The 113,645-nt window shown below is 44.8% G+C and overlaps 2 protein-coding genes across 7 annotated transcripts in view; one reads left to right on the forward strand and one right to left on the reverse strand.

Moving 5' to 3' along the window:
- Positions 1-405: 405 nt before the first annotated feature.
- On the forward strand, positions 406-64,507 carry LOC110534333 (RING finger protein 24). 5 transcript variants are annotated; one of them, XM_036933413.1, is made up of 7 exons: positions 10,389-10,878; positions 20,565-20,693; positions 38,955-39,104; positions 45,466-45,508; positions 46,076-46,117; positions 56,072-56,151; positions 58,515-58,712. In XM_036933413.1, the coding sequence occupies exons 3-7, from the start codon at positions 38,962-38,964 to the stop codon at positions 58,663-58,665; spliced, it is 459 nt and encodes a 152-aa protein (XP_036789308.1). In that variant the 5' UTR covers positions 10,389-10,878; positions 20,565-20,693; positions 38,955-38,961; the 3' UTR covers positions 58,666-58,712. The 5 variants fall into 5 exon arrangements, with proteins under 5 accessions (XP_036789309.1, XP_036789310.1, XP_036789308.1 ...); XM_036933411.1 differs by lacking the exons at positions 10,389-10,878; positions 20,565-20,693 and adding exons at positions 33,434-33,778; positions 58,719-64,507 and having other exon boundaries at positions 58,515-58,678; XM_036933414.1 differs by lacking the exons at positions 10,389-10,878; positions 20,565-20,693 and adding an exon at positions 406-580.
- Positions 64,508-79,876: 15,369 nt separating this feature from the next.
- The window catches only part of LOC110534335 (F-box only protein 41), a 92,812-nt gene continuing 59,043 nt past the window's right edge, over positions 79,877-113,645 (reverse strand). For both annotated transcript variants that reach the window (XM_036933416.1, XM_036933417.1), the window contains exons 5-14: positions 111,348-111,421; positions 105,205-105,599; positions 99,596-99,843; positions 99,142-99,257; positions 90,901-91,053; positions 88,744-88,839; positions 88,539-88,657; positions 83,349-83,507; positions 82,807-82,922; positions 79,877-81,395 (exon numbers count right to left, since the gene is read on the reverse strand). In XM_036933416.1, coding sequence (XP_036789311.1) covers positions 81,333-81,395; positions 82,807-82,922; positions 83,349-83,507; positions 88,539-88,657; positions 88,744-88,839; positions 90,901-91,053; positions 99,142-99,257; positions 99,596-99,843; positions 105,205-105,599; positions 111,348-111,421 — 1,539 coding nt within the window. In that variant the 3' untranslated portion in view covers positions 79,877-81,332. The remainder of the gene's footprint in view (positions 81,396-82,806; positions 82,923-83,348; positions 83,508-88,538; positions 88,658-88,743; positions 88,840-90,900; positions 91,054-99,141; positions 99,258-99,595; positions 99,844-105,204; positions 105,600-111,347; positions 111,422-113,645) is intronic.

Consider the following 113,645-nt stretch of genomic DNA (forward strand, 5'->3'; position numbering starts at 1 on the left):
GCACATGACATGCCGACAGGCTGACTACTGTCCCTTAGCAAATACATCCCTTTCATCTTTTGCAATTTACAGGAAGCAGAACGAGAAATGCATTCATATTTGAATCGTGCGTACATAAATGAGCTGTATAATACTATAGCTGCGAATCCTATTTCTCCTCACATGTGCTTTGCTATATCGTCTTTCTGTTGTGTGTTGTTGTGAGTTTGTTTTTGTTTTCCCCAATTATTTTTGAAAATGCTGAGCAGAGTATACTACTGTATAACTTATGCCACATTACCGGAATTACCATTCCATTGCCACCTGACCTGTGAGGCACGGTTTTCAACACGGTTTTCAACAGTAGAGGGCAGTAGAGATTCATATATTGTGGAAACAGCTCACGAGTCAACTCTTTCGCTGCCTCTCAAGACAAGGGGCAGACTGCCGAAACATAACTCAACACTAAATATCCACACATGTATTTGATGGAATGCGTTGTAAAAGTTGGCGGTAAAGTTCCCTAAACGAGACAAGAAATGCTTCTCTAGAAGGCAACGATTGAGCACACATTCCAAAAGAGCACCAAGGTTACAGCAAAGTAAGTAAACAGAGAGAAAAACCAGACATAGAATGACTGATATTTGAGTTGCCTCTGACCTTAATAATTTAAAAAAAGTAATTCATATGAAATACATTTTATGGCTTAGGGTCTTACACTCGTGAAATTCAGAGGTATGTTGGTTTCTAAATATGTGATATTAATCATTGTCAGCTCCATAGCAGAAGTTGGGTCTTCTGTGACCTTTGACTCTCTGGAGGGCTGATGTGCATGCATGTTTAGTTAGATCAGATGCGATTGTGCTGAGCTGGAACAAAAACATGTACAAGGTTATTATAGTTGAGCTGGAACAAAAACATGTACGAGGTTATTATAGTGAGCTGGAACAAAAACATGTACGAGGTTATTATAGTTGAGCTGGAACAAAAACATGTACGAGGTTATTTTAGTTAACTAACACTAAAACAAATCATGAAAAAATGTTTGAGTCCACTAAAACAAAATAATTCATAATAATTTGCTTGTGCATCACAACCCCAAGCTATCATAAGCTAAAAGGGGGAAAAATTGCTAAGTAGCTAACTTGAATTTTCTTACATGTTAAAAAGCTGGTGTAAACATGGGTGAGAGAGAGTTTCCTTCCACCATATTTGTTGCACCAGTCTCTGCGTCATTCCTTTAAATCCAAGTCACATTGAGATTGACTTTATATCATTTAAACCTAACCTTTGACCTGACCCTAACCCTCACCTTATGTATTACTGCCCCCGAAATTGCACACTAAACCTTGAGGAATAACAAAGACTGTCTTGGAGATACCAAGTAGCCTACTCAGGGAGCACGATATTAATTTAAATTTTCAGCATCTTTTCAACTAAAAACAATGATTGTCAACGTCTTTTGCTCATGGGCTACAAGTCATTTGACGTTCATTGTGAAATCCGTTAGTTATGTGTGTTCTGTTCTCTAGACTGTGTTCTGTAGCGTTCTGTAGCCTGGCTGTGAATGTGATGCAGAGCAATGTCGACTGGACTTTCTGGTCCGAGCCAATAGGGAACACTGAACACTGAGAATACAAAACATTAAGAACTTACTCCATGACATAGACTGACCAGGTGAATCCAGGTGAAAGGTATGATCCATTATTGATGTCACCTGTTAAATCCACTTCAATCAGTGTAGATGAAGGGGAGGAGACAGTTTAAAGAAGGATTTTTAAGCATTGGCATAAGTGAGACATGGATGGTGTATGTGTGCCATTTAGAGGGCGAATGGGCAAGACAAAAGATTGAAGTGTCTTTGAACGGGGTATGGTAGTAGGTACCAGGTGCACCGGTCTGTGTCAAGAATTGCAACGCTTCTGGGTTTTCACTCTCAACAGTTTCCTGTGTGTCAAGAATGGTCCACCACCCAAAGAACATCCAGGTAACTTGACACAACTGTGGGAAGCATTGGAGTCAACATGAGCCAGCATCCCTGTGGAACGCTTTCGACGCCTGGTAGAGTCCATGCCCTGACGAATTGAGACTGTTCTGAGGGCAAAAGGAAGGGTGCAAGTGCAGTTCAATATTAAGGTGTTCCTAATGTTTGGTAAGTGAAATAGTTTTGCTTCGAAAACATGGAATTTAATATATCAAAACATTGCTTTGTACACTTCAATCAACCCAGTGAGCGTTGTCACACATTCTTTCTTAAAGTACCTGTAAAGTGAAAATCTACCTTTTAAAAGGTAATGTTCTGATGACTCATACCCAGATAATGTTGTTGACTCCTCCTATACTCGTCTTTGTGTGTACTTCATGGTCAAGTAGTCCTAGGAATGAGTATCATGTGAACATTACTAGATATGCGTGTTTATCTAGAACAAACCTATTTTGGGCTAAGTGTGTACGTGTCCTTCCTCTCTGTGTGTGTGTGTACGTGTGTCATGTCTCATAAATGAGCCAAATGTCTTTTTCACCTCTACATTTTGGGGAGTATAACACTGATATAGTCTGTTTTATTGTTTTATTGCCATTTTATAAGGTTTGGGCCTTGTATGAGCAATCTTCTCCCATAAAGGCCATATGGGCAAAACGCTCTGAGTAGATGTCGATAATACACTTCTGTGTACAAAACGGGACATAATAGCTAACATTAGCATGGAATGATGAAGTGCAAAATGCTCTCCTATTCTAGCTGGAAGAATCATTCTATTCAGCCTGTACCAGGCAGCAGGCTTCCTCCTCACCCACCCCACTCATGCCCGGGTATGTCAGGGTGGCTGGGGTACTGGTGCCAGTCTAGCACCCAGTGTGCCACACTCAATGGGCCTTTGTGGACACTGCCATCCTTCCCTCCTGACCAACCCCCGCTGTCCATTCAGGGTGGTCACATCGCACGCCCACTCCCAGCCTGCCGTGCTCCGTCTCACAATGTGTCCCTGTCACGGGCGCCTCGTTGGCATGCAAAAGCCGTGGTGTTCGTCTGGAATGGGCGCGCTCCTTGACGCCTCTCACAGGATAAGGGAAATGAGGGATACAGGCTTGTGATAGGGTGGTGATGGCTGCTTCCTGTATCCGTTGGTAACTCATTCAAATCCTCTTATTATAGTCTGGGAAGATTCCTCACTACGGAAGCTAGTGGGAAATTCAATGACATCATCCCTTTAACGATGAGGTAAGATGAGATAAGATGGTCAACAAAAATAAGGCCCTCACGAAATTCTAAAAATTCACAATTGAGAGCATCCTGTCGGGCTGTATCACCGTCTGGTACGGCAATTGCACCGTCCGCAACCAGCCGCAGGGCTCTCCAGATGGTGGTGCTGGTGCCGTCAGCGCAGTACCTCACCAGGGGAACACTGCCTGCCCTCCAGGACATCTACATCACCTGGTGTCACAGGAAGGCCAAGAAGATCCTCAAGGACCGCAGCCACCCGAGCCACGGCCTGTTCACCCTGCTACCATCTAGAAGGCGAAGGCAGTACAGGTGCATCCACCCTGTACCCTGCCTCGAAACGTATACTTTTTTTATTTTCTTTAAAAAAAAACTAGGCAAGTCAGTTAAGAACAAATTCTTATTTACAATGACGGCCTACCAAAAGGCCTCTTGCGAGGACATTGGGCTGGGATTAAAACAAAAAATTGAATAAAAATATAGGACCAAACACACATCACGACATGAGAGACACCACAACACTACACAACGGGCAAGACGGTAGAGACCGCAATACATCACGCGACGCAGCCACAACCGTCAGTAAGAGTGTCCATGATTGAGTCGTTGAATGAAGAGATGGAGATAAATCTATCCAGTTTGAGTGTTTGTTGCAGCTCATTCCAGTCGCTAGCTGCAGTGAACTGAAAAGAGGAGCGATCCAGGGATGTGTGTGCGCTTTGGGGACCTTTAACAGAATGTGACTGGCAGAACGGGTGTTGTATGTTGGAGGATGAGGGCTGCAGTAGTTATCTCAGATAGGGGGGAGTTAGGCCTAAGAGGGTTTTATAAATAAGCATCAACCAGTGGGTCTTGCGACGAGTATACAGGGATGAACAGTTTACAGAGGAGTATAGAGTGCAGTGATGTGTCCTATAAGGAGCATTGGTGGCAAATCTGATGGCTGAATGTTAAAGAACATCTTGCTTGAGAGCACCCTTACCTGCCGATCTATAAATTATGTCTCCGTAATCTAGCATGGGTAGGATGGTCCTGAATCAGGTTTAGTTTGGCAGCTGGGGTGAAAGAGGAGCGATTACAATAGAGGAAACCATGTCTAGATTTAACCTTAGACTGCAGCTTGGATATGTGCTGAGAAGGACACTGTACCATCTAGCCATAATCCCAAGTACTTGTATGAGGTTACTACCTCAAGCTCTAAACCCTCAGAGGTAGTTATCACACCTGTGGAGAGAGGGGCATTCTTCTTACCAAACCACATGACCTTTGTTTTGGAGGTGTTCCGAACAAGGTTAAGGGCAGAGAAAGCTTGTTGGGCACGCTTGTTGCAGAGCATTTAGCACAAAATCCGGGGAGGGGCCAGCTGAGTATAAGACTGTATTATCTGCATATAAATGGATGAGAGAGCTTCCTACTGCCTGAGCTATGTTGTTGATGTAAATTGAGAAGAGCGTGGGGCCTAGGATCTAACCTTGGAGTACTCCCTTGGTGACAGGCAGTGGCTGAGGTAGCAGATGTTCTGACTTTATACACTGCACTCTTTGAGAGAGTTAGTTAGCAAACCAGGCCAAAGACCCCTCAGAGACACCAATACTCCTTAGCCAGCCCACAAGAATGGAATGGTCTGCCGTATCAAAAGTTGGCCAAGTCAATAAAAACAACATCATTGAGGACCTTTATGGTTGCAGTGACACATCCATAACCTGAGCGGAAACCAGATTGCATACCCGAGAGAATACTCTAGACATCAAGAAAGCCAGTCAGTTGATTATTGATTATTTTCCAACACTTTTGATAAACAGGAATAAATAGAAATGGGCCTATAACAATTAGGATCAGCTTGATCTCCCCCTTTAAATAAAGGACACACCGTGGCTGCCTTCCAAGCAATGGCAACCTCCCCAGAGAGGAGAGAGAGGTTTTTAAAGCTAATAGAAAGGCTTGGCGATGATAGGGGCAGCAAGCTTAAAGAAGAAAGGGTCTAAACCATCTGACACAGATGTTGTTTTGGGGTCAAGTTTAAGGAGCTCCTTTAGTACCTCGGAATCAGTGACTGCATGCAGGGAGAAACTTTGTAGCGAGACAGGGGAAAAAGAGGGAGTCGCATAAGAAGGTGTGGGAGATGAGGAAATGTTGGATGGGCAAGGAGGCATGGCTGAGTCAAATAGGAATCCTGACTTAATGAAGTGGTGACTAAAGAGCTCAGCCATGTGCTCCTTGTCAGTAAAAACCACATCATCAACATTAAGGGACATGGGCAGCTGTGAGGAGAAGGGTTTTTTCTCTAGGTCTTTAATTAACCATTTTCCATAACTTGTTGGGGTTAGATCCACAGAGAGAGAACTGCTCCTTAAAGTAACTAACTTTGGCCTTCCAGATAGCCTGAGTGCACTTATTTCTCATTTACTTGAACGAGAGCCTGAGCGTGCTTGTGCCGAGCCTTTCGCCAAATGGAATTCTTGAGGTGGGGTAACTCTGCAAGATCACGGTCGAACCAGGGGGAAGAACCGGTTTTTAGTTCTTATTTTCTTTATGGGGGCGTGTTTGTTAACAATACCTCTGAAAATATTAAAAAAGAAGGTCCAGGCGTCTTCGACAGAGGGGATCAAGCTGCTTCTATACCAATTTACAGAGGCCAGGTAATGAAGGAAGGTTTACTCATTAAAGTTTTTTTAGCAAAGCATCTATGACAAATCAGGAGAGGTCGTTTCACTGAGCAGCCATTACGAACACAGGCTGTAAAACAGTGATCACTAAGGTCATTACAGAAAACATCAGACTGATACCTATCAGGATTATTTGTGAGGATAACATCAAGGAGAGTAGCCTTTTCTGGGTGTTTGGAGTCATACTTGGTCACTGTTACTAGCTGGCTATCACCCTGTACTCTACACAGCACCTTAGAGACTGCTGCCCTATGTACATAGTCATTGAACACTGGTCACTTTAATAATGTTTACATACTGTTTTACCCACTTCATATGTTTATACTGTATTCTAGTCAAGGATCATCCTGTAAATATACTACTGTACACACCTTTTCTATTCATATACTGTCCATACTGTCTACACACACCATTATATTAATATATACATACATACATACATACACACACCCACACATACAGTGCATTTGGAAAGTATTCAGTATTCCCTTTGACTTTTTCCACATTTTGTTACATTACAGCCTTCATTTAAAATAGGATTAATTTGTTTTACTTCCTCAGCAATCTAAATGCAATACCCTATAATGATAAAGCAAAAACAGGTTTTTAGAAATTTGTGCAAATTTATTTAAAATAAATACTTTACTTAGTACTTTGTTGAAGCACCTTTAGCATCAATTAGAACCTCAAGTCTTCTTGAGTACGACGCTACAAGTTTGGCACACCTGTATTTAGGATGTTTCTTCCATTCTTCTCTGCAGATCCTCTCAAGCTCTGTCACTGCACAGCTATTTTCAGGTTTCTCCAGAGATGTTCGATCGGGTTCAAGTCCCGGCTCTGGCTGGGTCACTCAAGGACATTAAGAAACTTGATGACGAATCCACCCCTGCATTGTCTTGGCTGTGTGCTTAGGGTTGTTGTCCTGTTGGAAGGTGAAATTTCGTCCCAGTCTGAGAACCTGCTCCAGAGTGATCAGGATCAAGGATCTCTCTGTACTTTGCTCCGTTCATTTTTCTCTCGATCCTGACTAGTCTTCCAGTCCCTACCACTGAAAAACATCCCCACGATGGTGCAAGTTTTCCTCCAGACCTGACGGTTGGCATTCAGGCCAAAGAGTTCAATCTTGGTTTCATCAGAGCAGAGAATCTTGTTTCTCATGATCTGAGAGTTCCTTCAGCGGCTTTTGGCAAACTCCAAGCGGGCTGTCATGTGGCTTTTTACTGAGGAGTGGCTTCCGTCTGACCACTCTACCATAAAAGCCCGATTGGTGGAGTGCTGCAGAGATGGTTGTCCACATCTCCACAGAGGAGCTCCGGAGCTCTGTCAGACTGACCATCGGGTTCTTGGTCACCTCCCTGACCAACGCCCTTCTCCCCCGATTGCTCAGTTTGGCCGAGCGACAAGTTCTATGAGGAATCTTGGTGGTTCCAAACTTCTACCATGTAAGAATGATGGAGGCCACTGTGTTCTTGGGGACCTTCAATGCTGCATACATTTTTGGTACCCTTCCCCAGATCTGTGCCTGGACACCATCCTGTCTCGGAGCTCAACGGACAATTCCTTCGACGTCATGGCTTTGTTTTTGCTCTGACATGCACTGTCAACTGTGGGACCTTTTATAGACAGGTGTGTGCCTTTCCAAATCATGTCCAATTCATTGAATTTACCACAGGTGGATTCCAATCAAGTTATAGAAACATCTCAAGGATGATCCATGGAAACAGGATGCACCTGAGCTCAATTTCGAGTCTCATAGCAAAGGGTCTGAAAACTTATATAAATAAGCTATTTAAGTTTTTGTTTGTTTTAATACTTTTGCAAAAATCTCTAAACCTGTTTTTTTGCCATTATGGGGTATTGTGTGTAGATTGATGAGGAAAAAGTATAATTTAATACATTTTAGAATAAGGCTGTAATGTAAAAAAATTGGAAAAAGTCAACGATATTTTAAAAAAATTGAATTTCTACAGTTGAAGTCGGAAGTTTACATACACCTTAGCCAAATACATTTAAACTCAGTTTTTTCAGAATTCCTGACATTTAATCCTAGTAAAAATTCCCTGTCTTAAGTCAGTTAGGATCACCACTTTATTTTAAGAATGTGAAATGTCAGAATAATAGTAGAGAGAATGATTTATTTCAGCTTTTATTTCTTTCATCACATTCCAAGTGGGTCAGAAATTTACATACACTCAATTAGTATTTGGTAGCACTTCCTTTAAATTGTTTAACTTGGGTCAAACGTTTCGGGTAGCCTTCTACAAGCTTCCCACAATAAGCTGGGGGAATTTGGGCCCATTCCTCCTGACAGAGCTGGTGTAACTGAGTCAGGTTTGTAGGCCTCCTTGCTCACACACGCTTTTTCAGTTCTGCCCACAAGGTTTTCTATAGGATTGAGGTCAGAGCTTTGTGATGGCCACTCCAATACCTTGACTTTGTTGTCCTTAAGAATTTTGCCACAACTTTGGAAGTATGCATGGGGTCATTGTCCATTTGGAAGACCCATTTGCGACCAAGTTTTAACTTCCTGACTGATGTCTTGAGATGTTTCTTCAATATATCCACATCATTTTCCTTCCTCATGATGCCATTTATTTTGTGAAGTGCACCAGTCCCTCCTGCAGCAAAGCACCCCCAAAACATGATGCTGCCACCCCATGCTTCACGGTTGGCATGGTGTTCTTCGGTTTGCAAGCCTCCCCCTTTTTCCTCCAAACATAATGGTCATTATGGCCAAACAGTTAAATATTTGTTTCATCAGACCAGAGGACATTTCTCCAAAAAGTGTGATCTTCGTACCCATGTGGAGTTTCAAACCGTAGTCTGGCTTTTTTTATGGCAGTTTTGGAGCAGTTGCTTCTTCCTTGCTGAGTGATCTTTCAGGTTATGTCGATATAGGACTCGTTTTACTGTGGATATAGATACTTTTGTACCTGTTTCCTCCAGCATCTTCACTAGGTCCTTTGCTGTTGTTCTGGGATTGAGGAGACAGAACGCATCTCCTTCTTGAGCGGTATGACGGCTGCGTGGTCCCATGGTGTTTATACTTGCGTACTATTGTTTGTACAGATGAACGTGGTACCTTCAGGCATTTGGAAATTGCTCCCAAGGAATGACCATACTTGTGGAGGTCTACAATTTTTTTTCTGAGGTCTTGGCTGATTTCTTTAGATTTTCCCATGATGTCAAGCAAAGAGGCACTGAGTTTGAAGGTAGGCCTTGAAATACATCCACAGGTACACCTCCAATTGACAGAAGCATCTAAAGCCATGACATCATTTTCCAAGCTGTTTAAAGGCACAGTCAACTTAGTGTATGTAAACTTCTGACCCACTGGAATTGTGATAAGTGAAATAATCTGTCTGTAAACAATTGTTGGAGAAATTATCTGTGTCATGCACAAAGTAAATGTACCAAACAAATTGCCAAAACTATAGTTTGTTAACAAGAAATTTGTGGAGTGGTTGAAAAACAAGTTTTAATGACTCCAACCAAAGTGTATATAAACTTCTGACTTCAAATGTACATAGGCGTACGAAGGCCCATTATCAGCAACCATCACTCCTGTGTTCCAAAGGCAAGTTCTGTTAGCTAATCCAAGTTTATCATTTAAAAAGCTAATTGATCATTAGAAAACCTTTTGCAATTATGTTAGCACAGCTGAAAACTGTTCTGATTAAAGAAGCAATAAAACTGGCCATCTTTGACTAGTTGAGTATCTGGAGCATCAGCATTTGTGGGTTCAATTACAGGCTCAAAATGGACAGAAACAAATAACATTCTTCTGAAACTCATCAGTTTATTCTTGTTCTGAGAAATTAAGGCTATTCCATGAGAGAAATTGCCAAGAAACTGAAGATCTCGTACAACGCTGTGTACTATTCCCTTCACAGAACAGCGCAAACTGGCCCTAACCAGAATAGAAAGAGGAGTGGGAGGCCCCAGTGCACAACTGAGCAAGAGGCCAAGTACATTAGAGTGTCTAGTTTGAGAAACAGATGCCTCACAAGTCCTCAACTGGCAGCTTCATTAAATAGTACCCACAAAACACCAGTCGTAACGTCAACAGTGAAGAGGTGACTCCGGGATGCTGGCCTTCTAGGAAGAGTTGCAAAGAAAAAGCCATATCTCAGACTGGCCAATAAATAGAAAATATTAAGATTGTTGAAGGAACACAGACACTGGACAGAGATACGCCCCATGTATGGAATGATCTGCAGACCCCAACTTTCGAACGAGTGTGTATATATTCCGGACTCTGACATTGTTCAATCTGGTATTTCGTCATTTCATTATTTAAATTGTTTGGGTTTGTGTGTATTGTTAGGTATTACTGCACTGTTGAAGCTAGAAACATAAGCAAGATTTTGCTGCACCTGCGATAACATATGCTAAATATGTGTACGTGACCAATAACATTTGATTTGATGTGGAGTTCCCCCATATTTTATGCCAGCTAGGAATACACACAGCAAACGACGTGAGCAATGCATCAATTCTTCTGCCTCCCTCCTTCCTTCCAGACCACAGCCATCCCCGCGTATACCCTGTACACGACTCTGTCTCTGTTAAACGGGCTAGGAGGAGGGACTACGAGCACTACGTGCTTGGAGAACTGTTCAAAATTGACCACGAGAATAGTGTACACCTGGGAATCAATTTAGATAGTCGTCCGAGGAGCAGTAGTTGCGATTTTAATCGGTTTCATTTATCGTTATGTCCGCTTCTCAGTTTTTTTTGTGTCTGTTACAGTGTTGATAAATATTGCTACATCGCTAGCCAGCAAGCCAATATCGAGCAGACCATAGTCGACCACCAACATCGCGAGTTGAATGAAGACGCTTTGCATGGGCTGTAGCCTATCCCGTGTAGATAAGACAGTTGTGTAGCTAACGTGACTGTAACTAGGTATCTGACGTGCAGTTTAAAAAAAAAAAAAATTATTGGCCAGATATTTATCTCATTGGTATTGGTGAAGAAGAGACGAGCAGATATCGAGGACGGTATTGATTGGTAAGTGTCCTAATATTTGTGTTGCTTTGCAGCATCAAACGTGTCTGTATACAGGTTTGTATGTATAGTAGGCGTGGTTGCAGTTGGGATATCGTTGTGAAAATCGAGCTAGTTTACTTGTTTTGTCTGATGTATAAATTATAGGGATTCAACCTGAACCATTGTTTCATCGATTTTTGCAAATACGCCCCCCCTCCGCGCTACCTTTTTCAGCTGACGATGGACAAGCAAAATGCATTTAGGCCCATTATCATCAGCTGGGCTTTAGCCTACCTCTCGTTGGCTAATATTGGATCATGTTTTCATAATAACATAGTAAAACGATTGTCAATATTGTATGAGTCGATACAATCGACGCTGTTGATAAGCAAGTGTAATACTCGTTAGGCCTAGCTCGTGCTGTGGAAATCAGTTGCTCGGGATAAACTGCTTGTTCAATCGTTTGCATATCAGACTGTGAATTGTGCATTTTTGTGCATTTTCTATGTAGTTTCACTTTTAAAAACGCATTGGCTCTTGGTTCAGCAAAACGTGAAAGTGAAGTTACTATGTTTGCACACACGATAGAATGTTCTAGACTTGCTCCTATTCGAAGTGCTGTTGGCTGGCTTTGTGCTTTGGCCATGCATGTGCATAGTAGTGCTAACGTTATATAAACAAACCAGTACCACCAGACAGCACTATAACCAATCGCGAAATCATTTTCTTCCCTATTGACGTAGGCTAAGTAGTTGCACATAATTGCGTATCATTACAGGGTTGGTGTCATCCGTGGATGGGAAGAAAGGGTTTAGGTAAAGCATTAACCCTTACCTGCCCAGAACAGACTGCCGTTAAGTTCGAGGCTCGCCATTAGCTACTGCACATACAGCACCTGCTCTCTTCCTGGGGTCCACATAAAACTGTTATGGCTATATGATGCTATAAACCCGCTATAGACCTCACTGGCTTCTTACTCAAGATGCTCAGCATATGTCATGCCATGTGCACACAGATAGTTGAATAGCTGATGACGTAAAGTCTTAACTCTGTATTCTCTGTGATTCAGTCCCTCGCAGCAATTTCCATACCTTGTCCTTAGGCATACAGTTTAACTGTAAACCCAAGTGTACCAAGAGTTTCGCAGTGCCCCCCCCCCCCCCCCCCCCCCCCCCCCCCCCCCCCGCTATTAAGAAGTAATCAGGGACTTTTTATTGTGCACAATGTCCAAGGATGTCAGTTAGCCTTTTCTACATCTTGGCTGCTGAGGGACGAAGGAACAATAGAAAGAACGGCCACCCCTGGAGGGTGAAATGCATACTTTCTCTCAAGGAGCCCTCCACTTATTACAAATATTACATCTAAGGTGTCATGTTCATTAGGGCACAGAATGGACAAAGGTTTGAACACATTTTGCAACGGAAACTTCATTTGTGTTTCTCATTGGACAACTCCTGTTTCATTCCCGTTTCCTTCTGTTTGCGCCCAATGAACACGACCAAGGACTCTAAAGCCATTAGGAAGGTGACGCCACCCAAATGCATACCCCATTTACCAAACCTGTCAATCAATGGAGTGGTACAGTAGATGACAGGCTTCATGCTGCGCTAGCTAATCCCAAAACGACACAATTCTGCTGTTAGGCGCAGGGGTGCAAGTAAGGTGGTCCGGTAAATAAATAGTGGGGGTACGCCGTACCGGTAAAACGTGAGCCTATGAAAATGAATGCAACATGCCTAAAGAACTGTTACACCACTATGTAATATTACTGCATGTCAGCCGCATGAAACGTGCAAATGAACTGGAAACTGGGGAGTATACGCTCCAAATTGCGTTGTGGTTTGAGGAGAACACTTACAGTTTTGTCAAGGCGGAGATGAGTGGCCGAGACCGAGGCACGCATGGACAACAGTGGACGGATGATGCATCAATTCAGGCTACAAGTGTAGGCCTAATGACAATCGCAGAATGTCATTGCACGTAGGTGTTTTATGACTTGTCTCTTTCCATGCATTAGATAGCGAGTGCACAGTGAACTGTTGGGGTTTGGATGCTGAAATGATTTTGTGAGTGAACGAATGATTGATTGTTTGACAATCAGATGAAAACGTCATGACTGGTTGTGTTTATGCCACATTAGAAGGCAAAGCTAGGTTTTCCCTAAAGTAAATGTAATTAAATTGCCAACATTTTATTTATATATATATATTAGTATACCTTACTCCTGTCCAGTGGTGGAAAAAGTACTCAATTGTAAAAGTAAAGACACCTTTAATAGAAAATGACTCGTAAGTGAAAGTCACCCAGTAAAATACTACTTGAGTAAGTCTAAAAGTATTTGGTTTTAAATGTACTTAAGTATCAAAAGTAAAAGGATAATAATTTCAAATTCCTTGTATTAAGCAAACCAGACAGCACAATTTTCTTGCCAAAAGGCCAGTATCTTTGGCAATGACATGGAGGGGTCGCGGCCAGCTGCGACACAGCCTAAGATTGAACCTGAGTCTGTAGTGACACCTCAAGCACGGCGATGCAGTGCCTTAGAAAGCTGCGCCAGTCGGGAGGCCCGTTTTATTTATTTGTATATATATATATATATATATTTATTTATTTTGAATGGTGCCACTTGTGTGCACTTCCGGTAATACCGCATACCCCAGTGTTGTACAGAAACGGTAGGATTGGGCTGTCCCCAACAGTCGACCAGGAGTCGTCCTATTCTTTCCACCGATCGATTGGTCAAAATGTTTAAACCAATTTTTTTTAAATTTTTTTTATTTATTTATTTTTTCTCCATATATAGACACACACCCTTTGTGTTTGAATGAATTCAACTACATTTGCACTGAGCTTGTTTGATACTTTTAGCACACCGTTTGATTTAAATAGTTAAGACACAAATGACTCAAAGAGCCCAACGGTGACACTGTGTTAACAAAAATGACAGAGTACCTGTGTGAGAGGCGCATGTTTTCTCGCTCTCCTCCCTACTGCAGGCAAAAGGCACCTCAGCACAGCAAGCGTTTATTGCGCTGTCTGTGTTGAAGCTGCAACATCATGTCAGCCGTTTAGTTTCTGATTGAGAAGTTCTGTTAACGAAGTCCCTAATTTCTTTACTTAAAACATCCCCTATTCCCCTATCCCCTATTCCCTCAACCCTCTCTTTACGTGAAACATGTAAGCATCGCATGCTTGTAACAAATAGGCCTGACCTATTGCCTGTCATAATCACATCAATAAATTGGTTATAACAAACTCCGAACACAAATAAGGTTGACAGCAAAATGAATGTGGAAGACGTGAAAAATAAACTTGAGTCTGTTCTAACAGGGAAAAAATATATAAAGCATTTTATTACAGCAGACTAAGAACAGTTGCATGCGTTTGTGAATTGCGGTTTATTTATTGTTTAGGCTAATTATTCAAAGCACCCTTTGTTATTTAATTTGAAAAACGAAAATGGTTGATTGCATTTCAAATCATGAATGTTTCGTATTCTGTGTGACGGCATGAACGAACGAATGAATGAATGAATGATACTGTAGCCTATATATTGAAATACAAGTAAGTAAGTTACGGTATTAAGACTAAACAGGATGTGCTCTTAGGCCTACAGCTCAATGGTGGTTATACAAGCCTACGATACAAAGCCTACTAATGATGACAACATGACTGATGATGATGATGATAATAGTTGTAATAATAACAATAAGAAGGAGCTCAAGAAAAAGGGAACAAGAGCTGTGTGCTTATGTGTGACAAACAGGTGCTGTTATATTACAATATGATTTTTCTGCCTGTTTGGAATAGTGTAAACAACACTAAATAAGTTATAAGTAATACCAGTCTGTTCTAACAAAAAAAAAAGTAAAGCCTTTATTACAGCATAGCAAATATTAAAAACAGCAAAATTGCTTTGCCCAATATTTTGCTGTTGCATGAGGCTTGGTGCTCACGGAATCAGTAGGCTATTAAACAAACACTCAAACAGGAAACAGAAGCAAGATCTGTCTTATTTCTGTAGATATATATGGATGATTATATACCTAATTAAATTGGGGTTTCTTCCCTCAATTTTCTTAGACAATTAGGCTAAGGCAAGGGCTGTATCCTTGTCTCTGCTGCTGCCGCGTTGTTCTCAATCCCAATATGCTGGTTAACTTTGCCATTATGCACATGGCCACATAGGGAAAGGTGTCAATTCCACGGTGCACTGAAGATTGTTTCAGAACCGAGGACAGCGACCGTATCCAACGTGGGAGAAATAATATTAGATTTATTAGTTGCACCATTATTTTTTTTGAGTCAGACAAGACTCTGTAGAGGTCGACCGATTAATCGGAATGGCCGATTTAATTAGGGACGATTTTTCAAGTTTTCATAACATTTTTTTTTATACCTTTTATTTAACTAGGCAAGTCAGTTAAGAACACATTCTTATTTTCAATGACGGCCTAGGAACGGTGGGTTAACTGCCTTGTTCAGGGGCAGAATGACAGATTTTCACCTTGTCAGCTCAGTTAACTCGTCCAACGCTCTAACCATTGCACTCCACGAGTAGCCTGCCTGTTACGCGAATGCAGTAGAAGCCAAGGTAAATTGCTAGCTAGCATTAAACTTATCTTATAAAAAACAATCAATCATAATCACTAGTTATAACTACTAATTCAGTTTAGCAGGCAATATTAACCAGGTGAAATTGTGTCATTTCTCTTGCGTTCATTGCACGCAGAGTCAGGGTATATGCAACATTTTGGGCTGCCTGGCTCATTGCAAACTAATTTGCCAGAATTTTACGTAATTATGACATAACATTGAAGGTTGTGCAATGTAACAAGAATATTTAGACTTAGGGATGCCACCCGTTAGATAAAATACCGAACGGTTCCGTATTTCACTGAAATAAACGTTTTGTTTCGAAATGATAGTTTCCGGATTCGACCATGTTAATGACCAAAGGCTCGTATTTCTGTTTGTTATTATGTTATAATTCAGTCTGATTTGATAGAGCAGTCTGACTGAGCAGCAGCAGGCCCGTAATCATTCATTCAAACAGCACTTCCTTGCGTTTTGCCAGCAGCTCTTCGCAAGCACAGCGCTGTTTATGACTTCAAACCTATCAGCCTAATGGCTGGTGTAACCAATGTGAAATGGCTAGCTAGTTAGCTGGGTGTGCGCTAATATCGTTATTCCCTTTGCGCTACAAGGGCCGTGGCTTTTGTGGTGCGATGGGTAACGATGCTTCGAGTGTGGCTGTTGTCGATGTGTTCCTGGTTCGAGCCCAGGTAGGGGCGAGGAGGGGGACGGAAGCTATACTGTTACACTGGCAGTACTATAGTGCCTATAAGAACATCCAATAGTCAAAGGTATATGAAATACAAATGGTATAGAGAGAAATAGTCCTATAAATACTATAACCACAACCTAAAACCTCTTACCTTGGAATATTGAAGTCTCATGTTTAAAGGAACCACCAACTTTCATATGTTCTCATGTTCTGAGCAAGGAACTTAAACGTTAGCTTTTTTACATGGCACATATTGCATATTGGCACATATTACTTTCTTCTCCAACACTTTTTGTTTTTGCATTATTTAAACCAAATTGAACATGTTTCATTATTTATTTGAGGCTAAATTGATTTTATTGATGTATTATATTAAGTTAAGATAAGTGTTAATTCAGTATTGTTGTAATTGTCATTATTACAAGTAAATAAAAAAAATTGGCTGATTAATCGGTATCGGCTTTTTTGGTCCCCCATTAATCGATATCGGCGTTGAAAAATCATAATCGGTCGAACTCTACTTATCAGAGTTAGTGCAGTATGCTGACAATTTATTAGGTACACCCAGCTAGTACTGGATCGGACCCCCCTTTGCCTTCAGAACAGCCTGAGTTCTTCGGGCCATTCTACGAAGTGTCGGAAATGTTCCACAGGGTTGTTGGTCCATGCTGACGCGATGGCAGATTGGACGACGGGAAATTCATGCTGCCAACAGCCTGGTCCATCTCATCCCAATGACGCTTTATTGGGTTGAGGTGTGGGGACTCCGCAGGCCACTCAAGTTAACTGAACACGCTATCATGTTCCAGGCAATGTCTTTCCACTCTTCAATTGACCAGTGATCACGTGCCCGCTGGAGCTGCCTCTTCTTGTTTTTAGCTGATAGGAGTGGGATCCGGCGGGGTCGTCTGCTGCAATAGCCAATCCGGGACAAGGATCGCCGATTTGTGCATTCCGAGGTGCCGCTTTGCACACCACTGTTGTACTGCACCTTTATTTTCCTGTTTGCGCCTTTATTTTCCTGTTTGCGGCCCGCATGTCTGCTTGCACGATTCTTGCCATTCTCCTTCGCCGTCTCTCCTCAACAAGCTGTTTTCAGCAGGACTACCGCTGACTGGATGTTTTTTGTTTGTCACAGCATTCTCGGTAAATAGTAGACTGTCGTGCGTGAAAAGCCCAGGAGGGCGGCCGTTTGTGACAGACTGGATCCAGTGTGTCTGGCACTGACTATCATACCACGCTCAAAGTCGCTTAGGTCACTCGTTTTTCCCATTCTAATGTTCAGTCGAACAGTAACTGGGATGCCTGTCTGCCTGCTTTATATAGCAAGCCACCCCCACGTGACTCACTGTCTGTAGGGGTGATCCATTTTCGTGAAAGGGGTGGTGTGCCTAATAAACTGATCTATATTCAGCCAATAAAAAGAAAGTGCCATTTTAAGATACCTTTTTTGAAACTGTAATATTATATCGTGGAACACAATCTTCAAAGGCAGTAACCTCAGCAGTGGCGCTTGCATAGAAGCCTATGGCTGTGCAATGGCATAGCCTTGTTTTGTTTATTTAATGAGCCCCTTATCACAGTCAAGACTCACCCAAACCATGATGTAATATAACATAATAAAATGGAACATTTGCCGGTGCGAAGTGATGTGCATCTCGTGTCTGGAACAGTTATTCTCAGTGATAATTTGAAACGGGGCTTCATTTGGCGAGTAGAGAGAAAAAAACAATTCAGGGTCACAGAACGACAGATTTGTACCTTGTCAGCTCGGTTACTTTCGGTTACTAGTCCAACGCTCTAACCACTAGGCTACCCTGCCGCCCCGCAATGCAGTGTTCAATGTGGAATTGTTCATCCATTTTGAAAATTCCAAAGAACAGGTAGAATAAACTCAACTGAACGTCTGTCTGTACGTCGAAAATAAGACCGATTTTGGTTTGTGACCCTGAATTTTTTTCCCTTCTCTCTCTCCTCGCCAAATGAAGCCCCGTTTCAAATTATCACTGAGAATAACTGTTCCAGACACGAGATGCACATCACTTCGCACCGGCAAATGTTCCATTTTATTATGTTCCTAATCCGTCACTGTTCCTAGGCCGTCAGCCTAGTTAAATAAATGTAAAATCAATAAAAAATACCATTATTGCATGGAGATGAATCACTGCCACAACGTCTGTTTGTTGATCAGGCCTATATCTAAGGATTCTGATGACAATACGCTCTTTGAATTTATCAAACTGATGTTTTTGTGTATTTATAGTGTGGAACCGGTCTATGTTTACGGGGGTTATAGCCTAGGTTAACCAATTAAAAAATGTCACTAGCAGTTTGCAAAGTAGCCTAAGCTGAAAATAGACTGGACGCAATTATTCCAAAACTGCAGCTCGTTGTTGGAACACATTTTTTTTTTCCTTCTTCAATCAACCAGTCCATTTTGAATTCTGTGATAGAACTGTCGTGATTTGGCAAGGAGTGTAGCTTGTGTATCCATTCAGTTAGATACATTTTTATAGGCATTTCTGTAAGCCTAATGGGAGCTTGTGTGTGCACTCAGCACACATGTGGAGGAAGGAGTCGGAACGCATTTGAGTGAATGAGACACAAGGGGAAAGGGAATTTAGGGCGAATAACTGTGTGATGCTTGGCTTGGTTTATTTTTTTGTTGTGCCCCGCTAATGTACAAATGGAACACTAGAGTCAACGGAAGTTAACATTGTCTTTTCACTTGCTTGTTCTGGCAGCCATGAAGCACATTCCACTTAATAGTTTTACAGTATAATAAAAAATCTCTGGTTAAAAATTGAACTTGACATTACTCATTCTCATCCCTAATCTTGACTGTACCCAATTCAAGAGTGTAGAAACAACAGACACAACATCCTTTACTTTTGTTGGGTAACTCCATTCTCCAGCCGTAAACAAGGAAGTTGGGCACCGGCTTAGTAACAGTGTTACCATTTAGCATCCTATCTGTCATCGTACACATGATGCACCTCTGTCATCACACAGATTTACGATTCCCTTTTTTGATGCAACCGAGCTTACTTAACGGTTAAGCAGCCACAGATGTGAGGCAGTCATCTCATAGGCCTTTTATAGCAGTCGGACACACGCACATCCCCTGGCTTGGCTTAGCGCTGGGTAGTATTGACCAATGAACTTGCAATAGTATTGTGCCATGGTGCCTCAGGATGTGACTTCTGTTCTGAGACAGTCTCTTGTCATAGGTCTGTCTTGTCAGGGCGGCAGGTAGCCTAGCGGTTAAGAGCGTTGGGCCAGTAACCGAAAGCCGACTAGGTTGAAAAATCTGATGTGCCCCTGAGCTAGGCACTTAACCCTAAATTACTAAAATGTCAAATGTATTTCAGGAAGTACTAGTCTAAACTTATTTGACATGTTGGAATGTCGTTTATGTGATGGAATTGTAGCAAAGAGGGCGCTTGGTGGGCAAGCACAAACACAATTAGGGCCTAGGCTATAGGCCTGCATCATAACACTAATTTCCTCAGTGTTGACTTGTAGCCTAATCCTGATTAAGCCTAAATGTGAATATTTAATACATTTCCACTTCAGCTTTCTCAGGGCTCGTTTTCGTTGTCATTTGTGCCAGGCAGTGGCGTGCTCTGTAAGCCAACATCTGGACGATGCTCAAGGACAAGGTGGTCAGGCCTTTGAGAGTGCTGCTGAGTCAGGGCTTTGCTTCATTTGACCTTGATTAATGTGTCATGTCCTATTCAGTCCCATTTGTCCACCACGGGTAATCAATTAGGCATCTTTAGCCCACGGGTTCGGTGCTGTGTGCGCGTGTGCACATGTGCAACTATTCTTAGGTGTAGAGATGTTGATATTGATGCCATGTTTATATACATTCTTGTCTCGCTCTTCGTATTTGTATAGTAGGCGCTTGACTCTTCCGATCACATTTATGCTATACTATATGCAGAAGTTCAGCTAACAAAAGCATTGATATTGAGTCTTTGTGTTGTGTTGGATTTGTCTTTGCTTAGCATTGCCAAGTTGTTGTCAGGCCCTGGTCTGCCCATTCACTTGTCACATGACCACAGGTTTTATTTAGCGACACTGGGCAGGGCTCTTCTTTCTATCATCTCATTGAAATGAAATGCAAGTAGACCATTAGCAAAACATCTACATACTGTGTTGTGTTTACTGACTCTGACCCACATGATTTGGTCAATTTATACCCCCAAACGAAAGCCTATGTCTAAGAGCTAGCATAGTAGGCAAATTGGGATGAAAAGTAGCCCAAGTTCAGGCTAAAAGTTAGAACATGTTCAACTATAGACGAACGGCCTGGGTGACTGTTTAAACTCCATTTAGAAACATAGGAGAGTTTGATCCCCTGGCTTTGAACGAGTCACCCAATAGTCAAACAATTATTATGTGTGTGTGTATGCAGGTGGTCAGATGCCCAAACAGGACGTGTAAACCATGGAATGGGGGTAAAGTGTGAAACCAGGGGCCTCCACCAAAAAGTAGGGCTGTTTAAAAATGGCCCATGTTCATGAGACGACGCAGAGACAGATGGGTAAGAAGAGAGTAATTTCTTCCTGAAAATGTAGGCCTGGTGCTGGATATGAGGGGGGGGGGGGGGGGGGGGGGGGGGGGGAGGAGAGGGGAGGGCTACATGCGACAGCTGCGCGTGTCAGTTCCCAGCTTGTTTGTACCAGCTTGTGTTACTGTCTAAGCCCACCAAAGGAGAGCGAGAAAAGCTAAAAGGGAGAGGTGGAATGAAGTGTTTGGTTGCTGGCCACAGGGAGTGTGAGAAATAAATGCAGAAAGGTATGAAAAACACCTTTTATTTTCATTTTTGGAGTAGACAAATATGGGCCCTATGGCTCTATATCTCTTGTCATTATCAGTTTCTCACAAAACTACAGATATGAAAGCCTGTTGTGGCTAATAATTGGCATAATGCTACAACCAATGTCAGTCATGAAGGTGGGTTCTATGCCTTTTTTTGCATCTCGCCTGCCTCTAATAAAGTCATGACCAATGTTGGTCATGCAGCCAGGTCGGTGTCCCACATCAAGACATGCAGCCAGTGTCCCGCCTCAAGACGGGCCTCAGTCTCTTGCCCATCTGCCTCTAAAGCCATTGAATCCAAGTCGGTGTCAGTGAGGCCGATCCCACAGCACAGCCCCAGATCAGCCCTCAGGGTAAAGGGGATTAATTAGCCGCAGGAGCAACACCGTTGCCCTGGGTCAGGGGTTAGAAGATTGATCCTGCTGCCCGGCTCACACGCAGGGAACTTAGACTGTCTGCCATGCAGTTCTGGTCCCGTATTCATAAAGCATCTCAGAGTAGGAGTGCTGATCTAGGATCAGTTTTGCCTTCCATTCTAATGAATAGGACCTGATCCTTGGCCCTAGTGATAGTTTCATATTGGGATATTATTTTTGATGTTTCATATTGGGATATTATTTTTGATGTATCATTTTGCTAATAGTGCAACATGCTTGCGGTAGTTGGCGGTACCTGCACCAGAAAGCAGTATTTTTTTCCCTCTAACTTTATCTCAACCTTTTTTTTAAAGGGAGACAATTTGTTTTCAGCACTTATTTCCATGACTAATCAAAGCTTGTTTTCTCATGGCTCTCTCTTGTCCCTCTGCAGCAGACACATGGTGAGCAAAAAGTTTGGAACATCGAATCGCAATAAGAACACAGTATTGAATCGCAATACATATCGCATTAGCACCAAAGTATCATGATAATATTGTATCTTTAGGTCCCTGGCACTTCCCAGCCCTAAAGGGTCCTGATCCTAGATCAGCACTCCTAATTTGAGACGCTCAAGAAGGCTCCTGAAGAACACAGTATAGTGGTCTATGGTTTCAACAGCCTCTGTTCTGTTGTTGTAAGGTTTCTTCTAGAAGTCACTCTAGCAATGTTTTCCCAAAACCGACTGACCTTTGCTATCTCTAAGAAGTCATTGGTCTGTTTATGTGACCTACTTGGAATATTCCCTGGTTTAATTCTGGGAATTGAGGCATCTGCCCTCAGTATCCTGACATCTGATACCAAATGAGACAATGACAAAACGTCTGTGTTCCATTGGTTCAGTGCCGTCTATTAAAGATGGGCTATAGAAGAGTAGCATAATCTTAGACATAGGCCTATGTTATTGTGAATGCTGGCTTTGGATACCGTGCAATTAAAAACACAATCCTTAGATAGCTTTTCAGAATTCACAGATAAATTGGTCCACATGGAAAACTAAAGGCATAGAAACCATAAAGGACTTGGTAATGGGAAATAAAGTTATTTAAATGACAGAATTAAAAGTAATTTTGGACTGACCAATGTTGATATTTTCAAATACATGCAACTTGAGTGTTTAATATCAATTAATGTAGATTTGAAATCTTTTGGACATCAGCGCAATCTTGAGGGAATCCTTTCTGTGTCACGCCCTGATCTGTTTCACCTGTCTTTGTGATTGTCTCCATCCACCTCCAGGTGTCTCCTGTTTTCCCCATTAGTCCCCAGTGTATTTATCCCTGTGTTTCCTGTCTCTCTGCCAGTTCGTCTTGTTTTGCCAAGTCAACCAGCGTTTCTCCTAGCTCCTATTTTTCTCAGTCTGTTTTTTCCTAGCCCTCCTGGTTTTGACCCTTGCCTGTCCTGACCACTCTGCCTGTTCTGACCTCGAGCCTGCCGACCCCCTGGTACTGTTTGGACTCTGACCTGGTTTATGAACTCTCGCCTTTCCCCGACCTGCCTTTTGCCTACCCCGTTTGGTGCAATACATTATCGGAGCTCAACCATCTGCCTCCTGTGTCTGCATTTGGGTCTCGCCTTGTGCCCTTATAATCTGAGTCAGAAAATGATATTCATATGATAGGTAAGATATATAAAACCTTGCAGAGAGCCTATCCAACTGACAATCTCTTTGAAAAATATGAACTATTGGAACAAGACTTAAAATAACTGATATTGGCACAAGATGGAGGGAAAGTTGGAACATAACTAACGAAATGAGTTAGCGAAAAGGCTTAATCCAAATTCTACAGCACAAAAGCATGCCATGTCGTTATAGTTAGAAAGTTGGCAGTCAGAAGTATGTCCATTTGGGCCTACTTTTAATCTGTCTGTCTGCATATTTCAAGCCATGGTATATGAGGAAGCAGTGAGATACCCAATGGGTTGATGATACTTTCCTTGTCACTCATCTTGGAAAGCGGGCGTGGCAATGGGCACAGTCGGCACAGCTGAATTTGCGAGGCCCCGCATCTTGACGGTGTAGACATTTTTTTTCACGCCCATTTCCTGTAATTCTAATACTTTCTCCGTGGAGCTGAACTTTTTGCAGTTTTAAAGCAAATTTTCAGGAATTCTGCACATTTTGAATTGACAGAATGTTGCCGTTTTTTAAAGCAAATTTCCTGCAATTCTATGCATTTGGCCTTGGCTAACTAATGGTGTGCTATTTTGCTCAAACATAATAACAAAACTAATACTGCTAAATTAATTGTTTTTGTCATTTTCAAATATCCCTGTCTGTATAGTTTTTATTTTGGTGATTTTTTTTTTTAGTTCTTAAAGATTATATTATAAAATATATATATATAGATCGTCATTGTTTCTACATACTTTATCTGGTTTTAGTCATTTAAGTTTACACCGTGATTTATTATTATTAATACAGCGTCCCGAAAAAACGCTAAGGATTTCAATGGCAGAAACATCCCTGAGGTTGACCTTGTTAGCTCTTATTGAAATGCATTCTCTACCCATCGCCACATCTCCATCTCTGGAACTAAAGTTAGTCTGACCTAGTTTATTGCAGAACTTGGCATCAACTGTGCAGAAAAACAAGCATTATTTTTTTCGCAATACATATTTCAGCGCCTGAGGGAACAGCGCTGTTATGTTTTCTCCCCGAATCGCTATGACACCTATTTAACGCTATAGCAGTGTCGCTCCCCCTCGGTGAACAAAACCAATCACCCATATTGTCCCGCTGGCCAATAGAGAACAAAGTGGAGTTTTTCCGAAGGTTTCCCCTTTAGAAAGAGACTAAATGACAGAAGTATAGGATGTATCCCGTGGTAAGCTTTGTGAGTCTTCTGCATTAGGGCTGACTTGACTGGGTCGGTTTGCAGATTAGCTCACCACTGTTGTCACAATGATTAGGAACAATGCTATATACTTTTAGCCTAAGCTGTGATGATTCCAATTACTTCTAAAGCCCTGATAATGCTACTACCACCATGTCAGGAATTTGGGCTTCAAGATCAATTAAACAATGGCTGACTGATTTGTGTGTGTATAGTAGTGGTGAGTCGTGACGGGCAGCTTTTTGAACAGCCCCATGCCTGCCTGCCTGCTGCCGCTTATGGAGCTCTGCCTTCTGCCCGAGGCCTCTGGTTTGGTGTTGCCCTTTGGCATGTTAAGTTTAAAATGTGCAAATCATGGCTGGCTGTAGCTGCCAGTGGAAATTTCCACTTCAGAATCAGATAGTGGACTTTGTTTCGGGTGCTGGGGGCTCGCCACAAGCCCTCTGTAAATTGGCTGGTGGTGTTGGTGGTGTTGCGAAACACTGCAAACGGTCAGCTATTTTAATAGAAAAGAGAGAGGGGGGGGGGGGGTTGTGTCTTACAAAAGCATGTGTTCTGAACCAAAACTATACAACTGGAGTTAGTTTTAAAAAAAAAAGCAGTTCTACAAAAAGGGATTTTGGCTCCTTGATTTCTCATAAGAGGGTGAAAGCCCGATTTAGTGTGAACGTGTTACACTACTGTCTATGATAATTAGTGAACAACTGTAGTGACTTTTTGCTTGCAGATGTTCCTTCATAATGTATCAACCTACCATGTTTTGTCGGTTGGGCCCACCGAAAGTCTAATTGTTTGATGAATCTCTTCCAATGAGTGTAATCAAACCACCATAAAGACCATTTACAATAGGATATGAATACAAATGAAAACATGTTGTGATCTTGTGTTTCCTAATCATGCAGTAGTGACAGCCGGTTTCCCTTCAATCCCGCATAATGCTGTTGCGACGGAGAATTATTCGTCCTCTAGAAAAACTAGTATTGATCAAACACTCTGTAAGAGATCTTCAGGAAAACCCCCAGCTAAATGTATTTTGTCTGAATGTCAAGGGTGTGTTCTCTGCCCTCTCCTGTACTCCCTGTTCACCCACGACTGTGTGACCATGCACGCCTCTAACTCAATCAAGTTTGCAGACGACACAACAGTAGTGGGCTTGATCAACAACAACGACGAGACAGCCTACCGAGAGGAGGTGAGGGCCCTCGGAGTGTGGTGTCAGGAAAACAACCTCTCACCCAAAGTTTAAAAAAGGAGATGATCATGGAGGGCGCACAGCAGAGGGCGCACCCCCCCTATCCACATCGACGGAACAGCAGTGGAAAGTTTTAAGTTCCTGGGCGTACACATCACAGACAAACTGAAATGGTCCACCCACACAAAGTGTGGAGAAGAAGGCGCAACAGCGTCTCCTCAACCTCAGGAGGCTGAAGAAATGTGGCTTGTCACCCAAAACCCTGACAAACTTTTACAGATACACAATCGAGAGCATCCTGTTGGGCTGTATCACAGCCTGGTACGGCAACTGCTCCAGTTGCCGTACCGGGGGGGGGGGGGGGTGGAAAATGGTGCTGTGTCTAGATAAGCCACTGACTTACCCTGCTTTGGACCATTCCTGTTGCTTAGTATTAGGCCCTGCCCAATGCAATGGAAAATTACTGGAAAGATGCAATGAGGGTTCTTCTTTCACTTTCTGACTATCTACTTGGCTGGCTATCTGGTGGGAGGGACTTCCAGGCACCTCTAATTTTAGGTCCAGTGTAAGGCAATGTGCTCTGGTCTGGGGTTCCTTAGTTTGCCGGCACGGCTCAGAGTGGATATGGTATTACGGCCCCATGCCGGCTTGTCATGTGATTTGAGAAAGCCACAGGTTCTGCAAGGGAGAAAATGAGGGTCATTTTGTTAGAGCCTTTCAAAGGGCATTTTGGGTTGTGGTGTATTCAGACAGATTGAGGTATGAAAGCAATGATTTTTCAACACTTGTGTCAAATTGAGCCATTACATTTATTGCTTGGGGTGGGGGGGCAACCAAGAATGCACACTAAAGATAGCGCCTTCATGGCCGTATTAATTAGATACCTGCAATGTGGAGATAACCAACAGTTTAAATGGTACAGCTTGCCAGTAAACCACCACTTCCCTCCAAAAATAAGGAAATGAACTTGCCCAATAATCCCCGGACTATTCACTTGGCACCTAACATCCTACCGTGTGGGCGGTTACTCTGGTGCAATCCAGGAACCAGCGGGCAGCGCCATGTGACCAACGCATGGCGGCAACGAGGGGAAAACTACTGAGGCCTCACCCTCAGGTCACCCAGTCCCAGCCAAGGTAATCAGATCCCTTATCCCTGGGCATACTCTAGTCAACGGTTTCTCATACTAGTCCTCGTCCTGGGAACCTCAGGCGATCCACATATTTAATATATTCCAGTACGAACACACCTGATTCAGCTTGTCAACAAGCCATCATCATCAAGCCCTTAACTAGGTGTGCAAGCGGTGGAATAGATCAAATGTGGGAAACTGTCAATGCGACCAAGGGCGTGTTTGAGAAACACTACTTTAACTAGAGAAACAGCCTTCCCTCAGTGCTGGTGTTATTAAATATCTTGTTTCTCTGCAGCCAATACATGTCTGACTGGGACTTCACGGTTGAGTCTGTGGCATAAGAAATGCACCCTCTTTTGCATGTGTATTTGTGTAGTCAAACTTTTGTTCAGGTCAAGGCTTTGAGATTGGTCACATCTTTCAGTGTTGTCTGACTAGACTAAATTGTAATCAATAAAGCAGGCTAGTTTTTTTATTGAAAGCCAGTTTGGCATTAACTAGGCTTTGGCTACTGTATGTTTTGGCATTAGCTAGGCTAGGTGTTGTTCAAGTGTTTTGGCCCATCTATTTCCCCTTAAGATGATTTGTGAACAGTCCTGTGGATTGGCAGCTGGTTGGTGGCTGCTGGGCAATGGCTGAGAGGCACTCCAGAGAGTGTGTGTGTGTGTGTGTGTGTGCAAACACAAGGCATGTCTTACTTCCTATACAACACTTCTGAATCGCATACTGTGGTTTTATGGTGCTTAACCAAATACATTTAAATTGTTTGAGCATTCGTTTGGACTATTTTGTTGAAACAAATCGGTTCAGTAACCCCATACCTTATAATTGCCAGATGTCCAATTTCCGTATGAAACGTGGTCAAAGACTTCGCTCAAGCCACGTTGGAGGGCTTATTGAAATCAATGTACGATGGGATCCACACAGAGGGCAAAGAATTTATCTTCAAACCAGAACTGGTTTCACTTTCACTGTCCAGCAGGAATCTCCACTGCTGTAACCTCCTGAGGACACCCAGGACAAGCTGGAGAAGGGGAGTAGAAGAAGGTCTAGAAGAGTAAATTACTGTAAGAAAAGCCCTGTGGAAGAACTTCGAGCTCTTCTGGGGCTTGTGGGAAGAGGGTGTTGGTTGTGTCATTTGATACCTCCACTTGTTAAATTGCAACCCACTTGCAGGTGGCTGAAGGCTGCAGCACTTGAGGAATCTTTCAAAAAACGTCTCTGCTTAACTACAACCTACATCAGAGGGCCTATCGTCGAAATGTGGCTGCTGGTTTTCGTGGAAATGTCAGCAAATTAGTTTAGTCTAAATAAATTATTCAATATGGAATGAAACCTGAAAGACACTGCAAGCCTTGAAGACTAAAAAATATCTGTCTATTATTTATTCTTTACAAATGTTAAGAGCCTTGCCAAAGAGAGAGCCCTCACCTTATCTCACCTCACAAAGCGCTTAGGCTACATAGCTTCTCAAAGGTTAGCCTTTGAAACAAAGAGCCAACAACCAAAAGCCTTTTTTGCCTTGTCGTTGTCTCACCTTAAATCACACTCTCTCAAAACGAGTTGGCTATCAGTTCTCCGCTTCTCACATTGCAGAGTGCGTCGTGTTCTCTCTCTCGGTCTATTTTTAAGGCTTTATCATCCTCTGTGAGCCTTGTATAAGTCTCCTCTGAGAGAGGCACGACCGACATGTTGAAATGCGAACTACTACTGTAAGGATGGACCCGTTACCTCATAGAACGATGAGAGGGCAAAGCCTTTGTTCCTCCCATTAAAATGCTTTTGGCTGAACTGGCCTTGGCATAGTTAGCGAGAATATACAGCCTATATTGAGCTGATATAGGCTAGTCTGTAAGCACAATCCCATTTCCCTCTCCTCCTCAAGCCTGTCTCCAGTCGACTATGAGCTGTGGGTTTGTTGTGTATTGTCCTGGCTGAGAGAGCCTTCCAGTTTGAAGGGAGGATAGGCTAGATGGGAGGTGTTTTTAGATGCTCTAATAGATTTTGGATTGGAACCAGTCTGAGGTGGATGGAGTATTGAGTAAAGGAGAAGAAGTAGGAGCTAGGGAATTTTCAGGTCCTTTTTTGTAGGATATTTTAGGTACTTTTCTGTGATGAGATCTGATGACATTTAGGTGCTTTCCTTTTGAGGGCAGTGGTGTGTCAGCGGTAGATTCTGTAATTTATACAGTCAATAGTCCTCTGTCTCTGACTGTCAGTTCAATTGGCTTTGTTCTGGCACTGTGTGAGGCAAATTAAGTGTACTTTGGATTTTTCCCCTCTCAAAGTGGCCTGATTCAGTACAAACAAGGGAAATGTGAATAAAGGTCCACGTTGTGAGGTCCGTTGATCCCTGGAGTGAGTGTGCATTTATTTGTAGGCATTTGTGTGTTCCAGGCCCACAGAGTAACTGGCTGTAGGCCGTAGTCTCCCTAGCTGTCAGTGCCCATTTGAGAGTAGATGTCTCTCTGTCTGTTTGCTCCTTCAGTGAATGACCGTCGCTGTCAGTGCTGAGAGGCACAGGCTCTGGACCAGTATCTCCACTTCCTGGGCTTCTTCGACCTCCTGTAAGGATGTGCTTAGAGACGGAGAGATCCCAGTGATGAAAGAAGAAAAAGTCTTTTTAGAGGGTAGTCGGTGTCAGAATTTAAAAGGGATGAATTAGGACTGCCAATAGTCTGTTTGAGTATTTTCTTCTCATTTCTTTGCTCCATTCAATAGCAGGACAACATACAGCCCTGAGTGACACCTGAAACGCGCCTTTGTGGACGACGTCGGTTGTTTACCGCGGCGGGGTAGGGTTACCGGGACGACGGGGTGTACCCGGGACCATCTAGCTAAGCGAATCCTGATACTGTCCATTAGCAGGGGGTCGATGGTCGACAGCCGCCTGCGACACAACGAGGGGAGGAAGGGGTTCTGGGAGGGATTCTATGAATCACTCTGGACGAGATCCCCAAGAGAGACCTTTAAAATACGCTCTTCCCTGCCCCGTTCCCCAACACCCTCCTTATCCCGTCCCACCCTACTTGAACAGCCACTAGGCTACTTAGCTGCTACATTGACATTTTACAGTAGCAAGAAAGAGTATGTGAACCCTTTAGAAATACCTGGATTTCTGCATAAATTGGTCATAAAATTTGATCCGATTATCATCTAGGTCACAACATCAGACAAACACAGTCGGCTTAAATGAATAACAAACAATTATAAGTTTTCATGTCTTTATTGAACACACCGTGTAAACATTCACAGTGCAGGGTGGGAAAAGTATCTGAACCCTTGGTTTTAATAACTGGTTGTCCCTCCTTTGGCAGCAATAACTTCAACCAAACGTTTTCTGTAGTTGCGGATCAGACCTGTACAACGGTCAGGAGGAATTTTGGACCATTCGTCTTTACAAAACTGTTTCAGTTCAGCAATATTCTTGGGATGTCTGGTGTGAACTGCTCTCTTGAAGTCATGCCACAGCATTGCAATCGGGTTGAGGTCAGAACACTGTTGTTGATTTACTTCTGTGTTTTGGGTCGTTGTGCTGTTGCATCACCCAACTTCTGTTGGCGGACAGATATCCCAACATTCTCCTGAAAAATGTCTTGATAAACTTGGGAATTCATTTTTCCGTCAATGATAGCAAGCTGTCCAGGCCCTGAGGCAGCAAAGCAGCCCCAAACCATGATGCTCCCTCCACCATACTTTACAGTTGGGATGAGGTTTTGATGTTGGTGTGCTGTGCCTTTTTTTTTCTCCACACCTAGTGTTGTGTGTTCCTTCCAAACAATTCCATACATCTGTCCACAGAATATTTTGCCAGTAGCGCTGTGGAGCATCCAGGTGCACTTTTGCAAACTTCAGACGTGCAGCAATGTTTTTTTTGGACAGCAGTGACTTCCGTGGTGTCCTCCCATGAACACCATTCTTGTTTAGTGTTTTACGTATGTAGACTCGTCAACAGAGATGTTAGCATGTTCCTCAGATTTCTGTAAGTCTTTAGCTGACACTCCAGGATTCTTCTTAACCTCATTGAGCATTCTGCTCTTGCATCTTCATCTTTGCAGGACGGCCACTCATAGGGAGAGTAGCAACAGTGCTGAATTTTCTCCATTTATAGACAATTTGTCTTACTGTGGACTGATGAACATCGAGGTTTTTAGAGATACTTTTCTAACCCTTTCCAGCTTTATGCAAGTCAACTATTCTTAATCTTAAGTCTTCTGAGATCTGTTTTGTTCGAGGCATGGCACACATCAGGCGCCGCTTCTCGTGAATAGCAAACTAATATTTTGTGAGTTTTTTTTATAGTGCAAGGCAGCTCTAACCAACATTGCCAAATCTCTTCTCATTGATTGGACTCCAGGTTAGCTGACTCCTGACTCCAATTAGCTTTTGGAGAAGTCATTAGCCTAGGGGTTCACATACTTTTTCCAACCGACACTGTGAATGTTTAAATTATGTATTCAATATAGACAAGAAAAATACAATAATTTGTGTTATTAGTTTAAGCACAGTTTGTCTATTGTCAATTTATTCAGAAATCCAGTTAATTCCAAAGGGTTCACATACTTTTTCTTGCCAATGTAGGCCAAGACCTGAACCGCCAGATCTTACATCAATTGAATCAAAAGCCGTGTCCTGTATGTCCTCTGTGTGTCACCACACGTGGTGAAAACGTAGCTTTTTAATCAACTTAACATCAATCATAAATCATGCCTAACTGTAATAGGCTAGATTTTGAGGAATGTAGTGGTAAGAAGTCCACCATTTTGAGATGATAGTCAGGGGCCGAGGACAGTTGGTCAGGGACTGAAATGGTCTTTTGTATTCAAGTCCTCTTGTAGCTAGCCTGTTAGTCAGTGTAAAAAAAAAAACCCAGATCGGCTAAGCTTTAATGACCACAAATCGCCTAATGGTCAATCCAAAAAAATCACAGTATGCTACCCGGGGCACCAGTCGTAAAAACAAACTGCTCCTCCACACACACCTTCTAGTCTACCTCAGTCATAAGTTATAACAGTCCCTTCATAAATAAATTAGTGATCATATCTGAGTGCTGCTTGCCTGCCATGGTATTGGCACCCACTCAACAACGTTTACATGGTGGGTGTTGCATAATGACGCGTGGCTCTGCCAGTCCGTACAAAAACAGCCTTTGTCTCAGCAAGCTTGCGCAGGCTCGTGTGTGTGTGTGTGTGTGTGTGTGTGTTTCAACATTGTTCGGAGGGAGAGAGTTCCACTGCCGGATCCAGCTAGAGCCACAGCAGAACTAGTCTTAGGGTGAGCCAAGCCCAGTCCAAACAAGGCGATAGTGGAGCTAATTGTTATCCATCTGGGCTAAATATATGAACTCAGCAAAAAAATAAACGTCCCTTTTTCAGGACCCTGTCTTTCAAAGAAAATTAGAAAAAATCCAAATAACTTCACAGATCTTAATTTTAAAGGGTTTAAACACTGTTTCCCATGCTTGTTCAATGAACCATAAATAATTAATGAACATGCACCTGTGGAACGGTCGTTAAGACACTAAAAGATTAGGCAATTAAGGTCATAGTTATGGAAACTTAGGACACTAAAGGGGCCTTTCTACTGACTCTGAAAAACACCAAAAGAAAGATGCCCAGGGTCCCTGCTCATCTGCGTGAACGTGCCTTAGGCATGCTGCAAGGGGGACTGTGGCCAGAGCAATAAATTGCAATGTCCGTACTGTGAGACGCCTAAGGCAGGGAGAGGGGACGGACAGCTGATCGTCCTCGCAGTGGCAGACCACTTGTAACAACACCTGCACAGGATTGGTACATCCGAACATCACACCCGAGAGACAGGTACAGGATGGCAACAACAACTGCCCGAGTTACACCAGGAACGCACAATCCCACCATCAGTGCTCAGACTCTCTGCAATAGGCTGAGATGATGCTCTCGATGTTGCAGCTGTAGAACCTTTTGAGGATCTGAGGACTCATGCCAAATCTTTTTAGTTTCCTGAGCAGGAATAGGCTTTGTCGTTCCCTCTTCACGACTGTCTTCGTGTGTTTGGACTAGAGGTCGACCGATTTAATCGGAATGGCCGATTTTTCAAGTTTTCATAACAATCGGAAATCGTTTTTTTGGGGCGCTGTTTTGCCGTTTTTATTTGATTTAACTAGGCAAGTCAGTTAATAACACATTCTTATTTTAAATGACGGCCTAGGAACGGTGGGTTAACTGCCTCGTTCAGGGGATGAGCGACAGATTTCGACCTTGTCAGCTCGGGGGAACCGATCTTGCAACCAGTTAACTAGTCCAACGCAATAACGACCTGCCTTTCTCTCGTTGCACTCCACAAGGAGACTGCCTGTTACGCGAATGCAGTAAGCCAATGATGGGGATGTTGGCCTTGTCGGGTGTCTGAAGTTCATCCTGTGCGTCCTGCTTGTTGAAAGAATCTGTCTAATCCGAGGTGAGTGATCGCTGTCCTGATATTCAGAAGCTCTTTTTTTGCTGTAAGATACAGTGGCAGAAACATTATGTTCAAAATAAGTTGCAAATAACACTAGAAAAAAAAACACATAATAGCACAATTGGTTAGGCGCCCGTTAAACTGCTGCCATTTTCTTCCGGCGCCATTTGCCTTCTCTTCCCTAACAGTTGAAACTCAACTCAAACATTGAAAAACAACCTAGCTTGTGAACAAAACAAGGTAAATAGCCAACAAAAACAAGGACAGTCTCTCACTTCAGTAGACTTTAGTTTCAATTAGACCTGCCACGGTGGCTGCTGGACCAAAAAGTTAATTTTAGGACCTGGTCTGAACTTTGGGTTTAATTTTACCCCAGAGTTTGTGTGTGTGTTTGCTTCTGGGATGTGTATGTCAAAGGGCCATGTGGAACCAGTGTGTTTGGGAGCCCAGCTAAGTGGCGATAACCAGGCTTTCCAGTCGTGGCCTCGTTTTGATAGAAAGATTGTGAGGTTGGCGTGGGGCCACAGCATACTAGCAGAGCAGGGGGGCAGAATTGAGCCCAACCGAGAGGGCAGCAGTGTTTATGACCGCATACCAGCCTAGCGGCTAAGCTAGGGAGACTGAGGGTGTTAAATTGTGATGGTGTTATTACTACCATTCGTGGTCGCAGTGTGTGTGTGACGAGGGGAAAAGGAAAATTAACAAAGGCTGAGCCTCTTCCCAGCGCTGCCGTTCTCACAGTTATAGATTTAAAGATTGGGTTCCGCTCAACACTATGAAGGCACCACGCGGGTGAGTGTGTGTGTGTGTGGGTTAATGAGTGTGTCCTCTGGACGTAGACAGTGTGTGCGGAAGACGGGGTTTATGGTTTATTATGTCTGTTGGCTTGGCTGTATAGGGAGGAGTAACTGTAAACTCTCTGTGTGTGTGTGTGTGTGTGTGTGTGTAGAGTTGGGCTCTATCCAATTTCCTACCTTCTTACTGTGCCTGTGCCATCCCAGGATATACATTATTACCGGTAGTGCACACAAGGGGGTGCTGTTTTTTTTTCAAATGTAAAAAAAAAAAGGCCACAAAAAATGTTATTTACCAGAATGCTAACATGTACTAAGGAATCGCCATAGGGGATGCTAGGTAAACGCTAACGAGCGCATGCAAACATTTTCTACTAAGACATCTCATAAAGTTCTCACAGTTTGCAGCACACACAAAACAAATATTAGACCGCAGGGATCTTCATCTAGGAGGGGATTGTCTCTGTTGCTGTCACCAAGAAGCTTGATCTTGCAAGCTAACGTTGGCCATTTAGCAAAACCCAGCTGGAATGAGTTCATTTGGCACATCTTAGATGGTTAACTTAATAGTTATAAAATATATCAGTTTTGAATTTCATACAAGTGTAACTTGTTCACCTCACTTAAGTTGTGCCGCAGGAGTGACTCACCTCAAGAAGCTCCCGTTTTGCTTGTTGTGAATCTTTGTAAACAAACACACTTGACTGGCTTGAACAGCTGTTTTGGGAAACTAGTACCGGTAAGCTTCATAATGAAAAATGATCTAACAAGGGAACTGATGAACGTGATCTGCTTTGTCTATTTCCTAGTGCACAGGTTGACTGCAGGTATTTATTTAACATGGCCAAATATTCAGATTTATATATTTTTTAAAATGTATTGGAAAATCCATACAGAGGATTTTTCTAAATTCCCGGGATACGGTAAATATGGTATACCACCCAACCCTTGAAAATAAAAGAGAGCCACGCACTCTTAACAGTATAGCAACGTTTCGACAGCCAAGCTGTCTTCATCAGGTTATAATCACAAACACTGCGGGATGACTCGTTTATGTAGTGTCAAAAGTGTCTGTAATCATGGCCAAGAATGGCCTAATCATTGGGTAATTATCAAATATTAAAATGGCATACAAAAAACATCATACAAACAACAAATGGATAGCATACGATCATAAATTCATTTTAGACTACACAAGCTTACAAACAATTGCAATGGCAAAGTCACAATAATTGCTTCAGATCAAAGTCTACGTTGAGACCGAAGGGAGCAAGGGTCTTTTAAGTTAAAGATCCAGGCAGCCTCTCGTTTTAACAAGAAATGATCAAGGTCACCCCCTCTCCTAGGGAGGGTGACATGTTCGATGCCAATATAACGCAGAGACGAAATCGAGTGGCCTGCCTCCAAGAAGGTGGCCGCAACTGGGTAAGTAAAGTTTTTACACCTAATGGTGCTACGATGCTCTGAGATACCTACTTTTAATTCGCGCTTTGTTTTACCCACAATTTTTACCACAAGGACAAGTTATAGATAACTGCCTCAGTGGAGCACGTAATAACACCTTTGATTGGGATCGATTTCCCTGTTTGTGGGTGTTTGAAGGATCTACATTTTATAAGTGCCATTGCATTGAGCACAGCCATTACATTTGTAGTTTCCATCCAGTAGGGGGGCAAATAGACATTGTTCAGGAATATCTTGGGGTGGTAAATCAGAGTGTACCAATTGGTCTCTGAAATTTCTGCCACGCGAGAATACAAAAACCCATTACCGAGACTATCATCGGATTTTAGACTGTGCCAATGTTTGTGAACGATTCCCTTAATTTGTTCAGAGCACTTTGAATAGCGGGTAGTTAGAACACAAGAATGCGTCTTTTTGCGAGACTGACCTTGAAAAGGGTCATGTTTTGTTTTGAATATTCTCAATGGCAATATTAATCTGATAATTTTTGTAGTCCCTGATCTTTTTCTCTGTCAATCTGATTTGTTTTTTTGCAAATTCTTTTGATTCGACAGAATTGGCTGTAGGACAAACTATTTTTCAAGGGAAGTGGGTGACTCCTGTCAGCCCTCAACAAACTGTTACGATCAGTAGGCTTCCTGTAAAGATCAGTGTATAGAACATTATCTTCACACAAGATCAGAAGATCAAGAAAGACGATTTGACGTGTATCAGATTGCATAGTAAATCTCAGATGATCAGAACAGGAGTTAAGAAAAGCATGGAACGCCTGGAGCTGTTTTGCGTCACCCCTCCATAGAACAAAATGATCATCAATATATACCACCTAACCCTAGCATGTGTGTGTTTTTGTTTCTCTTTTCATTCTTTCTTCATTCTCCCTCTGTGGAGAATGGGAATTTTCAGTTGTGGACCACACAAACACATACTCACTCAGGAATTGTATTTTCTTCAATAGTAGTAGTTGTGTGTGTGTGTGTGTGTGTGTGTGCATGCGTGTGTGGACACATTATACTATACTTGTTAGTACCGAAAGTCCTCACAAGAATACTAAACCAACTAAAATTGTGAGGACATTTTGCCGGGCCTCACTACTTTAGGGTTAGTGGTTACGTTTAGGGTTAGAGAAAATAGGATTTTGAATGGGCATAAATTGTTGGTCCCCAAAAGGTGTGTGTGTGTGTGTGTGTGTAAACATATGTCTATGGTGTGTGTATGTAAGCACCTAAACTGAGACTGGGCATCTACCACCACACTATCAGATTAGAGAAGCAATGTATGTTAAAAAAAATAACTCTGAAATTACCATCACCCACTAATTAACTTGTCGTTTTTGCAAATTAAAAGTGTTTGCGCTAGTAAATGATTTATCTTAAACAATTTAGCTATGACATAACCAAATAATATATAGCACAACTTTGGAATTCACCCCAACTTTTTGGGTGACCTGACTAAATTGAATACTTCATACTTCATTGAATACTTCACCAAAAGTATGTGCTTTGTGCACGGGGGAATTGTCATGCTGAAACAGGAAAGGGCCTTACCCAAGCTATTGCCACAATGTTGGAAGCACGGAAATGTCTAAAATGTAATTGTATGCAGTAGCGTTAAGACTTCACTTCAGTAGAACTAAGGGAACCATGAAAAACAGCCCCAGACCATTATTCCTCCTCCACCAAACTTTACAGTTGGCCGTATGCATTCAGGCAGATAGTGTTCTCCTGGCATCCGCCAAACCCAGATTCGTCTCTCGGACTCAGGGATGCAAACTAGTCACCTTTCGCCGAAATTCACCAAAATAGGTGACATACATGATTTGTGTAGATCCGATGAGAAAAGTTTTTTTGGGGGGGGGGCTTTTGAAGCGTGTTTGGAACAATACTGGCTGTATCCAAGGCTCAGCAAATCGTAACCGCAGAATGCAGCACGCGACTGAAGAGAGAAGAGACAACCGATTTTGCTAGTTACAACATCTGCTCTGGAAAGACAGCAGAGAGTAGAAAGGCAGTTTGCCCTTTACAGCAGCGCGTCCCCTGAACAATAACGAAGAGCTCGGTCTCCTGACCACGGAGACAGGGGTGAGAAGGCGATGAAGCTTACTTCATGAGCTGTAACCGAAAAACAACTGGCATTTGGAAAGTTCGAGGTGAGGGATAAAGTGCGGTGGAACAAGTATTGTTAGCATTTTAAGAAACGTTATCTTGCAATCTGGATAAAATGATCCGTTAGCTAAGTTAGCCGGAGAAACCTATAGAGGTGAAAGAAACACCACACACTTTCCCTCTTTCTCACTTGTTCAATACAGTGGATAAAAAAGGGGTATGCCAAGTGTTCTCTCTGTCTGAAAGAGATAAATTATGCCAACAAAGGGTCTCATGCTCTGCTGCTGGCACATTGTAGAACAGATGTCCACAGGCAGAAAGTGTGCAATGTAATAACCTGCAGAGTAGCCCAAAGATATTGCTTTTGTTGTGTTGAGCTCGACAGTAACACTTTTGTGTGAGTGAGGGGGGATTATTCATTTTTTTACTCAATGAACATTCTTTTTGGACACGTAGCCTTGTGCACTTGATCGATGTCTATAGTATCCACTGTAATAGAGCAAAAATAGAATGCCTGTTTGTTTCATTCTATTTCTACTCTGATTGTTTTTTCCCAAGTGAAATATTTAGATGTGTGTGTGTGTGTGGTCACAAGCGTTCTATTATAAAGGCTGCCTTGGCTAACTGCAATATTAGTGGGGGTTTTTTTCTTCTTTTTTTTCCCCAAGACTTCAATTGGTCAATTGCAGTAAAGTCTAGGCAACAAATAACATTGGATTGCTTGCTTTACATTTTTTAGCTGTGAGTTAGGTTCACGGGGCGGCAGGGTAGCCTAGTGGTTAGAGCGTTGGACTAGTAACCGAAAGGTTTCATGTTTAAATCCCCGAGCTGACAAGGTACAAATCTGTCGTTCTGCCCCTGAACAGGCAGTTAACCCACCGTTCCTAGGTCGTCATTGAATCAGGCCCTGATTTTAGAGGGGAACAATGAAAAATTGCAGTAGATCTAGCTTCGAGGTCCATAATTGAATTGATTTATTATTTAAACTTTATTTGACCTGGGACACTAGGTGGGTGCAATTATTTATCAGGTAGAACAGAAAACCAGCAGGCTCCGGACGTCGTAGGATTAGAGACAAATACCCCTGCTCTAAACTTTTGTATTGTAACATCAACTGAAATTAGGTGAACTAATCAAATTTTAGCAACCAGGAAATGGTGTTGCACCTTTTAAAATCGAGTGGTTTTGACCATTTTGGAGATTTTTACAGATTTTTGTTAACAATAACCTAGGAAATGACATTGTCACTGTACTAATAAAGACAAATATTGCTCAATCCATTTTACAAGCATTCAAATGCTGAAGGTGCCGCAGTGATGTGCAAGATCTGGAATAGGCCTACCTCAGTGATATTACGCAACTAACAAATGTATATGATCATGGTGGCCTGTTCTCGTCAATTCACCCTACCTATTGTCATCACGTGGCAGGCTGGAAGCCTTATCAAAGATTTCTGCTGGCTATGAGAAATTGTCCAGTACTCTCTCAGCCCAATAGTCACAAATTGTCCTGTGGTCAATCTATCACTTTATCACATCCCCTAATCCATCCATCCATCTCTCTCTCTCTCTCTCTCTCTCTCTCTCTCTCTCTCTCTCGTTGCAGGATATCCATGAGCTCCGATTTCCAGCACTACAGTTTCAGGATGCCTAATATCGGGTTTCAGAACCTTCCTCTCAACATCTACATCGTGGTGTTTGGGACCGCCATCTTTGTCTTCATTCTCAGCCTTCTCTTCTGTTGCTACTTGATAAGGTATGATCCACACTGCTACGTCCTAGTTGACATAGGCTAGTTTCTATAGTCTCCTTTGAAAATCTTGATTTGTGTTTAGGTTTCCTTGCACCGGTGCCAGACAGTGTAGATTCTGGGTTATGACATTTGTTTGTGACCTCATATTTGACATCAACAGAGCCTCACTCCAATATTTACGGTGGCCATTTTTTTAATGCTAGCACACTAAGTGTAATAAACCACAGATTCTTAAAAGCTGATTGATGTAGGCTAAATCTATTACCTCGAGAATGACTTGCCATATCCAATTTTGAGTCACCGGTGTTTTTAATCTCAAACCCAGTGGTCAAAAAATGACTTTGTTTTTCCCATATGAGAATCAGCATTTTCACTGTAACCTCATTGGTTATTGATATACCCACACCAATAGGTTAGATGTTAAATACATCCAGACTGCGAGTGAATTCACAGTCATACACATTTCTAAAAAGGCCTTGCTCGGGTGTCATTACTGGCTCCGGTCTTATGTTGGATGCCATTCGAGCGTCGTACTCAAGCCCCCCTCCCCATTTCGCCTCCCAGGATGGTATGTCCCACCATGTGATGGTCTGCTCTGTTTACAACAACACTGTGTGTCCCAAATGGCACCCTATTCCCTACATAGTGCAATACTTTTGTCCAGACTGCCTATGAACACGGCTTTCTCCCAAACACAAGTAGCCTAGCCGTGCTCTTTTACAAGACCTCGGTGTACTAGAGGGACTATTTGTGCCTTTCAGTCCAAGCAGTGCATGTTTCTCTCTCTGGTGTAGTTTGTAGAACTACGGGGAGACAACATATTTCCCCTATGAAAGAGGGTGATGTTTTTAATACAGCTTTAAGCCAATATAACGTGAGAACAGAGGGATAAACAGCATAAGAGAGGAGAGGAACACAGACAGATGGTACAGCCCTATCGGCACTGGTCAAAAATAGCACACCATATAGGGGATTGGGAGTCATTTGGGACGCAACACAGGCTGTTCATCGTTCACACTAGTTGACTTTGAAGACCTGAGCTGCTTTGCGCACAGGCAGAAACACAGAGGGTTAGCCAACATTTAGGCTACTTTAACACGTGCAAAGGTGCTCATGATATAGGAGTTTCTAAACTGTGTTGCCAGCCTGCTATCATCAGATTTGATGATGAGACTAGAATTTGTGCATTTTCAGGCTCCCAGCATGCAACACAGCGGGGGTACCAGGCAATCTGGTAGTCCATCAACTCTATATAAAAAAAAATAATACTTGTGTCCACAGCAAATAAGGCTGGATTTGTCTGAAGTGTAAGCTCTGTTACCTAATGTGTTCAGGCTACAGGGTTTTGAACTCAAACTATGACCTAGCCTAACCTTTGCGGCTCCAAACAAAGCTAGCAAGGCTTTACAACCAACCAACGAGATGTAATGCACTAATGAACTGCAGCAGTGTTTTTAAAGTAGTTGAGAGCCCAGATGGACAGAAAAGCGCCAGGTCTGTCTCACGCTTAATGAAATGGCTTAAGTAACTGAAGCGAGTCCAATTATTAGCCAAAAGTAAATGCATGTTATCCAAGACAGGTCAATCATATTTGCTGTCATTAAGGCTTAAAAAAAAACTCCTTTCTTGGTGGTCTCGATTTAATGAAACATTGGCATATTGGGTCTAAATTCAATCTGGGTTGTTTTAATTTCCTTTTGTTGTGTTTTATCATGTTCTTCTCAAATTAAACGTTTTCATAAAGGCATTAAAAAAAAGATTCAACAGCCCAGTTTGGAGAAAGTATCGCTGACTTGATCATCTGAACTGGGAAAAAAAATCCCGCCAGAAAAATAATATCCAGACTTGTTCTCCCCTGCTGAAACATTTTATAGAAACATCTATTAAAAACTGCTTAGCTGCATAATCACGACCACTACAACTCCCAACCTTGAAGAGGCTTGTGTCGTGCCTCTCATGTTAAGTCCTTAGGCATCCTCTCTTCTCTTAGCTGGAAATCCAAGGGCGTCTGTGTAGATGTTGGTATAAATCCAGCAAAGTTTATGCATGCTTCCAATTGGCATCCTATTCGCTATATAATGCACTACTTTTTACCAGAGTCGATAGGGCTCTTAGCACTGAGTGATTAACCAGCGCTCAACATGTCTGAACCTTGGACAACGAAATGAGTGTTATCTCCTTAAAGAATGGCCCCTTCAATACGTTTGACGTCCCAGACCTGGCTGTATTATATTGCTTGCAGAGATCTTATTGGCCCGCCACTCTAGCCCCTCTGGTCCAATCACGGTAGTCCTGAGCACTGTTGCCATGGTGGACAACCATGGAACATTCCAATGATGTTGGAACTCTGTAGCATTTCTTATCTAAAGTAGCGAGAAGCAGCATGTCTCAACCCAAATTCACCCTGCCCTTTACCTAACCCGGCGGGGGAGATGGTAAGTGTGTTTCTGCTTTTGTTTTGTTGTTTTGCCCCTCCCTCCTCAAGACAAACTATGAAGTTGATGCAGTGTCACGATACAATTCTGTGAGGAAAAAGAAAAGGGGGGGAAAAGGTGGTTGGATTACCAAGTAATTTATAGAAAAACGTTGTCCCAAATGGCACCCTGTTCCCTATAGTGCACTACATTTGAGCAAGCAGAGCCCTATGGGCCCTAGTCAAAAGTAATGCACTGTGTAGGGAATAGGGTGCCATTTGGGACAGTTTTTTACTCTGAAAGGCTTCTGAAGATGTAGTCTCCCTTTCTAACACGTGACCCCCATGGTTCCCTAAACCACACACACACCACAAAACCACAAGGCCTCACTGGATAGGCTACACTTCCCATGTATATTAACACAGAATCATTTTGATTTTCCTTGACCCAGTTTCATTGCCTTTAGAGACCAATGGGACGAAACACTGAACTTTAGCCCCCTTCACATCACACCGAGGCTCCAGTGTGGCGTTTCCCCTAGATACAGATCTAGGATCAGCTTCCCCCAATCCTAACCTTAACTATTAGTGGGGGAAATGCAAAACTACCCATACATAGATGCTCTTCTTGGGTCAACTTGACCCTACTCGTCACAGCCAGTCCACAGATGATCCTCTAAAAGCTGGACAAGTACAGGAAAGGAGAGGGGAACAGTCGGGCTCTGGAGAGGACGTGTGAATGCTCGCTTTCCCAGTGTGACCCAAGCAAACACGGCCCGGACAGCTTGACATGAGGCTGAACGTCACAGGTAGACTCGACTCCCTCCTCTCGGTCAGTCCCGAAGTCCACACACATACGTGAAATAAGCCTGTGGCTGGCGAACACACCACACGTTGAGGAGTGTTTATGTTGCCCAGTTCTGTTTTAGAAGTCCGTTACATTATTTTAGTGTAGGAGTCCATGGAAAGATCACATCCCTAAGCACCACGTGGCCCTTCTGTGGTCTCCTGTACTAAATGTTACTGAACCTTTAATCTATCCCCCTCACTACCATGCTAACAGGGCCACTCATCAAATCAGCCCCTGACCCCTCACCTTTGACCCCTGACCTCTGCCCCTTGCCCAATGGGAGTCTCTGCACCTTTACCCGCTGCTATTTTTCAGAAGGTGTCAGTCTCTCGCCTAGAACTGTGCCGCTGTGTGTTACAGATCCCTCAGCCTCTCGCTCTGCTCCGAGAGGTTAAGGTTACTAGTAAACGGAGGTAAATCTTCAACACATATGTCTCTCAATCTCTTTCTCTTTTTCTCCCTGTTCTTTTTTTATACACTGAGTGCACAAAGTATTAGGAACACGTTTCTAATATTGAGTTGCACCCCCTTTTTGCCCTCAGAACAGCCTCAATTCGTTGGGGCATGGACTACAAGGTGTCAAGCATTCCTACAGGGATGCTGGCCCTTGTTAACTCCAACGCCTCCTTAAGTTGTGTCAAGTTGGCTGGATGTCCTTTGGGCGGTGGACCATTCTTGATAGACACGGGAAACTGTTGAGCGTGGGAAAACCCAGCAGCAGTTCTTGACACACTCATCCCGGTGTGCCTGGCACATACCCTGTTCAAATGCACTGAAATCTTTTGTTTTGCCCATTCACCTTCGAATGACACACACACACAATCCATGTCTCAATTGTCTCAAGGCTTAAAAGTCCTTCTTTAACCTGTCTCCTTCCCTTCATCTACACTGATTGAAGTGGATTTAACAGGTGACATATGTAAGGTATCATAAGCTTTCACCTGGATTCAGTCTGTCATGGAAAGAGCCGGTGTTCCTAATGTTTTGTGAACTCTGTGTACATCTATCCCTCCTACTGTCTTTCCATTCTGTTTTTCATTCCACATGGTTTTTTTTTTGTTGCCTTTTTTGATTTGTGCTGAAGTGAATGGTTGGTGTATAACAACGCCAGTGGTCGGTTTGCATTATTTATGATCTTCCTTTTAACTTCAGGTGATGGGGGAAATGTCTAAACTGAGTTTATTTGTTTATAAATGTCTGTTAATATCCAAGCTAGCGTAATGTTAATGCACTACGTGTATTAACTGTTCATAGTAAAAATGTTCCCAGGGTGGTATATACTCACCGTTTTCATTAGTATTTTTGAATCATTTTCCATTCACAACACTTTTCAAAGGGTTATTAATCTTAAGAATATGGACTTCCCTATGCGTGGCTGCCTCTCTCTTGAGTTGACCTTAGTACTCCTCTCCCATTTGTTAACATTGTCATGTTAAAGGGCCTTAGCTCCCCCACCAAAGATGAAGGTTAATGTGCCCAGTCGTTTCCTTTCCTTGTATTCTATCCCCTTCATCACTGACCTAAGGACTTTAAAGGTGAAAGTGAAATATCAGAGCCCTATCCAGTCCTATCACCCATCATTGCTTGTGAAGGTCAAGGGAAGAAAATCAAGAAAGGAAGTTTTTTTTTAAGTTTTATTGGGGATGTACTGTAGTAAAGCAAAGTTCCCATTTCTCCCACACAAGTGATTCATCTGTCTCTCCTTTTAGCCTAGTCAGCAGTAACGAAGGCCACTACGGTAAAGTCAAGACAGGAGCTCTGGTTAGATAGGCACTCTCACGTGAAAAGCATCCCTGCTGCATTCACACGAATGATGGTGATAAAACCACGTGTCCTGCTGGCAGAAACCGTACGTGGGGGGTGCTGAAGAGTTGCTAATGTAACAGGGTTGATTGGTTTAAAGGGGATGTATCCTAGGCTATAACCACCTCAAGCTGTCAGTTGTGGTACCTTTTTTTATTAGCATTAAGACTCTCGACCTAGCGTACATTTTGTCTAAGCAGTCCAGTTCGGACCAGACCATTTGCCATTCAGTACGGGGGGCCCACATTAAATTGAGTTGTGTCAAGGTGTGGAATTCCCACCTAGCTGTGGCAGTGGAGCTGTGCCACAGCACGACTGCTGACCAGTGCTCCGTCAAAGTCTTCATAAGGTCGTCCGGGTGACGTTTGAGTGAGATTGAGTTTGGTACTGATAGGTGGGAAGTAGGTTATGTTTTGGTTTGGTCGGGGTTAGTGGGGGAGGTGTATAACAGTGTCATTAGAGCCAGAAGCAGCCAAGCCATTGGGGTTAAATGTCACCGTTCACAGCTGTGAAATAGGTGTGATATCACACTGTTCATCCCAAATGACACCCTACTATTCCCTATATGGTGCACTACTTTAGACAAGAGCACATAGGGATTTAGGATACCCCCATTGTGAAATCAAATGGGTCTGTGGGCAGAACGGGTGACCTACCTGACCTCGGGCCATTCCATTCCATAGACCGTAAAAGATAGCAGATCCAATCCTTTTCAAAAGCCATTTTTAAAATGCCAAGTGGAACCACTTATGATGACAGACAGTATTTCCTGTGTGTGTATATAAAGAGTTCATAGGGAAAGGCCTGGATTCAATTCAGTGGTTATTACAATGACCGTAGCTTTTATCTTCCATCAACTCATCTGGATTGATTTATGACTTCAAAACTAAAGATTTTTAAAAAATGTGAAGGTTAAGATTGAATCCAGGATACCGTAGTCAAGATATTGTACAGGGGTGAGTTTCCTGAAAGTTTCGTAGCACTAAAATAATTTTTAATCCAATGTATACCAGGCTAGTTCAAAACTGCAGCACTGCCATCAATGTCTGTTTCTACAGCGTCTAAACAGTTGAATTTGACTTGCTTTTATTTCCGTGCTGGAGATTTGAAAGGACATTGTTAAATCAGCCATGTTTTTCTGCCCTGAATGCTCTCTATCTATACAGTTGCTCACTTCCTGTTTCAGGGTCTATTGACTTGCCACTGTATCTGAATGTACTGTGAGTGCAACTGGCGAGTTGTAGCGGCTCCTTTTACTAATTGAAGAGATGCTGTGTTTCTCTGCGTTGTCCCTGCAGGTTAAGGCACCAGGCGCACAAGGAGCTGTATGCATACAAACAAGTAAGAGGCCCGTCTACGCACGCGTGTGCACACACACACAAAAATACATGGTTTATTTTTTTCACAGTATGTCACTGTAGCCTACAAATCCTCCGTTGCTGAACACACACATTATATAGTACACACCCTTAATATACATGCTGTAGAAGGCATCGGCGTAAAAACAGAAGGATTGTGGTTTATTTTGGGTTAGTTTCAATAGAAGTTGGGGACTCGCCCTTAATCAAATGTACGGCCAGTTTTAGCCAGCCAGCCCGCTGAAAAAGTAGCTGTACTCCTTCCTGTCAGAAGACATTTCCAGATGCTGTGCGTGAAATAGCAGCAGGAAGCATTGATTTAGCCTTTTAAGTGAGTGGTGAGGGCTTGGTGCTGAGCCACACAGGACCATAACTGCCTGTAACTGAACTGAACTCTACTGTCCATTCACACATCACCATTCTTCTAATACAAAAAAAAAAAAAAAAAAGGATATTGGATTCACTTCTGGATGTTTCCTTTGAGAGAAAGTGTGTTTTCTGTTGTCTGTTCTAATTGCATGCTTTTTTTTTCTCTTTTTTTCCTCCTCAGGTTATACAGAAGGAAAAGGTCAAAGAGCTAAATTTGCATGAGGTAAGCACTTAACCTTTTTTCTTGTTCCATTGTCTTGTATTCTATTGGTTACATGGGCTTTGAGTTGATATTGTTTAGCATTGCACCAGGTGATGAAACTTTTTGTTGTTGTTATTGGACCGGACATGGACATTCTGTAATACGACTGACGAGCTCGGCACACTCTGTGCTGTACTTCCCTAATGTAACATTAGCAACTGTGTTTGGTCCTCGTACTGAACTGTGCTTCTCTCAAATGCAACCGTTCAGACAGCAAACGCCACGTGTTTGTTTCACCATTTTTTTTAGAAAACGATTGCAATTACGTTAGGGGTTTTGCGTTTAGGCTCGGCTCCTTCGGGGGTATCTCACTGCCAGAGCGTGGATCGTGTCGAAGCTGTAATATGTCACTTTTTGTTGGGGCGACCCTTACCCAATTCACATAGAAATACGAGTTATAGATCTGTGGTTCTCATTGAAAGCAAGTCTAAGACGCAGTAGATATGTTCTATGTGTGCTATTTACTTTTGGTTTTGTACACCAGTGGAAAATACAACGTTTTTGGGTTATGGGAAATCTATTTCGCAGTGGTTTAGATGGTACAATGATTCTCTACTTGCTTGTTTTGTCACATAAACTGAAATTAGGCAAACTATTCACATTTTTGCAACCAGGAAATGGCGGAGTGATTTTTGCATAGTGCACCTTTTTTTAAGATCGTAATAATTACCGGCATTGAGCAAGGTACTCTGTACCAATCCCACCACAGGACAGAAACACAGAACCAAACAGGTGGAGGCTGTGGTGGTGGGTGGGTACAAGAAAATGCAACCGCATACTATCGCGTAACCAACAGCAGTAGAGAATGTGAGTAAAACTTGGATCAGCTTAAATATACCACCATATTAAGGTAGAAAGTCTTTGTAGAATATGATTGGTGGGACGTCAGCTAATGCATATACTCTGGTTTCCTGTCTGAACAGGCTGAGCTTCATAAACTGTAAAGTCGCCGTTGGTCTGGTGTTTACATTGATTGTTTTGGCGTATACTGCTGTGTTATATGGGTCCCATGACATACATTTAGGCTACTTATTGATTTAGAAACGTGTGATCTTGATGAAGCAGATGTGTCATTGTCGTCTGAAGCAAACTGGTTGTTCAATAGCCACAAGATCCCTTAGGTTTCTCTTGAAAAATAGATTTGTATCTCAACTAGACTAACCTGCTAAAATGACAATGTTGTTTACATAGCATAGTTGTTTGCCCTTTATGCAAAGTGGACCTGTCGAGACACATTTTGTTGAGCTGTCAGCAGACTGTTGTTGTATCTCTCTCATGTTTAGGGTATCCATGTCAGAAGAGGCACAGTGTGTGTGTGTGTGCCCGCACTTGTGTTTTTGAGTGTGCATGTGCCCTGTCCTCTCATTATGCCATGTCTGTCTCTGGAGCTTGTTACAGTCCATCTGTTGCGTCGGACAATGTGTTGAAGTCATGTTAGCCCCTTTTCCACAGATCTCCTTCATAGCCTCAGCCCTGGCCCCTGTTATTGAGTCATTCTATGTCATTAAAAGTGGGATAGCGCTACAGTATGTGACATGTGTGTGCCTGTGTGTGTTTGTGAGCGTGCGTGCGTGATTGTTGGACAGCCAAGTTGTTATGTATTACTGAGAAACACTCGCCAACGCTGGCCGGGGGAATGACCCATTTTATTGGAAGGGCCCTGTCCAAAGGAAAATGTTTTGGAAAAAGTGTATAGATTGCGCCTCTTGCAGCTGTTTACGTCTAACCTTCGTTTGACACAGAGCATGGCTACAACAGCGTTGAATAACACTTGCTGGCAAGGTACAAATCTGTCGTTCTGCCCCTGAACAAGGCAGTTAACCCACTGTTCCTAGGCCGTCATTGAAAATAAGAATTTGTTCTTAACTTCCTTGCCTAATTATATAAAGGTCAAATAAATTTTTTTAAATTAATTGTATCCAGCTGAACATAATAACCCTTGTAAATACACATAGGTCTACAACCTCACACACACACCGGTACTTCACTTCGTGTCCTTGTATGTGTATGATGGACAGGGGTTGTATTGTGCGAGGAAGCGCATCAGCTCAATGTTGTGGCAGTTCAGTAGTGGTGTCCTTGATAGTACTCAGCCAAACTATTACCGATAGTGTTGCTGTGGCGTTGCACTGTACAGCCGCAGCAATGTAACATTCAAAGAACATTAAGGGAACTTTCTAGGCCTAAACGTTGTGACAAAGTAGCATATTCAAAATGTAGGACTACTGTATGTGGCTGATGAGTGTTGAAATTAGCAAGCTTTGACTCGACTTTGGCTCTCAGCTCTGTTTGACTTGCCGTATTTTACTTGCCATCCTTCCCAGAGCAAACAGAGGCCTACTTTTGAATTAGTCAGCCGATATCGTTTTGATAAGATAAGCCTAACTCTGGCATTGCATCACAAATGGCACCCTATTCCCTACATAGCATAGTGCACTACTTTTGTTCTGAGCCTTTTAGGGACATGGTCAGGGTCTATGTTCACAGCACTACTGATGATATCAGGAGCATGAATGAAATGCCATTACAAGGGCATGGTTTGGTAGGAGCAGAAATGCTCCCTGTTTGCCAATAATTGCCTATAGATTAAGCTAGGCTTTTTCAGTTTGAACACGCGCGCACACACACACACACACTGCTGTTTACGAGCGTCGTAATGGACGTCTGTGATGACCAAGGGACTGTGACCCTCAACAGTAGTTTTGTATGGGCCCCTGGGGGTGAATCACTGTCCCCATTACGCCCCCACATTGTCCCCATCAACTCAAAAGCTCTTTGTCCCTGGTTGTGTTTCATTCCAGAAGTATGTCCACTTCTTATCTGCCATTGGACAGATATAGCCTAACCGATAGCTTAACTTTGCCTAGTTTCCTTGCCATACAGCTTTCTCTTTTTATTTTATTTTTTTTATTTCACCTTTATTTAACCAGGTAGGCTAGTTGAGAACAAGTTCTCATTTGCAACTGCGACCTGGCCAAGATAAGGCATAGCAGTGTGAACAGACAACACAGAGTTACACATGGAGTAAACAATTAACAAGTCAATAACACAGTAGAAAAAAGGGGAGTCTATATATACATTGTGTGCAAAAGGCATGAGAAGGTAGGCAAATAATTACAATTATGCAGATTAACACTGGAGTGATAAATGATCAGATGGTTATGTACAGGTAGAGATATTGGTGTGCAAAAGAGCAGAAAAATAAATAAATAAAAACAGTATGGGGATGAGGTAGGTGAAAATGGGTGGGCTATTTACCAATAGACTGTGTACAGCTGCAGCGATCGGTTAGCTGCTCAGATAGCAGATGTTTGAAGTTGGTGAGGGAGATAAAAGTCTCCAACTTCAGCGATTTTTGCAATTCGTTCCAGTCACAGGCAGCAGAGAACTGGAACGAAAGGCGGCCAAATGAGGTGTTGGCTTTAGGGATGATCAGTGAGATACACCTGCTGGAGCGCGTGCTACGGATGGGTGTTGCCATCGTAACCAGTGAACTGAGATGAGGCGGAGCTTTACCTAGCATGGACTTGTAGATGACCTGGAGCCAGTGGGTCTGGCGACGAATATGTAGCGAGGGCCAGCCGACTAGAGCATACAAGTCGCAGTGGTGGGTGGTATAAGGTGCTTTAGTGACAAAACGGATGGCACTGTGATAAACTGCATCCAGTTTGCTGAGTAGAGTGTTGGAAGCAATTTTGTAGATGACATCGCCGAAGTCGAGGATCGGTAGGATAGTCAGTTTTACTAGGGTAAGTTTGGCGGCGTGAGTGAAAGAGGCTTTGTTGCGAAATAGAAAGCCGACTCTTGATTTGATTTTCGATTGGAGATGTTTGATATGGGTCCTAAAGGAGAGTTTAGAGTCTAGCCAGACACCTAGGTACTTATAGATGTCCACATATTCAAGGTTGGAACCATCCAGGGTGGTGATGCTGGTCAGGCGTGCGGGTGCAGGCAGCGAACGGTTGAAAAGCATGCATTTGGTTTTACTAGCGTTTAAGAGCAGTTGGAGGCCACGGAAGGAGTGCTGTATGGCATTGAAGCTCGTTTGGAGGTTAAATAGCACAGTGTCTTCAGGGTAGAGTGGAGGAGGCAACTGGTCATCTGGAATGAAACACAGTCCTTCAACTCTAGTTCAGTGCAGTTGTAGAGGGGAGAAGGGAAACTTGTCAGGAATGAGATGCAGCCCATCTCACCTCAGTGCAGGTAGCCTAGTGGTTAGAGCGTTGGGCCAGTAACTGAAAGGTTGCTAGATCGAATCCCCGAGCTGACAAGGTAAACATCTGTCGTTCTGCCCCTGAACAAGCCCGTTAACCCACTGTTCCTAGGCCATCATTGTAAATAAGAATTTGTTCTTAACTGACTTCCCTAGTTAAATGGAAAAACAAACAAAAAAAACGATTTACTCAGTGGAAAAACTCCACTAGCCTCAGCCTGGATCTCTGGTGACCCCATTTCCTGCCCAGGGCAGAGCTGCTTACCCTCCAACCCACAGCCTGCCTGGGGGCGCACACACTGACCAGTACACTTTCTGACACACACACACACACCTCACGTACCATCCCCACTTAACAAACTGCTCATTATGCCAAAGGGTTTTATTTTTTACCTTTTATTTAACTAGGAAAGTCAGTTAAGAACAAATTATTATTTACAATGACGGCCTACCGGGGAACAGTGGGTTAACAGCCTTGTTCAGAGGCAGAATGACAGATTTTTATCTTGTCAGTTCGGGGACTCTAACCACTAGGCTACCTGCCGCCCCTCTTTAAGTGGCTACGTGGGATTAGAACTACGCAGAACGGTACAAGGAGAACTTGGTTGTTTGGTTAATAGGAACTGTATCTCACAAACTGGCCTAGCCTGAACCAGCGCGAGACGTTGTTGCTGATCTTGGGTCAGTTTAGCATTTTCTCCACTAATGGTTAAGTATATGATTGGGGGAGGGGAAACTAGATCTGTACCCAGGGGAAACTTCAGACGGAAAACAACCCCAGCAACCTTTAGGTGGAACGGTAATAATGGAGCCAGACTGAATAAATGAATTTGCCGTCATGACTTTTCATGAGGCCGTTGGCATTTGGAGCAGAGCGGTTGTTTTTCCAATCAGACACCGGCTGTCTGGCTTTGTTTAAATGCTAGCTATGTGGATAGTGGACTGTGGTGTTGCTACATTTTTATGAGAGCAAGAAGGTAAGTCTTATGTAAGCTGGGATGTGGACCAAGAGGAGCAATGGGTGGCCAGTTGCCAGGGCCAGTATTTCATAAAGCGTAGGATCAGGTCCCCTCTAATCTTTCGCGGAGAGAGACATAACTGACACCGTGGAATCTGTCGGGACTGTACGGGATGCGTAGATAACGAGCAGCAGTAGTTGGGGTTATTTGGACAAATCACGTTTTTGCAGGTGTTGGCGTCTTCTGAGTTTCGGAAGGGGAGTGGACTTTCGGCCCGTGACTTGCGAAGAGAGAGGGTGGAGCTCGTTCATTATCATCTGAAAGGCAAACCTGATACTAAATCAGCACTCCCACTGAGACGCTTTATCAATATGGGCTGAGCTGGAATCAAAGTGAAGAGACGCGAAATAGCCTAGTAAATATTCTTACTGTGTAACTGCTGTACATCTTGTATCAAAAGCGACAACTTCTTTACAACGGGATGATTTGAGTTTATTTTTACATAGTCTGACATTGTGAGTGCTCTCTATCTTATACTATCTCACCCACCCCCCTCTCCTTGAGTGGAGTGACTATCTTTTCATAAAAATGTATTCCAGGATTTGCAGTGGTTGGAGTCGTCGGGATGTTTTTTTCCCATGGCGACAGAGCTCAGTGGTCTCGTAAATAGTCATATGATGACCGCTGTCTCCAGTGTCCCTATGTCCTGACTCTCAAATCAATCAAATGTATTTATAAAGCCTAAAGCCCTTTTCACATGAGCAAATGTCAAAGTGCTGTATAGAAACCCAGCCTGAAACCCCGAACAGCAAGCAAACTCCCTAGGAAGAAACCTAGAGAGGAACCAGGCTCTGATGGGTGGCCTGTCCTCTTCTGCCTGTGCTGGGTGGGGATAGTACATGGCTATTAAGGCCAGATTGTTCTTAGATAAAGAGAGAGAGGCGCGCGCACAGCAGGTGATCAGGTCAGGGTTGAAACTGGAGCAGCAGCACGACTGGGGACTGCCAGTAGTCCTGAGGCATGGTCCTAGGGCTCAGATCCTCTGTATGGAAGCAGGCTCCTTAGACTATTTTCAGTGCAGGTTGCTATTGTAACCCTGGCTACATCCAGAGACTGCTTTCCCGAATTGAGCACAGCAGCACACCAATTTATTCTAGTGATTGTAAGACATGTACATGCCCTCGTACACTCGCACACGCTGTGAGACCTGGGTGTGTGCTGTACTGAGCTCAGGAGGAGGTAGTGCTGAGATGTGCAGTTTGTTCCATATCGTGCACACAACTGTCAGATTTAATGCACTGCTCATCTCCGTGATTTAACTCTCACTTGCATAGATACCACACACACACAGGAGGAGGTGATGCTGAGACGTGCAGTTTTGGGCTGTATCTCACACACACCATCCTAGCTCATCACTCCTCTCCTCCCATTAGTGTAACAACGTAGTTAAAGAGAGGGCAATGAAAGGAACTGACACCATTGATCTAGTGAATGAGAAGGAGCCAGGGTTAGTGTTCAATGGAGCTCAAACGAGAGGATGGTGTCTTGTCTCTAACTACACCCTAGAGAGAAACCTTAGAGGGCTTAGCCGGCAGTACCTCTTTTCATCCCCAGCCCCAAGCTAGTCTGTATTGAAAAGGGGGGAGAAAGGGAGAAGTATGCCTTTTGTCCTTGAAGGGTAGCACTCCGAAGTAGGTCCTGCCCCGACGTAATACTGTAGCCAAAATGGCCGCAGACAAAAAGCTAGGCTCATAGAGTTGGATAGAGGACACATTTGCAAACATGTGACCTCTATCCAACTCTATGACTAGGATAAACAGCACTAGAGGTTATTCTGTATTGAGGAAATGTTACACGCATTCTTGAATTTAGCCTAGTAACTCGCATAGAGGTCATTGTGCAGTGTTTAGTGAGCCTCCTGGGCCGTCGTCCCAGGACAGATGTCATGTGTTGTACTGATATGGATTGAAAGTACCCTTGGATATAGGAATGCACTTAATGACGCAGTTGTAATGTCTGGGGTACAACATTACTATCTTTGTCTAGATAGAGTTTGTGGTGGTTAATTTCTGTATTATGAAATGAGGAGAGACAAACTTATCACACAAGTCAGAGTTATACTTAAACTGAATCTTTATTAGTGAGAATTTTGCAATAGCGATGGCTGGTTGATCAACCTCAGAATATTCGTTGAGAGCCACAACACAAAGGCTACTGAGATATTTTATAGCAAAGATCCACCCCCTAGTCTACATAACAAACAACAGATGTTTGGAACGGGTCACAAGGTGAGACTTTTTAAATGAGAAAGGAGTGTCCGGTATCCAGATAGAATTCGCTATAAATTATTGTTCAGTTTGGCCCCTAAGACGAGGCTCCGATCTCATTCCTGGTACTTCATAGCACAAAAACACCAACTCATCCAATGGCATAAATCAATTGTTAACTCCAGATACTCTCATCTCAAGTAAAACCCCTTCTTGACCACACGCCTGGACAAGCTGATTGAGGGGACTGAGCCTCTAGGTCACACACTATCCAGGGATAAGTGCAACATCAGAGATGATATACAATGGTTCCAGACACTACCCCGCACATCTGTTGTCTCAAACCTTATTTCCCCCAAGGCCAAAGGAAGGAATGACTGGCACACAGACATTGTGGAGACAAGTAATTGGTTCACCATTAATCACGCCACCCCTTCACAGGGTTTAAGAATAGGTAAAGACACATTCACATATGAAGACAATGTTCCCTCCTGTCCTCTTCCCTTTCTAATATTCTGCATAGCACCAGGGACATGTGAAAGATGAGCCTGGCGTCTCCCCTCTCTGGGCCCCAGGTGACTGAGCCCCAGCTGAGGGAAGAAGTGCAACTGCCAACACCAGAGTCTGAAAGAATACATTCTAATAACAAGTATATCATATAAGCATATTATGCAGATAAGACATCTTAATTATCTATGTTACCCAACTAATTCTGATTCTTCTGACACAAGTTACAAGGGTGATTCTTCATGAACATTGTGGAACCACTACTGGCAGTAATGCACACACACACACACACACACACACACACACACACACACACACACACGATAGTGCTGATAGGTCACTGAATGGGGAGTGTGTGTGTGTACAGCAGCACTGACAAGCTAGCACTGACAAGCACCATCCTGCCTCTGTCAGCACCGTTGTCTTGTACCTTCTCCATTGACCACTGACAGACAGACAAAGATCTCCCAGCCCACACACAGTCCTATTGTGACAGTAGGGCTAATCCTTCCTCACTGCCACAAACAGGCTACTCCCAGTCATTGTCAACACACACACACACACACACTAACCACTGCCTCTCAGCACGCTGCTCAATCGAACATGCTCAGCTGGTACAAACAGGTTGCGTCCCAAATGACACCCTATTCCCTACTTAGTGCACTACTTTTGAGCAGGGTCCATGCGATTCAAATCAAATGTAGTGGACTATATAGGGAATAAGGTGTCATGAGACTCATGCATAGACTAATTTCTCCGGGGGGGTGTCCTATAACAGAGCCGATTTGGCTTTGGGCAACTAAGGTGGGTGCTTACAGGTTTTCAGAATAAGTTCTGTGCATGTAGTAGTAGTTCTAAACTACGATCCCTGCATCAATATTGCTAATGCAGAAGTGATTGAATCCAGCCCTCCACAAAAAGAGACTTTAAATACCCAGGCGAGTGTCCCTCTCTCTCCCTGTGTGGTGTTCTCTTGTCTTACTACACAGCTCGCATTTGCTTCAGCTTGGCCAAACTAGGCTATAAAACTAGCTTTTAATGGTCTTATTTAGGCCTATTTGCCTAGCGGTCTGGGCTGGCACCTTTACGCAGGAAAGTACACACAGTACACCGCACCCAGCTGGGCCAGACTGGTTTGGGCTGAGGAGACCCTTACTGGATCGAGTTTCAACTGGTTTTAATGGCTTGTGTGAAGTTGTGGGCACAATCGACATTGTGTGTGTGTGTGTATCGTATGTAATTTCTGGATTTAGTTGGGCTGTGATATAGATCACACCCCAGTGCATTTCTACAACACTCCAGGTGCAGAGGCCTTTTCTGTTTCTACTCTCCAGAATGCTCCCTCTAACGTCACAGTTTAATGAAAACATTCTACTGTTTGAGGGAGAGGCTTCTTTCTCCAGCCCGAGGAGTCTGCTCTCGAGGTGTGTCGCCACTCTTTCTAGGCTTGAGAAATCACATATTGAGGTCTGGCATGAGAAGTGGTATATCGAGGTGATGGGTTCCAGGGCCTATATTCAGAAAGCATCTAGTAGGAGTGCTGATCTAGGATCACGGTTCCCCTGTCCATGTAGTCTTATTCATTATGATCTAAAAGGCAAAACTATCTGATCCTAGATCAGAACTCTCTGAGAAGCTTCAGGAATATGGGCCCAGCAGTGTACAAATCGTATATATGTGTCGACGCTCCCTCTTCTGGCAATGCCCAGACATGTTTTAGTTTGAGATACTGACGTCTGTCATCCTTGATGCGTTGCCATAACGGTACATACAAAACCCCACTATCTCGAAGCTGTTTGTTGTTTGGTTTTTCTGCCCTGCTAGTGCTAACGGCCCTGTTTCTCCCTCGTTCTGTCTCAATCTCTCTTCTCTCTCCTTAAACTTCAGCTACAGTGACTGTGGTTGTTTTGCTGCCTTGCTAACCCTGTCTTGTCCCCCCCCGCCCATCTCTCTCCGTCTGTGTCAACAGATATGTGCGGTGTGCTTGGAGGAGTTCAAACAGAAAGACGAGCTGGGGATTTGCCCGTGCAAACACGCCTTTCACAGGAAGTAAGTACACCAGAGGCCTGGCTGATGCCCGCACCCTGTACACAGAGCCTGTGGATGGAGCCTAGCCCAGTTAGGCCTAGCCCAGCTAAGCCTAGGCTGTCTTCCACTCAGCCCTAGTCTCACAATAACATTAAACAGTGTGGTTGAGCCCCATTTACATAACCCAATCTAATAACCACACCCTGTACACAGAGCCTGTGGATGGAGCCTAGCCCAGTTAGGCCTAGCCCAGCTAAGCCTAGGCTGTCTTCCACTCAGCCCCAGTCTCACAATAACATTAAACAGTGTGGTTGAGCCCCATTTACATAACCCAATCTAATAACCACACCCTGTACACAGAGCACCTTTCCCATCCAAACTGCGATTCTAAAAGATCACCCAGTTGCAGGATAAGTTCTGTTGATGAGCATATATGGCTAGGCGGACCCAAAATGGTGCCTCCCGCCTCCTCGCACAAAGTGATTCCAGCTCGCTCAGCCCAGTCTAATACACACACACACACACGCACGCTGTATGCAGCCCTATCCGCACAATAACAAGTTCCGTTGATGATGAGCATGTGGGTCCAACTAGACCCAAAATGGTACACAGAGCACCTTTCCCATCCTAACTGTGATTCCAACTCACTCATCCTAGTCTAATTCACACACCCACTGTACTCAGCCCAGTCGCACAATAACAATGATATTGGTCTGTTGTTGATAAGCATGAGGGGCAAAGTGGATCCAAAATGGTGGACTTTCTCTTCACACAGAGTGCTTACCATCAACACAGTAAGTCCAGTGATTCCAACTCACTCAGCCCCAGTTGCACAATAACCGTAATATTGTGGACCGGACCCTTCCTCACACCAAGTCAAACATGTTATGATTCGGCTGCAGATGTGATGGTCCCTTTACTGCCATTTCTTCACTGCTATCTACAGTACCCGGTACCAAGGTCTCTTAGTAGAGCAACCCAGCACACGGCAACAGAGTGAAAGACTGAAGAAATCTGTGAAAGTGTGTTGGGGGGGGGGGGTGAGATTAATGCAATGGAGAGAGATTATGGGGAAAGGAAACTACCGACCGAGAGCAAGTGAGAGGGAACACAATGCAGCGCTTGATGGATTGGAAGTCTCTGGTGGCCTGGGGCCAAATGAGTTTCCTCCCACCAGCATGACAATTTAAATTGGGCTGTTTACGTCGTGCGAGCCTCAGCCTAGTTTTTACTACGTGTCAGGAGCTGGGGCGAGGCCCACTCAATCACAACACACTGGCTTGCATGTCAACACACTCCGCTGTGTGTGTGTGTGTGTGTGTGTGTGTGGCCCAGAAGATTTATAAACCTCACAGGGGTTGAATGCACCCCTCTAGTAGGTGACCGTGGGAAGGAAGCACAGTCCCTCTCCCCCTTCACTCCTGTGTGTGAGTCCCTTCCCAACCCTGTAGGACCAGAGTGTACCAAAATAGAACTGCCAGCCCCACTGTCAATAATTAAGTAGCAACGAACACGCCACACCGCCCCCACTTACTTCTGACTGAGTCATGGGCAGAAGCTCTAGTTGTGCTTCCCAAATGGCACCCTATTCCCTCTTTAGTGCTCTACTTTTGCACTCCATTCCCTGTTTAGGGCTGCATACATTTTGCACCCTATTCCCTATTTAGTGCACTATATCGTGCCATTTGGGACGCACACCCTAGGCTAGGCCCCATCAACCTACTGTACTGTCTCGTGCTGTAGTCTCGCTGTCTGTTCCGTTAACAATGCATAGCGCAGAGCATCCTTATTCAGTAGGGCTGAACGTGTAGGGATGGTAGATGGCTGCAGATAGAAATGGAACACACAGAACAGGTAGACAGAACACACACATTCAATTTGTATTATACAGTTACTGAGCTATTTCTAGCTGCTGTGCGGAACAGTCTGCCCTGTGGAATAAGCCCCCTGGTCTCCCAGTGCTAGCACTTTGTGAGCAGTCAGAAATAGAATAGCTGGATCAGTTGCAGCAGTCAAAGAGCTGAACTGAGAGGGCTAGTGTTTTAGAGAGACAACACTAGAAACAACCACACGGGTACACTTATAGTCTAGCCGATGTCAGTGTCACCCACATTTGCAAGTGATGACTTAAGAGAGTTGGGTCAGTAACTGAAAGGTTGCTGGTTTGACTCCCTGAGCCGACTAGGTGAACAATCTGTCAACGTGCCCCTTGAGCAAGGCACTTAACCCTAATTGCTCATGTAATTCGCTCTGGATAAGAGTGTCTGCTAAATGACCTTAAAAATGAACAATCTTGTCTCTCTCTATCCCTCACCATCCTCTATCCCCCCCTCTCTCCCTGTTCTTCTCCCCCCCCCCCCCATTGGTCTCTCTCGCTCTACCAGGTGCCTCATTAAGTGGCTGGAGGTGAGGAAGGTGTGCCCGCTGTGCAACATGCCCGTCCTGCAGCTTGCCCAGCAGGCGGGCAACACCATCGACGTTACCGTCACCGTGCCCATACAGCAGCCCCTGCCAGGCATGGAAAACCTGGTGTAGCGCAGACTGCAGTACACACACACACACACACACACACACACACACACACACACACACACACACACACACACACACACACACATACCTCGATCACACAGGCAGCGTCATTGCATTTTTGGTACACCAGAAGTACATTCATTTCCAATGGAACGCTGTGTTTGCCTTGCATCATCGGACGTATGCATCAAATTCTTTGCGTAGAGGGCTTGACAGAAATGGTAGAAGAAGGTGAAGGTGGGAACTTTTGTTGCACACATATCCAGATGATGCCGCGTACCATTTTGCGCAATGACGCTGAAGGGATGATCGAGGCGTTTTCTATGTGATTAAGAGACAGGGCAGAAACACAACAGTGTTAAGGTGCGGACAGAGACTCACGGTGAGGAAGAAGTGAATCTGCTGCATCTCCTCTCATCTCTCTGCCTTGGTGGATTCCCATAAGGATTTTTTATAATAACGGTTCTTTACTGACAATCTCTTTTTTTTGGACACAGCCGTGGTCACTATTCTGACCGTTTCACAACCAAAGCACTTTTGTGGGGACACCAGCGCGTGACGAGTAAGAGGCACGAAAACCAACAACTACAACACGTTGAAATGAAAATGGCGTCATCGTTTAGTTTTCTTTTTTAACGACTAAACCTTAGTATTTTTTTCTTTTTCTACAAGCACTTTAAAAATTGAACGCTTGTGAGGAGGTTGTAGTAGCAACAAGGTTATATTTTATATTTTATTATTTCAATTAACTTTTTTTGTGTGTACATACAGAGCCACGTGAGTTAATTTTTTAGTTGAGTGGATACTGTTTTTTGGGGGGAGGGAGCATAATATCTTAAAAGGGACAGTATCCTCCAAATGAATTAACGTCAGGATACTCGTGGGAAGCTCAAGGAACCGCAGGATTCTGTGGCCTGATCCACCCTCTCTCACACGCATACAAAAGTGGATATTGGAGGTGTGTGTGTGTGTGTATGTGAGTGAAGGGAGGATCACCTCAGTACTTGGTGTGAATTAAGAGTGGATGGGTGTGAATGTGGGGTTGTGACCCGACTGATTCACCAGTGTGCATCGGACTCTGCGTCCCCTCTTGCATATGAAGGTTGTACAGTTTGTTACTCACTGCACACCTCAGTGTCAGCGTTCCCAAATGGCACCCGATTCTCTAAAAAGTGCACTATTTAGGTAATAGGGTGCCATTTGGGACACTACCTGTGTGTGTGTTTCAAAAAGGCTATGTGGCCACTGTCACGGTCTGCATCTGTCATTTCAGAAAAAGCTAATAGTTGCTATTCTGTTGGGGGGGGGGAAAAATGTGAACTAATTGTTAAAACGCAACAATGCCGAGTTCGTATTCTCATTGAAAGATTTTTCACAATGAGGTTTTGAGGGTAGAATCAAATTAAAATAGTAGTATTCTCTAGTGTAAACATAGAGATGTCCCTCCCACACAGACAGACACACACACACACCCGACACAAACTGTGGAGGGGTCCTGGCCTCTGTCACTTCCTGTGGACTGGCGATCAGGAAGTAAGAGAAACCCAACACCCAGAGCCCATGGCACCCCTAGAGCCAACATCCAATCAGATGCCTCCGTTACTGTTACATAAGAGAAGACTGAGCCCCTCCCGAGCCCACAGTGCTCCCAAACCATTACTCATTCAGCTTGTGGCAACGGAGCGCTATGAAAACGCATAGCTGGAAGATTCCTCTTTTGGTTTTATACAGTTAAAAATGTATCCCTCTATTGCCGTCCTCGGGTTTGAGTTTGAATGAGGTTTAGCCTGATGGTAGTCTAAAACAACTAGCCCAATCGACACACTACATAGTAAACTAGAGTACTTGATATAATGCCAAGATGATTATATTCCATATTGTCTCCGATGTGATTATGTTTAGAATCATATATTCTATACGCTAATCTTTACAAAACCTAGAACAAACACTGGTCCACTGAGGCAGTGGTGGTTCTTAAACTTTTCCAGCTCGAGAACCAAATTTTGAAATTGACCGTCCTCCCCTGACCCAAAAGGTCCTCCAACAACCCAAATGAAGAATAAATAGTGCGTGATTATACTCGCAACCTACCTCTGACATGCCCAGGGCCCCAACCCATACAGTAGTTTAAGAAACCCTGCACTAAGGCATTGTTGCATTTTGACTGCTATACATAAAAGTATCAAACCAGACAAATTTGCTCAATCTCAATTCATTTTATTTCCATTTAGTTTTTAATCAAACTTTTGACACATAATGATGGTAGTGAACGCTACAGGGTGACACAGCACTGCCTTGGAGCGTGAAAGGCTTGGTGAAATCGATCAAGTTGTGACTCTACGCAAACTAAGCAGCAAACCTCGTCTCTTGTTTGCTAGCCGTTACGGATGTAGCATGACATATGGCAGAAAAACTCATGGTCTTTTACTCAGCACTGAAAGAGCAGGACCACCCGCGCTTTCACCTTCTCAATTCAGTCAACGACTCAAAGCTGCTTCTGGGATTCGTAACTACTTAACGCTATTTAGCTTTAGCTTAGCGTTGAGCTAATTAGGCTATGGGAGATATAGGCTAATTATCTAGTTCAAATTCTGGCAGCACTCATCATATCGGTCAACACACATACGTACGTTTCCAGCAGATGTCATTGAGCTGGTATAGGCCCTGGTTAGCAGTCGTAGAGAACAGCAGGCTCATTCTAGCACTTTCCCCAATCGCTCTCTCCACACTGGTGTTTTGTTCCCCTATACACCTATATACACACACACACACTAACCCCTCTACCCTGGTGCTTTGTTGCACCACCTTTTGTGGCATCACTGTAGTAAAAGTGCTGTGTGATATTTTGGAACAGAGGGGAAACCGTGTCCCATAGGTCAGGGGTCAGCTTGTGTCACTGCTCACAGACTAGATCTAGGTGATTGGTCATAATAATGGTGTTAAATGCAACTTTATTTATATGAAAGCCTGGTCTGTCCTAACAGGGTCGATTCGGTTCTTCCCTCTTAAGTGTTTGTACCTTTTCAGGAACCCGGGCTATTTCAGTGCTGAGCATCAGGCCCAGCTCTAGAACCACTGCGCTTGTGTCTCCTAAAAATAGAATGGTATTCTTAGAATTCTAGGTGTTAAGAACACCAAGTGGTTAAGGAAATGTTCTGTGTCCACTGGCTTTACCTTCGTACAACAACAAAGGGGAATGTTAGCCTAGCTAGCTGGTGAAAAGAATAGTAGGACATTTATTTCTTGCCAATATCAGAAACAATGTCTCCCTCCCGCCCCACCCAATAATATCTATTGTATTTGAGGGAGGAGGATGACAATTGTGATTATTGTATATATTTTTTTTACTTGTGCTTTACTTACGATGTGTGTTCATTTTGGCTATTTGTTTGAAGAGACACCAGTCTGTGTTTCAATGTGGAATGAGAAAAACCATAACCTTTTTATTGAAGGCTCCCGGCGTTACTTGTATGTGCGGGTCGCTTCGGTACCTGTTTGCCTCTTCTTCTTGGTTCTTCTTTGTGGCTACACACAAAAATGAGCTACACAGGATGCAATGGAGGTGTCACCCTTTCTGTATATAACCTCAAATATAGGTATATAACACACATCTTTGTACAAAGAGACTTCAACTCTGATATTAATCTCAGAACTCCAAAGTTTGACCGGTCCGAAGTTTATCTTTCGACAACTAGCCCCAGCACTTTCTTATTCCCTTAAGACTCCGATATTGTAACAGACAGCCAACAAGAACACAGCAAGTCTTGGCTCTTCGTCCTCTGCTATGTGTGGTTGTCTCTGAATTGACGGTTTAGAGGGAGATTTAACGATAGGACTGGGTGGGGAGGAGAGCGATTAATGTGAAAAGCATGCGATGAAATGGCGGCTGCACTTGCAACCGATTTCAATAATTGTAATTGTACATAGAGAGTAGTAGTGTTGGTAGGACGACATACTGCATAAACACTTTTTACTGTGGAGGGGGTGTGCATTGTGCACCTGTTAGGTTCTAATTCAGAGTAAAAACACTCAACGGACACTATGAAAGCTTAACCAAGTTTATTCTTCCCAGAGGCTCCATACAGCTGCATTCAGACAAACATGTTTCCACCACCACACGTGTGTATATATATATATATATATATACTCCAATTTAGGCATTCCTCCTTCTCTCCAATCCTTAAAGGTTTGACAGGAAGACTAAGTGATAGGGTAATAAACCATCATTTCTCCCTTAAGGGGATCTGACCTGACCCCCCCCCCCCCCCCCTTGATGCCTAATCCAAAGATCTCCACCCGTATCCCCTCTAGCAATCCTGTGACTTCTTCCCATCCACCTAGCACATTCCAAAGCCATCTGGGTCCTACAGATAACCATTCACTTCTGATGTAAAACCCAGTCTCTAGGATAGCAATGTTTAAGTTTAACCCAGAATCAAACACAACGAATAGTTGAGGATAATTCTTCCATTGAAAACACTGCATCTGAGCACTTATAACTGCCATTTGCCCATCCGAGAATTGCAACAATTCCAGACATTTTGTAATGTCTTCTTTCAAATGAGAGTTGAAGGTCAGAAGAGAACTCATCTATTATACCCCATAATTTCTTCCTGTGTAACTCCCTAATCCTTCCCCCACACTTCTCAATCCAGACAACATGGTTCTAGGTTCTCTCCGAGTCCTGGAAAGCATGTAGCCACGGTCAAGTGCCATAACAGCAGGCAGTTAGAGGCCCTTCTGCGAGAGGAAGGAATCATGTGTATATTCATAGTGAATAATCACCCATCGTCTATTAGTTATTACTGCGGAAAGTACCAGGCCAAATCTATTTGAAAAACATTGGGATTTTGGACGGTTGATGAATTTAGTGATGACTCACCCCACCGTAACTTCCATTGATGTCAGCACTGTTCCAGAGAACGCCAGGCTATTGGGCTGTAATATTAAAGGTCTATGATGTACTTGCTTCAATATCATGAATTACTGAGAGGAAAGTGAGGCTCTTTGTCAGCAACCAAAATGCGTAATAACGGGCCCCTTATCGCATATCCTTTCTATAAGGTGCTTTTATCTCAGAAAATATGTATACCCAGAGACAGAGGAACATCCCACTCCTTATTTCTTTCTGTTTCAATGGAAGCCAATGAACTAAGTAGACCAGACCAAGCTGCGATCACATTGGTGTCTATAGTAGAGCCACTCCCTTAAGTAGACATTTTTTCAATGGTAAACGGACTGTGAAAGAGTGAAACACTTTTTTAAAATCAACCATTTTGTGGGCCGGACCTCAAGGTCAACGCTGTGTAATTGGCCGCTTGGGCCTCAATAACACATGTCACTGCCTCACTGAAAACTCTCAATGTTGTGTATGGTGTCTATTTATTCAATGTATAGCTCTTGTGGTGCCCCCCCCCCCCCCCTCTCCCTTCCTCAAGTACATCCCCTGTCTCGCCCCTAACCCACTTTATTCAATAGCCACCACATTCTTCAATGGGTCAACCTACCCCACCCTGTGATAACCTCTCCCACCATCTTACCCCAACCTCCTGCTTCACCCACCAGCCCACACTTTCTTCCCTTGATGGGTGACCCTACCCTCCATGGGTCTACCCATCCTACCCTGAGATATAACATTGTTTATACAATTAAGAATTCTGCAGCAGAATATTTTTGGAGAAATTTGCTGTACAGTATTTGTAAGCTCTATTTTTGTATATTTAATTGACATTTTGGAGGAAAAAAATAATGAATGCATTTCTTTTGCTAATTCTGTTTTATTCATTTAAAAAAATGTTGCATGTGACTGACTTGAACTGTAAATAAAATTACCACGTTTTGGAAATAATGACTGCTTGCTATTCTTTATTAGTAAAGTTCCTTTACATGGTTGTAGCAGCATCCTTAAAGGGGCAATATGGGATTCAAACAGCAGTAGGTCCCCGCCACATTTTTTTGTAAACAGTTGAGGGTTGGGGCTGTTGAAATGGAACCGCTCCAACCCCAGATTGCGACTTTTACCTTCCTGTGCGGTACAATGTTATGTCAAATAGTTAGCCAGATCTCATGATCCTGAACATGTGGTATTACGCCTGAGGGGTATACTAGGAAGGAAGCTATAATGAACAAAAATATATACCGTTTCAAAGATTTGAGTTACAGTTCACATAAGGAAATCAGTCAAATGAAATAAATACATTAGGCCCAAATCTGTGGATTTCACATGACTGGGAATACAGATATGCAACTGTTGGGTCACAACTTTTTTTTTTTATTATTACAAAATGGGGTGTGGATCAGAACCAGTCAGTAGCTGGGGTGTGGATCAGAACCAGTCAGTAGCTGGTGTGACCACCATTTGCCTTGTGCAGTGTGACATCTTCGCATAGACTTGTGGAATGTTGTCCCACTCCTCTTCAATGGCTGTGCAAAATTGCTAGATATTGTCGGGAACTGGAACACGCTGTCGGAAGACGTCGATCCAGATCATCCCAAACATGCTCAATGGTGACATGCCTGAGTATGCAGGCCATGGAAGGGATTTTCAGATTCCAGGAATTGTGTACAGATCCTTGTGACATGGGGCCTTACATCACCATGCTGAAATATGAGGTGATGGCTGCAGGTCAATGGCACAACAATGGGCCTCAGGATCTTGTCACGGTATCTATGTGCATTCAAATTGCCATCGATAAAATGCAATTGTGTTCATTGTCCATCGCTTCGATAACCCCACCGCCACCATGGGGCACTCTGTTCACAACATTGTCATCAGCAAACCGTTCGCCCACACGGCGCCATACACGTGGCATGCGGGTGTGAGGCCGGTTGGACATACTACCAAATTCTCTAAAACAACCGAGGCAACTTATTTGTGCACAACATTTGAGAGAAATAAGCTTTTTGTGCATATGGAACTTTTCTGGGATCTTATTCCAGCTCGTGATACATGGGACCAACACTTCACATGTTCGTTCAGTGTAGATCTACTCTGGGTTTTCTACAGCTAGCCAGCTTCAGTTAACTTCACATTCCAGCCCAGGCTTCATCCGTACTACAACGGTGGATATTGCTTTTCTGCCTGCCGCTAACTAGCAGGTTTGTGATTGCGCATGCATGCCGCACGTGGATAGTCCACCACCGAACTCTTCATTGAGACAATGATGGGACATCAATCCATGGGCGAGTTATGGCAACATTTTCATTTGTGCCGAAATCAAAATGAAAGAAGACATAGCCTGCTGAACTTGCAAGATATGGTGTGAGAGGCTTTTAGAAGTGCAGTCTTTATTTTACTTATCCCCATGCCGTCTTTGTACACATTTTTTCCCCACCCTTATCGATTTGGACAAGAGGAATACCTATGTGAGAATGCTGTTCATTGACTACAGCTCGGCATTCAACACCATAGTACCCTCCAAGCTCGTCATCAAGCTCGAGACCCTGGGTCTCGACCCCGCCCTGTGCAACTGGGTACTGGACTTCCTGACGGGCCGCCCCCAGGTGGTGAGGGTAGGCAACAACATCTCCTCCCCGCTGATCCTCAACACTGGGGCCCCACAAGGGTGCGTTCTGAGCCCTCTCCTGTACTCCCTGTTCACCCACGACTGCGTGGCCACGCACGCCTCCAACTCAATCATCAAGTTTGCGGACGACACAACAGTGGTAGGCTTGATTACCAACAACGACGAGACGGCCTACAGGGAGGAGGTGAGGGCCCTCGGAGTGTGGTGTCAGGAAAATAACCTCACACTCAACGTCAACAAAACTAAGGAGATGATTGTGGACTTCAGGAAACAGCAGAGGGAACACCCCCCTATCCACATTGATGGAACAGTAGTGGAGAGGGTAGCAAGTTTTAAGTTCCTCAGCATACACATCACAGACAAACTGAATTGGTCCACTCACACAGACAGCATTGTGAAGAAGGCGCAGCAGCGCCTCTACAACCTCAGGAGGCTGAAGAAATTCGGCTTGTCACCAAAAGCACTCACAAACTTCTAGAGATGCACAATCGAGAGCATCCTGGCGGGCTGTATCACCGCCTGGTACGGCAACTGCTCCGCCCTCAACCGTAAGGCTCTCCAGAGGGTGGTGAGGTCTGCACAACGCATCACCGGGGGCAAACTACCTGCCCTCCAGGACACCTACACCACCCGATGTCACAGGAAGGCCATAAAGATCATCAAGGACATCAACCACCCGAGCCACTGCCTGTTCACCCCGCTATCATCCAGAAGGCGAGGTCAGTACAGGTGCATCAAAGCTGGGACCGAGAGACTGAAAAACAGCTTCTATCTCAAGGCCATCAGACTGTTAAACAGCCACCACTAACGTTGAGTGGCTGCTGCCAACACACTGACACTGACTCAACTCCAGCCACTTTAATAATGGGAATTGATGGGAAATGATGTAAATATATCATTAGCCACTTTAAACAATGCTACCTTATATAATGTTACTTACCCTACATTATTCATCTCATATGCATACGTATATACTGTACTCTATATCATCGACTGTATCCTTATGTAATACATGTATCACTAGCCACTTTAACTATGCCACTTTGTTTACATACTCATCTCATATGTATATACTGTACTCGATACCATCTACTGTATCTTGCCTATGCTGCTCTGTACCATCACTCACTCATATATCCTTATGTACATATTCTTTATCCCCTTACACTGTGTACAAGACAGTAGTTTTGGAATTGTTAGTTAGATTACTTGTTGGTTATTACTGCATTGTCGGAACTAGAAGCACAAGCATTTCGCTACACTCGCATTAACATCTGCTAACCATGTGTATGTGACAAATAACATTTGATTTGATTTGATTTGATTTGTATTAAATCATGCAAAAGTTTGACTGTGCATCAGTGGAGCTCATCTCAAGAACATGGAAGCACCGTTCTTGGGGAGAGTAGTGGGGGCAGGAGCGAGAACTGCCACTGACCTGACACACCCACTCAACCAGGAGTACCAACTCTTACCATCGAGCCGCCGATACAGAGTCCATCTTTACAGATCCCAGAAATCATCCTTTCCCACCAGTCAGTGGAGGCTGCTGAGGGGAGGACGGTGTATAACAATGGCTGGAAAGGAGTCAATGGAATGGTTTCAACCACATGTTTGATACCATTCCATTGACTCCATTCCAGCCATTATTATGAGCCGTCCTCCCCTCAGCAGCCACCAGTATAAATCAATTGAATAAATAACTGCTCAACTCCTCCCAGCATTGACAAACTTCATTACAGACTGTATCCACATGTTATTGTTTGTGATTTATGTATGCATTTATGCACCTATAGGTGATGCTGTGCTGTTAAGATGCATGACACATTTCCAGAAAGGGACACGCAATAAAGGTTGTATTATTATTTACATTTCAGATGCATCCTGTCATTACTAAATGTGAGTACAAAAAAAAAAAGATAACACAAATGTTTGAGGAAGAAGGGGATGACTCGATCAAGAGTAAAACGATCTGATTTCATTAGTCCTCAACTCACGACTCAGACACTTCAGTCAGGACAAATGGAGTTAGTTCAGAAGGATTCATTGCCATAGAAATGTACCTGGCTAAAAGGTGAGCCACTTTCATGGTACTGGTTATCCCGAGTTGAACTCAGTTGACCAAAGATGCCTCAAACTTGATTAGTGGTATTGAGCTCTGGTATGACATAATACCAATGGTGGAAATGTATTCAAGTGGCTAATCAAGACTCTTGGCTCGCACACTGCATCACTAGTTGCATAACGCCAACTTTTACAGATGCCGACCCGCCCCAAACAAACAGCAACACTCCAAATGACATTGCTTAGTTTATAGCCGAACTTGGCAAGTAAATGCATGGTGTGAGTATTCTGTCATCGGTGCTGTATCCTTCCTGTTACAGTAACAGACTTTAAAGTGGAGGGGTGGTTTGTCTAATAGATGGAAACAAACCTGATAAGTTTACTCAGGCCGTTTACCATTGGACCATTTTTTTCAAGGTTCCTGTATGTGTCAGTGGGTGTTCTCTCTCTCTCGCGAGAGCATGCTTTTCCCGCGTGAGCTCACGAGTTCCTCCATATTGGTCACGTTCCCCTGCCCAGACGTTGCATGCATCAACCAATGGTTGCGTGCCACGTCATTGACTGACAGATTGCTGTAACATATATGTGGTTAGCTGATACGTAAAATACCTTTCCAGGCGTTGTAAGATCTAGCAGGCATCAATGACGCCTGGGTAGAAGAATGCGCCCAATATCTGGCATGCTCATGTGAGAGAGGGGACAGTTGGCTCTGGTCTACTTATTGTTCCTTCCCGCTCACCCAGATTTTTTTTGCCAGTGAGATATCTTGCCACAGGGGCAATAAGTAGACCAGAGAAAATGAGTGGGGTGTCACATCTTCCTTACCTCAGAGCTCCATGGCAACAACAGGCCTCAGAGTGTCTGTACTGTTTGCGTTCAACATGCTTCGGCCAATCAGAGCGTCTGTACCGTTCCCGTCTCTGGTGTTGAGTGAAATTAAGGATTGGCTGGTTTAGATCATTCAAACTCAACTCTGGACCTCAAAGCCAGTTCCATTGCAATTGTTCAACGTTCCCCTCTAATTAGGGACTGTTTTAGACCTGGGACACCAGGTGTGTGCAATTAGTTACCAGAACAGAAAACCAGCAGGCTCCAGACCTTGTAGGGTGAGTTTAAGGTATTTAGATTGAAGGCATTGAGTCTGATAATCATGTTGTACAGGATAAACTGTGATTGACTAAGATTATCACGAGAAATCAGCCAAAATCGTTTTCTCTACTGGTTTGGGACAAACGCATCGTATCGAGCATCTCAGAGCAGGAGTAGCGATTTAGGATCAGTTTTGTACTTTCGATCACAAAAGTTACATAGACAGGGAAGACATGACTCTAGATCAGCACTGCTACTCTGAGACCCTTTATAAATACGGACCGATTAGGGTATGAAGTACCACCACTAACTTACTACCTGTTGAACTAAACAGGAGTTTGGTGCTTTGATTTGACCATTTATAAAGAATCCACAGACGTTTAATGTATGTTTTAAGGATATGGGGCCCAGAAAGTTAGCCTGGATAAACCAGACTGGACACTGCACTCACCATTGTGCATCCCATCTTTCAGTACGGTGTAAACAGGCTACCACGAAAGCGGCCTGCATCTGCGCTCTAACGCAGCCCATTCGGATTCTTTGCCCAAATGTTGGCAAAAGATCTGACTGGTCAAAAGACCAATAATTGGTCTTTCCGACCAATTTGTCCATGCCTGTTGAGTTTCTGTAATCACAGGTAAGTGAAAGCATCTCACCTCGAATTCACACTCCAAATATCCATATTCAGAACACGGTGAGACAGACACACACACACACACACACACACACACACCAGTTAGCAAGATGACGTTGAAAATACATTTTTTCTGACGTTGACAATCAAGGTTCATTTTCAGTTCTGAAATCAAATAAAAGGGAAAGTTATACAGTTAACCGCCTGAAGCAATGGAGGATGACAAATCACATATTATAAATGTGAATGTTTTGGTTGGCTAATTGCCGGTAGGAATTCAGCCATGTTTACGAGCCGTGACATTGTACATAGCAGGGCGGTGGTGCTCACATTGGGCTCAGTCGACATTGAATCATAAGATCTCCATATTGTGTAATGACAACTCAAATCTATGTCAACATTTCGTAATGAAACCAATATGTTATCTGAAATGGTTAGAGGAAGAAAGGCTCCATTGTCAAAAGTATATGAATAGAGCTGCAGGGCTCTGTCGCTCAGTCCACTTTTACAGCAGTGGTATACAAGTAATACCAACATCTGGACTTGGTATATTCCACACACTCTGGTCAGCAGGGATGACTATCAATAGTAAATCCTGTTCCAGTGTTTGTCCATCCCAACTGTCACCCTATTCCCTATATAGTGTACAACTTTTGACCAGGGCTCTGGTCAAAAGTAGTGCCATTATGTAGGTAATAGGGTGACATTTGGGACACATACTTTGCCTCCACTGGAGCCCTCTGGGCCACAAATCAAATAGTACGGCCATTCATGACTTCTCTGTACAGCTGGAGCAGAGCTGGTGTCCATTTGTCTTGTCACGTGATGGAGTGGACACGTGTGTGTGTGTGTGTGTGTGTGTGTGTGTGTCAGTGGGTTGGTCTGAAAGGTGAAGAATATATCAAAAGCAGACCAGGGGCCACACATCACGTGCAACCTCTGCACCATGGGTGGGAGCCTAACGACCTTGACCAGTCTTCAGCAGTTGAGGGCCCCCTATGGGTTAAAAGTAGTGAACTAAATAGGGAATAGGTGCCAATAAGGATGCAGCCTGTGTTGTTGTTTCCCATTGCCCCACTGACCAACTGGCCTCTCCCAGTCCATACCGTGTTGCGTCTGCTCTGGATTGGCTCGAGAGGTGAGACGATAAGACTAATCAGCCGCTTAACTTCCACCTACTTTCCCCTGCAGTCAGAACCTTGTGACCCGGTCAAAGGTCAACCACAGAGTGCCGTGGTCTGGCTGAGTTGTCCTTTAGTTTATAGCCTTTGGTCCCGTCCAGAAACAACCCCTAGCGTAGACCAGGGGGATCCCCAGACTGTTCTTACTTCGTGACCCACCAATTGATGTGTCCCAGCGACCCAACGTAACGGTTGAGTGGTGAAAAAAACATGGTCAGACCAAAGAATAAGTTGCTCCTTTATTGATAATACCCTCTTCTTCAAAACATGTAACTGAATGTAGATTAAAGTACGGGGTCTTAAGGAATTGACTGCATAACAACACAAATATTTGTAACAATGCACACAACAAAAAGTCATCCCGTGACCCATCTGTTCCCCTGCCGCAACCCAAACGTCGGTCCCGACCCACAGTTTGGGAACCACTGTCCTAGACTATGATGGAAGGATTGGACGGGTGTAAGTTGTGTGACACATAAATGATATCTAGCCGGTCAAAGGTTAGACATGTGGCAGACAATGCGTGTGCAGTCCACGTTAATCGTCATCACAGGCATGTTGTAGAATCTCGAAAGCAGCAGCGATAGTACCATCCGTACATTGGGTGTGAGCCTTGCTTTTGCCACGTGTTATGTTAAGGTGGTTGTGTGAGGCCTAGGGCTCTATTCAGTCCGTAACAGGGCAGTTCAGCGCTAAAAGCCCAATTTAAAGGCAATGTTCCCACGTTAGTGGACACCTCATTCACAGTAAATGCTGCATATGTCAGCTCAATCGGAAATTACCTTTAAATTGATGTCACACAACATGTAATGCTTCATTGATACAGATGTAATAGAGCCCCTATACTTTTCTAGAGTAGGTACAGTACAGTGAGTGACCTGTCCACAATGTTCCGTATGTGAAGTCTCGCCTCAGGTGTTTATTAGGAAAAATGTCAAATAACTCACAGTTGCATACATCTGTGAAGGGTGATGATACTCTTGACTAGATTTTGGCCTGTTTTACCGGTTTGAGTTCTGCCAATAGAGAGAGGAAGGAATAAGGTGAACTACCATAGGCACAGCCCGAGGTCCAACATTAGGCCACGGTGCTCGTAAATGGAGGAGCACTGCCCTCTAGTGGACAAATAGGATGCTTCAACTCCATTTATTGGGCGCTTAAATAGAGTAGGGAGAAGTGACACTGATCTTAGGTCAGTCAGTTTAGTATCCCCCCCCCCCCACTACTAATGGTTAAGGATAGGATTAGAGGAAGGGGTAGCTGATCCTAGATCTGTACCTAGGGGAAACAGTCTATTAGGAGTACATCAAGCGTTTTCTTTTTTAAAGAGAACCGCTTCTTTTAGGCTTGGTTTTTGTGTAAACACTTTCTGACAACTGTTGTAAGAAGTGCTCTATAAATACATTCCATTGAGTGATTTATTCTACAAAAAAAATGTATATAACTTGCTTTACAAACAATTCAATGTATATAAGCCATTTTATTGATGATAAGAAATGGATGAATTTGACTATGAATAGGAAAATAACACCTTTTAATTTATTGCAATGGTCTCAGGATGATGAACATTGTAGTGGGAATGACCTGTTTGGGTTTTCAATCAACATGGTCATACCAATATGACATACGTATATTCGATACAGTACATTAATGAGCAGAATATCAATGACTGTCCAAAAGAATAAAGAATGTGCACACTTAGTTGCCCAGATAAGTGTTGAGGTAATGAGTTCAAATACTATTCAGACAAATGGACAGAAAAATACAAATCATCCATACAGGGAATATGTGCAGGAGAGGTCAAATGATGCTAGCCTGTGTCCTGGATCTGTTTGTGCCATCTTGCCAATCCCTATGGTCATTGACATGGCAAGATGTAGCAACGGATCTGGATCCAGGCTAATTAATTACATAAGACTTGACACATTTGTTTCTAAAATGGCACCCTATTCACTATATAGCGCACTACTTTTGATCAGGGCCCATAGGATTCTGGTCAAAAGCAGTGCACTAGATAGGGGATAGGGTGCCATTTGGGACAAAAGAGACATAAGAGATGAAAACATAAAATCTTGGCACAAAGCTGGTCTTAGGAAAATGCCTGACACAGTAGAATAGTTGGTTTTACAGACAAAAATGGATTGGCCATATCCCAAACAACCTTACTCCATGAATCAGAACTGGATTGGCCATATCCCAAACAACCTTACTCCATGAATCAGAACTGGATTGGCCATATCCCAAACAACCTTACTCCATGAATCAGAACTGGGCTTTGAAAGAGCAAAAATTAAGATGCACACAAAAAAAAATAGGAAACAATAGCCAGGGTTCTCGAAAATAACAAATCATGAAAGCATCATGTACCAACTTATTACAATAAAATGGCGACAAGGAATCTTGATCATGGGAATCATTCAATTATTTGATATTCGGAATGACTAAGTTACCAAATCAAGTCATAAAAAAACTTAAAAAGGGATAGTTCACCAAATTACAAACGGTTACATTGGTTTCCTTACCTTATAAGCAGTCTGCGGCAGTGTCCAGGCAAACAAAACTAAATCCCGGACTTACCTTGCCAATAGACTGCTTATAGGGTAAGGGGAAACTATGTCATTTTGTCATTTGGGCTAATTCTCTCTTTAACTACAGACACATTGAATCTTAGCTATGGATAAGATCCTAGTAGTGGAACATACAGCAGGGATCATCAACTATAAATCAGCCGTGGGCCGATTTTATTCTTGAGCGGGTGGCCAGGGGGAATAGAAGATAATTACAAATCATTTACCTTACGGTAAACAGATACAGTACCAGTCAAAAGTTCAGGATTGACTGACCTTCATGTCTTAAAGTCATGATGGACTGTCGTATCGCTTTGCTTATTTGAGCTGTTCTTGCCATAATATGGACTTGGTCTTTTACCAAATAGGCAAAATATACCAATCCTACCATGTCACAACACAACTGATTGGCTCAAACGCATTAAGGAAAGAAATTCCACAAATGAACTTTTAAGAAGGCACACCTGTTAATTGAAATGCATACCAGGTGACTACCTCAAGAAGCTGGTTGAGAGAATGCCAAGAGTGTAAAAAGCTGTCATCAAGGCAAAGGGTGGCTACTATGTAAAATCTAAAATATATTTTAATTTGTTGAACCCTTTTTTGGTTACTACATGATTCCATATGTGTTATTTCATAGTTTTGATGTCTTAAATGTAGAAAATAGTTTAAAAAAATAAAGAAAAATCTTTGAATGGATACGTGTCCAAACTTTTGACTGGTACTGTATATTTGCCCAAAACAATCATTTCAAACCTTGCATACATTTGTATACGATCACATATCTCTCTCTATTATGCGAGGGAATAGGCGGCGTCAGAAGAAAGCCCAAGAAATTGTCAGAGACTCCAGTCGCATACCGGAGCGCCAAGTCTAGGTCCAAAGGGCTTCTTAACAGCTTCTACCCCCAAGTCATAAGACTGCTGAACAATTCATTAAAATGGCCACTGGACCATTACATTGACCCCCCCCCCCCTCCATTTGTTTAGTACATATTGTCTCAACTCGTCTTGAACTGCACTGTTGGTGAAGGGCTTGTAAGTAAGCATTTCACAGTAAGGTCGACACTTGTTGTATTGGGCGCATTTGACAAATAAAGTTTGATTTGAATACTTTGGAACAGATTTCCCTAAATGAAAATCAATTGGAGCCGATTTGATGTTTTTACAGTACTTTATGTCCAACCAATCACTGCCCGGGACCGCCAGTCGGGGAACCCAGACATAGAGTATGTTTTTGTCAGAACGACTCCTCTTCAACTCTTAAATCTCATTCTCTTATTTGATTTCGGTTTTCAGGACATGTTCTAAAACAATGTCAGCAAGGGCTTCTGTCACACAATACATTTGGATAAGAAGCTTTAAAGCAAACCAACACAAACACAGAGGACACGGACATAGTTAGACTCGCCATTACCTGGTAACGATCATGAGCATAAGGTCATGTCGGTGTAAAATGAACCTCAACAGGACTTGAAATCCAGTTGACCCAGGTTCAACCATAAACTTCAACCGCCAATGACAGATATAGGCGATTAAAATAGGGTCTGCATTGTGTGACATGTTAAAAACTCCGGTCATGAAGTGATCTACCTTCTTGCCCCTAATTGGCCACCATTCAGTTTAAACAAAAATCAACCAAATCATCACGACTATGTAAGAGAGCAACCAACCGATCGCTCACACCACAGAGGAAACCATGGAAACGGCATGACAATGTTGACTGACGGAAGTGTGATTTTTGTTCATCTTTACAGAACCACACGGGCCTCTAAAAGCGCTCGGGGAAAAAAGTGCATCATTATCTGTCAAATACTGAGAAAGCGTTTTAAAACATAAAAAAAACAGCACTAATATTAAATATCAGTATTATCTTATTTTTTCCCCACCCACTAGTGCAACAGATGTATTAAAAATAAGACACAGCATAAACCTTTTGCAAGCAATCTTAAAATCTTTTTCAATATTAATCTATAAACTACAGCCACTACAGCAGAATATGTTAAAGGCAACGTGATGATTGGTGCATGAACACAAACATGCCAACATTATAGACCTCTCTCTTTTTTTATAGAAATAAATAGCTCAAATAAATCTTTATCCTCTTTCTTTCCTAAATAATGTCCATCTCTACAGCACATTTCTGATGAACACTGAATATAAAGCATCTATAGCACACAACTGCAAACTTCAACACTACCGTTTATACATAATATACAGCGGCAAGAAAAAGTATGTGAACCCTTTGGAATTACCTGGATTTCTGCATAAATTGGTCATCAAAATTGATCTGATCTTCATCTAAGTCACAAACATAGTGTGCTTAAAACTAATAATACACAAATTATTGTATTTTTCTTGTCTATATTGAATACATCATTTAAACATTCACAGTGTCGGTTGGAAAAGGTATGTGAACCCCTAGGCTAATGACTTCTCCAAAAGCTAATTGGAGTCAGGAGTCAGCTAACCTGGAGTCCAATCAATGAGAAGAGATTTGGCAATGTTGGTTAGAGCTGCCCTGCCCTATAAAAAAAAACTCACAAAATTTGAGTTTGCTATTCACGAGAAGCATCGCCTGATGTGAGCCATGCCTCGAACAAAACAGATCTCAGAAAACCTAAGATTAAGAATTGTTGACTTGCATAAAGCTGGAAAGGGTTACAAAAGTATCGTTAAAAGCCTTGATGTTCATCAGTCCATGGTAAGACAAATTGTCTATAAATGGAGAAAGTTCAGCACTGTTTGACAGATGAAACTACAGTTGAGTTGTTTGGAAGGAACACACAACAGCATGTGTGGAGAAAAAAAAAGGCAAAGCACACCAACATCAAAACCTCAACACAACTGTAAAGTATGGTGGAAGGAGCATCATAGCTTGGGGCTGCCTCAGGGCCTGGACCACTTGCTATATTAGACAGAAAAAAAGAATTCCTTCGTTTTTCAAGACATTTAGCATGATGATGTTAGGCTATCTGTCCGCCAATTGAAGCTCAACAGAAGTTGGGTGATGCAACAGGACAACGACCCAAAACACAGAAGTAAATCAACAACAGAATGGCTTCAACCGAAGAAAATACGCCATCTGGAGTGGCCCAGTCAGAGTCCTGACCTCAACCCAATTTAAAATGCTGTGGCATGACCTCAAGAGAACGGTTCACACCAGACCTCCCAAGAATGTTAGTGAACTGAAACAGTTCTGTAAAGAGGAATGGTCCAAAATTCCTCCTGACTGTTTTGCAGGTCTGATCCGCAACTACAGAAAACATTTGGTTGAGGATATTGCTGCCAAAGGAGAGTCAACCAGTTATTAAATCCAAGGGTTCACATACTTTTCCCACCCTGCACTGTGAATGTTTACACGGTGTGTTCAATAAAGACATGAACGTGTATAATTGTTTGCGTGTTAATAGTTTAAGCAGACTGTGTTTGTCTATTGTTGTGACATTTGATGACCAATTCATGCAGAAATCCAGGTATTTCCAAAGGGTTCACATGCTTGTTCTTGCCACTGTAGTTGAATCTTTCCTTAAGACTTTGGAGGAAAAAAAACCTCACAGAATGGACACCTGTAGACTCTTAATATTTGTCTGTTTTCGTCATTTCGATACTTATACGTATGACCTTCATTTTTTTAGAACACCAAATGCAGTAATCTTTTTATATTATAAACAACATTATGTACAGTGTTAAATGTCTTAAAGAAGACAAGATTGTCAGGAACTGAAAATCCCCTAAAGTTGAATCCCAGAATGGCACCCCACTCCCTATATAGTGCACTACTTTTGACCGGAGCCCTATGGGCCCTGGTCTAACGTACAGCAGTTCACTATACAGGGGAAAAGGGTGCCATTTGGAGCACAGCCTAAAAAAAACAAAGGATAAATCAAAGCCTACCAGAGGATCAGCTTCCAACTGTTGTCTTCTGTCAGAAGGAGTCCACATTAGACTTGAGATGCCTCCCTGGGGTGGGTGCATGGTTTGGGTCGGTGTGCATTGTTGCCTGAGCTCGACAACTTGCTTGAATGCATTAACGGTACAGTATTGCGAGTGGATCCATACAGGCTAATGCTGTCCTCTTCTCCCATCATTGCACTGAGCGAAAAATAACTGGTCAGGCGTAAGATAGCCTAACTATGAGCTTCCATCGTTTTGCTTTCACTTGACAAGGCAATCAGTTGCAGGTGAAGAAACAAGAGGACTTTGAGGCAAATTGAGATCAAGTCTGCATCCCAAATGTCACCCTATTCCCAATATAGTGCACTACCTTTGACCAGAGCCATTTGGGAGGCATCCAGGGACACTTCCTACCTCTCCACCAGCTGTGTGTCGTTGCACGAGTCATCCTGCTCAGCAGAGGGCTCCAGAGAGTCAGCTGATCTATGACATCGAACAAATTGCAACTGGCCATAAAGTTGGATAGAGGGCACACTTATGAAGCCGTTGTGGCGAAAGAGGCAAATATGTACCCTCTATCCAACTCTATGTAATTGGCGGACAATTAAAAGCCCTTCCGGTGTACCGGCTGTAAATACAATAGCGTATATACACAGTGCCTTGCGAAAGTATTCGGCCCCCTTGAACCTTTTGCCACATTTCAGGCTTCAAACATAAAGATATAAAACTGTATTTTTTGTGAAGAATCAACAACAAGTGGGACACAATCATGAAGTGGAACGACATTTATTGGATATTTCAAACTTTTTTAACAAATCAAAAACTGAAAAATTGGGCGTGCAAAATTATTCAGCCCCCTTAAGTTAATACTTTGTAGCGCCACCTTTTGCTGCGATTACAGCTGTAAGTCGCTTGGGGTATGTCTCTATCAGTTTTGCACATCGAGACACTGAATTTTTTTACCGTTCCTCCTTGCAAAACAGCTCGAGCTCAGTGAGGTTGGATGGAGAGCATTTGTGAACAGCAGTTTTCAGTTCTTTCCACAGATTCTCGATTGGATTCAGGTCTGGACTTTGACTTGGCCATTCTAACACCTGGATATGTTTATTTTTGAGCCATTCCATTGTAGATTTTACTTTATGTTTTGGATCATTGTCTTGTTGGAAGACAAATCTCCGTCCCAGTCTCAGGTCTTTTGCAGACTCCATCAGGTTTTCTTCCAGAATGGTCCTGTATTTGGCTCCATCCATCTTCCCATCAATTTTAACCATCTTCCCTGTCCCTGCTGAAGAAAAGCAGGCCCAAACCATGATGCTGCCACCACCATGTTTGACAGTGGGGATGGTGTGTTCAGCTGTGTTGCTTTTACGACAAACATAACGTCTTGCAATGTTGCCAAAAAGTTCAATTTTAGTTTCATCTGACCAGAGCACCTTCTTCCACATGTTTGGTGTGTCTCCCAGGTGGCTTGTGGCAAACTTTAAACAACTTTTTATGGATATCTTTAAGAAATGGCTTTCTTCTTGCCACTCTTCCATAAAGGCCAGATTTGTGCAATATACAACTGATTGTTGTCCTATGGACAGAGTCTCCCACCTCAGCTGTAGATCTCTGCAGTTCATCCAGAGTGATCATGGGCCTCTTGGCTGCATCTCTGATCAGTCTTCTCCTTGTATCAGCTGAAAGTTTAGAGGGACGGCCAGGTCTTGGTAGATTTGCAGTGGTCTGATACTCCTTCCATTTCAATATTATCGCTTGCACAGTGCTCCTTGGGATGTTTAAAGCTTGGGAAATCTTTTTGTATCCAAATCCGGCTTTAAACTTCTTCACAACAGTATCTCGGACCTGCCTGGTGTGTTCCTTGTTCTTCATGATGCTCTCTGCGCTTTTAACGGACCTCTGAGACTATCACAGTGCAGGTGCATTTATACGGAGACTTGATTACACACAGGTGGATTGTATTTATCATCATTAGTCATTTAGGTCAACATTGGATCATTCAGAGATCCTCACTGAACTTCTGGAGAGAGTTTGCTGCACTGAAAGTAAAGGGGCTGAATAATTTTGCACGCCCAATTTTTTAGTTTTTGATTTGTTAAAAAAGTTTGAAATATCCAATAAATGTCGTTCCACTTCATGATTATGTCCCACTTGTTGTTGATTCTTCACAAAAAAATACAGTTTTATATCTTTATGTTTGAAGCCTGAAATGTGGCAAAAGGTCGCAAAGTTCAAGGGGGCTGAATACTTTCGCAAGGCACTGTGTGTATATATATATATATATATATCATAATAAACGGCTGTAACATATATACATGTATTATACATTATGTTTATAGCCAGTTAACATATAAATTGCATCGTGTCAATCAACAATCAGCAACTCTTTTCGCTCACGGAAGTTGTGCTTTTGCGTGCACTGGATGTAGGCTATAGCCGTTTCTCAACTGGCACCCTATTCCGCGCACTACTTTTGACCAGAGCCTTATGAGCCCTGGCTAAACGTATTACACTACATAGGGAATAGGGTGCATTTGGGATGCCGCTTATGCATGTAATTCACTGCAGCTTACAGAGCAAGTGGCTAGTATAGGGTTAACGCCTGCCTTTTACAACACTCCTAAAGATCAGTGGCACACTGGAGAAAGCATTTTAAGAAATGAAGAGAGAACAGACACACGGCTGTGAATGGCATCAATTCTGAAATAGAGGCCTAATGAATTCATTTGCAACCCTGCTTAAAAACAAATAACACAGTAGCTGCCTTGTGGACCACCCGGCCTATAGATACCGTAAGAGTCCCACAGACAAAAGTAATTGACAGCTGAAAAAACCAAGAGTGTGCGAGAGATGGTGCTCGGCTGATGAGCATGCGGAGGATGGACCTAGTGTTCAATACTGCGCTGTTCCCATGGCGACCACACCATGGAGTGGCTGATAGGCCGATAAAGAACTTGGAATAAAAATGTTCTCGAGGTGACAAGATATCTTCTCGTTTTATGTTCGACCAAGTCTGCAGCTGGTGTGTCATGTATCCCTCCCTTAAACACACACACACACACAGGTTGGGAATCTTGATAAAAAAGCATCCCAGACACATTCTCTGCAATGATCTCAGTGAAGAACGAGAGCCTGCTCTTTCATGACATCCGTCCTCCTACTTACAGCTCTTTTCTCAGTTGAAATCAAAATGGCCGCCGAGATTACAGCATCTACAAAGTCCAATAGTCCTGCTGAGTTTATGTTTCACATCTGTTTGGCAGGTCAGCAACTCACAGGCAGGGTCCCTGTATGCTTTCGCGGAAACTTACGGGCCCCTGGTCTTGTTACCTGCCTGATGATGTCTTTACCACTTGTTACCCCACCATAAAGTTTGATAGAGGACACACAAAATTTACTACTTTAATGGTCTATGGAGCATCTATCTGTCTGTGGTGTCTGTGTCTGTCTTTTAGTCAAGGCTAAGGGCCGAAAACACATTGGTTTTTATTTTTAATTAACTAAAAAGCAGCATGTTCATCAACATCCACTTTCTCCAACAGTTGATGAATTTCCTCTTCAGTTATGTGTGTGTGTTGGCTGACTGGTACGTCAAGGGGTTTCAAATGACAGGGTCTGTTCTGTTGGTGTGGCTGGAAACAAAATGGCCGACCCTTCTTTGGGGGGGGGGGGGGGGGGGGGGGGGGGGGGGGGGTCCTGAGTGGTGAAAGGGGTTAGCAGAGGATGTCCGCCTTCACGTGCAGAATTTTGGAGAAGCCCGGTCTCTTCTTCAAGCCCTGGAGGGTAAAGAGGGATGGATGGAGGGCTTAGACCACTACACTCATTTATGCAGAGAAAAGTCAACATCACTTCTTTAGTTTGTAGACCATTGCACACACACAGTAGAGGCTGTTGAACCATCGAAAGGGTGTGTGTAAATGAGCGTGCCTCAATCTATTTGTGACGATGTCAGCGTCGCGATACTCGTTAGTATCATGGCAAGGGAGCAAAACGCAAAAGCGGCTTCAACGTCTTTAGGAAAACAGCCCTAATGTTGGAAACAAACATCAATACGTTGTCATTCCCGAGTCACATTTATTTATTTCCCAAAACTATGTAGCACACTACATTTTACATACAGCAGGTTTTAAAAACGGACTTAAGAGTTCGGTCTGCTTTTTGCGTTTTCATATTCGACCATGGGAAAAATATTGCGATGCCAATATTAGCCCTATTAAGAATGTGTGAACCGAAAATACACTTAAGAGTGTTTCTCCGGGAGAAGCGGTATTTAGATACAGAAAAGTAAGCATATAAACTACATTTGTAGACCAGCATATAACTAAGTTTGTAGACTGGGCTGGTTCCTTATAGCGGTTTTCACTGACTGTACAGTACACACACACAACTCATAGGTTTCTCCCCCTCGAGGGTTTATTGAGTTTGACTAAATGTTTGCTCTGCTTCTCCCCCGTCTGGCTACAGCCATGACAAATGAACAGTGCCGAAATTACACACACACACTTTTAGCTCTCTGGAGTTAGTTACTTAACGGCTATGAGCAATCTAGCACAGCATCCACCATTGAGAAAGGGGCACCTTCCACACTGACTCACAGAAGGAGGGAAGGCTCACACGCCCACCCTATTCCCTATTTAGTACGCTACTTTGACCAGGGCCCATAGAGAAAAATGTAGACGAAGTCCGAGTGCGAATATCGACTCGCTCTTCCTCTTAACCTCTGAGTGGCGCCCGCCGTGGGCGTGCGGCCGCCCTCAACGCCCCGCTTCCTCCCTTCAGAAAGCAGCTGGGATTAATTTCATTTCCTCAATTCCTCAGACGACCAGCTGAACTGGACTTGGACTGGTTTGGAGTCACCGTACGGTTCAGTGTGGTCGAGGTGTAATAATAGACAACTCTCGCTCGCCCACCGAACCGTCGCTAAAGGATGCTACAGACTTAGTCATATACATTACATGTATACTGTGGGCAGGAGAGAACCCAAAGACAGGAAATTGTTTGGACTGGCATAGTTAGGAGAACTGATCCAGAGTAAGTTTTAATAGTATTGCCCCCCTTATTCAGTGTATTACACCCCCTTTTTAAAAATGATCTAAGATGAGTTAAATGCAATTCTTTTTAAAGAGCATTTGGGATTCATTGGGACGTGGTCTCTGAAATGGAAGTTAAAAGCTCCGTTCTAATTACCTGCAGCTTGTTCACCATCTCGTCAAACAGCTTCCTAGCCTCAGGGCTGCTGGGGTCCTCGAAGTAGTCCTCCACCCCGATCTGCACCACCATGGACTTCAGGTTACGACACACACCTGGAGGGGCGAGACTGTGTTTACATACAACCCTCACACGGAAGCAGCAGACTCGCCACCCAATTCCAAATAGAACCCCTCGACCCTACGCCCCCGGCCACTTGTGTAGATCTGAAATGATTGGCTGGATGAGAAAAGTGCAGGCCTGGGTTCAAAAAGGGTGCTTACGCAACACTTTGAGCCGTTGCTTACGCAATGAAAAACAAAAAATGGGCAGGGATTTCACTTTTTGGGATTGTTCTATTGGTTCCTTTGTGAAAATAAAGCACATATTTATTTGAACCTGGGTCTGGTGTAGGATGTACTCACTGTTGAAGTACAGCAGTGTCTTGGGGGTGGAGGTGAGGACATGCATCTCCCGAACCTCCAGACCCTCCCAGTAGTGTTCTATGTAGTGCACTATGCAGTGTAGTCGGGTGTACTCACTGTTGAAGTGAAGCAGGGCCTTAGGGGTGACCGGGGTGGAGGTGAGGACCAGCATCTCCAGGCCCTTCAGACCCTCCCTGCACACCTCAGCTGCCACTTCCTGGTTGACCTCACTCACATGGTCCAGCTCCAACACCTGCAGACGCATGCAGTTCCTCGCTGCAGGGGGGAAAAGAGGGAGGAGGAGAGAAGGAGGTTGAGATGCCTTTGATACCAACAGCTTAGTCGGTAGTATGGAAGTAAGTAGCATTGACCGCACCAGAACAGCCCATAGGGCAGGAGAATATCTTCCGTTTCTGTAGCGTGAGGCAGCTAGAAGCACAAGTCCCCCCCCCCGCTGGACAGGACGCTTGGTATGTGCTAATCCATCATTTTTCAAGTGCTAGGTAAGATATCTAAAGAGCCTATCCCGAGTCTAAAGCAGTCATATACACCTGGCACCACATATTGATATACGTTTGTTCACGGGTTGAAGTGATAGCATTGCTTACACGAAAATAAAACTTAATAACAACGCTACCTAAAAAAAGTTGAAAAGAGAGACGGCCATAGCGAAAGCGCACATAACCAGCCTACAAAACCAAAACAGTATGTTCACCGTGTTTCTACCATTTGTATGATATACTCTCAGATATAGATATATTTGAGACAGCTTGGGGATAGTGTTTCCTCATGTTTCGCCCTAGATGGTAGGATGAGTGTGAACCGATCAGAATGGCTGATTTCCAAATGGCATCCTATTCCCTTAACAAGTGCACTACCTTTCACTAGCGCACATACAGAGCCTTCGGAAAGTATTCATACCCCTTGATTTATTCCACATTTCGTTGCGTCACCAGCCTGAATTCAAAACGGATTCAAACAAAATGTGCTCACCCATCATCAAACAACACCCCACAATGACAAAGTGAAAACATGTTTTAAGAAATGTTTGCAATTTTGTTGAAAATGAAATAAATCTCATTTACGTACGTTGATGCATGTTAGAATCACCTTTGGCAGCGATTACAGTGTTTCTGGGTGAGTCTAAGAGCTCTGCACACATGGATTGTGCAATATTTCCACTTTTGTTTTTTTATTATTCAAGCTCTGTCAAGTTGGTTGTTGATCATTGCTAGGCAGCCATTTTCAAAGTCTTGCCATAGATTTTCAAGCCAATTTAAGTCAAAACTGTAACCAGGCCACTCAGGAACATTCAATGTCGTCTTGGTATGCTACTCCAGTGTATATTTGGCCTCGTGTTTTAGGTTATTGTCCTGCTGAAAGGTGAATTTATCTCCCGGTGTCTGTGAAAAAGTAGACACAGGTTTTCCTCTAGGATTTTGCCTGTGCTTAGCTCTATTCCATTTATTTTTATTTAAAAAACAGTTTTTTAAACTTGACGATGACAAGCATACCCATAACATGATGTAGCCACCACCATGCTTGAAAATATGAAGAGTGGTATTCAGTGATGTGTTGGATTTGCTCCAAACATAACGCTTTGGATTCAGGACAAAGTTCATTTCTTTGCCGCCGTTTCACTTTAGTGCCTTATTGCAAACAGGACACATGTTTTGGAATATTTTTAAATTCTGTACAGGCTTCCTTTTCACTATGTTAATTAGATTAGTAGTGTGTGGTAATTACAATGTTATTGATCCATCCTCACTTTTCTCCTATGACAGCCATTAAAAGTGTTTTAAAATCACCATTGGCCTCATGGTGAAATCCCTGAGTGGTTTCCTTCCTCTCCGGCAACTGAGTTTGGAAGGACACCTGTATCTTTGTAGTGACTGGGTGTATTGAAACGCCATCCAAAGTGTAATTAATAACTTCACCATGCTCAAAGGGATATTCAATGTATTTTTTTATCTACCAATAGGTGCCCTTCTTTGCGAGGCATTGGAAAACCTCTCTGGTTCTGTGGTAGATTCTACACTATATATACACAAAAGTATGTGGACACCACTTCAAATTAGTGGATTTGGCTATTTCAGCCACACCTGTTCCTGACAGGTGTATAAAATCGAGCACACAGCCTCCATAGACAAACATTAGGAGTAGAATGGCCCGTATTTAAGAGCTCAGTGACTTTCAACGTGGCACAGTGATAGGAAGCCACCTTTCAGTTTGGCAAAAGCTTTGCCCTGCTAGAGCTGCCCCGGTCAACTTTAAGTGCTTGTTATTGTGAAGTGGAAACATCTAGGAGCAACAATGGCTCAGGCGCTAAGTGGTAGGCCACACAAGCTCACAGAATGGGACCGCCGACTCATCGAGCTTCATGAAATGGGTTTCCATGGCCGAGCAGCTGCACATAAGCGTAAGATCACCATGCGCAATGCCAAGCGTCAGATGTCGGTCCAAAGGACTAATCTGGGTTTGGCGGATGCCAGGAGAATGTTACCTGCCCCAACACATAATGCCAACTGTAAAGTTTGGTGGAGGAGGAATAATGGTCTGGGGCTGTTTTTCTTGGTTCAGGTGAGGCCCCTTAGTTCCAGTGAAGGGAAATCTTAACACTATAGCATACAATTACATTCTAGAGGATTCTGTGCTTCCAACTTTGTGGCAACAGTTTGGGGAAGGCTCTTTCCTGTTTCAGCATGACAATGCCCCCCGGGCACAAAGCGAGGTCCATACAGAAATGGTTTGTAGAGATTGGTGTGGAGGAACTTGACTGGCCTGTAAAGAGTCCTGACCTCAACCCCATCGAACGCCTTTGGGATGAATTGTAATGCCCAAAATCAGTGCTCGACCTCACCATTGCTCGTGCCTGAATGGAAGCAAGTCCCCGCAGCAATGCTCCAACATCTAGAGGAAAGCCTTCTCAGGAGAGTGGAGACTGTTTTAGCTGCAAAGGGGGGAACAACTACATGGGTTTGGAATGAGATGTTTGAGGAGCAGGTGTCCACATACTTTTGGTTCACTGCTCGACTTGAGGAACCTTACAGGTATGTGTGGGGTACAGAGATGATAAACACGACCATTGCACACAGAGTGAGTCCATGCAACTTATTGTGACTTGTTAAGCAAAGTTTGACTCCTGAACTTAAAAAAAAGAGGTTGAATACCTTTTCAGCTTTACATTTTTAATTAATTAGTAAACATTTCTAAAAACACAAAAAATAATTCCACTTTGACATTACGGGGTATTGTATGTAGGCCAATGAGCCAAAATCCAAATGTATAAAATGTTCAATTCAGGTTGTAACACAACAAAATGTGGAAAAAGTCAAGGGGTGTGAATACTTTTTGAAATCACTGTAGGGCTCTGGCCAAGAGTAGTGCACTATATAGGAAATAGGGTGTCATTTGAGAGGCACAACCCCTCATCCTCACTCAGCCCATGTTTGTTTATTTAAAAAAGGTTTATTTCACCTTTATTTAACCAGGTAGGCTAGTTGAGAACAAGTTCTCATTTACAACAGCGACCTGGCCAAGATAAAGCAAAGCAGTGCGAAAAAAACAACAACGCAGAGTTACACATAAACAAACGTACAGTCAATAACACAATATAAGAAATATATGTACACTGTGTGCAAATGTATAAGAGTAGGAAGGTAAGACAAATAGGCCATAGAGGCAAAGTCATTACAATTTAGCATTAACACTGGAGTGATACATGTGCAGATGATGATGTGCAAGTAGAGATACTGGGGTGCAAAAGAGCAAGAGGGTAAATAACAATATGGGGATGTACTGATAGACAGACCACCAAAACAACTGTTTCTCATCTAGCCACAAAAGTAATTTCCTCCCTCTGTTCCTGCATGCTGTGAATCGTGAGTAGGAACGTAATAGCTGGGTTACATTTTTCCTTCTGACTGGGAGGGTATTTGCAGTCGCACGCATCCCGCTTCCCATATGTGTGGGCGGCCCAGAAATAATTCAGAATATTTTGTTCCTCAGAAGAAAAAAAAAAGGAGAAAAAAAATCTAAAAATGTGACAAATAACCCCTTGAAGTACAAAATTCTATCCATCAACAAACAGTCCCTCCAGGATTCCGCAATCGCATAATTCAATGCAAAATCTACCAATCAGCGTATATTATGCGAGAGCTCGCAATTTTGACCAAATCCCGCACTTCTAGCGCATAAAATGGGTCCAATCAAAAGCGGGTTAGTAATTTTGACTAATTACTGCACTGTTACCGTGGAAAATGGCCCAATCCAACCACACGTCAACAATGTTTCCCCCCCTAGCCTGTCAGCGTATTCATGTGAGAAGATCATGGGTGATTGTTGATGGCTTGACAGGCAGTACAACGAACAGAAATCAATCTCATTTGCCAAGCAAAAATAACAGCTAAGCATATGAGAATGTCAGAACAGTTCCCACAGCAGCTGTAGATCACAATGACCGAAGTGGTAGCAGGGAAGACCGTGGCAAGCGCTGAAAGTAGTATGAATCAAGGTGAGTGGCGTTTTACTCCGCTAACCTTGGCTTCAGTAGGGTGGTCGGCACTCTGCTCTCCACCAGTCTGTCTATGGAGAGCGCTGCTCAAAGAGCTGAGTGTAATTGGCCAGCTTTGCCGTTTTAAACTCTCTGTAAAACATCATACGGATCACGAAAGCACAATCTTTCTGGATTTGTATTTATTTTTAGAAATGGAATAGTACATTTTAACCACGATATTCTATTTCTATGTTTTCTGCTGTTTGTCTCCCTTACGATCGTTCCAGGGAAAAAAAAGACAATTTATTACAAAGAAATATTGATCCTCAAATTGAAAGCGATTGATCAGCTTTGAATCCATTTGGGTTTTTTTTTTTTTGAGAGGGAGAGAGTGAGTTGGAATGGGAGGTACATGTTGATAGCAAGCCCCAAGCCTGATGGATTGGAGAGGTGTGTGTGACTGATGCGTGAGTGGATTATGACAGAGCTGTTTGTTCAGGAAAATAAACTAAGCACTTTAGATGTTTCTAATTGTTTTTGGATGATGTATTCTGCTTTTTATTGCTTTATATGAAATTAGCGTGAAGTAAAATGTATCGCAGAATTTCAGAAAAGCTGCCGCAAAATCAAGCATTTTTGGCCACAGAAATCACAACAAAAAAAGGCGAAAACCTGGAGGGACTAAACAACGACCTCTGATACGAGCCGTACAAAGCACTTCAATCCAAATGGTTTCTTTTTTCTGAAAGAATAGTCCCTGTATCAGTTTATTTATTAAATCATGAGATATTTATCCAAATGAATTTCCTCACCCAACGAGGCTAGTCCCTGAATGCCACATCCTGCCCCGCCCACGCCCAGGGCTCTGAGGTGCGGCCAGCATCGGCCAATGGTCTGCAGGCATCGGTTGCTGAAGCGAGCCGGTTGTTGGCTGGAGCAGAAAGAGAGAGAGGTACGTTACAATATATGTGTTAAGAGTATTCATAAAATAAATGTGTGCTAAGAGTTGCCTCTCACCATGGATGTAGCGGTGCCACCTGGAGGGAGATTATGTCTCTACAGCCTGCTCCTAGAGCCCAGATCACCTCCTGTCCTACAGGGTCTGTGGCACTCCTAGAACAAAAAATACCAATTCACTATACTTCATGGTATATCAATCTAGACACCCATTCATAATATATATCAGGGGTCTCAAACTCATGTCTGCAGCATTGAAGGTCCCCAAGAACACAGTGGCCTCCATCATTCTTAAATGGAAGAAGTTTGGAACCACCAAGACTCTTCATAGAGCTGGCCGCCAGGCCAAACTGAGCAATCGGAGGAGAAGGGTCTTGGTCAGGGAGGTGACCGAGACCAAATTGCCACTCTGACAGAGCTCCAGAGTTCCTCTGTGGGGATCGAAGAACCTTCCAGAAGGACAACCTTCTATGCAGCACTCCACCAATCAGGCCTTTATGGTAGAGCGGCCAGACGGAAGCCACTCCTCAGTAAAAGGCACATGACAGCCCACTTGGAGTTTGCCAAAAGGCACCTAAAGGACTCTCAGACCATGAGAAACCAGATTCTCTGGAGAGACCTGAAAATAGCTGTGCAGCGACGCTCCCCCATCCAACCTGACAGAGCTTGAGAGGATTTGAAGAGAAGAATGCGAGAATCAGTTTTTCCTTTGTCGTTATGGGTTATTGCATGTAGATTGATGAGGGGAAAAAAACAATTTAATCAATTTTAGAATGCTGTAACAAAATGTGGAAAAAGTCAAGGGGTCTGAATACTTTCTGAATCCACTATACTGAATGAACACTTAATTTAATATAATACATAAATAAAATCTATTTAGTCTCACATAAATAATGAAACGTTCAATTTGGTTTAAATAATGCAAAAACACAGTGTTGGAGAAGAAAGTAAAAGTGCAATATGTACCATGTTTAAGTTCCTTGCTCAGAACATATGAAAGTTGGTGGTTCCTTTTAACATGAGTCTCCAATATTCCCAGTTAATAAGTTTTAGGTTGTATTTATAGGAATTATGACGCGTCGACTATTGCTCTCTATACCATTTGTATTTCATATACCTCTGACTATTGGATGTTTTTATAGACACGATAGTATTGCCAGCCTAATCTCGGGAGTTGATAGGCTTGAAGTCATAAACGGAGCTGTGCTTCAAGCATTGCTAAGAGCTGTAAAGTGCTGTTTGAGTGAATGCTTACGAGCCTGCTGCTGCCTACCACCGCTCAGTCTGACTGCTCTATCACATCATAGACTTAAATATAATATAATAAACAAACAAACACGAGCCTTTGGTCATTAATATGGTCGAATCCGGAAACTATCATTTTGAAAACAAACCGTTTATTCTTTCAGTGAAATACAGAACCGTTCCATATTTTATCTAGTCTCAATATCTAAATATCTAAGTCTAAATATTGCTGTTACATTTCACACCCTTCAATGTTACGTCATAATTATGTAAAAATCGGGCAAATGAATTACGGTCTTTGTTAGGAAGAAATGGTCTTCACACAGTTCGCAACGAGCCAGGTGGCCCAAACTGCTGCATATAGACCTGACTCTGCTTAGACAGAACGCAAGAGAAGTGACACAATTTCCCTAGTTAATATTGCCTGCTAACATGCATTTCTTTTAATAACTAAATAGCCAGATTGATTGTGTATTGATTTGAAGGAAGGTGATGTTTATGGTTCGGTACATTTGTGCAACGATTGTGCTTTTTTTTCCGCGAATGTGCTTTTGTTAAATCATCACCCGTTTGGCGAAGTTGAAGTAGGCTGTGATTCGATGATACATTAACAGGCACCACTTCGATTATATGCAACGCAGGACCATCTAATTCACCTAGTAATATCATCAACCATGTGTAGTTAGTGATTATGTGAAGATTGTTTTTAATAAGATAAGTTTAATGCTAGCTAGCAACTTACCTTGGCTCCTTGCAGCCACAAGGTCCTTTTGACGCTGCACTCGCGTAACAGGTGGTCAGCCTGCCACACAGTCTCCTCATGCAGTGCAATGTAATCAGCCATAATAGGCATCCAAAAAGGCTGATTACCAACTGTTATGAAAACTTGAAAATCAAACCTAATTAACCGGCCAACAGACCTCTAATGCACACTGTACTGTATTATGTGTGATCGCCCCCTGGTGGTAGTACCTGTATGTGACGGCCTGCAGGGCTCGGCAGTAGCAGCTGGCGAGCCACAGCGAGCGGTCAGTTAGCAGGTTGGGACAATGAGACACCTTGAGGATCAATAGGTTCCCTCCTGTAGCCTTCAGCAAGGACTCCAGACCCTCTTCCAGACAACCCCTGGGAGGGAGGGAGGGAGGCAGGGAGGGAGGGAGAAACCGAGAGAGAGAGCGAGAGAGAGAGAGACAGACATACAAAAAATGGGTTAATATTTTTTTTGGACTGAATAACCAATTACTCCATACAGAACGAGTATTGTCCTGGAGTTGAACAAGGCACTGCAGCAATGTATGCATCTGGAGTTGTCTGTCTAAGCAGTAGAATGTTAATAATGCATGGCATTACGCCGTTCTGACCAAGAGAGTCAAGACAAATGTTGTACTAATGTGTTCAATCTGTTTGTGCAAATCATAATAAAATAGAATAAAAGCCATTTTGTATTTAAGGATAAGAGGTATAAGCATGCAAATGCAGTGTGCACACGCTCATACACAAGCACGCCCACAAGGCCGTGCATACGGCCGTCTCAACCGGCGACAGTATATAGACTAGGAAGGAGAGTTGGGGGGAGAGAGAAAAAGGAGAGATGGGGGGAGAGATGGGGGGAGGGAGAGGAGGGAGAGAGAGAGAGAGAGAGAGAAGGGAGAGATGGGGGAGAGAGAGAGAAGGGAGAGATGGGGGAGAGAGAGAGAAGGGAGAGAGAGAAGGGAGAGATAGGGGAGAGAGAGAGAAGGAAGAGATGGGGGAGAGAGAGAGAAGGGGGAGATGAGGGAACGAGAAGGGAGAGAAGGGGGAGAGAAGGGGAAGATGGGGGAGGGAGAGAGAGAGAAGGGAGAGATGGGGGAGAGAGAAGGGAGAGGTGGGGGGGGAGAAGGGGGAGAGAGAGAAGGGAGAGATGGGGGGAAAGAGACGGGAGAGATGGGGGGAGAGAGAAGGGAGAGATGGGGGGAGAGAGAAGGGAGAGATGGGGGACAGAGAAAGGAGAGATGGGGGGAGAGAGAGAAGGGAAAGATGGGGGGAGAGAGAGAAGGGAGAGATGGGGGAGAAGGGAGAGATGGGGGAGAGAGAGAGAGAAGGGAGAGATGGGGAGAGAGAGAGAAGGGAGAGATGGGGGAGAGGGGGAGATGGGGGAGAGAGAAGGGAGAGAGAAGGGAGAGAGAAGGGAGAGAGAAGGGAGAGATGGGGAGAGAGAAGGGAGAGATGGGGGAGAGAAGGGAGAGAGACGGGAGAGAGAAGGGAGAGATGGGGGAGAGAGAAGGGAGAGGTGGGGGGGGAGAAGGGGGAGAGAGAGAAGGGAGAGATGGGGGGAAAGAGACGGGAGAGATGGGGGGAGAGAGAAGGGAGAGATGGGGGGAGAGAGAAGGGAGAGATGGGGGACAGAGAAAGGAGAGATGGGGGGAGAGAGAGAAGGGAAAGATGGGGGGAGAGAGAGAAGGGAGAGATGGGGGAGAAGGGAGAGATGGGGGAGAGAGAGAGAGAGAAGGGAGAGATGGGAGAGAGAGAGAAGGGAGAGATGGGGGAGAGGGGGAGATGGGGGAGAGATGGGGGAGAGGGAGAGATGGGGGAGAGAGAAGGGAGAGAGAAGGGAGAGAGAAGGGAGAGATGGGGAGAGAGAAGGGAGAGATGGGGGAGAGAAGGGAGAGAGACGGGAGAGAGAAGGGAGAGATGGGGAGAGAAGGGGGGATGGAGAGAGAGAAGGGAGAGATGGGGGAGGGAGAGATGGGGAGGGGGAGAGAGAAGGGAGAGATGGGGGAAGAGGGAGAGAGAAGGGAGAGAAGGGGGATATGGGGGAGGGAGAGAAGGGGGATATAGGGGAGGGAGAGATGGGGAGATGGGGGAGAGAAGGGGGAGATGAGGGAGAGAGAAGGGAGAGATGGGGGAGGGAGAGATGGGGTGAGAGGGAGAGAGATGGGAGAGATGGGGGTGAGAAGGAAGAGATGGGGGTGAGAGGGAGAGAGAAGAGATGATAGGGGGGAGAGAGAAGGGAGAGGTGGGGGAGAGGGAGAGAGAAGGGAGAGGGAGAGATGGGGGAGAGGGAGAGAGAAGGGAGAGGGAGAGATGTGGGAGAGGGAGAGAGAAGGGAGAGGGAGAGATGGGGGGGAGGGAGAGAGATGGGGGAGAGGGAGAGAGAAGAAAGAGAGAAGGGAGAGAAAGAGAGAAGAGATGATGGGGAGAGAGAGCTGGAGAGATGATGAGGGAGAGAGAAGGGAGAGATGGGGGAGAGGGAGAGAGATGGGGGGAGGGAGAGAGATGGGGGAGGGAGAGAGATGGGGGAGAGAGAAAGGAGAGATGATGGGGGAGAGAGAAAGGAGAGATGATGGGGGAGAGAGAGAGGAGAGATGATGGGGGAGAGAGAGAAAGGAGAGATGATGGGGGAGAGAGAGAAAGGAGAGATGATGGGGGAGAGAGAGAAAGGAGAGAGAGAAAGGAGAGATGATGGGGGAGAGAGAAAGGAGAGATGATGGGGGAGAGAGAAAGGAGAGATGATGGGGGGAGAGAGAAAGGAGATATGATGGGGGGAGAGAGAAAGGAGAGATGATGGGGGAGAGAGAAAGGAGAGATGATGGGGGAGAGAGAAAGGAGAGACGACGGAGAGAGAGAAAGGAGAGATGATGGGGGACAGAGAAAGGAGAGACGACGGAGAGAGAGAAAGGAGAGATGGGGGAAGAGGGAGAGAGAAGGGAGAGAAGGGGGATATGGGGGAGGGAGAGAAGGGGGATATAGGGGAGGGAGAGATGGGGAGATGGGGGAGAGAAGGGGGAGATGAGGGAGAGAGAAGGGAGAGATGGGGGAGGGAGAGATGGGTGAGAGGGGGAGAGATGGGGGTGAGAAGGAAGAGATGGGGGTGAGAGGGAGAGAGAAGAGATGATAGGGGGGAGAGAGAAGGGAGAGGTGGGGGAGAGGGAGAGAGAAGGGAGAGGGAGAGATGGGGGAGAGGGAGAGAGAAGGGAGAGGGAGAGATGTGGGAGAGGGAGAGAGAAGGGAGAGGGAGAGATGGGGGGGGAGAGAGATGGGGGAGAGGGAGAGAGAAGAAAGAGAGAAGGGAGAGATGGGGGAGAAAGAGAGAAGAGATGATGGGGAGAGAGAGCTGGAGAGATGATGAGGGAGAGAGAAGGGAGAGATGGGGGAGAGGGAGAGAGATGGGGGGGAGGGAGAGAGATGGGGAGGGAGAGAGATGGGGGGGAGGGAGAGAGATGGGGGAGAGAGAAAGGAGAGATGATGGGGGAGAGAAAGGAGAGATGATGGGGGAGAGAGAGAAAGGAGAGATGATGGGGGAGAGAGAGAAAGGAGAGATGATGGGGGAGAGAGAGAAAGGAGAGATGATGGGGGAGAGAGAGAAAGGAGAGAGAGAAAGGAGAGATGATGGGGGAGAGAGAAAGGAGAGATGATGGGGGAGAGAGAAAGGAGAGATGATGGGGGAGAGAGAAAGGAGAGATGATTGGGGGAGAGAGAAAGGAGAGATGATTGGGGGAGAGAGAAAGGAGAGATGATGGGGGGAGAGAGAAAGGAGAGATGATGGGGGAGAGAGAAAGGAGAGACGACGGAGAGAGAGAAAGGAGAGATGGGGGAGAGAGAAAGGAGAGACGACGGAGAGAGAGAAAGGAGAGATGGGGGAAGAGGGAGAGAGAAGGGAGAGAAGGGGGATATGGGGGAGGGAGAGAAGGGGGATATAGGGGAGGGAGAGATGGGGAGATGGGGGAGAGAAGGGGGAGATGAGGGAGAGAGAAGGGAGAGATGGGGGAGGGAGAGATGGGGTGAGAGGGAGAGAGATGGGAGAGATGGGGGTGAGAAGGAAGAGATGGGGGTGAGAGGGAGAGAGAAGAGATGATAGGGGGGAGAGAGAAGGGAGAGGTGGGGGAGAGGGAGAGAGAAGGGAGAGGGAGAGATGGGGGAGAGGGAGAGAGAAGGGAGAGGGAGAGATGTGGGAGAGGGAGAGAGAAGGGAGAGGGAGAGATGGGGGGGAGGGAGAGAGATAGGGGAGAGGGAGAGAGAAGAAAGAGAGAAGGGAGAGATGGGGGAGAAAGAGAGAAGAGATGATGGGGAGAGAGAGCTGGAGAGATGAAGGGAGAGATGGGGGAGAGGGAGAGAGATGGGGGGAGGGAGAGAGACGGGGGAGGGAGAGAGATGGGGGGGAGGGAGAGAGATGGGGGAGAGAGAAAGGAGAGATGATGGGGGAGAGAGAAAGGAGAGATGATGGGGGAGAGAGAGAAAGGAGAGATGATGGGGGAGAGAGAGAAAGGAGAGAGAGAAAGGAGAGATGATGGGGGAGAGAGAAAGGAGAGATGATGGGGGGAGAGAGAAAGGAGAGATGATGGGGGAGAGAGAAAGGAGATATGATGGGGGAGAGAGAAAAGGAGATATGATGGGGGGAGAGAGAAAGGAGATATGATGGGGGGAGAGAGAAAGGAGAGATGATGGGGGGAGAGAGAAAGGAGAGATGATGGGGGGAGAGAGAAAGGAGAGACGACGGAGAGAGAGAAAGGAGAGATGATGGGGGAGAGAGAAAGGAGAGACGACGGAGAGAGAGAAAGGAGAGATGATGGGGGAGAGAGAGAGAAAGGAGAGATGATGGGGGAGAGAGAGAAATGAGATATGATGGGGGGAGAGAGAAAGGAGAGATGATGGGGGAGAGAGAAAGGAGAGATGATGGGGGGAGAGAGAGAAAGGAGAGATGATGGGGGAGAGAGAGAAAGGAGAGATGATGGGGGAGAGAGAAAGGAGAGATGATGGGGAGAGAGAGAGGAGAGATGATGGGGGAGAGAGAGAAAGGAGAGATGATGGGGGAGAGAGAGAAAGGAGAGAGAGAAAGGAGAGATGATGGGGGAGAGAGAAAGGAGAGATGATGGGGGGGAGAGAGAAAGGAGAGATGATGGGGAGAGAGAAAGGAGATATGATGGGGGAGAGAAAAGGAGATATGATGGGGGGAGAGAGAAAGGAGATATGATGGGGGGAGAGAGAAAGGAGAGATGATGGGGGGAGAGAGAAAGGAGAGACGACGGAGAGAGAGAAAGGAGAGATGATGGGGGAGAGAGAGAGAAAGGAGAGATGATGGGGAGAGAGAGAAATGAGATATGATGGGGGGAGAGAGAAAGGAGAGATGATGGGGGAGAGAGAAAGGAGAGATGATGGGGGAGAGAGAAAGGAGAGATGATGGGGGAGAGAGAGAAAGGAGAGATGATGGGGGAGAGAGAGAAAGGAGAGATGATGGGGGAGAGAGAGAAAGGAGAGATGATGGGGGGAGAGAGAGAAAGGAGAGATGATGGGGGAGAGAGAAAGGAGAGATGATGGGGGGAGAGAGAGAAAGGAGAGATGATGGGGGGAGAGAGAGAAAGGAGAGATGATGGGGGGAGAGAGAAAGGAGAGATGATGGGGGAGAGAGAAAGGAGATATGATGGGGGAGAGAGAAAAGGAGATATGATGGGGGGAGAGAGAAAGGAGAGATGATGGGGGGAGAGAGAAAGGAGAGATGATGGGGGGAGAGAGAAAGGAGAGACGACAGAGAGAGAGAAAGGAGAGATGATGGGGGAGAGAGAAAGGAGAGACGACGGAGAGAGAGAAAGGAGAGATGATGGGGGAGAGAGAGAGAAAGGAGAGATGATGGGGGAGAGAGAGAAATGAGATATGATGGGGGGAGAGAGAAAGGAGAGATGATGGGGGAGAGAGAAAGGAGAGATGATGGGGGAGAGAGAAAGGAGAGATGATGGGGGGAGAGAGAGAAAGGAGAGGTGATGGGGGAGAGAGAGAAAGGAGAGATGATGGGGGGAGAGAGAGAAAGGAGAGATGATGGGGGAGAGAGAAAGGAGAGATGATGGGGGGAGAGAGAGAAAGGAGAGATGATGGGGGGAGAGAGAGAAAGGAGAGATGATGGGGGGGAGAGAGAAAGGAGAGATGATGGGGAGAGAGAGAGGAGAGATGATGGGGGACAGAGAGAAAGGAGAGATGATGGGGGAGAGAGAGAAAGGAGAGATGATGGGGGAGAGAGAGAAAGGAGAGAGAGAAAGGAGAGATGATGGGGGAGAGAGAAAGGAGAGATGATGGGGGGAGAGAGAAAGGAGAGATGATGGGGGAGAGAGAAAGGAGATATGATGGGGGAGAGAATAGGAGATATGATGGGGGAGAGAGAAAGGAGATATGATGGGGGGAGAGAGAAAGGAGAGATGATGGGGGGAGAGAGAAAGGAGAGATGATGGGGGAGAGAGAAAGGAGAGATGATGGGGGAGAGAGAGAAAGGAGAGAGAGAAAGGAGAGATGATGGGGGAGAGAGAAAGGAGAGATGATGGGGGGAGAGAGAAAGGAGAGATGATGGGGGAGAGAGAAAGGAGATATGATGGGGGGAGAGAAAAGGAGATATGATGGGGGGAGAGAGAAAGGAGATATGATGGGGGGAGAGAGAAAGGAGAGATGATGGGGGGAGAGAGAAAGGAGAGATGATGGGGGAGAGAGAAAGGAGATATGATGGGGGGAGAGAAAAGGAGATATGCTGGGGGGAGAGAGAAAGGAGATATGATGGGGGGAGAGAGAAAGGAGAGATGATGGGGGGAGAGAGAAAGGAGAGATGATGGGGGGAGAGAGAAAGGAGAGACGACGGAGAGAGAGAAAGGAGAGATGATGGGGGAGAGAGAAAGGAGAGACGACGGAGAGAGAGAAAGGAGAGATGATGGGGGAGAGAGAGAGAAAGGAGAGATGATGGGGGAGAGAGAGAAATGAGATATGATGGGGGGAGAGAGAAAGGAGAGATGATGGGGGAGAGAGAAAGGAGAGATGATGGGGGAGAGAGAAAGGAGAGATGATGGGGGGAGAGAGAGAAAGGAGAGATGATGGGGGAGAGAGAGAAAGGAGAGATGATGGGGGGAGAGAGAGAAAGGAGAGATGATGGGGGAGAGAGAAAGGAGAGATGATGGGGGGAGAGAGAGAAAGGAGAGATGATGGGGGGAGAGAGAGAAAGGAGAGATGATGGGGGGAGAGAGAAAGGAGAGATGATGGGGAGAGAGAGAGGAGAGATGATGGGGGAGAGAGAGAAAGGAGAGATGATGGGGGAGAGAGAGAAAGGAGAGATGATGGGGGAGAGAGAGAAAGGAGAGATGATGGGGGAGAGAGAGAAAGGAGAGATGATGGGGGAGAGAGAGAAAGGAGAGAGAGAAAGGAGAGATGATGGGGGAGAGAGAAAGGAGAGATGATGGGGGGAGAGAGAAAGGAGAGATGATGGGGGAGAGAGAAAGGAGATATGATGGGGGAGAGAAAAGGAGATATGATGGGGGGAGAGAGAAAGGAGATATGATGGGGGGAGAGAGAAAGGAGAGATGATGGGGGGAGAGAGAAAGGAGAGATGATGGGGGGAGAGAGAAAGGAGAGACGACGGAGAGAGAGAAAGGAGAGATGATGGGGGAGAGAGAGAGAAAGGAGAGATGATGGGGAGAGAGAGAAATGAGATATGATGGGGGGAGAGAGAAAGGAGAGATGATGGGGGAGAGAGAAAGGAGAGATGATGGGGGAGAGAGAAAGGAGAGATGATGGGGGGAGAGAGAGAAAGGAGAGATGATGGGGGAGAGAGAGAAAGGAGAGATGATGGGGGGAGAGAGAGAAAGGAGAGATGATGGGGGTGTGAGAAAGGAGAGATGATGGGGGGAGAGAGAGAAAGGAGAGATGATGGGGGAGAGAGAAAGGAGAGATGATGGGGGGAGAGAGAAAGGAGAGATGATGGGGAGAGAGAGAGGAGAGATGATGGGGGAGAGAGAGAAAGGAGAGATGATGGGGAGAGAGAGAAAGGAGAGATGATGGGGGAGAGAGAGAAATTAGATATGATGGGGGAGAGAGAGAAATTAGATATGATGGGGGGAGAGAGAAAGGAGAGATGATGGGGGAGAGAGAGAAAAGAGAGATGATGGGGGAGAGAGAAAGGAGAAATGGGGGAGAGAGAAAGGAGAGATGGGGGAGAGAGAAAGGAGAGATGATGGGGGGAGAGAGAAATGAGAAATGGGGGAGAGAGAAAGGAGAGATGATGGGGGGAGAGAGAGAGGAGAGATGGGGGAGAGAGAAAGGAGAGATGATGGGGGGAGAGAGAGAAAGGAGAGATGGGGGAGAGAGCGAGGAGATATGATGGGGGAGAGAGAGAAAGGAGATATGATGGGGGGGAGAGTACTGCAGACCCCTGCTGTTCGCTGTGTAGAGGGAAATCAGTCCATGACACACACACGCCTCTCCTCTCACCGTGTGCTCTTGAGGTACTCCTCCTTGACCTCCTTCTTGCCCCTCTGTCGTGGTTTCAGGTTCTGGAGGATGAGGGAATGGGTCTGGGTGCACCACTGGGACAGTGTACTCAGAAACTTGGGACGAAGAGATTACAGTTACATTTGAGTCATTCGGCAGACGCTCGAAGCAATTACTGTAACACATATCACAATTATTGCACCTAAACTACCAGCAGAATCGGCGCGAGCGCGCGTGTGTTCCACAGGAGATTGGTGGTAGCTTCATTTGGGGAGAACGGGCTTGTGGTAATGAACCGGAGCGGAATCAATGGAATGGTATCAAACACGTCAAAACGCCATGGCTCCCCGCTGTTTGACGTCATTCCATTCGCCGCCGTTCTCCCCTCAGAAGCCATCGGCGGCATTCTGTGTGTTTGGCCTGTTCTGCCGCGTGTACGACCCGGGTCCTCTACCTTGGAGGAGATGCGGGCGTTCTCCAGCAGCACCCGGGTCCACACGGCAGGGTGGCGGCCCACAAACCTCCAGTCCCTGCAGACCTCCGCGGCCCTCAACAGGGTCTTGGTGTCCAGGTAGGTGAAGATGCAGAACAGAGCCGCCCTCATCTTCAGTATCTCCGGGCTGATCACCTCGTTGTTGGACCGGGACAGGCTCTTGTCGTGGCGACACGGCTTGTTGTGGCGGTGGCCCCCCTCCGACCGCCCTGCAGGGTCGGAAAGAGAGAGAAAAAAAGGATAGAGAGGTTCGGTGAAGAAACAGAGCGGTGGAGAGGGATATTAGTCAGGTAGGTAGAGAGAGAGCGGTGAAGAGGGATATTAGTCAGGTAGGTAGAGAGGGAGGGGAGAGGGATATCAGTCAGGTAGGTAGAGAGGGAGGGGGAGAGGGATATTAGTCAGGTAGGTAGAGAGAGGGGGGGAGAGGGATATTAGTCAGGTAGGTAGAGAGGGAGGGGGAGAGGGATATTAGTCAGGTAGGTAGAGAGGGAGGGGGAGAGGGATATTAGTCAGGTAGGTAGAGAGAGAGAGGGATATTAGTCAGGTAGGTAGAGAGAGAGGGGGAGAGGGATATTAGTCAGGTGGGTAGAGAGAGGGAGGGGGAGAGGGATATTAGTCAGGTAGGTAGAGAGGGGGAGGTGGAGAGGGATATTAGTCAGGTAGGTAGAGAGAGGGAGGGGGAGAGGGATATTAGTCAGGTAGGTAGAGAGAGGGAGGGGGAGAGGGATATTAGTCAGGTAGGTAGAGAGAGAGAGAGGGGGAGAGGGATATTAGTCAGGTAGGTAGAGAGGGGGAGGGGGATATTAGTCAGGTAGGTAGAGAGAGGGCGGGGGAGAGGGTTATTAGTCAGGTAGGTAGAGAGAGAGGGTTGAGGGATATTAGTCAGGTAGGTAGAGAGAGGGAGGGGGAGAGAGATATTAGTCAGGTAGGTAGAGAGGGAGAGGGAGAGGGATATTAGTCAGGTAGGTAGAGAGGGAGGGGGATATTAGTCAGGTAGGTAGGGAGGGAGGGGGAGCGGGATATTAGTCAGTCAGGTAGGTAGAGAGGGAGGGGGAGAGGGATATTAGTCAGGTAGGTAGAGAGAGGGAGGGGGAGAGGGATATTAGTCAGGTAGGTAGAGAGAGGGAGGGGGAGAGGGATATTAGTCAGGTAGGTAGAGAGAGGGAGGGGGAGAGGGATATTAGTCAGGTAGGTAGAGAGAGGGAGGGGGAGAGAGATATTAGTCAGGTAGGTAGAGAGGGAGGGGAGAGGGATATTAGTCAGGTAGGTAGAGAGAGAGAGAGGGGGAGAGGGATATTAGTCAGGTAGGTAGAGAGGGGGAGGGGGATATTAGTCAGGTAGGTAGAGAGAGGGCGGGGGAGAGGGTTATTAGTCAGGTAGGTAGAGAGAGAGGGTTGAGGGATATTAGTCAGGTAGGTAGAGAGAGGGAGGGGGAGAGAGATATTAGTCAGGTAGGTAGAGAGGGAGAGGGAGAGGGATATTAGTCAGGTAGGTAGAGAGGGAGGGGGATATTAGTCAGGTAGGTAGGGAGGGAGGGGGAGCGGGATATTAGTCAGTCAGGTAGGTAGAGAGGGAGGGGGAGAGGGATATTAGTCAGGTAGGTAGAGAGAGGGAGGGGGAGAGGGATATTAGTCAGGTAGGTAGAGAGAGGGAGGGGGAGAGGGATATTAGTCAGGTAGGTAGAGAGAGGGAGGGGGAGAGGGATATTAGTCAGGTAGGTAGAGAGAGGGAGGGGGAGAGAGATATTAGTCAGGTAGGTAGAGAGGGAGGGGAGAGGGATATTAGTCAGGTAGGTAGAGAGGGAGGGGGAGAGGGATATTAGTCAGGTAGGTAGAGAGAGGGAGGGGGAGAGGGATATTAGTCAGGTAGGTAGAGAGAGGGAGGGGGAGAGGGATATTAGTCAGGTAGGTAGAGAGAGGGAGGGGGAGAGGGATATTAGTCAGGTAGGTAGAGAGAGGGAGGGGGAGAGAGATATTAGTCAGGTAGGTAGAGAGGGAGGGGAGAGGGATATTAGTCAGGTAGGTAGAGAGGGAGGGGGAGATGGATATTAGTCAGGTAGGTAGAGAGAGGGAGGGGGAGAGGGATATTAGTCAGGTAGGTAGAGAGAGGGAGGGGGAGAGGGATATTAGTCAGGTAGGTAGAGAGAGGGAGGGGGAGAGGGATATTAGTCAGGTAGGTAGAGAGAGGGAGGGGGAGAGGGATATTAGTCAGGTAGGTAGAGAGAGGGAGGGGGAGAGGGATATTAGTCAGGTAGGTAGAGAGAGGGAGGGGGAGAGGGATATTAGTCAGGTAGGTAGAGAGAGACCGGTGGAGAGGGATATTAGTCAGGTAGGTAGAGAGAGAGGGGGAGAGGTGAGAAGGAGGGGGGTAAAGAAAGAGAAGTGCAGAAGGGAAGGAGAAAAGAGGATGAGGAGAGAGAAAGATGAGGAGGCAGGGAGTTGAGTCAGAAAAATAAATGTGGCGTGGAAAGAGACGGAGGGGAGAGACGCCATCCTGAGTCGCAAATATATATCACAGTGGCATTCTACAACATATCCACAATGTGGTGCCAGCGATCCACTTCACCCTCAAGCACAGATATGAGCGTTACCATTATGTGCTGTACTGTATTGGCCAATAAATACCATGTGACCAAAACCGACTCCAGCACATTTCCATTTCTCCCAGCAGGCATCAATCTATGTGATGTGTCATCACTGTTGGCCTTGGAAAAGAAGAAGCGAAGGAGGCTTTGGAAGCGACAGGCCCTCGCGGCTAGAGGCACACCGCCTACGCTAGCTAGCAATCTACCAGTCCATGCTAGCAGTCATACCGTGGGATACGCTGATGTGTGCCATTTCAAACTCAACCCTGCCAAACGCTTTGAGAATCTTATATGGACGACAATGTCCGAGCATAAAATGTCATTTACAAGACAAGTAATATTATGTAAATGTCGGTTGTGCCAATTTGAATTCTCATACCAGACATTCTGGGTTGTGTAAAAAAAATGACAGCTTTATTGCCTATTCGGGTTTACAGTAGCTCCTTTGCCAAGTAGATATGTGGCCAAAAGGACCCACAGGGAATAGGGTAGGCCTATCTTTTGCCCAAAATGTGTCCATTTAAGGCAAAATGGGCATGTTTCAATGGCCTCTGTCCTAGTTAAAACTCCATCCCAAATGGCTCCCCTATTCCATTTATAGTGCACTGCTTTCGACCAGGGCACGTATAAGGAATAGGGTGCCATTTGGGAAGCAGCTTCACTCATTCCTAACATGACGCACCTGGTCTCTCTGCATCCCAAATGGCACCCTATTCCCTATTGTCCCTGGTAGAAAAGCAGTGCACCAAATAAGGAATAGGGTGCCATTTGAGACTCAAGCAAGGTGTTTAAAGAAAATGGAGGTCGCCAGCCGGGAATTGTGGGATCTTGGCTGGAGAAGGCAATTAAGGGAGATATATGCTTGCTGTGTTTGAACCAGGAGTGGTGGAGGTAAAGGTGCTTTTCTCATCAACATTGCCAGTGTCTAAGTCCCAAAGGGCACGCTTTCCCTATATAGTGCACAACATTTGGAGAGAGCCCCGTGGCCCTAACAATATGAGAACGTTTAGCCATACTGGGAAATGTGCAGTACATAAACTCAGCAAAAAAAGAAACGGCCCTTTTTCAGGACCCCGTCTTTCGAAGATAATTCGTAAAAGTCCAAATAACTTCACAGATCTTTATTGTAAAGTGTTTTAAACACTGTTTCCCATCCTTGTTCAATGAACCATAAACAATTAATGAACATGCACCTGTGGAACGGTTGTTAAGACACTAACAGCTTACTGACGGTAGGCAATTAAGGTCACAGTTATGAAAACTTAGGACACTAAAGAGGCCTTTCTATAGACTCTGAAAAACACCAAAAGAAAGATGCCCAGGGTCCCTGCTCATCTGCGTGAACGTGCCTTAGGCATTCTGCAAGGAGGCATGAGGACTGCAGATGTGGCCAGGGCAATAAATTGCAATGTCCGTACTGTGAGACGCCTAAGACAGCGCTACAGGGAGACAGGACAGACGGCTGATCGTCCTCGCAGTGGCATGGCAGACCACTGTTCGGATCGTACATCCGAACAGCACAGGTACAGGATGGCAATAACTGCCCGAGTGAAATCAGGAACGCACAATCCCTCCATCAGTGCTCAGACTCTCTGCAATAGGCTGAGAGAGGCTGGACTGTGAGCTTGTAGGCCTGTTGTCGGGCAGGTCCTCACCAGACATATACCAGACACATATAATGTTACACCGAGGCCTGTACTCTGGAGCGGGTTCGATTTGGAGGTGGAGGGTCCGTCATGGTCTGGGGCGGTGTGGCACAGCATCATCGGACTGAGCTTGTTGTCATTGCAGGTAATCTCAACGCTGTGCGTTACAGGGAAGACATCCTCCTCCCTCATGTGGTACCCTTCCTGCAGGCTCATCTTGACATGACCCTCCAGCATGACAATGCCACCAGCCATACTGCTCGTTCTGTGCGTGATTTCCTGCAAGACAGGAATGTCAGTGTTCTGCCATGGCCAGCGAAGAGCCCGGATCTCAATCCCATTGAGCACATCTGGGACCTGTTGGATCGGAGGGTGAGGGCTAAGGCCATTTCCCCCAGACATGCCTGGAAACTTACAGGTGCCTTGGTGGAAGAGTGGGGTAACATCTCACAGCAAGAACTGGCAAATCTGGTGCAGTCCATGAGGAAGGATATGCACTGCAGTACTTTATGCAGCTGGTGGCCACACCAGATACTGACTTAATTTAGATTTTGACCCCCCATTTGTTCAGGGACACATTATTAAATTTGTTAGTCACATGTCTGTGGAACTTGTACAGTTTATGTCTCAGTTGTTGAATCTTGTTATGTTTAGTTTACTGAAAATAAACGCAGTTGACAGTGAGAGAACGTTTCTTTTTTTCTAAACACAAGCACACACACACACTTACACACACACATTCCATGCCATCCCCTGGAGGTTGTTCATGCGTGATCTATCTGGGTAGTGTGTGTTAGTAGATCAGTCTGGTGAAAGTCATCCCTCTATGCCCCCCCCCCCCCCCCCCCCCCCCCCCCGGATACGGAATCAGTTTGTGGTGCGCTCTGGTCATGAGTCGTCCTTCACTTTTCTCTGGACAGCCTTACCCTGGAATACCTGGAACTAGAACAGCCATGACCCAGTTTCACACCAGCCACCGTCCTTCTGTCCTTCTCTGACAGACCTGACTACTGATAGCCTGGGCCGCAGGACTGTGTGTGTTCTGGCTGTGTGAGGGAGGGGATTCTGTGTGTGTTGGCTGCAGGCTATCAGGGTCATAAGGTGTGCCAGACATTTAAAACGGTTCCTTTTAGAAATGACTTTCAGCAATGCACCAGTACACACAGTTTCATTACAAGTTTCTGCCGAATAACAATCAATCAATCAATCAATGGACAAATAAACAAATGGTAAGCGACTTTTAGCCTCCTACCTGACGTAGCCTAGCCCAGCATCCTACCGCACTGTACCTAAGCAAGGTAAAGATTAGCAGCTTAGCTTAGCCTCCTGTCCAGTCGCACCTGTGCCTAGGCGGTATCCAGATGGTCTCGGCGCTCCAGACTGCTGCGTCTCGGCCATGGTGGCCCTCCTCTCCTGCTGCTCCCACATCTCCGCCTCCGACTCGGTAGTCCTGGAGCCCACGTCCGACACGTCGCCCTCCTCGCCCTCCTCCCCCTCCTCCGTGCTGTTCCGGTAGGGTCTCCGCTGCCAGTTCTGGATGGCCTGCTTGCGGAGCCCCCAGCTCCGGGACACCCCGGCCCTCTCGTAGCACTGTCCGCCCCCTTCCCCCAGCCGACACTGGACGTGGTAGTACTGGCCCTCGGGGCACTCCTCCACGGGGTGCATCTCCACGCTGTCGCCGCTGTCGTAGCCCCCGCCCGAGCCCTGGGAGAAGGACTTGACCCGGCCCGACGCTCTGGGGAGAGAGGAAGAGGAGAGAGGAGGAGGGGATGAGTTATACGCAAAAGGTACAACTTAAAAAAAAAAACGTTACTCAAAGCAACTTTTGTGGACAACTAACAGACAGAACCATTGAAACGTAGACAGTATCATGTCGTTTTCTATCCAGGTTCCATCAGACAGGTCATCTGCGTTACTGTAGCCTGCTCCCAGATCTGTTCGTCAGGTCAGTGATTGGCTGAAATGAGTCGAAGAGGCAGCAAAGCCACCGCTCGTTGTCACTTCCTGATACCACATGATTCTACAGCCCAACAGTGTGTTGCCATGGTTTCCACCGCTCAGTATCGACCAAGACTTACCGAGTCCTTCGTAAGATTAACAACTTCCAAAACTAAGAATATGAAACTTCTGCTAACTGCAATGAATGTTTACACATCGTTGTTTTTTTTAAACCTTGTAGTACCTGCACAGGTTTGGGCGTGACACTTGTCTAGGGGTGTTTTGAGGGTGTCCCTTAAACTACATTCGTGGAGGGAGACATATTTGAATAGTGATGTGGTGTGTCCCTTTAAGTTTGTAGAGACATATTTGACTAATGTCTTTGCAGTGACTAAGATTCTGGCCACAGGTGGAAACACGGTGCCCCTCAAGGACAGCTCTTTTTACCCAGAATGCATTTCATGAGCTTACTGCCTTCTGGCAGTCGCTACAGGTCCCAAAAATCTGAGATGCACAATTTAACATGTCCTTCCCTGTAGCATTGAGAATATAAACGGTATTTTGACACTTTCCCCACTGACTGACACAGACAACACACGCACTCCTCAACATGGTGTCAAGTACGCAATTGTCAATCTATGCACCTACAGAGCATTTTTTTAAATGATATATTTGACCCAAGGTAATAAAGTTTACTGAAAGTTTAGACTACAACATACTGTAGTGCTTTAAAGTCAGCCGGAAAAACAGGAGGAATTAATTCCCTTCCCAGTAATATGAACCATGACAAAAGTAGAGGGAAAACAAATGAAACTTTGATGCTCGTGGCCATTTTCATGGATATTCATCTTTATAACCAGCTCCTGTGCTATGGGTTATTTGGAGACCCCAGGCATTTGTACAGCAGAAACCTTCAACTATACGGGAAACTAAGAATCATTAAGTTCCAAACTCCCTCTGGAAGCAACGTCAGCCCAAGAACTGTTCGTCGGGCGCTTCGTGTGATGGGTTTCCATGGCCGAGCAGCAGCCGCACACAAGCCTAAGATCAGCAATGACAAGCGTCGGCTGGAGTGGTGTAAAGCTCGCCACCATTGGACTCTTGAGAAGTGGAAACGTGTTTTCTGGAGTGATGAATCACGCTTCACTATCTGGCAGTCCAACGGACAAATCTGAGCTTGGCGGATGCCAAGAGAAAGCTACCTGCCCCAATGATTCTGTGGCAACAGCTTGGGGAAGGCGCTTTCCTGTTTCATCATGACAATGCCCCCGTGCACAAACCGAGGTTCATACAGAAATGGTATGTCGAAGTTGGTTTGGAAGAACTTGACTGGCCTGCACAGAGCCCTGACCTCACCCCCATCAAACACCTTTGGGATGAATTGGAACGCTGACTGCCAGACAGGCCTTATCGCCCAACATCAGTGCCCGACCTCTAATGCTTTTGTGGCTGAATGGAAGCAAGTCCCCGCAGCAACGTTCCAACATCTAGCGGGAAAGCCTTCCCAGAAGAGTGGAGGCTGTTACAGCAGCAAAGGGGGGGACCAACTCCATATTAATGCCCAAGATTTAGGAATGAGGTGTTCGACGAGCAGGTGTCCACATACTTTTGGCCTTTTGGTGCATGTATGGGGAGGGGACTTTTTAATAGGTTGGTATATCATTACATATTCATTGAGGTGCTAGACACTGTAGCTAGATACTGTAGCTGTGTGTGTTACATTCCCTTCCCTCAGCACAATATAACCCATTGCTTTAATACTTGTATGCCTACATGTAAAGCACTTTTTTTTTAAAGATTTTGTGTTAAATGAAAATCACATTATTAGCATTGTCTACTACTATCCCTTTTTCAGAAATCATTTCTGATAATTTTTAGTCAACTGAGAGACATTTTGAGTTCATAAACCAGCATATCAAACCAAGCTGTAAACACATTCCCTCTTCATCATGCACGGACAAAGACCAACTTCCTGGTGCCGACAAGGCGCTTTAAAACTACGCAACAAACAACTAAATGTAGAATAACATCAGTGGAGAGTGAAGATACGACCTCAGCATAAAAGTGTTTTGAAGCTCTGATGAAATACAAAGTAGACCAATTTAGATCATGAGGAGTGAGTGTTTTTTTTTTGTGTGTGTGTGTGGGGGGGGGGGGGGGGGGGGGGGGGGGGTGACTGGAAACAGCAGTTTTTCCCCTGAGGCAGCCATTGCGCACGCACACACACACACACACAGACAGACAGAGAACAAAGACGCTGTTAAATTACTATACCGATAACTTCCCTCCACATAATAAGCAAATAACAAGGAATTTTAAAACCTAGCCTCGCAGAAAAGCACCACAAACAAAACAGACGAGAACAGAATCAGAACAGAACAGATCATCTGGCATAACCAGTGGATCAACTGCACACCAAGGGGCAGACTTCCATTCAGTCCTTACACACCTAATCGAGATTCACGTTGTGTGATATTAGTGCGTACCTCTATTCTTCTTTTTAAGGCTTTTCACCTTTCCGCTCTTACTTTTGTCCCAAATGTCCGCATTAAAACTCCACAAAACAATCAGTGAACCTTCCTCCACCTTTCAGCACGGACATGCACACGCGTTAGATGAGTGACATCAAACACAACCGCCCTGCGGTTCGGCGGGCTAATTAGCGAGCGTAGCTAACGCATCCTGAATTCAGAGTGAATGGAAAACAGTCTAGGCGCTTATATCAAGCTGCTGCACGACTCCTGCAGCGTAATAATTCGAAGTTGGCGTGAAGAGAGATTTGATGGCGAACCTGGTAAATCCGAACCAGACCTGGAATGAAATAGAACGGTTTTTTCTTTGAAATACATGATCTGCGCTCGATTGATTGCACGTGTTCACCTCGTCCGCGCATACATAGAACCTAATGACGCCGCCAAAGAAGCAGAGGAGAGGCCACCTGGCAGTGTGGCTTTGTCTGCATCCCAAATGGCACCCTATTCCCTGTATATAGTGCCCTACTTTTGACCAGGGCAGATAGGGCTCTAGTCAAAAGTAGCACACTGTATAGGGAATAGGGTGGTACTTGGTACACAACCCATATTGGAGTGGTGGCTTCAGCAATAAAAGTCACAGGTTGGATCAATACTGTGGAATCAAATCAGCAGAGCTGGCTCACTGGGTACAGATCATTATTCAAGTGTATAACAGGGAAGTACAGTTTCCTGCCCAGTAATGCACAGTGGGGCTCAGGATGGATAACAGAGCAGCCATTTCGGTACAAAATGGAGTCGAGGATTTCAGTGCGAATGATCCAGACCACGTCAACAAAGCAACAGAAGAAGATATTTTTAAACCCAAATATGCAAATATCTATTTCTCATCAAACAAGCACCTAAATAGAATCTTCCGTCACTGTATTTGGAACAAATAAAATCACATTCATCTACGGGAGACCGAGGGCATTAATGGAACGTTCTAATCTAGGAAGTGAAAGGATCACTTGGTGACCAACGATTGGCTCGCCAAAAACGAACGCCGAAGAGAGATGATGTCATCGCGTGACAGAAGGACGGTAAATCAAGATCATGTGTTACGCACTCACAGAAACACGCACGGGCCCTCACAGAAACACGCACGGGCACTCACAGAAACACGCACGGGCACTCACAGAAACACGCACGGGCACTCACAGAAACACGCACGGGCACTCACAGAAACACGCACGGGCACTCACAGAAACACGCACGGGCACTCACAGAAACACGCACTCACAGAAACACGCACTGGCACTCACAGAAACACGCACGGGCACTCACAGAAACACGCACGGGCACTCACAGAAACACGCACGGGCACTCACAGAAACACGCACGGGCACTCACAGAAACACGCACGGGCACTCACAGAAACACGCACGGGCACTCACAGAAACACGCACGGGCACTCACAGAAACACGCACGGGCACTCACAGAAACACGCACGGGCACTCACAGAAACACGCACGGGCACTCACAGAAACACGCATGGGCACGTACAAACACAAAGAGTTGCATAACGATGCAAAAAAAGGACTACATTTTAGTCTGAACAACAACAACAAAAAACTGGTTCTGCGTGGATGTGATTCCATGGTGATACGGAGCTTGATCATCATACTGGAGCGCCAGGGCTGCATACCAAAAAGGCACCCTATTCCCTTTATTTAGTTGAAGGAGTGCGCTAAATAGGGAATAGGATGCCATTTGGGACGCAGCCCAGTGTGGGTGGGTTTGGATCAGCAGTGTAGCAAAGAGCACGAGATGGGCCTCTCGAAATGCATGAGATTAGGGGTCGGATTTTTGGACCTTTCAGCGAGCCACTCAAATCCAAATGCACACGAAGATGCGTCATTGCGCAAAAGCTAAGCAGATCAGTCGGTGACGATCTGAAAGCCACATGGGATGAATCATATCCTTGGTTAGGGTGACTTTAGTTTGGAAGAATTAATTAATTAATTGAAGAATGAAATTAAGCCAAAACCACCTGTAACTTACCATTTCCTTCCAATCTAAATGTTTGCTTGTTTATTTACAACATAATCACATCGTTCTCTAATCTGAGTAGGGGGGAGGGGGGAGGGGGGTAAACCAAAATATGACAAAGTTGTCCATGAACACACCGAAACAAAAAAGTGCACATCAACAGAGAGCTTTTTACAAATTCGTGGGTTCTCCCTCTTTTTTTCACTCTTTCTGTACCACTCTCTCTGCCCTGTGCCCACAGAGGCAGCCAGGCCTGAGGAAGCAGGACTGACACTTTAAGTTCTTACCGTCTGACTGCCGTTGTTTACAAGCATGTGTCAAAGAGCAGTGGCGATGCCCATCGGCTGGTTGTGTGTGTGTGTGTGTGTGTGTGTGTGTGTGTGTGTGCCAGGTTCGCTTGCGTGCGTTGGGTGCAAGTGGGAACGCATAGCGGCGGAAGGGAGAGCTGGGACAGAACATCCCCCTACCGTTTATGCATGGCTGACAGACTCGGCCTCACTTCAGCGCCTGGCAGGAAAACGGGAAGTTGTGTTGTGTTTTGTGAGGCTGCCGGGGGCCAGGGCACATTACTGGACAAATACGACCTGGCTGGTGCCCTCTGATACCTTCCATGCTGGGGGGGGGGGGGCAGTCCAGTTCGGTCCGAGTCAGTGTTGCCACAGTCTGATGCGTACTGGCTCAGGCCACGGTCTGGTGCTCAGAATCCATCTGCTGGACCACTGGCCCCCAAGCATAGGGCCCCACATCAAGTCACTGTACCTAAGTGCACCAGGGGGTTGCATTGCATTGCATCTTACCTTTAACAGATGCTCTTATCCAAAGCCACTTACAGTGCAGAGAGTGAAGATGGGTTATAGATGTCACCCATAGGCACAGACCTAGAATCAGCTCATCCCCCTCTATTCCAACCTCAAACATGGGGAGAGGACACGACTCTGGGCTCCCGGGTGGCGCAGCGGTCTAAGGCACTGCATCTCAGTGCTAGAGGCATCACTACGGGAGGGCAGTGCAGTGTGGGATAGCGTGTGGAGGACTGGCTTACCCGGTGCTGGGAGAGGATCGTCGGTCAGAGACCTGGTACATGCCCCTGGACGTCCCCGAGACGCTGGAGTTCCTCTGAGAAATGGGGAGAGAGAGCGACAGGTGTGTCAACACATTAAACCGTTTCCTTGAATTCTGATACTTCTGGGGGGGGAAAAAGGAAAAAACAGGACTTGACACATTGTAGTGAAAAATACTCCTCTATTTGTGTTCTGACTGTAACACAGAAAGGCTGCTGCGTGGAGAACGGCTCATAATATCAGCGGATCGGCGCAAATGGAACGGCGGCAAACATCTGGAATGCTCCAGTCTATTAGCACGAGCCAGTCCTCCCCTATTAAGGTGCCACCAACCTCGTGTGTTCTGGAACTCACAGTGAATGTTGAATAGACTTCAATATTCTGTTGTTGTGCCCTGCAACTATTTACTGCTGTGCGATGTTCAGAGGGTAGTTTGTCAAGGGTCAACAACACCTCCCACTGTTAATGTTTCTCTTCAATCTACTCTACGTTTCAAATAAATACATATTTACACACACACCAAAACAGCCACTATAAAACTGAAGCACATAAAAATGCTAGTGTATAGGTGTGATGCCTTCTTAAATTACAGATAATAACTAGGACAACTACTCTCATTCAAAGCCCAAGAGGTGATCGGTTTAAAAAACAGCTTCACATTCAACGGGAGGCAGCGATTGGCTAAAACACAAATGAAAAAAATAACAGACTGTGGTGTAGTTAATCAAAGAATAAGTATGAACGTCTCCTCTTCAGATATAAGTACGTCTGCCAATATTTATATAGACTGCTCAAAAAAATAAAGGGAACACTTAAACAACACAATATAACTCCAAGTCAATCACACTTCTGTGAAATCAAACTGTCCACTTAGGAAGCAACACTGATTGACAATACATTTCACATGCTGTTGTGCAAATGGAATAGACAACAGGTGGACATTATAGGCAATTAGCAAGACACCCCTAATAAAGGAGGGGTTCTGCAGGTGGGGACCACAGACCACTTCTCAGTTCCTATGCTTCCTGGCTGATGTTTTGGTCACTTTTGAATGCTGGCGGGGCTTTCACTCTAGTGGTAGCATGAGACGGAGTCTACAACCCACACAAGTGGCTCAGGTAGTGCAGCTCATCCAGGATGGCACATCAATGCGAGCTGTGGCAAGAAGGTTTGCTGTGTCTGTCAGCGTAGTGTCCAGAGCATGGAGGCGCTACTAGGAGACAGGCCAGTACATCAGGAGATGTGGAGGAGGCCGTAGAAGGGCAACAACCCAGCAGCAGGACCGCTACCTCCACCTTTGTGCAAGGAGGAGCACAAGGAGCAGGAGGAGCACTGCCAAAGCCCTGCAAAATGACCTCCAGCAGGCCACAAATGTGCATGTGTCTGCTGAAATGGTCAGAAACAGACTCCATGAGGGTGGTATGAGGGCCCGACGTCCACAGGTGGGGGTTGTGCTTACAGCCCAACACCGTGCAGGACGTTTTTCATTTGCCAGAGAACACCAAGATTGGCAAATTCGTCACTGGCGCCCTGTGCTCTTCACAGATGAAAGCAGGTTCACACTGAGCACATGTGACAGACGTGACAGTCTGGAGACGCCGTGGAGAACATTCTGCTGCCTGCAACATCCTCCAGCATGACTGGTTTGGGGGTGGGTCAGTCATGGTGTGGGGTGGCATTTCTTTGGGGGGCCGCACAGCCCTCCATGTGCTCGCCAGAGGTAGCCTGACTGCCATTAGGTACCGAGATGAGATCCTCAGGCCCCTTGTGAGACCATATGCTGGTGCGGTTGGCCCTGGGTTCCTCCTAATGCAAGACAATGCTATACCTCATGTGGCTGGAGTGTGTCAGCAGTTCCTGCAAGAGGAAGGCATTGATGCTATGGACTGGCCCGCCCGTTCCCCAGACCTGAATCCAATTGAGCACATGTGGGACATCATGTCTCGCTCCATCCACCAACGCCGCGTTGCACCACAGACTGTCCAGGAGTTGGCGGATGCTTTAGTCCAGGTCTGGGAGGAGATCCCCCAGGAGACCATCCGCCACCTCATCAGGAGCATGCCCAGGCGTTGTAGGGAGGTCATACAGGCACATGGAGGCCACACACACTACTGAGCCTAATTTTGACTTGTTTTAAGGACATTACATCAAAGTTGGATCAGCCTGTAGTGTGGTTTTCCACTTTAATTTTGAGTGTGACTCCAAATCCAGACCTCCATGGGTTGATAAATTTGATTTCCATTGATAATTTTTGTCTGATTTTGTTGTCAGCACAATCA

This window comes from Oncorhynchus mykiss, chromosome 10 (genome assembly GCF_013265735.2).
Source record: "Oncorhynchus mykiss isolate Arlee chromosome 10, USDA_OmykA_1.1, whole genome shotgun sequence".
NCBI classification, from domain to species: Eukaryota; Metazoa; Chordata; class Actinopteri; order Salmoniformes; family Salmonidae; genus Oncorhynchus; species Oncorhynchus mykiss.

Excerpts from the sequence above, each read along its gene's own strand:
- LOC110534333 (XM_036933411.1), top strand. Across the intron at positions 39,105-45,465 it reads TTCTGTTGCTACTTGATAAG|GTTAAGGCACCAGGCGCACA; the intron begins GTATGATCCACA and ends TTGTCCCTGCAG. Across the intron at positions 56,152-58,514 it reads AAACACGCCTTTCACAGGAA|GTGCCTCATTAAGTGGCTGG; the intron begins GTAAGTACACCA and ends TCGCTCTACCAG.